We start from the raw sequence: 112,092 nt of genomic DNA on the forward strand, positions 1-112,092 counted from the left end.
AACGCTCCGCTTTTCCCATTTAACAAATTATCACCAGTGGGGGGCGCCGGTTAACGGGCGTGCGATGGGACTGCGTTGGAGTGACACGTCTCACTCTTTTTCTCTGTTTTGCCACAGGGGTCTTTTAACAGAGAGGACTGCCACGTTAAGCACCCTGCCCAGTCTGTGGAGGCCCAAGCTTTCCTGAGCTGCTGGGTGGCACACAGGGGGCCAGTGGAGGAGGACAACACCAGGTGGCTGGACGGACGAGGCCGAGGAGTTGCCCAACACCACAAGGACACATGCAGGGCACCCTGCCCACGTGAACGTCTGCATCACCCGCCCGGAACCCAGCAGGGGTCGGCAGCACTGAGGGGCTCTTGAGTAAATGAGCAGGGCGTTTCAAAGGACAAGCCCCCCAGGCCAAATCCAGGAGAGTGAATGCTGCCCTTTCTCCTGCATCTCCACCCATCTTTCGCAGAGACCCTCAGGGGACCCTTCAGAGCCGCTTGATTTTTCCAGAAAGAATTCTCCCTTTGACTGCACTTGGAAGCGATGCCAGGAGCGTGGCCACCTGCTGGAAGGCGGGGGAAGCGTAGCAGCTAGTTCTGGCCCGTCCCGGCCCCCCTGTATGCCCGCCACCGCCGCCGCCGCCATGAGCAGAGCGACCTCGGCCAGCATCTGGTCACATGGCTGAAGTGGCACTGGCACCGCCGACAGCTTCTGTTCCGCACAGAGGTGCCCCCTTGCTCCGATTCTTGGACTGACTAAGACGAGCGCATGTCCTGCCTGAGGCGCCAGGCCGTGTCTATCCCGATGGACACCGTCAAGATCATCCAGTCAGAGAAGTTCCCCCACGAGTGTCCCGCCCCGCAGCCGCGCTACAGCGCCCCGCCCTGCCGGGAGCCCCCCCGGCTGGCCTGGTCTGCCGAGTCCGAGGTGATCGCCAACCAAGCCTGCGGAGAGCTGCCCATGGAGGGGGCGGCGGGCGGGGTGCCTCCCCCACCATCCCGCCGGGAGAGGGGCGGCTACCTGAGCCAGCGCAAGAGCAGCGCGGCCGAGCTCTGCTACCACAACCAGTTCCAGTGCAAGGTGGCGGCGGAGGACGTCATCGTCAACCAGTACGTGCTGCGCCCGGCCGCGGCCACCCCCTCCGAGCCCCTGGAGTGCCCGACCTGTGGCCACACGTACAACTTCACGGGCAAGCGGCCGCGCATCCTCTCGTGTCTGCACTCGGTGTGTGAGGAGTGCCTGCAGATCCTGTACGAGTCCTGCCCCAAGTACAAGTTCATCTCCTGCCCGACGTGCCGCCGCGAGACCGTCCTCTTCACCGACTACGGCCTGGCCGCGCTGGCCGTCAACACCAGCATCCTCAACCGCCTGCCGGCCGAGGGCGGCCTGGTGCCCTCCAACCCGGTGCAGTGGGGGGGGGAGACTGACCACAGCTGCTACCAGACGGTGCGCCAATACTGCCAGTCGGCCTGCACCTGTCAGCTCAGAAACCCGCTGTCTTCCTGCGCCATCATGTAGCCGCCCGCCCGCCAACGGACCCTCAAACAGAGCTCTATATTTCAGATATTCTATGGCAAGAGAGAGGAAAAAAAAGGGAAATTCCAATAAATGTATTTTATCTACTGCTGCGCCCCCCTTGGCTTTCCTTCCGACTCCCGGTGGGCTGTCCTGGTTTGTAGTGGCGCCGGGTGCCTGCCAGACGGGGTGCGAGGTGTGCCCCTTTAAAGCGGTGGGCAGGGCCGTAGGATGGAGCTTGGCAGGGGTCTTGAAGGGTCTTCAGTAGCCGCTCCACGTCCATCACATCATCTCACTGACCGCTGGGACGAGAGGTCAGGGTGACCTGAGGAGTCATTGTACCTGTAGGCCTGGGGTGAGCTGGGGTGGGCTAGGGTGGCAAGTGTCTCCCTCCGTAAGTCATCATGTCTTACTGGGCCCCATTCTTTAGATGTCCAGAGGTGGACCTCAAATAACTGTGTCGTGGTGAGGTGACGGTGACTTCGGACCACCATATCACTTCTCTGCCTTCAGAGCCAAAAGATGAGGGGCTTCAAGGGACTGTTTTACCTAAAGGGCTGGGGAGAAACCCCCTGAAGCTGACCATACTGGGGGGCCAGTGCCAAGAGTCTCCCCCACAGGTCAAACTGGGAGATGCCTGTCCAAAGGTGGGCCTCAAACATTTGTTGGATGGTTTTGGCCAAAGCTTCCCCGATAAGTGCATTGGTATGAAGAGGGGGTCCCGTCCCCTGTAGGTGCTTTGATTATAATGTGACCCTCACAGGTCAACTGACTACTGTTAATTGGAGGGCACAGCATCTGTAGGTTCTTCAGGCCACTCCAGTCTATCATATCGTCTCCCTGCATGCACTGACAGTTATCGGGGGGTGTAGCCCCCCAAGTATCACACAACAGTCTGGACCAAACTCCCAGTTTGATCTATGGGGCTCACCCTTGGTGCTGGGCCTTAGGGTTTACAGTTTCAGGCCATGTGCCCCTCAGATCTTGGTCCCACTACCAATGGGTAACATGACTCCTCACATCACCTTGATCTTCTGCTTTGGTATGAAGTGAGGGTCCCATCCCTTGCAGATGTTCAGATTAATGAGACCCTCACAGGTCAATTGATTGATGTTTGTTGGAGGTCACAGCATCTGTAGGTTCATCAGACCATTACAGCCCACCATATCATCTCACTGCACCCATGGACAGAAGACAAGTGTAATGTGAGAAGTCATGTTACCCATAGGTGGTGGGACCAAAGTCCTTGAGGGGCACATTGGGGCTGAAACTGTCAACCCTCAGGCCCAGTGACAGGGGTTTCCCAGATAGGTCTCTGTTATACCTTGGATGTCCAGAGATGGACCTCAAGTTGATGTACAGGGACCTGACTCTCTAGATAACTGCGCTGGGTGGTCTCACCCTCCACTTTATAGGTGCTTAGATTAGTCTGGCCCATCTATAGACCACCACAGGTACATTTCCACCGTGTGATCTCAGTGCCCACAGGGACAGAAGGTCAGGGGGATGTTGGGAGTCATTTTACCTGTAGGTCTGGGGTGGCATCAAGTATAAGACAACACAACACATTTAAGACAGCGATAAAGCAGACGCTGTGATCTGGGATATTCGGAGGTCTTCACAGGTGAGGAAGCGGATAACGTCCGGCGGTAACAGGGACTACTAAGGAGGCTTTGGAGATCCTAGAGAGAGAAGAGCAGCGGGGATTAAACAAATCACCAGGAGCACAGAGAGCTACAGGAGGCTAGCGAGGGCAGATAGAAACCCTTGGCGCATCATTTTAGGAAGTCACTGGGCACTGAGGAAAGTCTGAAGGACTGGAAAAGGGCAAATATCATCCCGTTAAATGTAAAGGGTGAAAGGGCAGATCTTATTGGCCAGTAAGCTTAACGAGCGTCACAGGAAACTTAATGGAAAGAATTATTAATGAGAAGATGGAGCAGCACATGGCGGGCACAGGAGTTTGACTGGGCAGTCAGCGTGGTGTCAGATGAGGAGGTCGTGTTTGACCAACAGGCTGGAATTCTATGACACGACCAGAGGGGAGCAGATGATGTGATTTATCTCAGAAAGCATTTGATAAGGTGCCACCTGAGAGGGTGGGCATCAAACTAAAAGAAGTGGCAGTTCAGGGTAGTGTTTTTAGATGGGGGCAGAATTGGCTCAGACACAGGAAGTAGAGGGTGATGGGGGTGCGGAAGCTCATCAGAACTGGCCAATGTTAAGAGTGGCGGCCAGCAGGGGGCAGTGCTGGGTCTGCTGCTCTTTTTAATGTACTGAAATGATTTGGATAGGGAGATAAAGAACAAGCAGGTGGACTGGCAGATAATCGAGAATCCACTGAATCATCACAGAAGGACTTGGACAGCAGACAGGCTTGGGCAGACTTGTGGACGATGAGATTTAATGTCAGTAAATGTAAAGAATTACACATAGGAAGTGAAAACGTGAGGTTTGAATACACAATGGGGGTCTGAAAATTGAGAGTCCACCTTAGGAGAAGATTTAAGAGTCGTAGTGGACTCAACCTGCCATCAGTGTCCAGAAGCCATTAAGAAGGCTCACAGAATGTCAGGTTATATAGCGCCTTGACGTGTGGAGTACAAGTCACAGGAGGGTCTGCTCAGGCTTTATAACACACTGGTGAGGCCTCATCTGGAGTCCTGTGTGCAGTTTTGGTCTCCATAAAGACACAGCAGCACATGAGAAGGTCCAGAGAAGAGCAACAGGGCTGATTATGGGGGGCTACAGGGGGTGAGTGATGAAGATTAAAAGAGCTGAGCCTTAAGGAGATGAAGAGGAGACCTGACTGACTGAAGTGTTTAAAATGAGGAAGAAGAGCATCACTCCAGTGGAGCGAGATGGTGACTTTAAAAACGAGTTCATCAAGGACACGGGGGGACACAGCTGGACACTTGTTAAGAGTGAATGTCACCCAAACATTAGGAAGTTTTTCTTCACACAGAGAGCCGTAGACACATGGAATATGTGACCTGGTAGTGTGGTGGGCAGCAGGACTTTAGAGACCCCCCCCAAATTTGACTTGATGTTGTTTGGGGGGTGGGGTATGAAGTGGACAAGATTGGCGAGCTTTGGTGGACTGAATGACCCGACCTCGTCCAGATTGTTCTAATGTTCCTATATAGCGCCTTTCACCAAATGCGGGCACAGAGTGTGGTGATTCTACTGGCCACCCTGAGGCCCAGCACCAAGTCTTTGCCCCAGAGATCAAACTCCGAGTTGCTTCAAAATTACTTTGGATGTCCAGATGTGGACCTCAAACTGCTGTGTCACAGTGAAGGCTTAACCCCCAGATAACTGCTTTGTTATGAAGTGAGGGTCCCGTCACCTGCAGGTCTTTAGACTCCTGCAACTACCACAGGCCAACCAACTGGTGTTAACTGGGGGTCATGTTGTCTGCAGGGTCTTCCAGCCGCTCCACTTCCACCAATCTTCTCACTGGCCACGGGGCTGGAAGTTCAGGGTGATGTGAGGAGCCATTTTATCCGTAAGTGATGGGGGGTGTCTGGGGGTCACACACTTCAGGCCCAGTAGAGTAGGTGTCCCCCCACAGGTTATACCAGGAGTTGTCTCGGTGGGACTTTGGATGCCCAGAGATGGACCTCAAATTGATGTCTAATGGCCTCCTCCGATAGATAACTGCATTGGTGGGGGTCCCAATCTCTATAGGGGCTCATATTAATGTGACACTAAAAGGTTAACTTACTATTGGGGGTCATATCATCTTCAGACCACTTCACGTCTCCTCACTATCACTGGACAGAAGATCAGGGTCATGTGAGGGGTCATGTTACTCTTAGGCCTTTGGGTCATCATCCCCTGAAGCCGTCCACTCAGGCCCAACCACAAAGGGTTCACCTTACAGGTCACACTGGGAGTCATTTCTGTAGGGTCCTGGATGTTGAGAGGTGGACCTCAAACTAATGTGCAATGGCCTTCCCTTCTGGTGTGAAGTGGGGGTCCCATCATCTTTGGGTGCTTAGACTGCGGTGACCCTCACCGATCAGCTGACTGATGCTAATTAGAGGTCACATTATCTGTGGGGTCTTCAGGCCACTCCACTTTCATCACATCCATAGTGACAGGAGATCAGGGTGATGGGGTGGCACCAGGGGTCTCTCCATATAAAAGGCTATTCAAGTGATGGGCACCTCAGACTGATGTATGATGGTGATGGCCTTCCTCTCCAAGTAACTGCACTGGTGTGAAGTGGGGGTCCTGGACCCTGTGGGACCTTCACAGGTCAAGTGCTCTGATGTTAAATGAAGAAATCTTCTCTGACATGCACATCCACGCCACGCCACTGAAGCTCTTCATGCCAACTTTTGCGCAGAGCCGCCATCTCAGCCTTTGATTTGCCCCCAGATGTTTCCCTCTTTGGGACTTTATGTAATGGCCACACCTGCACTTTACTATTTGGGGAACCACCACAAGGTGGCATTTTTGGGACTTGGCACAGGTATGTAGTGGGTTTGCTCAGTTAAATTTTGATTTGGGGCCACTTGGGTATTTTAGTATTGGCACCTGCACTCTAAACCACCCAGGGCAATGCCAGGTGGCCCTGCCATTTCTCATGTAGGTCATCTGATTAACGTGAGATATACGTATAACATCGCCACACATTGGCATTGTGATAACCAAGAAGGACATGTCTGCCTGGCACATAAAAGAATCAAATTACACAGAAACGTCAGAGTAGTTATGATGTAAAAATATGAAATGGCTGGTGCCATGGCACAAGTCGCTCCCAGTGCCACTGGTTTCTTGTTCAGATTCCCCTTCCAATGCCTGATATGCCAGTTTTTATTGCACTGAAAGTATAACAATATGACACACAAGTGACATTGGCACCTCAGGGTGGCTAAGTGGGACTACATCCTCTGGTGTGGCACTCTGTTTCTTAAGGAACTATATATATAAAAAAACAAATAAAGTGGCCTGCCCACCCCCTGCACGTAAACACTTTGCCATGCCTGAAATGCCACACATCATTTTTTTTTTTTTATTAGAGAAGTCAGTTTTATTCTTCAGAGCATCAGTTGCCCTGAAAGAACTGCCCACCCCTGAGGGACCTGCCCAGGTTATTTTATTTTATTGCCCACCAGACACAGAGAGGGGCAGCATGGTGCATGTTGGGTAGCACACGACATTAAGAATTTCACCGGACCCTGTAGACCACTATATAAGCCTATCTATTATATAGCGCCTTTCACAGCTGTCAAAGATGTTGGAGGCTGGCAACTCATTGTGTGCTGATTGGCTGAAGTCTGCACAGAGGATAAGGATGACATTTCTTTCTGTTTTTCCAATTCAAGTGCAGGCCCCCTTATGTGCGGTGCCACCTTGGTACCTGGAGCTGTACTTTCAATCACCCCCAACCCATTGATATTTGCTATTGGAAAAGTGACGCGATCAGAAGTTCACAGGGACCCTCCCTATTGGATGGGTGTGATCTGGACTTTATGGGGGTCCCTCCCTCCTGTTTGCGTTGATGAGATGACGGGGGGATTTGCGACCGTTTTGGTGCCAGTGCTGAAATCTGACAGTTGGAGTCCAAGACTGACAGAAGTGCTAGTCGCATGGTGTCAGCAGTAGGATTTGTTTGTCCCCAATTGGTGGTCTCTCTCAAGTCTTCACCCCCTATGAGTGAATGTGGGGTGCAAAATGGCCACCCTCGCTTCACCCAGGTGGACGGTGCCCATTGGCGCTGGGAAAAATGGCCCCCTCAGCCTATGTAAAGCACTACATAAATCTGACTACTGGACTAACTGGCAGCATCAGGAATGACCTGTAGACGGTGGGGGGGGCGGCAGATGTGGTGGTCTCCCCCACAGTGGCCTAGTTTAATGAACCTGCTCACATCTGGGCTACGGGAAGAAAGAAGACCACCAAACGGAGAGATCAGTGACCAGGCCAAGACTCAGACCCGGACCACCTGGAGCGGCAAGACAGCAGCACTAACCACCGTGCCCCTCCTAATCCCATGGTGACAGCCTGGCACCCTGCTGCTGAGGAATGTTCTGATCATCTCAGTCGGCTCTTTTGTCCTCAGCACTGACAACAAACAATGGGGAATGAAAGCCGCCTGCCATTGGCTCATTCATGTCATGTGACGACCGGCCGTTTATCAGTCAAGTTGAGTTTCCCTGCCAAGACAATCGAGGTCTTTGAATCAAACGCCTTTGAACCGTTCAAACGGGTGCCAGGAGACTTTTCTCCTATTTTCATGCCTTAAATATTATTATTGTTTACCACCCCCCCAATAATAAAGCACATGGGGGTTATCCAGAGCAGAGCTGCTTCACGGCCCCCTTTTTGTATAATAAACAATTTCTGACATGAAGGATCGAAAATGCCAGGGGGATGGGAACGGGCACCAGCGCTGGCACGGCTTTACCTCACAGACAAGTGAACGGTGAGTGAATATCAAGGGTGTGTGTGTGGATAAGACTGTGGACTTCAAACCCTGAGGCTGTGAGTCACTTCAGCTGTCTGAGCGCCAACTGCAGAAACCAAAAGAAAATAAAGAAATACATAAATACGCACACACATTCAGACCCTTCGCTTTCTACACGCCATGTCGTCGATTTCATTGTAAATGGGCACATCTGCCACTTTTGCACTCCGTAACCCACAAAGACAACATGAAAACGACTTCAGAAAGGTCTGCCCATTTACTCAAAATCCCAAACTGGCAGCCCTCCTTCACAGAAGCATTCAGACCCCCACTTCTGCACTTTGTAGAAGCCCCTTTGACTGCAATGCAGGCTTGGCGTCTCCTTGGCGAGTCTCCACAAGCTCTGCACCCCTGGATTTGTCCCAGCAGGTCCCCTCAAGCTCCGTTAGTTTGGATGGGAAGCGTCTCTCATCGGCCATCTTCAGGTCTCCCCACTCGTCTCCCACGGGGTTCAAGGCCGATCTTCAGCTGGGCCACTCGGAGGCTCGTCCTGAAGCCACTCCAGCCTTGTCCTGGCTGTAAGGTGACAGGTGAATCGTCACTCCTGGCTGAGGTGGCCTGCACTCTGCACCAGGTTTGCTTTGTGGACCCCTCTGGATCTGGCTGCATTCCTCCCTCCCTGAATTCAGAGTGGTCTCTGTGCCCCCATAGTACCACCACGCTTCATCATATTGATGGCGTTAGGCGAGTGACAAGCCGTGCCAAGTGTTGGAGTTCCGTTTCTGTTCATCTCATCTGAGTCTCAGAGTCCTGTAAATGCCACCTGCTCCTCAGTGATGTCTGTCTGTCACAAGTGCCCGATTAACAGAGTGCTGCCACACTCCTGACAGGTTCTCCCATCTCAGCAGAAGACTTCTGAAGCTCAGTTTGGGTGACCATCAGGGTCTCCACTGCCTCCCTGACCAAAGCACATTTTAGTTGGATTGTACAACTCTAGGAAGAGTCCTGGTGGTTCCATGTGACAATTCTTGAGGCCATCGTTGTTCTGGGAACACTTAAAGGCTTCAAAAATGATGTGACCCCCTTGCCCTGCTCTGTGCCCTACCACAGTTTGGTTGTGGGGTTCTGCAGAGAGTTCCCTTGGGCATTCCGGCTCGGTTTGGGTCCCGACATGCAGTGAGAATTGCGGGACCCTCCATCCGCAGGTCCACGTGTGCCTGTCTCAATGGTGTCCAGTCAATTCAGTGGGCCATCAGGGGTCTCCCATGGGGGTTCTGAAACATCTCAGGAGGCACCAGAGCACAACGTGGAGGACCACAGTAGAGGAAGGAGAGATTTCAGTGTTGGACCTTTCTGAGGACATGTTGTCACTTTGTCACGACGGGCTACGGAGTCGAGATTGTTGGGCAAAAAAATGGCAAACGTCTTCCATTTCAAATTAAACCAATGCAGTAAAGTGTGTGGAAAGCAAGGGGTCTCAAGACTTTCTCAGCCCACCGCGAACTGGAAATCATTAGCGACACAGACGGATGGGCTCCATTACAAACGGACAGGCTGATGTTAAGAGGGGGTTGCTTGCCCCCCGTAGTTGGCACCTGGGTGGTCCAGCAGTCAGTGATGTGGCCTGGCAGCTCCTTTATCTCGGGGTCACTACCTTGGCTTCCATGTGTCCATGTGCGATTTCCTCCCAATCTCTCCAAAGCCACCAGTGATGCCACGCTGGCACAGGGCAGGTGTGTGCAGAGGAGTGCCCAGCGCTGGCTTGGTTCTCAGCACAGGCACCGAGGTGGACAAGCAGGATAAGCAAATCACAGAAATGGAGGTACGGACAGATGGAGTGCGAGTGTAGGGTCCCCCATGTCGGCCAACTGATCGACGTGGCAATGACGGGCATTACCACTCTACTGGGTGCTGTTTTTGATGGGAAATCAGACTTGGCATCGCCACTCAGCAGACGTCTGCCACCTTCACACCGACCCAGACATCTACAAGGAAGCCATCGTCTGGAGAGGAGGAACGGGTGGGGTTAAGGTGGGGCATGAAGCGCGAATGGACTCAGGTTTGGGTGAAGTGGATGGACGTGAAGCTGGCAGACAGAAGATCTGAGTAAAACTGAGTGATGATGCCATTGACTACAGAGGATGGGGGGTGGGCTGCGTCGATGGTACGAAATCAGTGGGGGGACGTGGGGGGTCTGCTCCCTCATCTCTCTCTATATATAAAGTCAGACATCCATCCATCCATCTGGCATCCCTGCCCCTGGCCCAGGCATAATGCCCACTGGTGTCCACAAGAGGGCGGGAATGTCTGGCGTAGGACAGCAAACCGTATGGCATACGTCTGTGGGTCACGTCGTCCAGAGTCAACAACAAAGAGGGACGTGGGGGCTAAAATGTCAACCAGTCATGCAAATTAAGAGGGACGGGAGGCACAACCGGCGAACAGAGGTTCAAAAGTGAGCGTCACGAGTGAAACAGACGTCCTCGCGCCATTAAATAACGGCTGTCTGGTCACGTGACTGACGTGAAATCCCACATTAAGGCATTGAGGGGTGTGGATGGTTTGCTTTTGTTGCTGGCATGAGGGGTGGTCTTCTGGTGATCACAGCCACTAGGACTCTGAGCCGTTGTCTGTCATATTCTCGTGTCACATCTGCCTAACCTCCTCCCGGCCCCCTAAACCTTCACTCTGTCCATTGAAAGTCCTGTGCTTCAGTGAGGGAAGTAGTGGAGCGAGAATCTGAGCAAAGCCCCCCGTGCCACCCCAACAACAGACCAAGAGGGGCAAGGTGATAGTTACACCTGAACACACACGTCCCCAAATGTCCCTGTGGTGACAAAGCTTGTTCTATCTAGCCATCCATTTGCTGTACTCGGGGTTATAGGGGGTCCCTAAGTCTATCCCTATCGACCGCAGTCGACACAATGACCCCATAATGAGTCACACTGCACACTTAGACAAACAGGCCCAAGTTGGAGGGGACAGCGAGGTTAGCACTCAGTTGTGTGTGTGTGTGTGTGGCATATGGAAGACAAACTGAAATCAATAAAACGAACTAAAAACGCACAACACCACAGGGGGGCTGCTAACTGCACTTTCATTTGGGTGGGAATGGCCCGGCTTCTCACTTTGTCCTGATTCACTGCAGTCGGCCATTTCTTTTTATTGACAGGACGCTTTTAAAAAGATTTCAGCAGATGCCTGCTGTGTTGTCGATGTGGCGCTCTCTCTCTCGCTTATCTGGGCATTCAAGGGGTGTGAAGTGGATGGCAGCGCCACTGGGTGGAGGCAGAAAGTCCCCCTTTGTTTAAGAGTCGGTGACTCAGGTGCGCCCCTTCAGCAAACACATTTTGCATGCAAAGCTGGAGGGAGTAATGACCTCTCTGATAATAAACCATGTCAGAGGGCAGGCACCACCTTGGCACACAGAAGCTGGCACAAGTCAGTCAGCATGGACGCCCTGGCCGTGCAGTGGAGGGCCTGGCCGGGGAGAACAGACAAGCGTGTGTCTCCAACAGTGCCCCCCAGAGGTCAGGGCTAGTGGGCACCACCTCTCCTTCCTCCTGTGGTCGCGTGTGCCTACAAAAAGTCTGCACCCCCTTTGGATTCTTTTTAAATTTTCCTGTCCTGGTGGATTTCATTTGTCTCTTTTGTCACCGCATTTTACAAAACAGAATGAAAACCGAAGTCTGCAAAGTGGTGGACGGGACTTACAAATACAGATAAGCATTCAGCCCCCTTTACTACGAGACCCCTAAATCACCACTGGGGCAGCCCGTCCTGTCATTACTTCAATGGAGGTCCAGCTTGCGGGCAAGTCGGTGTGGTGGGCTAACCCAGTTTCTCCCCCACTGCCTTGTCACAGTGCTGTGAAAAAGTATTTGCCCCCTTCCTGATTTCTTATTTTTTGGCAGGTTTGCCACACTTACTTGTCTCAGATCATCAAGGAAATTTAAAAATTAGGCAAAGATAACCCAAGCAAGCACAAAAGTGATGATTTTATTTATTAAGGAAAAGAAAAAAAACGATTTAAACCTACATGGCTCTATGTGAAAAAGTAATTGCCCCCCCTTGTTAAGTCATGAAGTAACTGCGGTGAAGCACATTGTTCTGGAGTTCAGTCTCACCAGCCACACATTTAGGCCTGATTACTGCCAGACCTTAAAAAGATCCGTTCAGCCAAAGTGAAGGAGGCCAAACGATCCCAAAAAGGAAGACATCACGCTGTGATCTGTAGGAATTCAGGGAAAGATGAGAAACAAAGTAAATGAGATCTGCTAGTCTGGAAAAGGTCACAGAGCCATTTCTAAAGGAGAGAGGAGCCGTTATCCACAAATGGAGAAAACACGGAAGAGTGGTGAACCTGCCCAGGAGAGGCCGGCCTACAACAAGAGTGCAGCAACGACTCATCCAAGAGGGCAGGAAAGAACTGAGAACAACCAACATCTAAAGAACCGCAGGCCTCCCTCGCCTCAGTGAAGGTCAGTCAGTGTTCACGACTCAACCATAAGAAAGAGTCTGGGCAAACATGGCATGCATGGCAGAAACCACTGCTGACCAAAAAGAACAGACTTTTGCCACAAAAACATCTTGATGACCACCAAGACTTTTGAGAAAATATCCTGTGGACTGACGAAGCAACTTTTTGGAAGGTGTATGTCCCGTTACATCTGGCGTAAAAGTAACAGAGCATTTCAGAAAAAGAACATCACGCCAACAGTCAAAGATGGAGGTGGTGGTGGTAGCGCGATGGTCTGGGGCTGCTTTGCTGCTTCAGGCCCGGGATGACTTGCTGTGACTGATGGAACCGTAAACTCTGCTCTCTACCAATAAAAATCCTGAAGGAGAATGAGTGGCCGTCAGTTGGTGAACTCAAGCTGAAGCCATGCAGGGACTGCTGGGACCAATCAGAGCCACTTCTGGGACAAATCGGAGCCACTGCTGGGTTTACTGGGACAAATCGGAGCCACTTCTAGGACAAATCGGAGCCACTGCAGGGACTGCTGGGACAAATCAGAGTTACTGCAGGGACTGCTGGGACCAATCAGAGCCACCGCAGGGACTGTTGGGACCAATCTGAGCCACCGCTGGGACTGCTGGCAGTTAAAGTTTTCACTCCCCAGTAGCCCCACTATGACGAGCCCAAGCATAAAGCTAAAGCTCTGCATGAACTACTTCAGCATGATGACAAAGTGAATGTCCAGGAGTAGCCAAGTCGGAGCGCAGGTCTCAGTCCAGTGGCGGATTTGTGGCCGGACTTGACAAAGGCCATTGACTCACGATGACCGTGACACCTGGCAGAGCCAGATATGGAGAAAGCTCTGTGAGCACAGACTCGAGGCTGGCATAGCTGCCATCTGCTGAATGCCGGCTTGAAGTTGTGAATCCTTGTGTGGCATTTCATATTTGTAATTCATTGAGACTGCACAGCAGAGACCGGTTTAAGTTTTCACATCAAAGAGTCAGTTTCTGTATATCAGAGTCAAAAAAAGCCAAATTAAACTGAATGTGACTCAACGTTTTATGAGAAGAAGAAGAAGAAGAAGACCTTGGGGGTGACTTTCTTGACAGGTGCAGTATGTTGATGGGTTTGTGGGGGTCTTTGCTGTCAAGTGTGCGCAGTACAGGGAAATGCTGACCTTGTATGTGCTAATCGACATGTAACCTGCACACTGCCACTCTCCATGCCATGAAAGATGCCTGCTTGTGACCTGGCTGCCACTTCAAGTCCCAGTGCTAGACTGCAGGTGGGGGTCAAAGTGATGCTCTGATCAGTAACAGGGGCCGCTCTGATGGCAAAAAGAAAGGAGAGTCGTTTTAGATGTGCGGTGGCACTAAAAACATGAAAAAGTCAATCGTGCAGGCCACACACACACACACACACACACACACACACACACACACACATGTACGCATACAGCACCATTCAAAGGTACTTAAGAATCCCACTTTGTCCCCTGCCCGCTGAGCAGCTCTGGGGTGTCGATGTCACAAAGAGATGTAACAGCACACCATTTCTCAAAGCTGCCGAGTTGGCACAGAAAAGTCACATTGAAGCAGAGGAGCATGAAAGACGACACGGACAGGCTGCCACATCCGATTTTCAATGCACACCAAGTAGCTGCAGCCACTGCAGTGGCCTTGAGACCACCGAATGCCCTTCTCTGCCACTCCTTTGGGTACAATGGACTTCACTGCTCTTGTTCCTACCAATACACACGGACCATCACATTGAACGAGCCGAGGTAGAAGTACCAGCCACCTCTGCTCATGGAGACGTTCCCTCTCAACCTGAAATGGCAGTAGGGGGACTCGGACTTGGGGGCCTCAGTATTATAAATTATTCCGAGAGCGGACCTAAAGGAAACCCTTAACTCCAGAGGGCATCTCACAATGCCAAGAGGCCTGCTGCTGCCATCTTATTGTTTCTGATATTAACATCTGTATAGCTCATACAGTGTGCTCACCACTCATTGCTCCATTTTTATCTACAGTGGTCCCAGTTTTTCAGGCCTGGTATTTCACTTTTAAAGACCCCCGTTTCCCCGACCCACATTCATATAAAAGTAAGGACCGTTAGAGGTTGATAGCTTTTTAAATTTATTACAAAAATCAGAGGAAACGAGAACCCACCCTCATACTGACAGGCCCCTCAGACCTCAGTAAACCCCTCCGTCCCACAACATTGTACATAAACCTTCTATTTTCTCACCAGTTAAGACCCCCAAAGCCAACCTGCCTTCACATAATGCCTCTCCTTCTCTCTCTCCAGACGAGGTCAGTTGGGCGATTTGGGAAGGCGGTATGTGCCACCGGAGCACAGCAACTCGTGGTTTCTCACTTTTTTTTGCAAGAAGCTTTGCAGCTCCTGGATGTCCATCTCTGTGACGGTGGGGCCCATGGTGACAAACATCTTGAGCATGGTGTGAATCCGCTCCAGGGTCATGGTCTCCAGGTTGGTCAGCATGGCCTGGATGTAGGCCCAAAACAACTGCAAAGGAGAGAGATACGTGTGGATCAGCGGTTACTGTATAAATTAATGGCGTGTGTATGTGTGTGTGGGGGGCTTGAGGGGTATCCAGGCCATTGGCACCAGTTACTGGCACACATGCTCACCTGCTGCCTCCAGAAAGGTGGTCTCACTGCATGTACCTGGAAAGAAGATGCAGATCCCATGCCAAGGGCACCAAACTGCTCCTACCTGAAGTTTTTCTTCCCTCTGCTCCGACTGGGTGGCCATGTTGGATTCACCTTCCTCGTCACTGTCCAGAAGCACCACATTCTTTTCTGTCTTCTCGCACTGCATCTCCTCGATGACCATGTAGACGCCTGGGGACTCTTCTCGCAGCACACCTTGCTGTTGCCAAAATGCCATCTTTCTGCGGAGCATCGTACTTGGCACCTTGAGGGCATCACTGAGCTCCTCTAGTGTCCATGTATCTGGGCAAAATAAGAAGACCGGCATATAAAAGTTAACGAAAAGTTGACATGGTGGGGTGCTGTGGTCTGAATACACACATTCTGGGTGGTGCGGTGCCTGAATATACCGTGTGTACTCACCCACGGGTGTGTTGGCACAATAGTGAAAAGATGCACAACATTCATTGTTGAACTGACGACTCAGCCTTCAATAAACAAATGAGAATAAGAGGAGAACAACAGGTGGCCTCGCCGCCCTTGGGTAGCTCGTGTGGTCACCTCTTCCAGCCACCCCCCTGTTTGATACCCTGGAGCGTAAAGTCATTTTGATGAGAAACCTGATGATTATTGTTATCTATACTAATAAAAGGCAAAGCCCTCACTCACTCACTCACTCACTCCCTCACTCACTCACTCACTCACTCATCACTAATTCTCCAACTTCCCGTGTGGGTGGAAGGCTGAAATTTGGCAGGCTCATTCCTTATAGCTTCCTTACAAAAGTTGGGCAGGTTTTATATCGAAATTCTACGCGTAATGGTCATAACTGGAAGCTGTTTTTCTCCATTTACTGTAATGGAGATAAGCTTGAACACCGTGGGGGCGGAGTTTCGTGTGACATCATCACGCCTCCCACGTAATCACGCAGTACATAGAAAACCAGGAAGACCTCAAAAAAGCGCTGAAGAAAACATGCATTATATAATTGAGAAGGCAGCGAAACAATAAGAAGCGAGCGAAAGTGACATATACAACCATATTCATGAGTTCTACTACTTAGGAAACAAAGCACGATGTAAACCTACACTTTAAATTAAGTTCATAGACAGGCTGCCGCTGGCGTTTGTAATTTAGTGCCTGCCCATATAAGGCCGTCCGTCAGCGGCAATCCAATAGCAAACTGCCACTAAATATTCACGGGTTAAGGACTGTGCTTATGGAGAGGAAGATGAGATGGTCAGGGTGGTGTTTGACACAAACTCAGCAAAACTGCGAGAGAAAGTTTTAAGTGCCAGGACTAAGGTAACATTAAATACAGCCATGGACATTGCAGGAGATGGCACCAGCACAGCTGGGAACCTTCGATGCATGTACACCGAGTGGCTCACGTGAACTGACGCAGTGCACAGATAAAAAGCAACAGTTCCAAAGAGCGCTGAACAAAAACCGAATTACACAATTGAAAAGGCAGCAAAAAATATGAAGCGTCTGATACATACAAGCATATTCATAAATCCAGCTACTGCGGAAACAAAGCACACATTGGAAAAAGTCAATGTCCGCTAAAGGAAGACAGTGTAAAAAACCCGTGCATGCAGTGTGTCAGGTCTCAGATAAAGAAGAAGACAAGCTGTTTATTGATGCAGTAAGAAGCGAATCGATGAATGAAACCTGTCATCTTTACAGCGATTGACAAACACGGAATGTAACTTGAACACAACACATCCTACAAATACGAACCTGATTGAAAGAAATAATGATAATCAAATCCTTGATGACAGCAACACTCATAACACTCACAAAACAAATACTGTATATTGACAGTCATGTTACGTTATTTTTAAAATGTTCCCTTTTCTTTTTCTAGCTTTTTTAACACACTACTTTTCTCGCTGCGATACGCGGGTATATATATATGTATATATATATCCCGATCTACATACTCGAATAATGGATACTTTATTTGCCATCAATGATTGTTTTGGTAAAGCCATACTCAGTGTATTCATTAGATGAACGGTAAAAAAGTAAGAGCGAGGGGAGGATGACTCATTGAGGCATGCAGGCTGTAGTCTTGCGTCAACTCTATCTGAATTGCGTGATCACATTTGAAAAATATATCTTTTCAAGTTCTATTTAGTCCATATGTGTCAAACTCAAGGGCCGGCGGCCACATCCGGCCCGGCGTGTAATTATATCCAGCCCGCGAGATCATTTTATATACTGTATTATTGTTATTAATGGCCCGGGTATATGAAGCGCTGGTAACACAATAAACTACAGATCCCATAATGCAGCGCTTCAGCTGCCTTGCGAACACTTACGCGTTAATCAAGTCTAGCTTATGATGCTGCAAGTTATTGTGAAGCTAGCTCACACGATGCTGAAGAGAAAAGTTGATTCTGAAAATAGAGCCTTTAAAAACCGATGGGAGGCTGAGTATATGTTTACTGAACCCGTGTGTCTCATTTGTGGAGCTAATGTGGCTGTAATTACAGAATTTAATCTAAGACAGCACTATATATTATGTGTATATATATATATATATGACAGCAACACTCATCACTCACAACAGTGACAAAACAATTACATTGACAATCATGTTACGTTATTTTCAAAATGTTTCCTTTTCTTTTTCATTGCTTCTTCAACACACTACTTCTCCGCTGCGAAGCGCGGGTATTTTGCTAGTTACTAATAAAACTTCAATAAACATTTAGTCACATCAAAAATAAAGCCAACTAGCCTCGGATGTTTTTCCATTTCTGCAGAATGGCACAATGAGGTTGGAGGCCATTGGCAGGTAGACAATCACATCTAAGGATGTTGCAATCGGGGGCATCTCAAAAGTGCTGTGTGGGGTCACAGTCAGGAGAGAGGGCAGATAAGGTGGCACCTCTATCCCAGCATGCATCCCTTTGGAGAGCTGGACACACAACAAGTGTGTGTGCCCTAGCACTGTGGGTGGTCAGGTCATGTAGGAGGTGTGAGCAGGGGGTCCGGCATCCAGAAGGGGGCACTGGCTCCCTGGAAATATGTTTGTTAGACATGGCAGCCTTTACTAAAGCAAATGTTTTTTTACAGGGAACTCCTCAGTTTCTCTTCAAATGTAATCAGCTGAAATGCAATGAATGATCTAAAATGGTGAAAATGTAAGCAGAAAACTGCCAGAGGATTAAATTTAAAAAGTTTAGGTTAGCAAAAATGGAAAATTATGAATGGGCCTCCTTCAGGGAACAACTAATAGGTAACAACCTACAGGTATTCTGCAGCAACTCAAGTAAATGAAGCCTTGCAAACAATTTGCTCAGGTGTCCCAACTTCAGTTGATTACTTAAAACCCCTCTGTGTGTCTTAAAAGCAGAGTTGCAGCAGACTGAAGATGGCAGTTTACAGGAGCTTCCCATCCAACTGAACGCACCTTGAGGAGGATGGGATCAGCGCCGCTCTTAGCAGTTTGGGGGCTCTATGCGGTTCAGAAATGTGCAGGATGCCCCCTGAAGCTCAGGAGGTTGTTCTAATAAAATAAAATAGGCCTACATGTACGCTTGTGTGTATGCAGAGTGGTAAAATAATTGATTTTGTTCTGGATCTGGTAAAGGCCGGTAATGTAGAAATATTTCATGATTTTATGGGGAATTCTCGGAATGAATCCGAAATGAATCTCTAAAATTAACGTCTGCTATAGTGCATTTGGCAAAGTTACGACGGCGTGACAATATTATTAGGGATTTAGGTGAAGACTGCAATTTGGATAATAAATTACCATTGTTAATAAGACTAAGAGATGCACTGAACTGAATTTCCTGAAGACTTTAATTAACGTAAGGAATCAACTTTCCGCACTTTCATCCTGGCGAAATCCTTGGGTTTGGCCAACATCTTGCTCAATTGATATTAATACCAAACCATTCATTCGCTCTTTGGTCATGCTGGTCCTCAAATCTTCCTTAATTAACTTGAGCTTGGAAAAGCTGCGCTCAGCATACGCGACTGTTACAGGGATGGTCGAAGCAACACGTAGCGCTGCGACGTTCGGGAAAGAATCTTGCAAGCTATTCATAGGAACCGACGACCAAAGACCAAACCAAGTTTGGTAGGGATTAGCTAATACTGGGCACTGGAGGAACGAGGATTAGGATGTAGGGCCCATGTGATATATTAGCTTTACGTTTAACTAATAATCCAAATAATAATATATGATAGCCTCAAAACGCACCATCCGCCACTGATCCACGTTGTGCAATGGTTTATCCAGACTGAGCGTTCGCGGTTTATACATTCCCAGTCCCACGGCCACGCCCCCGATTCCCTGCCTGCTGCCCCCCCCCCTGCTCTTACCCTTCCCCTCCGAATTTGACTCAGAACAATCAAATTTAGGAAGAGAAGGGTATCGTGACACACGACGTGAGGGACTGGCACAGATGGCTGCCATGCCAGGGGCCCCAGGCCCACAGCCCGACAAAAAAAATAAATAAACTGTAAGTCAGGACCGTACGGGGATGCCTAAGAAAATGCCTGATGGGATAACCTGCTTGAACCCAGGTGTGGAAAGCTTGTACAGACTTCGGCAAGAAGAATTTGGGGGGGGATCTGAACACTTGCGGGATTCACAGATTTCAGTTTTTGATTTTTGTATGAATTTGTAAGCCTTTCTGAAAACATGTTACAAGCTGCTGCGTGTGAATCGATAGGCGAAAAGGTCACATTTATCCTGTTACAAGTAAAATAAAGTGTGCAGAAAGTGAAGGGTCTGAGAGTTTTCTGAATCCTCTGCAGTTCTTCCACCAAATCAATAAGAGATCAGTCACATCACCAGCTTGGTCTTTTCTGCTGATTTATAAACGGTGGCATCATGTCATGCCAATTTACTGATAAAAGTGAAATTCTCATAACTAAGATATAGAAAAAAGGGGACTGCTCCCTTCTTAACAAGCACTTTGACAAATAAGATCGTTAACACATTTGCTATTTGTTAAAAAAAAAAAATTGTTTCACTCAGAAAACACACATAACACAAACACATTATATCCGTATCTACTGAAATAGCACGGTGAAAGCACCCAGTCCCATCGTCACATACAACTAAAGGGCAAGAAGCAGCAGTGAACCACGGCTGTGGGGGTGAAGCCCAGGTGGGGTGGCACTTACTCTTGTCCTGGAAGTGAAGAATGATTGCCGCATGCATGGGAGAGACGGACAGGTTGGACAGCGTGCGGTCAGCTAACTCAAGGTCCAAGGTGACCGAGCCCAGGTGAGGCTTCCAGCTGAGTGTGCGCATGGCCTGCAGATGAACAGAACGACATTTGCTCAGTCTCTTTACTCCCCTAACCCTCTGCTAACCCCAGCTCTCACACATTTATACCTTCAGCTTCTCGTATCGCTTTGTGTAGGCATCCATCACCTCTCTGATGGCCGGCGGAAGCTCCAGCTTCTCCTCCTTTAGGGTTGGCCAGAACTCGCTGGAAAGAATCATACCGTTCAAGGGAAATTTTGGCTGTAGGTCCTCAGGCAGTTTTGCTTCCTCGTCGTGGATGTTTGTGTTGATACGCCGAGAGTCCACGACATCCTGCGCGCAACCAGAACAGGGGTGAGAGGAGAGATGCAGCCCCTGTGAACACCTGGACCCAGGACCGCCCCATAGTACACGTGCCCACCTACCTTCAGCATAACTTCACAGAAGTGCATGTAAGATTCTCCAAAGCGCAATTTGAGAAGCTCCACATTCCGAATCTCCCTGAAGAGAGAGATAGAGAGTCAGACAAAGTGGTCGGCCAAAAGATCTGCACTCCTGTCATGGAGACAACCCCTTGAGTCGTCTTCTGTTTATGCTGCACTGCAGCACCCCGGGTGGCTTCATTTAGAAGGAAAGGTGTTCCCCACCCCCTGAGCTCACCCTACACCATTCATAACTGGTTTTTATAAACTGCTCAAAAAATGAAAAACACTTTGAAAACACATCAGATCTCAATGGGGAAAAAAAAAACTCATCCATTGCTGCAAAAAACCTGCAGCCTGTCTGGTCGAGGGCTTTGACTGGGAGTGCCGGTCACGAACAGCACAACCTCCCAAAAAAAAAAAGACCACTCACATCCAGCGAGGAGTCATTCCTATAAGACCACCATAAATCACCTCCTACCTGGCCGTGCAGTAATTGAACTGGTGGATAAGCCGGTCTGCCAGCATAGTCTGGTACTCATCGATGAAGAGGTCCTTGCTGCCGTAGATGCTGACCAGTAAGCTGATGATATCAGACGAACGTCGTTTGGAGCCCGACTTATCTAAAAAAAAAAGCAAGATGAACAAGTCAGCACGATCCAATTCTACTTGGTAAACTGGGTGAAGCAGTCACAGAACACTGTAGGACGGCTGGGCAACACCATCTTGAGCCGTGTGTGTGCTCGGCTCTAGGAAGGGTTCCTGCTTTGCACCCACTGGAGTGTTATGTGCTTGCCAGGCTACCAGGGAGAAACAGCAGCACTCAAAGCTGTGCAGAGCAGGGCAACCAGGTGCATCATGGGACATAAGTACATGTGGTGTGCAAACCGGTTTAGTTTCGAGCAGAGGAAGACTGCGTTGGGACCTCATCCAGGTCTTCAAAATCCTCAAATTGTGGTAATAAATTTGCCTTGTTAGGATATTTTAGTAGTTGTGAAGTGTGAATTGTATATCTTCAAGTAATTAAACACATTAAGCAAGGTTTACTATGTAACGTAAAAGTGTTTCCAGGTAACCTAGGGCAGCTGAGACAGGATACAAGCAGAGGCTGTCAGGTAGAAACTCCCGTGTTTATTTACTGTATGAGAAAGGCCGCTGCTCCTGTGCTAATAAAGAAGGGCAAAGCAAACACGTGACGCCCGACATTAATGACCGATGTGTTTTTGCGGACCATGCCTAAGGCGGAGTGACGGCTCTGAGGCTATGGATCTGCACTGGAAATCGGAAGGTTGCCAGTTCGAATCCCGTAAATGCCAAAAGGGACTCTGCTCTGTTGGGCCCTTGACCTGCAATTGCTGTGCGCTTTGAGTAGTGAGAAAAGAGCAATATAAAGGCAAAGAATTATTATCATTATAATTTACTATGGTTCATTTTGTCTGGTGTCCGGCTAGCAACAGGAAGCAGCCAATGATGGTAAGAAGTAATCTAATTGTGTAACTTTTACTTGTGTATAAAAAGACCTCAACTAGCAGAACGGGGGGTGCATCTTGTTACAGCATGCTGTGCGCGTCTAGTCATGGCGTCCTCCCTCTTCAAAGAGAATAAGACTTAAACTTCCTCCTGCCTGTTTTCTCTCATAGGTTTTGGGTCACCCAGCGTGTGTCAGTGTGACAGTCACTGCTACCACAAAATTCATTGATAAAGAAGATCCAGCTGAATTCTTTCAACTTAAGGGTGAATCGGGTACACAAGGACACCGGTGGACATTAAGGAGAAGTGCATTTAGGACTGAAGTCAGGAAGCACTTCCTTATGCAAAAGGATTGTGAGAATCTAGGAAAAAAAATTAAAAACCAAATAATTAAGCAATGAGGCTGAAGAAGAAACCTGGAGAACCTTCAAGAAGCACCTAGAGGAGATACGGGGACAGATTCGCGGTTAGCAGAACACACGAGTGACAAACGGACAGAATGGTCGCCCCTTGTTTGTCAAATTTTCAAATGTTCTTCACTGCTGTCATGTTTTACTGCAGGTCATAGTAACTCTAATAAGGACAGCAAACCAATATGTGGATTGCCGTCTGGTCATCAAGTAAAGCAAATATGAAAAATGATAAAGTATAAGGCAGCAGAGTGGCACACTGGTTGGTGCTTCTGGGATGAGCCTCATGCCTCTTGCCTACATGGAGCTTGCATGGTCTCTCCTAATCTATGCAAGTTTTCACCAGATTTTCCATCCTGCGATCAACGGCTATGACACAGCAGAAAAGGGTGCACCAGTGTGGGCTAGGTCAACCCAAGCTAACAAGGTTGACCGGGAGCTAAATAGTGCATGCCGAATCATCACTGGCACATTGCAAACAACGTGTCTTCCTGCTTTATAGAGGCTGGCACTTCCTCATATACAACGAGAAACCACTTCAAGAGTCGAAAAGGTTCAAGCAACTGATGGACTCCAGACACCCACTCCACCACCACCGGGCTTCTCATCAGAGCTTCGAACGGTGGAACCCCTCAATCCAAAGCAATCCACAACACATAGGCTCGAGAGGTGGCGAGAGACTGACCGTAGCCCTCCCAATGAAGCTCTTCCTACACCTCAAGAGGACCTACCCAATGGAACATCCGTCTCTAGGAAAGACTAGATCAAAGGTGGGCAAAACAAGGGACAACTTATTTAGATGGGGTCTCACAAGAAGCATTGAATGTCCCTATGGTGAGCCCACCCAAACAATGGACCACTTTCTCCATGAATGTTCCCGAGGCCCTACTTGCATTGATGAAGATCTTAAGGATGCTAATCACGATGACCAGATTTTCCAGTTTTCTTTCCTCAATGCAAGTACATGTCTGTTGGTGTATCGAGATTTTTGTTATGTTTGTTATGAGGTTAGGAGCTGGTACTGATAAGAGTGCACTGCCGCACCCACCACACGACAAACCAACTCAGGATCCAGATTTGGACCCGAGTACAGCCATGCAACGGGTGACACCTCAGCACCACACCACTTCAGATCGAATGGAACAGTGCAAGGTTTGTATGGTGGCTGGAGTGCCAATTCTGCCACCAACTCCCAAGTTTTTCCCTGCAGGTTGGAGGGCCGACATGCAGGGCTTATAAGGTCATAAATAATAATAAAAGTCAAGAGTGGAGTACATGGCTAGTTTTTAAAATAATCAGACAACCAAACCCTAAGCCATGGATTAAAATAACAGCAGCCTTGAAGGCACAAAAGGAACAAAATGCACTGGTGGGTGGCTGGCTCAAACTTAAGCTCCCCTCAACAAGACTGATGGATGAAACTTGTAGAAGCTGTAAACTCTGTTAAATACGTGACACAGAAAATTCTAAAACCCGTTGTCACGCATGTGCGTCCGAGGTTCTCCTTGAGGGTTCATTCGAGGTAAACGGTAACCCACCAGGGCGAGAAGGGGTGCGGACACTAAGCTTGTTTCGCCCAAACAGTTCCCAGAAATGTCCCAATGAAGGAAATTAGCTCCGCCCCTTCCGGTCTTCCTATTATAAAAAGGCCGGGTGGGTGCCCCCACTTAGGGGTCTTTTCTTGATGAGACCAGTTCCGAAGAGGGAAAGCCTTCCGTTGCTTTGTTTGCTGAAACTAAACACTGAAGCAATTTTCTGGTTTGTTCCCGCTTGCCTTATGTCAGGGGTGTCCAAACTATGGCCCACGGGCCAACTGCAGCCTGTGGTCCATTTTTAATTGGCCTTCAGCAAATTCTAAAATTACAATCAAATATGACCCACACACAATACTTGTTCTAATCTGTATTGTACTTCTTAGTTTTAACACAAGGCAGAACTACTGTCTTCATCAAGGCAGCGTCTTCACAAACAAGCGCAACCAAAGAACAATTTTGCTGCGGGTGACCAAAAATGGCAGAACCAAAGAGACGCACAATAGCAAGTGACTGCAGAAAATTTCAGAACGGGTGGAATAATGAATATTTCATCCTAGAAGTGAAGGGCAAGTGTGTCTATTTGATTTGCAAAGAACCTGTTGCAGTGATGAAAGAATATTATTTGTGTCGACTCTACGAAACCAAACGTCTGAGCGAGAACACAAAGTTCAGCAAATGGCGGCCAGTCTGCTAGCTCAACAAAAGTATTTTTTCCGTGCTAATAAAACACAAGAAAATGCCACATTCGCCAGTTATGAGGTAGCGCAACTAACTGGCCGTCACGGGACACCTTTCTCAGACGGTGACGTCATAAAACAGCGCCTCACTAAAGTCGCAGGAATAACGTGTGCGGAGGAAATGCGGGAATTCAACAAGGTGCGCTTGTCCAGAAACGCAGTTGTGTGGTGAACTGAAGATTTGTCCGCTAACTTAAAACATCAAGTGTCAGATAAAGGTTGTGCTTTAGATTTTTACTCGACTGCATGTGATGAGGGCACTTTATAAAACAATAAATGAAAACCCATTCATGGAGAGCTGGGATGCTGTTTTATCTTTAAGCATATTCAGTTATGAAGCATAATTTAGCGATATTTGATTGATTTTGCTGGCTTAATACACAGGAGGTGAGGTAATATACTGTAGCTCACCTGTAGTGGGTGGTCCAGCCCTCTGTATGTGGCCCCCAGTGAAAAACGTTTGAACACCCCTGCCTTATGTTGAGTGCTACCAGACGGCACCAGAGATTTGAAAGAATTTAAAGGGATTACCTGGCTGGTGTCCCAAACATTTTTGATTTGTTCCGGCTTTGTTTTAACCCATGTCTGGCCACCTCACACTGTGGCTATTGGTATTAGTTACGCTGTTATGGGCCAATGGTGCTACATCCTGGCTGGGCATGTCTGCACTTCCACTTAGACATTCATGTTAACACCCTTGTGATGAACAGCAGTGGTTTAGAGCATGGAGGCTCAACACTGCTGGGGCCTGTGGCCACCGCTAGGGGGTGCAGGGGGAATGGCTGAGCCCTCCTCAGCAGGTCTGCTGCCACACCTGGAAGGAGAGTCGGTAGGAAGAGGGAGGAAACTTGCCAGGAGGAGTGAAGACGGAAGGAGACAGAGAGCGAAGAAAGACAAAGTACTGTGTGCTTGGGACTGTGTTTTACTGGGCTGTGTACTGAAGGTGGGAACCAACTGAAAAGCATTTGCCACTGAAAAAATAAAGCCATGTGTTGTGCTGCACTTGTGTCTGTGCCTGCTGTGTCAGGTGTTTGAGGAACTGTGCACCCCCTGGTGGTCACACCCTTTAGTTATTTATTTAGACTTTCAGTCAGAAGGTGGGCGCTGCGCAGCCCCATTTGTGCTTCTATCGACGTCTTTAGGCGCATTTGCCGATTTGGGTGTTTTGAGTACTGAAATCTGCATGAATCCTGGCTCTTCATTATCAGCTCTCTTATCACCTCCCTTTGACGGGGTGTGGCGCACTGTTTATTCTGAATGCATATTTTACAATCCAAGCAATGACAAGCAAGCTGTCAATTCTCTTAAACTCCTACACTATTACTGTAACTCAACAGCAGCAGTTTCAGTTTTGGATTTTGGAATTTCAGATTTGGGATGCTCAACCTGTAGGTGTAAATGCACCTAAAAAGAAGTTCTTCAGGAATACAAAGATGGTAAGTTAGTGCCAATTTGGCAGCAATAGCCAAAGAGTATAGTCTTTGTTGGTGGGTTTCCTCCAGGTGCTCCGGTTTCCTCCCACTGTCCAAAGACATGCAGGTTAGGTGGATTGGCGATTCTAAATTGGCCCTAGTGTGTGCTTGGTGTGTGGGTGTGTGTCCTGCGGTGGGTTGGCACCCTGCCCGGGATTGGTTCCTGCCTTGTGCCCTGTGTTGGCTGGGATTGGCTCCAGCAGACCCCCGTGACCCTGTGTTCGGATTCAGCGGGTTGGAAAATGGATAGATGGATTTAAAGAAACGGAGAGAAAGAAAAACAATTCAAAGGGAGTTAAGGAATAATTCAAGAAAGAATATAGAAATATACGACATTTTGAAACTGGATACCAATAGCTTAGGCTGTAAGACATTTACAGATCGTGTACAGTGGTGCGAAAAACTATTTGCCCCCTTCCTGATTTCTTATTCTTTTGCATGTTTGTAACACAAAATGTTTCTGATCATCAAACACATTTAACCATTAGTCAAATATAACACAAGTAAACACAAAATGCAGTTTTTAAATGATGGTTTTTATTATTTAGGGAGAAAGAAAATCCAAACCTACATGGCCCTGTGTGAAAAAGTAATTGCCCCCTTGTTCAAAACGAACCTAACTGTGGTGTATCACACCCGAGTTCAATTTCCTGATTACTGCCACACCTGTTTCAATCACGAAATCACTTCAATAGGAGCTGCCTGACACAGAGAAGTAGACCAAAAGCACCTCAAAAGCTAGACATCATGCCAAGATCCAAAGAAATTCAGGAACAAATGAGAACAGAAGTAATTGAGATCTATCAGTCTGGTAAAGGTTATAAAGCCATTTCTAAAGCTTTGGGACTCCAGCGAACCACAGTGAGAGCCATTATCCACAAATGGCAAAAACATGGAACAGTGGTGAACCTTCCCAGGAGTGGCCGGCTGACCAAAATTACCCCAAGAGCACAGAGACGACTCATCCGAGAGGTCACAAAAGACCCCAGGACAACGTCTAAAGAACTGCAGGCCTCACTTGCCTCAATTAAGGTCAGTGTTCACGACTCCACCATAAGAAAGAGACTGGGCAAAAACGGCCTGCATGGCAGATTTCCATGACGCAAACCACTGTTAAGCAAAAGAACATTAGGGCTCGTCTCAATTTTGCTAAGAAACATCTCAATGATTGCCAAGACTTTTGGGGAAATACCTTGTGGACTGATGAGACAAAAGTTGAACTTTTGGAAGGCAAATGTCCGTTACAGCTGGTGTAAAAGGAACACAGCATTTCAGAAAAGAACATCATACCAACAGTAAAATATGGTGGTAGTAGTGTGATGGTCTGGGGTTGTTTTGCTGCTTCAGGACCTGGAAGGCTTGCTGTGATAGATGGAACCATGAATTCTACTGTCTACCAAAAAATCCTGAAGGAGAATGTCTGGCCATCTGTTGGTCAACTCAAGCTGAAGCGATCTTGGGTGCTGCAACAGGTCAATGACCCAAAACACACCAGCAAATCCACCTCTGAATGGCTGAAGAAAAACAAAATGAAGACTTTGGAGTGGCCTAGTCAAAGTCCTGACCTGAATCCAATTGAGATGCTATGGCATGACCTTAAAAAGGTGCTTCATGCTAGAAAACCCTCAAATAAAGCAGAATGACAACAATTCTGCAAAGATGAGTGGGCCAAAATTCCTCCAGAGCGCCGTAAAAGACTCATTGCAAGTTATCGCAAACGCTTGATTGCAGTTATTGCTGCTAAGGGTGGCCCAACCAGTTATTAGGTTCAGGGGGCAATTACTTTTTCACACAGGGCCATGTAGGTTTGGATTTTTTCTCCTAAATAATAAAACCATCATTTAAAAACTGCATTTTGTGTTTACTTGTGTTATATTTGACTAATGTTTAAATGTGTTTGATGATCAGAAACATTTTGTGTGACAAACATGCAAAAGAATAAGAAATCAGGAAGGCGGCAAATAGTTTTTCACACCACTGTAGTTGAGATGACAAGTTCATTTTGACTTTTGATGACTGGGGTTATGTGATGGCAGGGTGATATTCTAAAAATCACATTCCAGTCAAGAGCCTTGAAGAAGGGAAAGTCACGCTCCTTAACCGTCTGCCCCGTCACTGGCCTAATGAATATTTGTTTACAATCATAGAGACAGAATAGAATAAAGGGCAGCAAACAATACGAAAAGAGAAAAGACAGCGCAGAGCTACAAGGAAAAAACAAAAAAAGGCGTGTTGAAGTCCCATCACAAACTTTATTTACGTAATCTTAGCCAGTTGAAGGAAGTCTCAGTGCATTCAGCAGCCATGCAGTTGGACTTCCCCGTCAACTCAGTCAGACTGATCTGTGACGCTAAATCAAACAAGTTTGGCTGTGTCTTAAATTATAGGGGGCAGCGTGACAGCTTGACAACCAATGAATGTTAAGGGCTCTGCAAACAGAAGAGAGGCTGGGGTCATGTGATTGTTGTACCACAATAGAATGGAACAAGGAAAAATAAGAGGCCCAAGATTGAAGGTGAACTTATCAAACCTGTAAAGCCTTCACACCGGCACTGGCTCCGTCAGAACATTTGGTAAATGCCTGAGCTCGCAACACTTTGGAAATCTGAAAGTGTTCTGGAAAGTCATCACACTTTTAAGACTCTCTGCAACCTCGTCCCCTCCATATCTGTCTGACCTCCTCCATGTTGCCATTCACTCCCGTACCCTAAGATTCTCTTCCTCCATCCACTTGACTGTCCCCTTCGTCCGTCTTACCACCATGGGGAGCAAAATATTCAGTTGCTCTGCTCCCCAGCTTTGGAACTCACTACAATCTGAGCTTAAAAATATTGAATCATTTTCACTTTTCAAATCTAAACTTAAAACTTACTTGTTTAAGGCTGCTTTGTCTCTCTGATTACAATTGCTCTGTCTGATTTGAACTTTTGTCTTTTACTTTTGTTTATAATCTGTGTTTTCTCTATTGTTCGGTGTCCTTGAGTGTTTAGAAAGGCGCCTACAAATAAATAAAATGTATTATTATTTTATTACTAGCGTCTGGTTGCCCGATTGAATCGGGCTACAAATTCTACGTTTGTGAAATCTATACTTTCTCTGCAAAGAATGATTTATTTTTTTTCCTTGAAATGATCTTGCTATCATGGCACTGATTTGTGCTTCAAATAAACCTTTTCAGCCAATGAAATGAAGAGCTTCCTGTTTAAACGGGGCTGCGAGACGTGAACTCGGCTCTTCGGCGCACCTCATTTGATTTTTTCCGGCAAACAAATTTTCAAAACAAACCGTATTTTACGACTCTAACCGGAGTCGGAGTAATGATTATGTTGCCGTGGTCATTTTAGATCTGAGATCGGCTAAAATTTGAACAATGACTGTGCCGTCATTACTCAGTTTGCCAACAGATGTCAGAAGGGCGGATGCCAAAACCGAACTGCCCAAAGATAGATTTCGACGTACCAAGCAAATGGCGATACGTTCTAAATTACTTACAGTTCCGGAGATGTCGAATGATTTAAGTCAGTCGATGATGTTAGTCCTGGAAAGTACGCCCCACCAAACCAACGTTCCAAAAACCAACTGAACTTACTGTTATCTGCTCGAACCAACACCGACTTACTATACTCGGCCGTCCGGCAGCGTCACTGAAGTATTCGAACATTCTTAGCCAATCATGCAATACTGCGTCCATGTTTGCCACGTTATGTTCTAACTACAGAGGCAGAGTCCCATTGCATGGTTCTAACTTGTATTGAGTTGAGGTATTGACACGAACACCATACATACGGGGTATTGATGCAAACACCGTACATACGGATAGTATCAAATTATATATAAGGATTATTTATGTAATTTGTCACCAACTGCAATTCCTCTGGCACCTTCAAGGTGTTCACCACCTGCAGTCATCAAGTCTGACATCCCCTTCAAGTAGGAGGTCATGTAATTTGGTGCTGGGCGGCTTTAGCTGAACTGGTGATTGTTCAAATGGGTTCTGTGATGGTGCGTTGTCCCATCAAAGACGGGTTTGCTGCCTAGCATCTGAGGCTGCCTGGAGGGATGACACTCAAGCAAATTTCTCAAATGTTACACACATGATACATACCCGTCTGGGCATCTATGGGGTCTGGCTGCCATTTCTCAGGCGAGTCAACCTCTTCATCACTGTCCTGACTGTGCTCCAGGGTGACGGGGTCTGCTTTGGACAGCTCATTGGCCAGATCACTGGAGCTCTCTGCATCCCCAGTAAGGCCTGCTACAATCTGCCGCACAGTGTCCTCCCTGGTCCTGCAACAGACACACACAGTGGAAGGCAAATAAATGTCAGGCCAATCTGCAGAGCTAGTTATCTGCACCAGGCACCTCCTGCAGCTTACATCTACGTTATTTTTTTATATGTGACAAATCAGAAGATAAAAAAGATCCTGAGACAAATAACATCGAGTGGGTCACCTAACTGATCAGAAAGAAGCGCATGCATTTCAAGAAGGGGACAGTCTGCAATACAGTAGTGGCTAGTGGGTGGTCACTGAATTTATAAAGGCACTGTGGGCAGAAGGCACAAGAATAAGCCACGTGGAGCAGCACCCATGAAAACAAACCTAAAGGGGCCCTGCAAGAGTCAGAAATCATGTGAAAACCTGTGAAATATTATTAATAATAATGAAAGATTTTATTACTGTGGTGGGTTTTGGCAATTTCCAAAACATTATTACCTGATTGTTTTTCCGTGTCCAACGGCTGGAAGTACAAATTGCCTCATCTCAGTCAGCTTTAAATTGGAGCACAACTGTACTTTAAATAGCTTATTCTGCTAACAGTGGCCATAAGCTGAAATCTTCATAATTGATTTTTATCCTAACACCATTTTTTTGTAAAGTCTATTAAAAGTAAACTCAATGTTACAACACTGAGAGTGGCAGTTACAAAGACGGCCATCTGCACCATGAGGGCTTTTTACTTTCCATCCATCCATTTCCATTAAATGCACGTTTTATTTTCTTGCCTATGAATGGACGCGAGTTTTATTTTGAATAATGCGCTGGTTGTAACTCAGTAGGGCCTAGACACGTTCCTCTAAAAAGTAAACAAATTCCATAACAGAGGGAGAGTCAAACTACATGTCATCTGCATACTCCCATCATGCCAAGGAACTTGGTATCATGGCACAAGGACAGTCATCATCACATCCTGCCATCAGTACAGCCATATTAAGTAATTTCAACTGTAAATGTGTAGTGAAAATAACAATATCGTTACAAGTCACACAAACATATCAGTGAATCTATTTTCTGCTCTGAGGAGATTGCATTCCCAGCACTCTCTTGTCAGGTGTGACATCAAGCCTGCATCAGTACTACAGGGCTGCACACTCCCTAATGGAATGCACATGTCAGACTGGAACACCACTTAAGATGGATGTTAAACTGGGACCCAGTCTGCTAGCCTGTGGCACATGCAGATGAATAACCACAAGACTTAGCAGTAACCTGTGACTCCATACTTTCTCCAAGAACGGATGCTATGAAAAGCTGGATATGCGCTAGCTAAGGAGCTCTTAACGCTGCGTTTACACTGCCAATCTCAGGTGACTTGATTTCACTTTTCCTCACACAGACTGGATTTTGATGTATAAAACACCAAAATTCCAAAGGATGTCCGGTCTTTTGAGATTGGACACAGGCCACTTTTGCATCCGATACTGAATTCCAATTCAGTTCCGATCGCTCATATTAATTTGAACTTAGCTTAATGATGTGGCTTGAATGTGCCAAAGGGTTAGCCTTACTTGCACAACTACATCATGGCACATGCACAGCACACACATCCCACATAAACCGAATGTGTAAGTACACACACAGGCCACATTCACACTGTATGATGTAAATACTACTGGCATCAAACTGGATTTCTTCACCAGCAGTGATTTGAACCATCAAGACCTGGTAGAGTAGTTCTGTCTTCAGGTTCAGATTCATCCACCACCCTTAATTTAAAAGTTGTCACTGGCCAACCATATGTGAAACACTTTATCTTCATGGGCATACATTGTACAGAATGCTGCAAGTCACAATAAAAGACTCAACATAAAATAAAGCTGGGTAATTGAAACTCATAATTCATGGCAGTGCATTTAATGGAATGTCGCCTGTTTTAATCACATCTGTACTCCTTGACTTTGGCACATCAATAGCCATGTACTAAACTGATGCATATGACGTGTTATCCATGTCAAAATCCTTTCTCCTGATCTAAGACCCACTAAGGTTCCGGACGGCCCGAGTACCTCAGGTATTTGCGAATTGGCTCACAAGCCACTTGCAGGATGACCATAGATGGGTCAAGTTCTCTCAGGGCCATGATTGCCGATATGTAGAGGGTGATGATATCCGAAGTCAAGACTCCTAAAAAGACACAAGGACGGCATTCACACTTTAGTTCATTTAAGACCTGACAGGGTCACCATATGCAACTCTTCAATTCCACCCGGGGGAGTAAATGCTAACATTACTCAAAGTTATTGTCTGCTTTTTGATTTTTTTTTCATTTTTATTACTATTTAATTTAATATTATTTATTTATTTTTTTTTGTAGCAGTATACTGCTGCTGGATTATGTGAATTTCCCCTTGAGATTAATAAAGTATCTATCTATCTATCTATCTATGATAGAAACAAAAATAAGTAAACAACCAATGAGAACAATGATAAAAAAAAAAATATCACAATTAGCCAAGCTTTGCCTTCGTGAGTCACCTGGGTGAAGCAGCCGCGTCTCCAGCTCAGCTTTAAGAGAGGTTAGCAACTGTGGCCTCTGATTGGTTTGTTCAAGGCAGAACTTCAGCTCCTCAACGGCAGGCTTGGATTCTGGAAAATCTACCATGATACACAATGAGTTAATTCCATGGGCTAACAAAAAAGAAAAGAGCATTATAGGTTCACACCAAGGTTATTATAGTTAACAAAAAAAGAAATCAAAATTGAAACTATTATTAAAAAATAATTTTCATAAACTGAAATAAAATAATTAACAGAAATGAAAAACTAAAACTAAACTGTCAAAGAAGCTGGAAAGACTAACTGAAATAATAATTTACTAATAATATTTTTAATTTTCAATTTTGAATGAATATTCTTGCAGTTAGTCTTTCATCCTTGTAACTTTGAACTCTACAACAGAAAGTCATCCACCCGTTTGTATTCATCCAGCAGATGCCGGCGATGACGGAGGGCGGCTGTTCACACAGCATTTACGGTGACAGAGCAATCTGAATATGGGCTCGTAAAGCCTGTGGAATAGAAAACGATTTACGTGCCGCCTTTCCTTGAGCTTCTTGTATATCAAGATGTAATTCAAATGCTTGAAATTGGAATGTGCAGGTCAACAAAACCTTTACCATATGGACAGAAAAATCACAACTGAGTAATGTTTCAGTTTATTTCTCAGGTGCCTACATTTTGTTGACAATAATTCACCTGCCACTTTGCACGGGGGAAAACCTTTTTGAAAATAAAACAGCAGTGATTGAGAGACTGACATCATATAAGATCAGCATATTTTTGCTGACCAATCACTTTTGCTTTAAAAAAGTCATTTAACAATGAAGTAATACAAACATTGTACAATTCCTGAGTTGGCAATGTTTCTACTGAACTACATGTAGGTGGGTGAAGACAGTCTGCCAACTGGTGAACAACTAAATGTACTAATGTGTTTTTGTATTTATTCTATATTTATTAATTTATCTTATTTAGTTTATATTCACAGCTCAAAATGCCTGGCATTATGAAAATAATCCAGCATTAGAATTATGTTTTAAAATATTTGTCCCCCTTTATTCAATTTTTTTCTTTTTCTTCTCTCTCAAAATAGATAGTTGAAATATCATATTCTTTTGTTCTTAACATATCATACATATTGCATACCAGGGATTTTTTCTGCCTTGCCTTACAGTAGAATCTGTTTTCTTATTTTTGATATCTTTTCAGCCCTGCAGATGGCAAAATTCTGTCCTTAAATTGTATGTGCCTGAGATGGAATCAGAGATCAATATGGCTGGTAGAAAAATAATAAAGAACATAATGGGAGATTTTTTTAATGCAATATTGAAGGCATTCATTATAAACACATTGTCTTGGAGCAGGATATGCTGTGTGCTATAGACATTTAGAGTAAAAACCACTGAAACCATAAAATTCACCTAAATTGCATTACAAATAGGCCTATTCTGGGCAATAAAAGGGAAAGATAAAAACTGCCAACAGTCAGCATAGATTTGTTCAGCACAAATAATATAGAAAATATTTTAAAAATTATAAAAGTGTGTAAAATTGTTCATGTTAGGTACCTGGATTTGATTGTGCTTATTTTTATCAGACAAAAAACAAACAGTAAACCATATAGTGTAGAAAGCTTCCACTAACATTTATGTCTACAGTTCTGTCTGACTGTGACAAACAACACTCCATAGTAGCTCCATGCTATATTTACTAAAACCAATAGATATAACAATAAAACCGAAATGTCTTTGTGAAATAAAAACTAAATTAAAACTAAAAATATATGATGAAGAAAAACTAAAACTAAACTGAGTTTCCAAGTAAGGTCAGAAGAACTCGTACACAATCAATGCAGGTTTATAACAATTGTGAACAAGTCAAGATGAAAAAAAAATAATTGCTAGCATTCTTTAGTTGTAAAATGGTTCGCAAACATGAGGTCCCTACCATAAACTCTTGAAAGCAAGAAACAAACAATTATGGGAAGCCAGCAACAGCACTGTAAGAGGCATCTGACATCACTTTGGATGGCTGCGATGTGTCAAGGATTCCCTTCGAAAAAGGACAACCACTCACCTCGGATGATGCTGAAGAGCTCTCCAATACGCATGCTGACAAAAATGCGATAAAAGAAATAGTGCACGTGGTACCCCCAGTGTTTCAGAGTTGCATTTTCACTGAGCAAGGGGCTTCCTGCCTCTGCTGGACTCAAGAACACTTTGCTCAGCCAGTTTATCACTTTGGTCAGCCACTGAAATTACAATAAGAACACATTGGGCTTGGTGAGAATTTGAAGGGGGTGGGGGAGAAATATGTAATGCAGAGAATTCACTCGAGCTCCATATGTGCAAAACATACAATTATTCAACTCAAAATTATATATTGAGCACATCTGTCTTGTTTAAAATTGTCCAAAATATTTCCTGGGCAAGATTCAGCCTGCCTCACTGGGTCACATGTTTTGGGCCTGCACCAAATTAACATCATTCTGGACCCAAATTTTTGAATTCCTTTCAAACAAGCCTTGGGGGTCCCAATCCCTCCTAATCCACTAACAGCTATGTTTGGTGGGCTCCCAGATGGGCTTAAAGTGGAGAAGGTCAAACTAACTGTAATGGCCTTTACTACACTATTGGCACGTAGACTTATCTCGCTCAACTGGATTCATCTCTTTAAGTCAGTGGGTAACTAATGTTTTATATTATTTGAAATTGGAAAAAATCAAATTCTTACTTAGAGGATCTGCTCAAAGCTTTTTTAAAACCTGGCAGAATCTAATCAATAACATTTTACAATAAGCTTTTACAGCACTGAGGAAGTATAGGGTGGTCCAGATCTAATTACGCTATAACTTATTAAGTTTATTACATAGAAGATCACCTGAAAAATCCTGGACCATTGAGAAATGTGCAAACTGACGACATGAAGAATCGTCTTCGCGCCAAACCAGAATTGTCCCCACATAAATCAAAGTCATCCGGACGATCTGGATCTGCATAATTAGATCTGGACCACCTTGTAGATTCTCTCCCCTTTATTTTTCTCCTTCTCCATTTATCTTTATTCACTTATTAATTCATCTATTTCCTTATTTTTATTTGCTTTTAAGTTTTACTCTTTCTCAGGGGTGGAGATTAATTTGTTTTCGATCCTATTTTTGCAAAAATCAACCTATTTGTATGGGATGTTGTGTGATTTCAATAAAATAAAATAAAAAATGTAATGGACAATAATGAGCGGGTAGGGGGGTGGGGATGAGCACAGACAGAGCTGAGAACTTTACAAGGCTTGAGGAGTCGATGTTTAGAGGAAGGAAAGCGAATGGCTTCAGCAAGTGTCGAAACCCGTAGACAGCTCTATGCTTCTTACATTACAACACCTAAAGGGGAAGTCCACTCTCTAGGACCTATGAACCCTCCATTGCTATCATAAGCCACTTTTTTATTGGATGCTTGTCTAGAAGATATACAGTCAAAGTTAAAAGCATGTGAACCCCTAGGAATTATCAATTCTTTCCCCAGCACGCTAGATGGAAAGCAGCCCTGGTTGTCAGCGCCCAGTGGGAAGTCAGCAGAGAAATGGTCCAAATAAATAAAATTATGTGACATCATCTACTGTTAAATTCTCCTCTGTCCTTGTAATAATTATATTCTATTGAGGATTACTTGTGTTCTGTTCTGTGTATTGTATTTTGCAAGCCCAGCCTACCTGGAAAGGGGTCTCTCTATGAACTTCCTTTCCTGAGGTGTCTTCCATTGGTTTTCCTACAAGAGTCTTTTCTTTGTCTTCTTAGAGAGTCCAGGCTGGGGGGCTGTCAAGAGGCAGGGCCTGTTAAAGACCATTGCGGCACTTCTTGTGTGATTTTGGGCTATATAAAAATAAATTGTATTGTATTCTATTGTAAATGCCAAGAAATGTAGTTCGGCAGGACAGCCCTGCTGGGGTCATGGGGTGTGACGGACATTATGTGTGACCTGGAAATACTTCGTTCAGGCAATTGCTCAGGCACCGGAAGTACTCCCGGGTCTGTAATAAAAGGGGCCACACTCCCATATCCAGGCGAGTCGGAGCTGGGAGGACGGACAGCAACACTTAACTGGAGGAGGGCAGTGTGGTGGGTGAAAAATGATTGTGAGGAGAAAAGAAAAACCCTGTGTTTTTGTGCTTGTGGCGACATATTTGAGAGGATTTGGTAAATAAACCAACCTTTATTTGAACCCGGGACTGTGCTTGAGCCAGGGTTTGGGCTTCCTGACGCCTGGGTTTCTATCACAACGCAAATCAGCTGACAGAAGTAGCCTGAGAGGGAGATGGACAGAAACAAGTGGACGATGACTCAGGCAGGCTATTTAAACATGTGTTTGGTGATGATCGATATATGGCTGCTATTTAGAGAGTTTTCCCTATGAATGAATTCTGCAGGATTTTGGTTGATTAAAGCAGCCCTGACCCATCACCTCAGGTCTGAGCCATCACTTTTAGGTAGAGGCCGCGAGTGATCAGAGCAGGTGCTCTGTGCACAGATAGAAGAGAATGTGCTATTTGGGTCTTAGAAGAGCACAGCCCATAAATCACATAGCTCCAATGGTGGTTACCCATACCTGGCAAGTTTCATAAAAAGCTCACTGAGTATGCAAAATATGAGAGTATTTATAATGGTGAGGAACCATCTAGATGCCAGAAGCCGTCAGAATGTGCCTTGTACTCTGCTGATCTGAGCGTACATTCATTAGCCTTCCCCAGTGAAGAACTGGACAATGACTGTACTGTTGTAATGGCTTCTTTTCAGCCTGCATAAGCATATATAAATGATTATACAGTACTACATTGTATACTGGGAGTGACAGATGCACTTTAAATCAAGTTAAACACATATATCTCTTTGTTTCACCATATTTCTCTCGTCTGATTGTTTCTGCCATAGTTACAGAAGGGCTGCATGGTTCATATGTGTCCTGCATTTCAATAAAGAATACAATCCTAAGGAGCTAGCACCCCCTGCTGGAGACACAGGGTTAGCAGTCTGAGCAGAGACGTTCCCAGTAGAGCAGGGGTGTCAAACTCAAGGTCTGAAGGGCCGCAGTGGCTGCAGGTTTTCATTCTAACCCTTTTCTTAATCAGTGCCCAGTTTTCACTGCTAATTAACTCCTTTTCCCTCCATTTTAATATGCCTTGTTCTTACGGATTCAGGCCTCTGAATTGATTCATTTTTTATTAAAATGACAGCCAAACACAAATGAGACATGAAACAAGCCAACAGCTGACCAGCTAAACTGGGTCTTCAAACTCCAACCAATTTCAATCCAACCAGTTTCTTAATGAGGAGTTGATTCATACTGTTAATGAAACCCATTATTTAATTCCACAGCTTGTTGCTGCTCTCATTTTGCCACAGCGGATGTTTCCAAAACTGTTGATTTTCTGTTTTTCCTAACAACACCGCCAAAATGTTTTGGTGACCTGAGAGATCAACCTTACTGAGACTATCACCTTTCTTTACTTTCAGATATTGTGTGATGGGCACAGGTGAGCTGGTCATGTGGTGGCTTGTTTTGTGTCTCATTATTGTTTGGCAGCTCATTAAGGAAAAAGAAACAACTGAAGGGCCCCGAGTCAAGTTAATTAAAACGTTAATTAGCAGCAAAAACTGGTCACTGATGAAGAAGATGGTTAGAATGAAAACCTGTAGCCACTGCGGCCCACCAGGACCAAAGTGTGAAACCTGTGCAGTAGAGGATCTCACGGTTCTGGCGGACATTGCTCAAGGTAAATCAGTAGGGTGGTCCACAGACCAGTGCAAAGAGTGGATGTTTGTAGAATCCTTAATCCGTAAGATTTATTTTTTGGTTTTTGTGCATTAGGGTTAGCTTACTTACCTGTGAGATTTCATCCCGATTGTGAAACACTTGGAGGCCACTCCACTCTGAACATTTCATTTGTATTGTTACTCTAGCTTAGTTTTTTTAAGTGGCTAAGTCAGGGGTCTCCAGCTCCGGTCCAGGAGTGCTACTGTGGCTGCAGGTTTTCATTCTAACTGTTGTCCTTATTAGTGACTTGCTTTTTTTTGCAGCGAATTAGTTTTTTTCCCTTCCTTTTAATTGACTTCTATAGGACGGTTCTATTATGCAACATCGGCATTATGTTCATGTGCTTGTCTGAGAGAGCGAGGAGAAAAAGAACAATTCCATTGTGTTTGAGATGTATGTCAATAAAGCAACGCCATGTAGCCAAAGAAGCAATAGAATCATGGGAAACTAATATGATAATGGATGACAACAACGCCCCAGTTCATATCTGGAGCTGTCCAGGGTGCGTGTGCAGCCTTCTGGGTCGTTCTCTGGTATTTATTTGCTTTATCAAAGAGACAGATACCACATTTTTGACTTATAAATATTTCTGCTGGCTTAGAGTCCATGGTTGGATTTGATACCAGAAGGACCCATAGGCTGAGGTTTGTGATTTCACAATCCTGAAATTGCGGCTCACAGGAAATGTGAATGACACATTTTGAAGGATCAGATGAGTCGTTGCTACATTAGTGACGGTTTGCTTTACACCGTTTTGAAAAATTGTTACGTGCTTTCCATCAAATTAAAAACTGTCAAAGTGCTCAGGATGTCAAAGACAGAGAGCAGTGGGTTTTAAACAGACGGTTTCATAGTCTGAATTCTCACTCTCTCCGGCTGCTGAAGCTCACCACCTACTTACTACGACGCCTCAGCTGCCTTGTGGGCAATGAGTTTCTGGAAATGGCAGAGATGCGCAGACAAGCAGAGGCAGTTTAGGAAAAATCCAACCACAGTAACAAACCAATAAATCAATACAGTACGCCCCCCTCAAATGCCACTCTAGCGAAAACCACAGCCCACCTAGTGAGTCAGAAATCCTGCTCTCTTATGATTGTTAACAAACCTGCAGAACCCACGCTTAGCACACTTACGGACTAATCATCATGAGTGGTGCTGCACAGCCAATCACACCTCAGTATTTCAGACAGGACTGTACGGTTTGGCCTGGGCAGACCAGGTGGGCATCCATGAAAGTCCCCTGGACCAGCCTTTGTTGAATTATGGGTAGCGGACACATCTGTGATTGGTTGCCACACGACCAGAGCCGGACTGACATTTACAATCAGCGGGAGGGAGCTTTCCTGGTGGCCTGCTGCCTGGCCTGGCATTCAGAGCAACCAGTGAAATAAATTAATGGTGAAATGCTAGAATGTCATCTCTCTATTATTAAAAAAAAATCTTGGGACAAGACAAGACTTTTTTTTCATGCGACGAGACAGAGACACATTCACGTCCTGTGAGACGGTCGAGTCACGTCATACTTACAACCTTTGGAAGCAAGTCCCGTGAGAAGGTCACTTTTGCAAGTCATGTCATACTTACAACCATTTAAGACCAAGGAAGTGGTAGTGGATTTTAGGAGGCCCAGGCCCCTCATGTACCCCGTGATCATCAAAGAAGGCTGTGTACAGACATAAATACCTGGGAGTGCAGCTGGATGATAAATTGGGCTGGACTGCCAATACTGATGCTCTGTGTAAGAAAGGACAGAGCCGACTATACTTCCTTAGAAGGCTGGCATCCTTCAACATCTGCAATAAGATGCTGCAAATGTTCTACCAGACGGTTGTGGCGAGCGCCTTCTTCTACGCGGTGGTGTGCTGGGGAGGCAGCATAAAGATGATGAAGGACGCCTCACGCCTGGACAAACTGGTGAGGAAGGCTCTATTGTAGGAATGAAGCTGAACAGTTTGACATCTGTGGCAGAGCGACGGGCGCTGAGCAGACTCCTGTCAATCATGGAGAATCCACTGAACAGGATCATCTCCAGACAGAGGAGCAGCTTCAGCGACAGACTGCTGTCACCATCCTGCTCCACTGACAGACTGAGGAGACCCCACACTATGCGACTCTTCAATTCCAACTGGGGGGGTAAATGTTAACATTATTCAAAGTTATTGTCTGTTTTACATGCATTTTTATTAGTCTTTAATTTAATATTGTTTTTTGTATCAGTACACTGCTGCTGGATTATGTGACTGTCCCCTTGGGATTAATAAAGTATCTATCAATCTATCAATCATTTTCAAGACCCCGGTCATCTAACCTCTCAGTTGTTGGAATACTTTTGGCAGACACGCTTCCTGTGCTCTCAGCTCTTAAAAATTGAATACGTTCTAGATGACACGTCAACGACTAAGTGAAGAAGAAAGAGCAGCGCGTCGAAGAGACCCCAAAGCTTTGGAGAGAACAGAAGGCAAAAAAGAACAAAAATAATCTATGTGCAAATTACTGAAAATAAGGAAAGTAATCATCAGCCCGTCCCGCAAGACTTTATGCCAAGACATTTAACCAGGCCGGGGCTGGAAAAAGACAAAGTAGAACGTCGTAAAAAATTCAAAAATGCTGGCATGATACACAGGCAGAGCAGGTTACAGATAATGAAAGTAGGAAAATATGAAAGTCTTAAAGACATGAGAGTAAATTATCTATAGAGCACAAGCAACCTGAAATTATTACTCTGTTAATTAACGGAACAGCAAAAAAAGATTGAAAAGTGTTTGAGGATGTCAGGGGGAAATGAGAAACAAGGCAGTGAGACAAAAGGACAGCTGCTGTAGGGGCTTTTAAACGTTGGAAGTGCTGCATGAGATGAAGATCACACGGCACAGCAGCAGCAAGACAGCAGCTAATCGAGCAAAGAGGAGATAAAAAACAAAACTGTGTTTCCCATTGTATGAACGTTTAAGAGGGGTTTCGGAGGAGCGACCACGTCTTCCTTGGGTGCGTTCAGCCCCCCTCTGCACAACGGCGCATAGCACTGGCTAATGGGAGGGGAAAGTGGATGAAGCCCCCTAATTATACTGGAAAACGAGCAGGCGTTACTGCTCTGCAGTGGGCAGAAATCCTTTCAGTTTGGAGGGTTTCTTGTTTTTGTTCAAATTGAGTTTTTTGACTGTGCATGTGTCTCGAAGAGAGGTGCGTACGGCTGGCACTTTGTGATTAAAGTTATAGATGAAGACTGTTGAAAAGTTTATAATATACTTGGAATTCTATTTGGATGTTGTACAAGTTTTGGTATTTGTTACCATGTATTTATTACATTTTATTTTTGTTTCAAATTGTAATGAAATTTAGCGTAGGCTCACATTTTAACGTTTTTTTTGTCCGTTTTCCTCAGAGTGAATGAATAGGCAACAGGGAATATTTTATTTTATATTAATGAAACACACAAGTGGAATGATTTTTGTTTTTAAATGTACCTGGTGTTCTTTATTTCATGCTAAGTTTGTGAATGACTGTTGTTCTGCCCCACATCTTGTTAGTTGAGACTGTTATTTGTTGAACTGTGCTCCCCCTTCATCTTGTCATTTATTAACACACCAGTCAGTCACGTCCCACACTCACAGTGCTGCTATAAAAGTCTATGAAACTCACGTAAAGCACGTAATTAACATTTTAATACAATACACCCCATGTGTCTCACATAGGCACCCCTTTATCTCTTGTTTCGGTCACGTCCAAAAACTATCTTTAGGGTATATAAACCCCTGGGTCTGGTTAGTTGTGGTATGCAGCAATTTGAACCTCTGTCTACGCACTTCTCTTTGTCTTGATCCAACCGTGGAAATCACTCGCCTTGTAAGTGTCTTTTAAAGGTTTATTGTTTAATGTACATTGTCTGCTTTGTAAATCCTTCTTTATTGTCCTTGATTGTACACCTGTATGTTTATTTTGTATATATTTCAGTTTACAACGAGGTACGTCCAGTAAAAGCCTTCAAGAAAGCTCGCTCACCCCTTGTCGTTTTTTATGTGGATGTGCCAAGTTGTTTAATTTAATTTACTCTTTAATATTTTTTTTTGTATCAGTATACTGCTGCTGGATTACAGTGGTGTGAAAAACTATTTGCCCCCTTCCTGATTTCTTACTCTTTTGCATGTTTGTCACACAAAATGTTTCTGATCATCAAACACATTTAACCATTAGTCAAATATAACACAAGTAAACACAAAATGCAGTTTTTAAATGATGGTTTTTATTATTTAGGGAGAAAAACAAATCCAAACCTACATGGCCCCGTGTGAAAAAGTAAGTTAAAAGTTAAAAAATCACCTACCTGTGGTGTATCACACCTGAGTTCAATTTCCTGATTACTGCCACAGCTGTTTCAATCACGAAATCACTTCAATAGGAGCTGCCTGACACAGAGAAGTAGACCAAAAGCACCTCAAAAGCTAGACATCATGCCAAGATCCAAAGAAATTCAGGAACAAATGAGAACAGAAATAATTGAGATCTATCAGTCTGGTAAAGGTTATAAAGCCATTTCTAAAGCTTTGGGACTCCAGCGAACCACAGTGAGAGCCATTATCCACAAATGGCAAAAACATGGAACAGTGGTGAACCTTCCCAGGAGTGGCGGCCGGCCGACCAAAATGACCCCAAGAGCGCAGAGACGACTCATCCGAGAGGTCACAAAAGACCACAGGACAACGTCTAAAGAACTGCAGGCCTCACTTGCCTCAATTAAGGTCAGTGTTCACGACTCCACCATAAGAAAGAGACTGGGCAAAAACGGCCTGCATGGCAGATTTCCAAGACGCAAACCACTGTTAAGCAAAAAGAACATTAGGGCTCGTCTCAATTTTGCTAAGAAACATCTCAATGATTGCCAAGACTTTTGGGAAAATACCTTGTGGACTGATGAGACAAAAGTTGAACTTTTGGAAGGCAAATGTCCCGTTACATCTGGCGTAAAAGGAACACAGCATTTCAGAAAAAGAGCATCATACCAACAGTAAAATATGGTGGTGGTAGTGTGATGGTCTGGGGTTGTTTTGCTGCTTCAGGACCTGGAAGGCTTGCTGTGATAGATGGAACCATGAATTCTACTGTCTACCAAAAAATCCTGAAGGAGAATGTCCGGCCATCTGTTCGTCAACTCAAGCTGAAGCGATCTTGGGTGCTGCAACAGGACAATGACCCAAAACACACCAGCAAATCTACCTCTGAATGGCTGAAGAAAAACAAAATGAAGACTTTGGAGTGGCCTAGTCAAAGTCCTGACCTGAATCCAATTGAGATGCTATGGCATGACCTTAAAAAGGCGGTTCATGCTAGAAAACCCTCAAATAAAGCTGAATTACAACAATTCTGCAAAGATGAGTGGGCCAAAATTCCTCCAGAGCGCTGTAAAAGACTCACTGCAAGTTATCACAAACACTTGATTGCAGTTATTGCTGCTAAGGGTGGCCCAACCAGTTATTAGGTTCAGGGGGCCATTACTTTTTCACACAGGTCCATGTAGGTTTGGATTTTCTTTCTCCTAAATAATAAAACCATCATTTAAAAACTGCATTTTGTGTTTACTTGTGTTATATTTGACTAATGGTTAAATGTGTTTGATGATCAGAAACATTTTGTGTGACAAACATGCAAAAGAATAAGAAATCAGGAAGGGGACAAATAGTTTTTCACACCACTGTATGTGAATTTCCCCTTGGGATTAATAAAGTATCTATCTATCTATTTAAGCTCTCTGTGGCCGCATTGCACAGACAGCACGGAGTGAGGCAGAAAACCGTGTCTTGTTTTGATTTTATTTTAATATTTTTAAAGTACAGTTAAACCTTAGCACCATAATGACAGAGGGATTGCACGGGCTACACGACATGTTTTATTTTATTTTTAATAGCAAAATACCCGCGCTTCGCAGCGGAGAAGTAGTGTGTTGAAGAAGCAATGAAAAGAAAAGGAAACATTTTGAAAATAACGTAACATGATTGTCAATGTAATTGTGTTGTCACTGTTGTGAGTGATGAGTGTTGCTGTCATATATTATTTTTATATATATATATATATATATATATATATATATACATACACACACATACATATAAACATATATATATATATATATACATATCCATACATATACACACACATACATATATATATATATATATATATATATATATACATATATACATATATACATATATACATATATATATATATACATATATACATATATATATATACACACATACATACATACATATCTACATATACACATATACATACACACACACACACACACACACATATATATAAACATATTTATACACACACATACATACAGTCTTTGGGGTGTGAGCAACTGTTGCTGGGGGTGCCAGAATCCATCAAGGAAGAAAAATGAAAAACATTATTTGTACAAAATCTGAATTTATTTATCCATTCCTAAATAATTAAATGGGCAGGCTATTTCGTATCAGTGCAATACGCTGCTTGTTAAAACGGATAACTCCCGCTCTTACGTGCAAGTCTGCGTGGATATTATGAACTATCGTATTTGTTCAAGTTCTATTTAAATTTTAATTAGAAGTAATTTTTATTTAGTCGACAGAAATATCTTTGGTAGGAATGTAAGTTAAATGTAGGTATCATTGCATACATTTTTCTTCACCATAGAAATGTAAAGAGTAAATTCGCCTTACATTCCAACCAAAGATATTTGTGTCGACTAAATCAGGGGTGTCAAACTCAATTGCACAGGGGGCCAAAATCCAAAACACACTTTAGGTCGCTGGCCGAACAGGATAAACATTTATTGAACACACTAAAACTAAACTTTTAAAACTTTAAAACTTTTAAAACTTAACTTTTTTGAACATAAATATGAATAAAAACAGACAGGAATATTATTCCGGAATAAATCAACTCAAACCTTAAATAACTTATAATATTTTGCTCTCCATAAAAATATATCCTGTCAAAATTATACAAATTCAAATATGAACATGCTGCATAACAAAACCTGTAAATATAAATAAAATGTGTTCTTTTCAGCAATAACAAATCAGATCATTTAGTTGTCTTTGCTCAGATGTCATTTTAGAGCTGGACGCCTGGCATCTTTTTTTGGCCACAAGTTCGTTTCTGTTTGCTGTGAAGTTCTGTGTTGTGGAGATTCTCAGGATGGACTGCAGGTGCTCATCAGTGAGGCGACTCCTGTGTGCTGTTTTGTTAGTCTTTATCACTGAGAAGAGCTTCTCACACATATATGTGCTACCAAACATGCACAAGGTTCGAGCCGCATGTAGACGGAGCTGGAGCATTTTTGCGGGAATGGAGTGAATAAACTGTGTGGGCCGTGCAGTATCATACTTTGCCTTCAGTGTGCCATTACACTGCAGCTCAATCACCTCCATCTGAATCTGCACAGGTGCAGTTTCCACATCGACGCAAATGGGTTGCGAAACAACTCAAAATTCTTTTTTTGTTCTTCAAAGTCACCAAAGCGCCGTGTGAACTCAGTGCGCAGTGCGCTCAGTTTATCAGCAAAGTGCGTATTTGGGAACACCGTTGTGCCGACTTGGTTCAACATTACTTGGCAACAGGGAAAGTGGGGCAAGTTGCACTGGTGCATTTGTGTCTCCCATAAAAGCAGCTTCACTTGAAATCACTTTGTGATTTTGCACAGGTAAAAACGTCTTCTGAATTGTCAGATTCTTCTTTAACTCTTCTGCTTTCTGTATCTTGTGCATTGCATTCAGGTCTTTCAGGTTATCTTGATGTTTTGTCTCATAGTGCCGTCTTAGATTAAATTCTGTAATTACAGCCACATTAGCTCCACAAATGAGACACACGGGTTCAGTAAACATATACTCAGCCTCCCATCGGTTTTTAAAGGCTCTATTTTCAGAATCACCTTTTCTCTTCGGCATCGTGTGAGCTAGCTTCGCAATAACTTGCAGCATCATAAGCTAGACTTGATTAACGCGGTAAGTGTTCGGCAAGGCAGCTGAAGTGCTGCATTATGGGATCTGTAGTTTATTGTGTTACCAGCGCGTCATATCCCCGGGCCATTAATAAAAATAAATATATAAAATGATCTCGCAGGCCGGATATTATTACGCCGGGCCGGATGTGGCCCGTGGGCCTTGAGTTTGACACATATGGACTAAATAGAACTTGAAAAGATATATTTTTTCGAATGTGATCACGCAATTCAGATCGAGTTGATGCGCACTACAGTACATCGAGCCCGCGTGCTATTGTGGTTTTGCCTGCGTGCCTCAATAAGTTACTCTCTCCTCGCTCTTACTTTTTTACCGTTCATCTAATGAATACACTGAGTATGGCTTTACCAAAACAATCATTGATGGCGAATCGATTATTCATAAAGCTTCAATTGGTGATCTGTTTTTCTGTGTTAACCTCATATTTTTTCATACTTCTTCCCAAACCAAGGGGATGCGAGGGTAAAATGAATCGGGAAGCGCTGATCAATGTAATCGGTGTACCAGGAAATCATGCATTGACAGAAGTTCCCCTTTCTTTGTATTGCAAAGTGTGATTAAATGCGTTATTTTTAACGCGTTATGGAGCACATGCATCGAAGCTTCTCAGCTGTGCTTGTGCTAAGAAAAGGAAACATTTTAAAAATAACGTAACACGATTGTCAATGTAACCTTTTGTAAGTAGTGCCTGGAGGATTCAGTGTGGAGAAACTGTAGAGACAGCGTGTGTATTAACTTGTGGATTTTTCTGTGAGTATTTGGTGGCAGCGTCACAAAGTCACTTCCGTAACACTGCATGCGTTAGCTGTGGAGCTCAGCTCAGAGCGAAATGAGGTGAATGGGAGGGGAGATGATGACGTGACTCCCCCACCCGCCTTAACTGTCAATCCCCCACAAACACAGTCTCTCGGAATTTGCATAAGCACAGCCCTTCATGTGCAATTTTAACTTAGTTACAAAGTGATCAAAACTCTTGTTTATATCCTGTGTCCTCTCATTAAACTTGTATCCCGCATTACCCATGGGCATGACAAACGCCAGCGGCAGCGTGTCTATGAACTTAATTTAAACTTTAGGTTTACACCGTGCTTTGTTTCCAAAGTAGCAGCACTCATGAATATGGTTGTATATGTCACTCGCTCGCTTCTTATTGTTTCGCTGCCTTCTCAATTATATAATGCATGTTTTCTTCAGCGCTTTTTGGAGCTCTTCCTGGTTTTCTATGCACTGCGTTGACAGCCAGTTCACTTGATTACGTGGGAGGCATGATGATGTCACACGAAACTCCGCCCCCATGGCTTTCGAGCTCAACTCCATTACAGTAAATGGAGAACAATAGCTTCCAGTTATGACCGTTACGCGTAGAATTTTGAAATGAAAACTGCCCAACTTTTGTAAGTGAGCTGTAAGGAATGAGCCTGCCAAGTTTCAGCCTTCTACCTACACGGAAGTTGGAGAATTAGTGATCAGTCAGTCAGTCAGTCAGTCTGTGTGGGCTTTGCCTTTTATTAGTATAGATTAATGAAACGCGTAAGTGAATGGAATCATTTGTGTTTTTAAATGTACGTGTTGTTCTTTATTTCAAGGCTAAGGGGCTTTGCTCGCCAACCCCCGTGCAGGCGATATGCGTTAGACACTTTGCGGTTCTGCCGCTCGCGTATGGGGAAGCAGATGTACAATTTAAACAGATGGCTATTTTAATGGGAATTGTGACATATGCATAATAGAACTAACTATTTTACATTACAGCAAGTAATTAACCATAAAAAAATAATAATAAATTAAAAGAAAATTATGTTTCTTGTTGCGTTACAGGTATTCATTGCGTTATACGTTCTCGTTCTGTTTCTCTTTGAAATTAACACGCAAATCCTTTTTAAATGTACACTTTTACTGTAACACGTCAGTAAAAACAATTTATTGAATTAACTATTCGTCAATATCGCATTGAATTTTGATTCCGTGTTTGGACTTTCATCGTGACAACGCCACGTATATCTGCCCGTGAGAGAATTTCGTTTCTTTCTCTATAATAAATAAACCGACTTTTTCGAATGTTTGTCCCTGTGATTTGTTAATTGTCATAGCAAAAGCTATTCTAACGGGAAACTGTAAACATTTTAATATGAATGGCATATCAAGGTCTCCTTTGGTGTCTCATGTTATCCCCTGAAGATGTACTACATTACCATTCTTGGATACAGCCTTCTTTCTACAGCAATTCGTGCAGTGTAAGACTGGACGGTGTTAACGGTTGTAGATATTCTTTGTGATATTGTAGGTTGATGTCTTCATCTACCACACCATCACCACTAACTGTTTCAGCAGAGTCTACTGATACGCATTTAACCAATTGACAATTTTCATGTTAATTCGTTTGACTTCATCGTTTCTCGGTGCTAGGATTGCCCGTGTATTCATTTCTTCTGTTGATAACTCTTTTGTGATGAAATCCTTCAATGAGATTTGGACATAATACATCTTCCTTAATTAAAGTGAGGAATACATGAAAAATTTAAAATGTAAAAGAGCTGAGAGCGCAGGAAGTGTTTCTGACAAAAGCATTCACATGAAGACTGCGGTCTTGTTTGAAAATGTTTGAGAGGAGGGCAGGACTTGAAAAAATCTCAAGGCAAAAATCTCCTCTCACGGGACTTGAGAAAATCTCTCTTCCAAAAAGTCTCATCTCTCTATTATATAAAAAAATCCTTCGACGAGACAAGTTTGTGAATGAATATCTTATTTTGACTTTATTTTAATATTTTTGAAGTGTGTCTCTCGCATTCTGACAGTTAAACCTTAGCGCCTCTGATGACAGGGGGACTGAGTAGGCTACATGAAACGGTTCATCGTTTTTGGTTTACTAAGTGCATTCTTTTAAAAACATTTGACAGGCGGAGGCCTGGCATGGAGATGTTTTTTGAGTCTTTTGTCTATTAACGAATTTCAAAGTGGTCTTTTTTGACCAACACTTCAAACTGTAGATGATATTCAGCCTCACCATCCGGACACAGACAGCGGCTCAGCTGTGGAGATTCAGGATTCCCAGTTGAAATTGCAGACCTAATCTACGCACTGAGGATTCCACGGTCAGTGACTACTTTTTGTAGTTCAGTGCTTTTTGCACGTGTTTTGATATAAACATTATAGAACTGCATGGTTTCTTTATCTATTAAGTGTTGTTCCACACTTTATCAGAGGTTGTCCTGAGACTAATATTTGAGAGTAAAAGCTGAATCTACTGTCCATGAAAAAATGGTGTGTGTTGGTCTTTTGAGTCTGTGCCTGTAACAAGAGAACTGGCCAAGGTTCGACTTGGGAATTCCGGCCTGAATGAGCTTCCCAGTCCAGCCCTGCACACGACTGCATAGTAAAACTAGCAGAGCTCATCCAAATGTGAATTCTGTATTGAATGAGATGGCACCAGCTATTTAGTGTTCTATTCATTTGGATTTTTCTTTCGCTGTACTTTACTAATCCCTGAGGGGAAAACAGTCGTTCCGCATGAATTGTGGAGGTCAGAGTGCAGGGTCTTTTGCAGCAGTATGCAAAGGACCCCTTTTGTTTTTGTACTATAAGTATTGCCCATCTCATAACCTATTAAACATTCTGACAAGGACTGACAGCAAAGACTCGGAGAAGAATGGGAAAGAAAATGACAGACAGGTCTGTGAGGTGAAGAGACCACGGTGGGAGATTCAAATGTCGAAATTAAAACAACAGGACAAGAATGTGATGATTTTCGGGGAGCAATGAGGGGCAAGTGTGTGGGTGGGAACAGTTCTGTGGCCATGAACAGCTGCTCTGTGGCTCACTGCTTGTCGTCCATTATGACATACACTCACTGGCCACTTTATTAGGCACACCTAACCCTAACCCCTGTGTCATTAAGATCGAGAATATGTGACGCTCGACTATAAAAGCACCACGAATGCATTTGTATGTCGGCATTTTGCTTCACCATTCATCAAACATCGAAGCGCACACATCGATCATGTAGGATTCGCAAAGCGGCTTTCTGTCACGTGTAGTTAGTGAACAGAGAATCTGATGTCACATTTCAACTTTTATCACACTGCGACCGACTTTTTGTTGGTACTGGAACTCGCGCTCGTGTGCCGTTAATTTCTGAGGATATGCTCAGAGGACGCGTCTGGGACTGGGAACGTGTGGCAGCCGTGATTTGTGCGCTCTGAGCCCAAAGATATAACATTTACCATTCATTGTTCTTAAGAACTTGGGACTCAGATCTTATGCCTACCTCATGGAATTCACTGAGGAATGGACGGTCGAACTCCCCGCGGCAAGTCTTCTCCATCCGCTGCTCCATCATCTTGTACAGGACGGTAGTGACAGCATCTGAACACACCCGCTCTACCAGCTGCAGATTGTGGCTGAAATCAGACAAAAAGGGAGACACACTGATGAGGCTCCATCCCCTCGTCCCCAAATGCCAGCCTCCCAGATGCTCCTTTACTCACAGGATCTGGCTGAGCTCGGCTTGCTGCTCCATGGCCTCATGACACCAGCACTGTTCCTTGTGTACACTGCAACCGGGACAGTCGTCCGGCCCAGGAGCTCCTGTGTTCTTCCCTCGTGCCACTTCTTCTGCCTCTTCCTCCACTCGTGCCACCGCTTCCTCCTCTTCTTCACTTGCCTCTTCACCGGCCAAAGTGCTGTCTTGTGCCCCTTTCATGAGACTGTCCTCCTTCTTTCCCCATGGTTTCTCCTGGCAGTACAGCCACATGTATACTCGGAAAGTGCAGCTGTAGAACTCCTGGACACTGTCCTTGAAGGCCTGGCTTGGTAAGAAGAAGAGGATTGCTCGCAGCAAGGTGAATACTCTTTCCTTGAAGAAGCTGCCCTCCGCTCCTTTCCAGACAACTAGAAGTGCCAGGCCTTGCAAATAGGGCTCTAGTCGTGCTTTTAGGGTCTGGAAGGCTCCCAGAAGCAGCCCTGCCCTCTGTTTTTCACTAAGCCCATTCTCTGGCTGCTCCAGGCTGCTCCAGAACTCGGGAGAAATGTTGCGCTGAAGGTCCACTTGCAGCACCTCAATAAACCAGTCTTCCAGAATGCCCGCCGCTCCACCATCTTTCAACACCTCCAGCGCATGCAGCATGGCGTCACGTGTGACCGGAGCATCCAGCACCTTCTGGTCCATCTACGAGAAAAGGGAAGAGATGGTGATCATAAGTGAACAAAAATTCAAAGGATGGCCAGTGAGAGACAGCACTACAACAACCGGTTTAGGGAGTCATTCCGCAAGAACCCCACTTGATGTTAGTTCCTTTTTATGGCTGGTTTTGCTGGATTGGAGCGATTATTTTTCATAAGTGTACGTGTTTTATGTTAATTTTCTTATTGTTTGTGTTCCAGGACTTCAAATGTGCTGTCATTTTTTGTGTCTGGAGCCCCAGGAGGCGGGGCAATGCTGACGTCCCTGGCTTTATATTCAGTCAGGAAAGAGAGACTCAGAGAGACTAACCCTAATTTCTCTTTTCCACCTCCCTGCTTCCGTGAGGTCAGATTATCTTGGGCATAATGTGGGCTACCACTGCTGATGACACACAGCTGTATTTATCAATAGCGCCTGATGACCCCGACTCTCTTATTTCACTGACCTCCCAATGTCTTACTTGTGTTCCTGAGTGGATGAGGAGTCCTTTTCTCGAACTAAACAAGGAGAAAACAGAAATCTTAGTGATTGGCAAAAATGGATATAATGAGGTTATTAGAAATAAACTTGATGTATTAGGATTAAAAGTCAAGGCGGAGGTAAAGAATTTAGGGGGCATTTTTGACTCTGACCCGAATTTGAAATCACCTATTAATCAGAAGGTGGCATGGTGGTGCAGTAAGGAGACCTGGGTTCGCCTCCTGGGTCCTCCCTGCGTGGAGTTTGCATGTTCTCCTCGTGTCTGCGTGGGTTTCCTCCCACAGTCCAAAGACGTGCAGGTTAGGTGCACTGGCGATTCTAAATGTGTGGGTGTATGTGTGTGTGTGTGCGTGCCCTGTGGTGGGCTGGCGTCCTGCCCAGGGTTTGTTTCCTGCCCTGCGCCCTGTGTTGGCCGAGATTGGCTCCAGCAGACCCCTGTGACCCTAAGAAATAGCAGCTTGGATAATGGAAGGATGGATATTAATCAGATCACTAGGACAGTGTGGAAGAAAACCCCCCGAGGAAGACAGAACAAGTTCAATCAATTAGATTTTTATTCAGTCACAGATGAGTACCTGGATTCTACGTTGTGAGGCAGAAGAGCAAAATTACATCTCTTTCTACTGGCTTTTTATACTTTCTTCTTCTTCCCCTTCTTTATAACAAAAAACATATCATTTACTTAAGCATTTTGTTTTATTACACTAATGGGCCATCTGTTCTTATTTATTTTTTTTTTCCACTTGTCAAATAGACCCTAAACAAGGACATCTTTCCTGTGTCAAACAGACGAGGCGTTCCTAAAGAAACTGGAAATTTTCCTCATTCAGCTTACTGCATCGCCTGTATGAATAACCTGCCATTAGAGCAAAAACAGCTTTGTCAGCTGTTCTTAAGTAGCTTGCAGGCAGTTCATTGTTCTTTCACAACAGCATTTTCTCACTTAAGAAATATAGCAAAAGTTAGACCTCTTATAGCTTAGCAAGATGCTGAGAAATGAACTCACACTATTGTTTTCTGTCTGCTAGATTACTGTGACGCAGTCCTCTCAGCACCACCCAAAAAAGACGACGAGTGCAGAATGCAGCGGCCAGAATCTTAACTAGGAAAAGAAAATCTGAGCACATCACGCCAGTCTTAGCGTCACCACACTGGTTACCTGTGCCAATTTGAATTGACTTTAAAATCCTGCCGATGGTTTATAAAGCCTTCAATAATCTGCTCCATCTTGTATCTCAGAATGCCTGTCACCTAACACTCCAAATTGTACCCTTAGATCTTCAAATGAGGGTCTGCTTAGAATTTCAGAAGTGGTGAGGCGGGCGGCCTTCTGCTGTTATGCACCTGAAATCTGGAATACGAGCTTACCAATAGAAATTCACCGGGCTGATACGGTGGAGCACTTTAAACAAACTGCTGAAAACTCATTATGTTAACATGGCTTTCTCACAGCTTCATTCTAATGTAATCCTGATATGCTGTACATGTATTGAATTATTATTTGTTTTCATGGCTCCAAAATCTTCACTCACCCCTACTTTCTCTACTGTTCTTTTTCCAGTTCGCCTCCACCACCTGATCAAAACAACAGGCTGTCCCTACATTGTTGGATTGAAGGCCAGAGGTCCACATAACCATCATCATCGCCTAAGTCCTCCACATGAAGCCTGAAAGTCATGAGGACTGATTGACATCATTGATGTTAAGTAGAATGGGTAGTGGGGGCTGGCTGGGTGGTCTCGTGGCCTCTGAACTCCCGCAGAGTTTCTTTGGTTTTTCTCCAGCCCTCTGGAGTTTTTTTTTTTTGTTTTTTTTCTGTCATTCCTGGCCATCTGACCTTACTTTATACTTTATCTCTTTTGCAATGAGGCTGCAAAAATGAAAAGTAAAAAGCATCTCCACTCTGCATTTTCATTTTCAAGTTCTCAACATGCAAATAGTGCATGCCAGTGGCTGGGGCTTTGCACCTCGATTTCCCACAATTTTTTGTCCTTTGCAGCTGCGCACACACTTTGAAAATGAAATTACAAAGGAGAGATTGCATTTTCATTTTATAATTTTCGTTTTCATCTTCTTTTTTGCAGAAAATACCTCCCAAATATTCCAACACATCCTCACTGTGACCACATTGGGGAACAGGGAAGAACCTGCCACGGAGGGGACATCCGCAGGTCACACGCAGGCACAAAGTGGGCGAACTTAAGTTGGCAACTAAACGAGCACAACAGGCTGATTATCACAGAAACAAATAAACAAAATATGTCTATTTATTTACCTAAGATTAGTACAACACTTGGGACATTTCCGAGCAAGGTGTGCGGGTCCAAGGAAGGTTCACAATGTCATGAGCATCCACATGGGGCTGTGCACAGAGCAGACCGATATGTAACAGATACACAAATAGATATGTGAAAGGCACTATATGATAGATAGATAGATAGATAGATAGATAGATAGATAGATAGATAGATAGATAGATAGATAGATAGATAAGATTCATATTCCGGCCCTCACCCCCAGGCCGCCAGGAGGAGCTTTCCCGAGAGCATGGACGGGTCCCGAGTTCCAGCAGGGCCTCATGGACTATGTAGTTTTTATGCGCAGCCCAGCTGGATACCTTGGAGACCACTGGGAATCGCTGTCGGGAGGCCAGTAGACTCATTTGTGCACTACGACCCGGAAGTTCGTCACATGAAGAGCGATGGGCTTCCGGGGTGAAGCAAAAGTACTATTTACCCTGACCCGGAAGGAATAAGGACTTGTGGACTGTTGGCCAGGAACACGTCCGGGTCAGGGACTATAAAAGGACGGTGGGAGCTCCCAGACGGAGAGCTGAGCTGAGTGGTAGGAGGGCAACGCGTCTGGGAGTGGAGGATTGTTGATTTATCATTGTAGTTATTGTGTTTATTTGTGAGTATAGTGTGGAGTGGAGGGTGCTTAGTGCACATAATTATTATAATAAAAGAATTATTGCACTTTTACCTAGTGTTTTGGCGTGGTACCTGAGGGTTCAAGGGAGCACTAGCGCCCCCTACTGCGACAATAGATAAATGTGAAAGGTGCTATATGATAGATAGATAGATTGAAAGGTGCTATATACTAAATAGATAGATAGATGTGAAAGGTGCTATATACTAGATAGATAGATAGATAGATAGATAGATAGATAGATAGATAGAGATAGATGTGAAAGGCGCTATATGATAGATAAACATTTAAGACCATTCATAATTTCATAATCTCGCCCCTCAATATCTGTCTGACCTTCTTCATGTTGCCATTCCCTCACGTAACCTTAGATTCTCCTCCTCCTCCTCCTCCATCCACCTGACCATAGGGAGCGCAGCATTCAGCCGTTCTGGAACTCACTACCTACTGAGCTTAGAAATATTGAATCATTCTCAACTTTCACATGTAAACTTAAAACCCATCTGTTCAAAATGGTGTTTTCTTTATAAAAACCAGTGGCTTTGTTTGATTATTAATTTTTATATTTTCTATGTTTTAGGTTTTGTTTATAATGTGCTTTTTTATTGACTGTTTGTTCCGTGTCCTCGAGTGCTCAGAAAGGCCCCTTTGTATAAATAAAAGGTATTATTATTATTAACATGGACCTGTGAAATCGAATAACATGCACTGGGTTTGTCCAAAATGCATTAAGGAAGGGTTATGCACAATTAAATGAAATGGGTTCGCCCACAAATTTAGTGTAGTAAATGCACAGAGATGCTTAGAGGCGCAGCACCGATGTTTATGAAATATAAAATATTTAATTTCAAAAACTGTGTAATGATTTGATGTAGAAGCATTTATGTCTATTTGTTAAAATGTTTTTATCCTGTCCTGATCCATCTGCATCCAGCCCTGCAAGCAGGCCCCCGATCTTACAGGGAAGACTTGTGAGTTGGTGGCAGGACTGGCACTCCAGCCATTGTTAAAAAACCTCCCACTGTCCCAGTGTGGTGCTGATGTTTTACCCGCTGCAATTAGGTCCCAATGCAGGTGGCTTGTCATGTGGTGGGTGCGGTGCAACGAGTTATCGGCACATACTTCATACCTCTCGCTCTCTGACCCCTCTCTGGTGATGAAGAGCCAAAACAAACAAATGAGTACGGCCATTATGTGTGGGCAAGAGTTAACACAGATAAACTCCCGGTCAAAAGTTTTAGTTTTTCTTCAAATGTAATCATCTGAAATGCAATGGATGACCTAAAATGGTGAAAAGGGTAAGCAGTAAACTGCCAGAGGTTAAAATTTAAAGTTTAGGTTAGACAAAAACTGATAAGTAATAATGGCATGAAAATGGCAATTAACACATGAAATCAGACAAGAGCTTTATTACCTTTACAAGTGTAGGCCTTTCATTTAGAGAAATTGCAAACAAATAAAAGTGTCCGTGAGTCTAGTGGCGTCCTACGCAATCCAAAGGTAACTGGCAACTCTGATAGGAAGAGATCTGGCAGAACCAAAGTCACCACCCAATCAGAAGACAAGTTTCTGAGGGTCCCCAGCTTGCGTAACAGACAGGCGCCTCACAGCCTAACAGCTTCAACAACAGCTTAACACTGCAGGTCGACAAAAGCAGGTGTCAGTTTGGACTGTGAAGAGGAGACTTTGTGCTGCAGGTTTGACAAGGCGAGTGGCAGGAAGAAAGCGGTTCCTTAAAGGTGATGGTCCTCAGTGTGTGACGCCAACTGTCAAACAAGGAGGAGGGCGTGTGATGGTCTGGGGTTCTTTTGCCTGAGGCAGAGTTGGTGTCTTGTTGGAGTGACTGGCACCCTGAATCAAAACGGTTACCACAGTTTGGCTTTCTTGATTTCATGAAATATTAAGACATTAAACTGCGTGCATTTCCATAAAAAACTGAAACAGGCAGGGTGTTCCAAAGCTTTTTAACGGAAGTGTACATGCTACACCAGACTTTGCAAATCGGATCATCCTAGACTTAGCTATGGATAAAAACATCAGTCCCAGTCCCTGACAGACATTAAAAGGCGTACTGTTTTGAAATCCAAAGAAGCTTATTACTTAAAAAGCGCGACATATTCCGATTTAAAGTGCTTATCAAACCAAGTGTAAATGACAAGCGTAGAAATGGCACAAACCGTACCTTCGCCGCTGCATGCAATTAGCTGCATTTTGCTGTTCCACTTACCTTCCAGTGTGCCGAAACTGGCACCAGTCCCGAACTCAGCGTGCTCCAGGCAGCCATCACCTCGGGGGTCCAACTCGCCATGTCTGAGCACGGCTGGACTCGCTCGCGTAATTAAAACGTCTCTCTACGTGCAACAGTCCAGCACTCTTCTCTGGGAGTCCATCGCACAACCCACTACGCGCTCTGTCGGCGCGATCTGATGACGATTTTGAGCGGCCGGAAGTCCCTTGGCGGACTGAGCATGTGAGCGAGTAGACTGAGCTGGCGGAAGTCTGGCGGTTGGTTTCCTAGGAGACGGGAGCCGAAGAGCGCAAAGCGGAAGTGGAGCGAGAGGGCGGGTATTTAGGACCGAAGTCCTCCTCTGATAACTTTGTTTTCTGGTGTTGCTTGGGCGAAGGTTACTGGACTACAGCGCTTCAGGTGTCGGTGTTACGATGGCTCAGCAGGGCGCGGCGCTGCAGAACTACAACAACGAATTGGTCAAATGTAAGTAACGAACGGGACGCTGTGTCGGCTGAAGGGCTCGGCCATTAAGGGACAGTTAGAGCCGCTATCCCGAGCGATTTAGACGCGTGTGCAGAAAGACTTGTCAGTGCCCCGGGGGGCTGGCCGCGAGGGTCTTTGAGCTGTATGGATGGCATCACTTTGTCAGCTGAAGCTAACCGACTAATTAAAGTGTAAAACTTAAAGGAATTCGGGGGGAAGTTTCAGTAGCGATATTACCGTAGCGTGTGGTGAGGATGGCTGTTAATTCACTCAACTTCTGAAATTCAGCAGACTACAGTGTAATGTAATGCTGTTCCCCTGGTGAAATTATTTGTGTTAATGAGCAGAGTGAAAGGCGCCATATAAAGTAGGCATTTTGCCGATGATAAGTGGCATCACCCTCCGCTGCCCTGGTAGTCGCCTTACAGTGAGCCCTCACTTGCAGACAGGTTGGCAAATTCGATATTTGATCTATGAAATAGCTTTTAAAAAGTGACCAGTAAGTGTAAACCTTGTTTTATTTGATCAGATGGTAAACCAGAAAAGGTGACAAAGAAATAAGTACATCACGCACCCAGGCTAGAAATAGAGTATTAGGCGATGCGGATTATATTGTTCCATTTATCAGGTTCACACTTGCTTAACTCAATTCGAAATGTGTGCAGAAGCCCCCATACTTTCATTCAAAGCCTTTTATTTTATCTGTTCATATTCATAATATTGTTTACTTGTCTAGCACCATCCCACGTCTCAAAGTGCTTCATAAATATTCAAAGTGCACAGTAGTGAAGGAGACCAGAAGTACATTATTACAATGGATAGAAACTGATGTCAAAGCATTAAACGCCAAATGAAATGCAAGAGTCTCAATTGGCATAAGTCACAGCCATTTGTGGAATTCATAAAAAATGTAACAATTTTCTTTATGAAGTAGATGTGCATAATAAACAAGAATGGTTGTGTCAAAGCATTTCAATTCCATTTTTCAATTTCAGGTGTAAATATTCTCAATTGTTTTAGAAATTTGTCATTTTTCACCCTCTGATAGAGGTTCACTGAGGGCTAAATCACTAGTAAAGAATCAAAGAAACATCACATAGTCTTAAACGATACCTCCACGTGCTTGTGTTTCAAATCTGTTGTTTTTAACCTTCAGGGAGTGACCCTAAGAGGGCCGGGACCACCGGTGAAGAGTCAGGTATCACAAATATGATCAAATTTGTAACCAGCAACATCAAGCTAGCATAAAATGACACTTTATGTGCTGACATTACCTATCCCTTTGTGAAAAGGAGTAACTTTTAACCCAAATATCCCACTGGGGGTGAACTCCTGGGGTCAGTTGATGTGTTGTGCACAGCTTCATGTCCTTTAGCTGAAGGCCTTGGTTTACTCTTTATTATTAAGGCGTAATTTCACGCATTAAATGTGGTTCTAAGAAAAGGCCAAATCCAGGCGGAAAGAACTCTGCACATAGACATCAAGAACAATCAAATGGCATATAATATGGAAGGGGAGTCTCCTGCCTTTTATGAGTCGGGAGGCACCGGACAAAGAAAAAAAAAAAAACTGAAGTAATTTCAAAGCATTCATAAGTCTTTATTATGGACACAATAAATGCATCCATGAGAAACAACATTCTAATATAACTCAAGAAGACCGTAAAGTGGAATCAAATACAAAGCGCTACAGTTAATTTATTGTAGAAGTATACACAGCTGATTTTCTGTACCTGCCATATCTACTGCGGTCTTCTGTCTTTGCCAGCTGAGGTTTTTACTCCGCGTTGTCTCCACTCCAAGAATTGCTGCCTTACTAGCCTTTGAACTCTATTTTAGCTGGCTAGTTATCCAGAACTCCCATCTTTGCAGCCACCGACAGAAACATTTTCCTCTTTCACTTGCTCTGCTGTTGGACAGCCCACCATTATGGGGTTGTTGGTCTTCAGGGGCTGCAGCTCATCATGGCTTTGAATTGGATGTTTCCTTTTCCTGTATGGACTATCAGCCAGGGCTTTTGAGCTCCATCAAAATGCAGCACGGAGGAACAGACCCCTGAGTACAGGGTGGTGCAGATCTAATTATGCAGATCCTGATCATCTGGATGACTTTGATTTATGCAGGGACGATTCCTGGTCGGTGCAAAGGTGATTCTTCATGTCGTCCGTGCGCACACTTCTGATGGTCTGGGATTTTTCGGGTGATTTTCTATGTAATTGGACTCAGGACTCCACGTGGTTATGGTTCTTCTCGACTTATCTGCTGCTTTCGACACAATCGACCACGACATCATGATCTCCCGACTCGAATCCTGGGCTGGTGTATCTGGCGTAGCCCTCGACTGGTTCAGGTCATATTTCTGCAACAGGACTCTCAGAGTCATGCTAGACGATTTTTCATCTGAATCAGTCCCACTCCCATGTGGGGTCCCCCAGGGTTCCATTTTAGGGCCACTACTTTTTTCAATCTACATCCTGCCTTTAGGTGCAATTTTTAGAAAACATGCAATTTCATATCACCTATATGCTGACGACTGCCAAATTTATTTCTCCCTCAAGCCAACTGACTCCACCAAACCTCTCCTCGACTGCCTATCTGACATTAAGGACTGGCTGGCTGTAAACTTCCTTCACCTGAACGATTCAAAAACCGAGGTCATTGTTTTTAGTCCCGACTGCAAACAGGCTCCACCCCTTGGCCTCGTTTCTCTTCCCATTCCAGTAACTTCGTCTGTCTCCAATCTTGGAATCAAAATGGATACGTGCCTGAAAATGGATGCTCAAGTCAACAGCACAGTAAAATCCTGCTTTTTCCATCTAAGGCGAATCGCCAAACTCCAGCCTTTTCTTTCTAACCACCTCCTGGAATCAGTAATTCATGCATTCATTACGTCCCGGCTTGACTACTCTAATTCCTGCCTTTTTGGTATCAGTAAAGCCACGCTTTCTAGACTCCAACTGGCTCAAAATGCGGCTGCAAGGCTTCTAACTGGAAGTAGCAGAATCCAACACATTTCACTGATTTTGAAAACCCTACACTGGCTGCCGGTTAGATTCAGAATCGATTTTAAGATTCTCCTCCTAACCTATAAGGCATTAAACGGTCTAGCCCCCGACTATTTGAGTGTCTTGCTCCATTGTGACAATCCCCCTCGTGTTCTTAGATCCGCAGATCAGCTGCTCCTAACCGTTCCCAAGGCACGTTTTAAAGCTCGTGGTGAAAGGGCTTTCTCCGTCTGTGCACCCAGGCTCTGGAATTCCCTGCCCTTAGTGGTTAGGCGAGCCGCTTCAGTCGCCACATTCAAATCTCGCCTAAAAACGCACTTCTTCACATTGGCTTTTAATTCTTAACCTGTTTCATTTTCCACTTGCCTTTTGCTATTTTCTCTATTTTATTTGGTCCCTTGACCTGTTTTTAGTATCTCTGTTTTAATTCTCTCTTAATGTTTATTTTTAATATTTTGCTTTTAGTCCTGCTTGTTGTAACTGTACAGCGCTTCGGTCAGTTGTAATGCTGTGTTTTTAAGCGCTCAACAAATAAATATGGTATGGTAATAAAGTTAAGTTATAGTGTAATGAAAATTGCATAATTAGATCTGGACCCGCCCCTATACATACTCCAAATCTGACCTCATCTGCAGGCAGTGAGAAACTCATTTTTGGCCAGAGGGTGCCAGCTTCTATGCCAGGACTCGGATGCCCTCTGATGAAAATACAATGAGTGGTGAACTTAGAAGCCCTGGCCTCGGGATATAGCCACAGCTATGGAACTCAAATGCAGAAGAAGGAGAAAGAACATATTAGAATACAAACAAGTAGCATGGTTTGTGACTTGTGCCGACTTGAATCCTAAGAACCTCGGCACAAAGAGACTGAATGGAGAGAGAGAGCGAGAGAGAAAGTAAAATGTTTGTGGAAGTGTAAAGGTTTTCTTGAAAAATCTGTTTTAATTTGCCTTTTAAAAATGAATGGAGTCGGTAGCTGATCTAGTCAACTGAAGGAGGCCATTTTGAAGACTGGGTGCAGCACTGATTAATTTGGGGCACAGCAGGATTGCTGCTGCTTGGAGTCTGATGTAATCCAGTGCTTCCCAACCTCGGTCCTGGGGACCCCCTCTCCTGTGGCTGCAGGTTTTTGTTCGCACCAGATTCATAATCCTTGACAACACCTCATAGCACTGATCTCATTTAATTAGCTGGGGTTTTTTTGTTTTTCTCTTATTCTACATTCAGAAAAGCACAGCAACATGATTTTTTTTTTTTCTTTGTTGATTTCATTTTATTTTGCCTTTTCTCTGTGCAGTTTTCCCTCTTCGTTGTATCTTGTTAATGACAATTAAAAACGAGCAGAGCAGACGCCCATGCAAACACACTGAATATCAATGGCTGCAATTGCTTGAACGTCAGACCCACTAATTTAGTAAATAATGGATTAATTAAACAATTAGAACAATATTGTTAAAAAGAAGCAAAAATACATTATTCCCATATAACTGCTTGGTTTTATTTATTTTATTTTTATTTATACATACATACGTACTAGTGAGCTTTACCTCCTGTGAGCTTTGCTCACCAATCCCCGGGCCTGCGCCACACGCTAGCCACTTTTCAGCTCTGCCGCTCGCCTATGGGGAAGCAGATGTACAATTTTTAAAGAGAGTTTTATTATGCATATCTAACATGTCCCATGAAATAACAATTTTACATTACAGCAGGTAATTATAGTAAAAAATTAGTAAAACGGAGTAAGTTGAAAGAAAATTATGTTTCATGTTACGTTCGAGGTGTTCGTTGTGTTATACGATTTCATTCTGTTTGGCTTTGAAATTAACACGCAAATACTTTTTAAACTTACACTTTTACTGTAAAACTTCAGTAGAAATTATTTGGAATTTAACTTTTCGTCAATATTGCTTTGAATTTTGATTCTGTGTTTGGACTTTCATCGTAACAATGCAACGTACAACTGCCTGTGTTTGAATTTCGTTTCTTTCTCTCTATTAAATAAAACCACTTTTTTGAATGTTTGTCCCTGCGATTTGTTAATTGTCTTTGTAAAAGCTATTCTAGCAGGATTTAATACGAATGGCATATCAAGATCTCCTTTGTTGTCGAATGTTATCACCTGAAGATGTACTACATTACCATTCTTTCTACAGTAATTCGACCGGTGTTAATGGTTGTAGATATTCTTTGTGATATTGTAAGTTGATGTTTTCATCTTCTCCAACTGTTTCAGCAGAGTCTACTGATGTGTATTTAACCAGTTTGCCGTGTAACCGATCGCCATTTTTGCATTCATTTGTTTGACTACACTGTTTTTCTGTGCTAGGATTGCCCGTGTACTTATTTCTTCTTTTGGTAACCTTTCGGGATGAAATTCTTCAATAAGATTTGGACATGATACATTTTCTTTAATTGGGAACTTTAAAGTGAGGAAAACATTAAAATGTATAAGTGCTGAGAGAGCAGAAAATGTGTCTGTCAAAAGCATTCACATGAATGAGAAGTGAGAGGGCCATGGGCATGGTTGAATATGATTGAGAGGAGGGCAGGACTTGGAAAAAATCTTTCAAAAACTCTCATCTCGTTGCAGGATTTTTATTTTTTATTATCCATCCTTTATCCAACCCGCTATATACTAACACAGGGTCATGGGGGTCTGCTGGAGCCAATTCCAGCCAACACAGGACACTGGGCAGGTTACCATCCCACTGCAGGGCACACACACACACCCAGGTCTCCTAACTGCGAGGCAGCAGCGCTACCCACTGTGCCACTGTAACTGCCTGCATGTTTTATTTATTATAAGAGATATTAAATAAAATATATATAATTTTTTTTTTTAAAGCCATACTTAGTGTTCTAATTTCTATGTTGTTCCCGAAAGACAGAACTTGGGGAAATAACAGTTCACTTAATGAGCAGTCCAGTTAAAAACAGAAGCTGATTGGAACAAAAACCTGCAGCCACAGGGGGTCCCCAGGACCGAGTTTGGGAAGCACTGCTGTAGTCCATCCTAAGGCCATTTATGGAGGTTTGTGTTTTTGTTTTGTTTTTTTTGTATTCAATTGCAGTTCACCTGCTGCCCCGTCTTTGCAGAGATATTAATGAATGAATTAGCAAAAGCCTTACTTCATAACATAGTAAGGATGTGAAGCAGAAATAATGCAGCTAATGATTTAACTGAACAAATAGTAAAGTCTGTTGTGCCCCCCATCCCACACCTGATTTATTGCAGCCCACCTTGAGTTGCACTTCTCCATATGTAAATGAGTGCTTTACAACAAGGCTGCTCCCTTTTGATGCTGGCACCGTAATGGCTTCCTTTTGCAGTGCCTTAATTCATCATTGGCGTGTGTGTAGTTTTCTATTTGACATGAAGATTTGTTTTTATGACTTCTCTCAGTGAGGTACACTTTTTATAAAGTTTGCTGTTTATTTAAGCGTAAGAATGATTTACAGGCTCAACATTTGTACATTTCCAACTGTGCTGGTTCTCAAACATGGTCTGCTCTGTCTTTATGATGGTGGCCTTGCTTTATGTGATGATCAAATTCATTTCCGGGTAGCTTGTTTTCTGCCCACGTCCCAGAAATGTGCCGTTAGGTGTTTTGACAACTTTAAGTTAGCCCCGGGGTGAATAAGTCTGCGTGTTCACTGGAGTACCCTGTGATGGAGTGGCACTACTTATTGAGTTGGCTCCTGCTGTGCCATCACATCCTGCCTGGATTTGTTCTGACTGCATTCAACTGGATTAAGCTGGTTGGAAAGTATGTGGATTGACGGTTGATTTAAGAGCTAAATACATTAATTAATTATAACAAACAAATACACCCCACAATTTAAAGGAAAGAGAACTTCTGACTGGGCTAAAGATGAAGAGTAGGCACAGTGACGCATTATAAAGGCGTATTGCCGTCGTTATGAAGGAGCTCCAGTACTTTCTTGACACACTTGTGATGAATGATTTGTTGGCTGAAAGTCCTCAGTGTTACGGTGTCATGGAGAGGATGTGCAGCGTTATTCATAATGGCACTCCATTGTGTCCTCCTTCTCTGCTCCACTACTACCATCTGCAGACCCGCCTGCCTTTTTAATTGGCACATTAGTTTGCAGGTCCTCTCATTTGCCATGTGCTTCACAATGCTCTTTGTTATTTATTATCTGCTAGGTCCCTTTTCCTGAGTTGACTTATTAGATTAGAATGCTTTCCAAATGGTTCCTTTTTTTTTTTTTTTTTTTTTTTTTTTTTTTACTTTGACATGCCTGGGACTCATGCCAGTAAAGGGACTTGAATATAAATATACACAGTCAAGTAAATGGACTCCAACAATAGCTGACCATCTTTCAAGTACAAGACTTGAGCTATTCAACTGCCTGCCATATTGCAGTACAAGGCTGAGACTGATTGTGCAGGGTCTCCCATTCACCCTTCGCACATTCACACATCTCGGAGTCCATCCGTTCCTTTGCTGCACGTTTACCAAAAAGCAACTGAAATATTTTTCTTTATACATTTTCTTGGAAAAGGAACGTGGGTGTGTAGTTCACCTGCTTCCTGCAACACGCTGGCTTTCCGTCTGACGTTCCTCCTGCCTCGCACCTGTTATTGCTGTGGCTCTGTACGGAGAAGAAATGATCTTAGGAAAGTGAGTGGGTTTGGGAAAACGTGCAGGAAACGCATGTACTGGAATGCAGAGGTGCTTATTTCGGACTAGCAATGCAGGGTGTGATTGAATGGGGTCTACTAAAGACATTTACCCGATTTGGCTCATGAGAATAATAAACTGCTGTCGCATCGCATCACGTCCTGGGAGCTGGAGTGTTTTCTTTCCTGTAGAGCCCATCTTAACCTGAACCAACCTTAAATGGCACACCAGTTCATTACAGGGTACCATAGTGTTGACAGACGCCAAGGGCACCAGTTTAACTAACTAACTAACATGGGGGGTACGGGAGGACACTTGAGCACCTGTACAAACTCCACACAGATACTAGGAAATGTGCCACCACTTGGGGTCCTAGTGCTCTAAGGAAGCAGCGTTGCAGTTCTGTGCCATTTATACAGGGTGACACATTAAAATGGGAACTTTTGGGGGAAAAAAAAACAATAAAAACAGAAGAAATACAACAAAAAAATTTTTATTGGCAGCAATTGAACCGCTACAACTTGCCTTTTAAGAGACGGTAATCCAAATTTATCAATGTCTGAAAATGACGTCCTGTAGATGGTGTCCTCCTGTACGTATGCATTCTTCCAATCTGCTGTTGAGGTTCTCCATTGATCGCTGCAACATCTCAGCTGGGATACCACGAATTTAGAGCAGATCCGGTCTCTTCAATGTTTTTATCGCGTGTTTCGTGCCCTAAGTTGAAAAAACGTCGGAACTCCCTCTGCGCACCTTCCAAACTATCATTGTTTTTGTAAAACATTTTTATGGCGAAAGCACGCTGTTGACCGTTCCACTGACCCACGATTACTAAACGGCGAGACTGTTTACAGCTCAAGGTCCCTGTTCCGCAGTGCTGCCAACTGTACATGGCTGCCACTACGCATTTCAAAAGTTCCCATTTTTCTGTGTCACTCTGTACTTTGGATCAAAACATAGAAGTGTAATGAAAATGCAACGTCTGTGAGAAAGGATTCATTCGTTCTGTTGAAGATCTCTGCCATTTATTTAAATTGATTTGAAACACTTCAGGTATTAACCTTTGTGTTCAGTTGTTCAGTTTACAGAACAAATTCTAGGTAAGTTGCACATTTCAGATGAAAGCGAGCTTCGCTGTGCTGCCTGTTTATGGAGAGACTCCCCATCTTGTGAAGTGTTTATTTAGACAAGACTCCGTCATTCAGCCTCATGCACTGATCAGTCCTGGTCATTCATAGCGATTTTATGAACTTGTAGTAGGCAGCGGCTGCCCTGCCTTTGAATTGCTCCGTATGACCACTGGAGTACTGCTGTAATGTGCCTTCAGGTTATTCAGATTTAGAATTCGTAGGGAAAAACTGCCATTTTAGAATGCGTGTCTTGTGACCCCCACATATACAATCAAATACATTGCAGCAGTTCCAGGCATTAATCGATAAACCTGTCATATTGTCAAAGTTTCCCATTGAATATATTAAAAGTATAAAGTCGTTTGTTTTTTTTTTTTGGACCCGAGGCATTTTCTTGGAACCTTTTTCTTTTTCCTGCAGGGTCGGTACAGTAAGTAAGAACGGAGTATAAACTGGCACAGGGAAGGAAAGTCACCAGCCTGTTGCCCACCACACCAACTTCTACTGAGCCAGTGAAGTTGAGACTAGGACTGTGGGTGAAGTTGGGCAGCTATGGCATAAACGCACATCTGGACCGTGAGATGTGAAAGAAATGTTTTTATTTTTTATTTTTCTAGAGTTATTTTTTATATAACTTAGATATCCATTTTTATATATGCTGTATATATAAAGAGAGAACTTTATCTCTCCTGAAGGGGCCTGAGTTACCTCGAAAGCTTGCATATTGTAATTTTTTTTTTCTTCTTCTTCCGGCTGCTCCCGTTAGGGTTGTCACAGCGGATCATCTCCTTCCATATCCTCCTGTCCTCATCATCTTGTTCTGTCATACCCGTCACCTGCATGTCCTCTCTCACCACATCCATACACCTTCTCTTAGGCCTTCCTCTTCCCTGGCAGCGCTATCGTTAGTACCCTTCTCCCAATATACCCAGCATCTTCTCTGCATGTCCAAACCAACGCAATCTCGCCTCTCTGACTTTGTCACCAAACCATTCAACTTGAGCTGACCCTCTAATGTCCTCATTTCTAATCCTCTCCATCCTCGTCACACCCAATGCAAATCTTCACATCTTTAACTCTGCCACCTCCAGCTTTGTCTCCTGTGCCACCGTCTCCAACCCATATAACACAGCTGGTCTCGCTACTATCCTGAAGACCTTCCCTGTCACTCATGCTGATACCCGCCTGTCACAAGTCACTCCTGTCACTCTTTTCCACCCTGCCTGCACTCTCGTCTTCTTTCCCCATTACTCTGCACTGTTGATCCCAAGTATTTAAACTCCTCCACCTTCGCCAACTCTACTCCCCTCATCCTCACCATTCTACTGACCTCCCTCTCATTCACACACATGGATTCTGTCCTGGTGGTCCTACTGACCTTCATTCCTCTTATCTCCACTGCTCCAGGGTCTCCTCAACCTGCAGATCACAGTGTCATCAGCAAACATCACAGTCCACAGGGACTCCTGTCTAATCTCGTCTGTCAGCCTGTCCATCACCATTGTGATTAAGAAAGGACTCGGAGCCGATCCCTGATGTAATCCCACCTCCGTCACTCCTACCACAGACCTCACCACGGTCACACTACCCTCGTTCATATCCTGTGCCACTCTTACGTACTTCTCTGCCACTCCTGACTTCCTCATACAATACCACAGCTCCTCTCAGTCACCCTGTCATTTGCTTTCTCAGGTCCACAAAGACGCAATGCAACTCCTTCTGTTCTTCTCTTAACTTCTCCATCAACATCCTCGGAGCAAACATCACATCCGTGGTGCTCTTTCTTGGCATGAAACCATCCTGCTGCTCACTGATCATCACCTCACTTCTTATCTGAACTTCCACTTCTCTTTCCCATAACTTCATGCTGTGGCCCATCAGTTTTATCCCCCTGTAGTTACTGCAGTCCTGCACATCCCCCTTATTCTTAAATATCGGCCCACCAGTCCACTTCTTCTCCACTCCTCCTCCGGCATCCTGTCACTTAAAAGGGGTCATTTTGCTTGACTTCTAACTTTACCCTGAGGGGGAAATTTGACTTTTCACAGAAGCTAAGCAAGTAACTAAGTAAATCAATAAACACAGTTTGATCTGAACACACCAGATAAAGCAAGAAAATTTAAAAAGAAGTAAAATGTCTGACTTGTCAGTCCCAGACCCAGTGAGGTGCTATAAAGACGTGTTGCTATTGGTGTAGAGGAGCCTCAGCCCCAACTGTTTGCTGAATAATTCATTGGCTGAAAGTCCTCCATGTTGGTGTGTCATGGACAGGATGTGCGGCGTTGTTTTCCAGCTGTTACTGTGCTGCATGTCATGGCTGTCTATTCCAGTGCAACAAAAATGACTTGAAGGTCTCCGCACCGAGCCTAAGCAGATTTGACCACAATGCCTGAAATTGCATGCACATGTTGTCGGACACGGGTGCAAGTGCAACTGATACGCTAGCAGCACAGGGCCTCAAATGAACAAGAGAACATATGGATAGTCCACAGAAAGGGTCGGCGTGACTGCCATTGAAGTGACGGTTGGGACACTGCAGGGGATTCAGAAGGTGGTCAGACCTCTTTTAAGTGTTGTAGGTTTCATTTTAAATTGATACATTTGTCATTCTTGCCCATCCGTCTACACTCGGTAACCCCTTGAATGACAAAGTGAAAAGAGGCTTTCAGAAAGGTTTGAAAATGACAAAACATTACACACATAATATTATCACTATGCATTCAAAATTGAAATCTCGGCTTTAATAGGAGCCCTGGGTTTGACGCTAATCTGCATCCAGCCCTGCAAGTAGGCCCTCCAACCTGTAGGGGGATAAACCTGGGGGTTGGTGGCAGGATTGGCACTCCAACCACCATAAAAAAAAAAAAACCCTCCCAGTGTTCTATTTCACCTGAACTCGTGTGGTGCCAAGGTGTCACCCGTCGCATGGCTGCACTCAAGTCCTAATCTGGGATCCTGAGTTGGTTTGTCATGCGGTGGGTGCAGCAATGCCCTTAATCCGCAGCGCCCGCTCCTAACCTCTCCCTCTCTCTTTAATAGGGGACGTCGTGTGCAGGAAACCTCGGAGATGTGTTTTTTGTTGTTGTTTAGGCGTATTCTTGAGCTACATTAGCTTTTATGCAGTTTTGTTTTAATTTATAACTTCAACGAGTGGGAGGTGAGGGCAGATGAAGCAACATCCACTTGCTAATTGCTGTAGCAAAACTGCTGAGCAGATGGAAATCAAGTGAAGTGCGAGGGCAGCTTGCCGAAAGAGATTGGCATCAAGAAGTGCGTTCTCGTTCAAACTGCACTGCTTTCCCTTAAATGAGTGGAGCCCACGTAGTGTCATCACATTTAAGGGCCAACATGGCCAGGTAGCATTTATGTTAATCGGGGTCGGAGCACGCAGCTTCTAAAAGTTCTGATTGTGCCAACTCAAAGGAGATGTAATTACCAACATGTCAGTGTACTTATAAATTATATAGTACATTTTAAACAACATGGGGACGCTGTGGCCAAAGTGATTTACAAGAAAAGAAGAAAAAACACACAACATAAATACAAATAAAATACTGTAAATAATAAATGGAAGTAAGATTACATAATCACGAAGAGGAAACCGTCAGTATTACTGAAGGTCACGGAAGGCAAGTGAATAGAAATGAGTCTTTAATCTCGTTTTGAATTGTCGACGACTCCTTTATGTGACGAGGTAACGAGATCCACAGGCGAGGAGCAGCAGCTGCACAAGTCCTGTCTGTCCCCCTTAGTTTGACACTCGGTACGAGGGACAACAAGAGACAAGTGACCAGAAGATCTAAGCACTCTAGATGGCTGGTGTAAAGCACACAATTCAGATAAATAGGCAGCAGTGAGCCCATGTGAAGATTTAAAAACTAGCAACCAGATTTTAAAATCCATTTGAAAACTGGCAGGCAGCCAGTGGTAAAAGAAACTAAAATAGGAGAAACAGAGTCCGACTTTCTTGCCCCAACCAGGAAGCGAGCGGCAGCGTTCTGGACCAACTGTAACCTGCGGATCAGAGATTTTTCTTAATCCCAGAATACAGCGAGTTGCAGTAATCGAGGTGAGAGAAGATTAAAAGCAGGAGTAGCTTTCCCAACATCCCTACTTCTTCCCAGTACCCAAGTGCAGAGCACAACCTCGGCCTGTGAACTAAAAGTGGCGCCCTTCTTAAAGGAAAGTGCTAGAAGTCCACAGAACAGTTTCTGCAGGGCCGGCATTTAGTCATCGTGTGGGTCTGGAAACTGTCATTTAGTGAGTTATAGCGCCCTCGTGTGTATGGCTTGTGTTACAGCTGATCAGTCAAGTTATGGTCATGTACATAGTGCAGGGGTGTTTCTGCTTGAACAGGTTGGCAAACATGCAATAAATTAAAATATCCTTGGCATGCTTTATAGAGTATGTATTGTATACTTGTATGTACTGGTTTATATGTCACCGTATTTTTTCATTATCATCTTCACCAACCTCACAACTAGGAACTGTGCAGAAAGGGAAGGCTGATAAAGACTGGGCACGACGGCTGACGTTTCTAATAATCTTGTTTGCCTTTCTAAGGCGGTGAGTGTTGTGTTTGTCCTGAATAGAAAGTGGCGGGGTGCCAGTCACATTCTGTGCCACCTTCATCGACCTCTTCAGAGCTTTACATTCAGGATGTGATCAGGCCAGTAAGAATGGACTCCACTGGGCACCTGTAGAAGCTCATGGGCAGAGACGGGGAAATGCAAGCTGCCTTTGGACGTCTGTGGATGTAAAGGTGCTGGTGAGTCTTTCTGACCAGAGGGTGAATGTGTTGTGCCCACTTCAGTTCATCAGTGACAGTCACTCAATGAAATTTTAAACCTACTCCCCCTTTCAACAGCATCCTCTGGGGTGTACAGTAGATGTCACTGTTGTCTGCTTTCTGAAGTCTGTGCCCATTGCCTTTTGGTTTAAGGGTTAGATTGGGGAGGGCTGCAGGTTTTCATTCTAACCATCTTCTTAATTAGTGACCAATTTTAGCTGCTAATTAACTTTTTACCTTCGTTTTAATTAACTTGACTCCACCCACTTAGTTTCTTGTTCCTTAATTAGCAGCCAAACAATAGTGAGACCCAAAACGAGGTGCCACATGAGCAGCTCGCCTGTGCCCATCTCACAATATCTGAGAATAGAAAAAAGGTGACGTCTCAGTAAGGCTGATCTCTCAGGTCACCAAAATGGTGGTCTTAGAAAACAACAGAAAATCAGCAGTTCTGGAAATGTCTGCTGTGGCAGAATGAGAGCAGCAACAAGCCGTGGAATTAAATAATGAGTTTAATTAACAGCAAAAATCGGCTTCTCATTAAGAGATTGGTTGGAGTGAAATCCCTGTTGGCTCGTTTCGCATCTTATTTCTGTTTGGCTGCCATTTAATGAGGAAAAAGAATCAATTGAGAGGACTAAATCCTTAATAACGGAAGGGAAAAGGAGTTCATTAGCAGTGAAAACTGATTAGGAAAAGGGTGAGAATGACAACCTGCAGCCACTGCGGCCCACCAGGCCCAGAGTTTGACACCCCTGGGTTTGATTCTTGTCCTGGCACCACTGTGTTGGCAGTAATTATGGTGACTCGACAGCCCTACTCTGATGTTCATTTTCAGCTATTAAGCAAGTGCCAATTTGGCAACTGCAGATTTGTGGGCTCAGATTTTCTGTTGGCAGAAGTACATAAGCCATGTACAGGGTGGTCCAGATCTAATTATGCCAATCCAGATCGTCTGGATAACTTTGATTTATGAGGGGACGATTCCAGTTCGGCGTGAAGATGATTCTTCATGTCGTCGGTTCGCACACTTCTCGATGGTCCGGGATTTTTCGGGTAATAAATTTAATAACTTATAGCGTGATGAAAATTGCATAATTAGATCTGAACCACCCCATAGATGTTGGTTGTGCCACACGACCAGCTGCACCGATCCTACATTTCAGATGGAAGTTCATAGCTGGATTGCTTGTGTGCCCGGCTGGTCAGTCCCACTCCTGTTTCAATAGGCGATGAAGAGCGGCCCAGCATTTTGTGTGCTGCTCTCTGATTGAACGTGGAGTTGAAGCTGTGTGGTGTTTCTCCACTTATGTCAATGCTGGGCTGGTTTAGAGAGAAGTCCAAGAACTGGATGTGTGTCCTCCTGTGTCCACCGAGCAGCTGATCATCTCTGGCTCTGACTGTCTGAAACGGCAGTGAAGACTTCTCACAATGGTGGGTCACAGAGAGCGCCAAGTAAAAGGTAGAAAAGAAGACACCCGAGTGTTTAATCCGAAGAGGCAGAGCGTCCTTCAGGTTTCAGATTTCTGGGACGGTGGATGTTATTCTGAGATGCTTTCCAAGTGCGGCTCACAGATGTCCGAGTGTTTTATGTACACTTGAGCCCAAACGCAGCTGTACTCCGTGTGACATGTGGCCATTAGCACTGCACCCTCCGTGACCAGCAGAACTTCTGCCTTTACAGTCGCCATGCCACTGTTGGTGGAGGTTGGTCACATGATTTGTAGCGTAGCGCTCCACTGATGCAGACCTTTCCTCTCGTGTCCCTTGACCTTTTCATGTTCGTTTCGGCTGCAGCCCTTCATTTATAATGTGAGGCCGTTGAAAAGAAGTGTTCTGAGATTTTGTTGGTTGGTAAGGTTTTGAAACTCCCTCACGACTGGATTTGTGATTGGCACGTACAAGTATGACCCTCGCTGGGCCCTGAACACATGGCAGTAATGACCTTCTGGATGGGCACTGAAGTGAGTGGCATCATCTTGTATGCTGTCGCTGCTCTCCCCGTGCAGGAGTGTGTTGTTACTCAATAGATGGTGTGGCGGACGGCTGGGCACCCCTGTGATGGAAGGACCAGGGGAGAGGGCACATTCGGGGTACTACCTCCCCCGGCTCACAGTTTCACGGGTTTGAAGCTTAGAAGCTCAACCCTGCTGGGTACAGGGGGTGCCTGGGCAATGGCTGATTCCTGGGTTGCAGCACTTCTGCCACACCCGGACGTGTTCCTGGAAGAAGAATTGGGAGCTCCTGGCGCACTTCTGGGTGCCCCATAAAAGGGGCCAGAGTCGGGAGGAGTGGAAGTGGCAAAGAAGGAAAAGGGACTGTGCTGGGCTTTGCCCTGTGAGCATGGTGTGCTGGGAACTAAAAAATAAAGCGTGTGGCGTTTCTGCCTGTCTGTGTCGGGTTAGGGCGGCTGTACGCACCCTGGTGGTCCACAAAACGATTCTGAAAAATTCGACATGTAGGAAAAAAGGGGCGCAGGAGGTTGGAATATTATGGGGTCGTCCTGATTTCTCAACCTAAAGAGGTTCTCGGCGGGTCCTGAAGACGTCCTGAGGAATCCTTAAGGTAATAATCAGTAAATGTTTTAAACCTGCTGATGCCATGGACTGGAGGGTGAAGTCCATTTGCTCTCGGGTCACACAGAGAAGCAGTGAAAGGTTGTTGATCTCGTCCATCATTTGTCCAACATGAATGCCATCCTCAACAGCCCACCGGTTTGGTGCTTTTTTAAATTGTGTACTGAGTGATGAGGTGGTCTGTCAGGGTCAGCTGAAGAGCTAATGGTGTTCAGTGGACAGGCAGCCACACACATTGCCCTCCAGCTCGTCCTCTACAAAGGGTCCCATCACACAGCAACGTCAAATTCCAAAGAGCAGTAGGCAGCTGCTGTAAAAACAACATGGACGCTTGAGCCACCGCAGGAATCTGCAAGGAAAGGGACCTGCCATTATAATGACAACTCTGTGCCCGGCCACCCCTGTCTGTCTGTCTGTCTGTCTCTTATTGAGCACTCTGATTAGAGCCTCTCCTTGTCTTGCAGGTATTGAAGAGTTGTGTTCAAAGCGGGACGACATTAACAAGCAGATTTTAAGGGAAGAGGAGGAAAAAGTGAAGCTGCAGAACGACATTCGCATTCTGACCGAGAAACTCAGCCGAGTCAATGAGAGCCTGGCACGGAAGCTTGCAGCACGTAACGATTTTGACCGCACGATCGCAGAGACGGAGGCTGCTTACATGAAGGTCAGGAGAGTGCCCTTGTGCCAGTTTTAGCGTTAACTGACCTTTTTCCTTCCTTGTGTTCAGGTCTTGTGTTGTTTTCTATTCATGCTGTAGCCTTCCTGTCTTCACCAAGCCATTTAGATGAAGGGTGAGTGGACAGTATTGGCGACAGGGTGCCATTCGTAACCACACATTCAAATGTTTAGATGTGTTGTCACTTGCTCAGGAGTGGCATTAATCGGAGGAATATAAATTACAAAGTCTCAGTTTACTAAAATGAATATCCAGATAGCCGAGCGCTCACAAGAACCGTATTCTGTTTCTGTACCCAACGTCCCCTCGCTGATGTGCTTGGTCCAGCATTGCATTATGTTTGTACCATCAGCAGTGCTTTTGGCTCCATGGCATATTGACACTTGAAACACACAGTTGCTGCCTTTTCATGCCATCTTTGAGATGTTTGAAACAACTAATGGAATACGATGCCAAGGACCGATGTCGCAAGCTGTGAAAGCCCATGGACGCATGTCCAGCAGATGTGATTTGAGATATTGGAACACTCGCCACACAATCTTAAAGCACTGGCACACCACCATCTATTAAGTTACCCCTCATTGTTTGTAAAGAATGGCAAGAAAATTTAGAATCTCCTGAGATCTCATGTTTGATGTTCAGTGTGGGTCCCCAATGAGGCCACCCATTGGATCACAAACAAACAAAACGTAATCTCTAAATTATGACTCGTGTCGCATAATGCAAAGCTCGGGTTTCTAGTTGTATACTCCAGTATCCAACCCGCTATATCCTAACTACAGGGTCAATGCTAGCCAACACAGGGCGCAAGGCAGGAAACAAACCCCGGGCAGGGCGCCAGCCCACCACAGGGCACACACTAGGGACAATTTAGGATCGCCAATGCACCTAACCTGCATGTCTTTGGACTGTGGGAGGAAACCGGAGCAGACACGAGGAGAACAAGCAAACTCCACACAGGGAGGACCGGGGAAGCGAACCCGGGTCTCCTAACTGCAGTGCTACCCACTGCGCCACCGTGCCGCCCTAGTTGTATACTTCCAATGTTAAATGAACCACTTCCAGAAAATTCTTTCATGCACAACAGTGGAGTTGGTGCAAACGAGATGAAGGTTTGAGTGAAGACCCACGACCCCCAGTTAACGTAGGCCTTGCTTTCAGACTCGCTCGCCCTCGAATGTAACTCATTGATGTGTAAGTTAATATCTATAGAGGGTTTAGGCGGACTGGCATCACTAAATCGAGCAGAAGATCATTTTGGGTGGATCTGCGTCGCCAGTTCTATGTAAGGCAGCGGGGCACACACCGTGTATTGTGTGATGTTATTGTGGTGACTTTAAGAGTCCTTGCATGGCGTTGTGAACGCCTTGGCAGCTAAATACGAGTTAACTTGTGTTGGGTGATCTGTTAACCGGATGCCTCGTGAACCATCTGCAGGGCTGTAGAGCGAACTACGAGCTTATTAATGAGTAGTGAATGTAAACGGAGGGCAGTGGGCTTCTGAAATAAGGAGCATGAAAAATTGGCATCTTCTTGTATAAAATACGCCAGCCTGGCTGTTTGTCTGTCCAGGATTTTAAATCGCCTGTTGCTCGCAACCCGTTTGAACCATTGACCTGAAATTAGGTCCACATATACTACATGACGTCTACTGTCCGCTTTCAGGGTGATGATTTTTATTATAGAATCAACTCTCGGTAGGGATGAGAACGGCGTCCATAGGCCTGCACCGCACGACTGCCGTTCTCATTCCTACCACCTTCACCGTCACTTCCCCTACCTCTTCATATCGTTAATCATTCTTGAGGCAGATTGAAGACTTAAGTGCCAGCTTAAGTGAAAAATGAAAGAAAACATGCTTAGTAATTTCAACACAAAACCGGACTTAATCAATTTTAACACGGAAAGAACGAAGAGAAGAAGTGGGCCGCTAGGGTGGAGAAAAGATGAGCTGCTCGGGGAAACAACCTCTGAGCAAATGAGTGGTAAACGTACAGAGAAAGAAAGACCAGTGGATTGACCGCATGATGTGTTACTGGTAGGTAAAGACGCGAGAGACGTTCGATTTCCGCACTTTTACATTTTAGTTGGAAACAGGAGTAGGAATTGGCCGTGTCTGAGCGTGTCCTACACGGCCCCCTTCGTTTGAGATGCGGTTTTCCCAGCGTCGTACCCACTTTTTAATGCCCAGTTCCTACTCCAAACACCGTTTCCAACAAAAATATATAAAGTATAAAGTGCGGAATCTTTTTGAATGTCCCTCATAGATTTGAAAATGAAAAAATATGAAATTCATGCACATTATCATTAAAATAAAATACAGATGTTTAATAAATTAGTGTGAATACAATTTAAAAAAAAAAAAAACTGACGGCTGACGGCAAAAAATCCTGTTTTGTAAAGAAAAGTTACGCGATGGAGAAAAATGGTTTTCACTCTTCAATTCAGTGCCCAAAAATGTATAAAACTCGCAGAAAATAATCCAAACCACGTTGTTTTTGTGTTCTCGACGTTCTGTTTCTTTACTTGCTTTGTCATATCGGCTCATACAACATATGAGGGGCATTCAGAATGTGTCCGCACCTTATTTGTTAAGAAGCAGTAACGGCACACGCACTGCTCTAACGGGAACGTGCAGGGAATCCGCTTGACTTGACCATTCCTAGTCTTCATCCTCTCTCTTCCTCGGTACGTTGACCACTCGTTTGCTCCGAGGTTGATGCGCTCGCCGCTTCCTGAGCAGCTCTTCTTTTCTCCACCCTAGCGGCCCGCTGCCCCTCTTCTTCTGTTGCCATCTTCGTGTTAAATTGATGAAGTCCGTGTTTGTGTTGCGATTACTTAGTACGTTTTCTTTAATTTTTCACTTAAGTCTTCAATCTGCCTCAAGAATGATTTAAGATATGAAGAGGTAGGGGAAGGGACGGTGAAGGTGGCAGGGATGGGAATGGCACCCGTACACATGTGCCACACAACCACCCTGCTGGCTGCTGCGGAGAGTTGATTCTACAGTAAAATAAAAAGAGGAATAACCTTGGAGGTCAATCATCACCCCGAAAGCGGACAGTGGACGTCACGTAGTACATGTGGACCAAATGTCAGGTCGATGGTTCAAACAGTTTGCAAGCCACAGGCGATTTTAAAATCCTGGACCGCCACAGTAGCGTATTTTTATGTAAAGATTTCAAAAACGGATGATCGCACTTTTCCACACAGCCCCCTTTGTTTGCGATGCAATGTTCCCAGCAGCATACTGACTTTTTAATGCCCAGTTACTACTCTTCCCTCCCGTCTTCACCATTCCCAGCGAGAATATAAAGGTGCAGAAACATTTTGAACGTCCCTCGTAAATCCTGTATAACATGATGATCATTCCTACGACACGGTCGTCATGTTTCTGTACAGAAATGGAAACACATTATTTAAGATGCCTTATTTCTTTATTTTTAAAGATGCCTAATTTAAAATCAGGAGCTACATTACAGAATCCCCAGGTAAGTGAGAGTCATGTGACTCGTTCATAGGTGTCGCCCTAACCCACGGAACGAGAATTGCGCAGCTGGCTCTCGGTTTAATGATTCCGCTTAAGCTCTAAAGCCAATCCAATCCCGATACATGCACAGTCCAGTCAACGAGCCGTCTTTTAAAAAGATCGAAGTGTGTGCTAAAGTGAAGTTGAACCCAAAGAATTGTTAGAAATGAGAATAATAATATTTTTACAAGGTTCAGTTTTGTGGGACTAATTTGTTGAAGGTACTAATTAACACAAACGTATTAGTTTTAATATTGTGTAAAACCTTTCCATATAACAAATTGTTCCAAACATTAAATACGTTTTAGCGTATTGTGTGAAGAATGAATCGTCGGTGACGGAGTTTTCATTTGCTAATACTGATGTAGTTTGAACTCCAGAGCATCCTTAGTGACGCGAGTCGAGGCTCCCGATTCCGGCCGTTGGTGCTCACGAGTTTTAAACCTCCACCAGCGTCCACGTAACGAACGACGGCTCCTCGGCATCGACTTGTTGATGCTTGTAATCGATTTCACAGAGCAGTTGTTGCAAGTCGCCCATCACTACCCGTGTGCACAAAGCTGTTCTCGCACGGCGGCCATGGACAGCAAATTTTCTATTCCATGTGCCAACTGTGAAGTAACTCAGATGATCTTCTTCTTCTTCTTTTGAGGAATTGTGAGGTTTGTTCACTAAAACTGCCCTCACTGTATCGGGTATATTAAAATAACAACACTAGATTTGAGGTTGGCATCAAGAATACAGGGCAGTCAACATGTTAATAGGACTCTGCTTTCTGGGCAGACTGTCCGTAGCGGTGGTGCTGTTTGCACTTGAATGCCAGATGCCCTGCCCTCTTAACTTAAGGCCGTGTTGACATTTCACGTGCCTTGTGGGCGCAGTTTCTTTGCAGGCTGAGCTAATATTTACAGCAGAGTTAAGAAATGGAAGTAAAAGGCTGATGGCTGAAGCTGATAAAGCTCACGGCTTTCCCTTTTCATAACATCGGCGCCGCTCCATTGTGCTGGTGACCTGTGTAACCCAGTGACGTTCTACAAGCCACCCCTGATTTTTCTAACTCGTACGAGAACATTTCTGTTTGGTGCCACCCTAGTGGTCGTCAGATTAAAGATGAGTGATGGACGAAGTGACACCGGTGTGGCTTTGGCACTCCTGCTCTGCCCAGAACACTCTCACTGTTTCCTGGTAATGTCACCCATTAGCATTAACATTAATGGACGCCTCATTAGAGAAGTGCTGACTGGGCAGGGTGAAGGTGCGGTTTGTCTTCCAATGATTTATTTAAGCGAGGCGGCCTCCTCTCCCTGGGTCATTTGCTGATTCAGTGCGGCAGGCGACTGTTATTCCTTTTTGCCTCGAGGTGTAAATATCCGGGCCTGCTGTCGACTGTAACTGTGGTCTTTGCACAGGGCAGGAGGTCATCTACAGTTTTAATTAAAATGGGAGACTCTGACCTGCGACCTTCTCCTCCTGAATTTTAATGAGCTTTGTTTTCACACATCTTCATAAATGTTTACAGACGGGCACCATTTTTAAGTGGTAAGCATAAACGGCAAAAGAGGGGGTAGGGGACCAAAAAAAAAAAATACCCAAATTACCCAGGAACACCACCACCTGCCGGAGATTAGTGACCAGCGCGACGCTACTTCAGCATCTTAAATGTCGGAGTAAATCTAGTCTTTAAATAAAGGCCATGACCCCCTGGACATCTGTGTGACCTTACTGGCTTGAATGCCTCCTCTCAACATGGACTTACTGGATCCAACAGACCACCAGTAGGGTGGGATAAAACTGAAACGGAACTGAAAAGTAAAACATGGGGCACGAATAGGGGGGCTCTTCTGAGCAAAGGCACACCAGGCCGCACAGGGCACTCCTTACACCAGCATGTTCGAGAAACTTGAACTGGCAGCTCACCAGTTGCTCTTTATAGCTCCTTTCCCAACAAACACCATTCCAAGATCATTTACACAAGAATGCAAGGTAACAAGTTGGCACTCAAGTACTGGGCATGCATGTGGAAATGAGAACGGTGGCACTTGAAATGCCAGGTGAGGGAGGAGAGGAGCTTTTACTGCATTGGACGAAGGTCCCCCCTGAGCTGTGAGGGTTTGTTTCTGTTAACTTCATTTTTGTTTTTTTTTTTTTGGTTCAGAATAATACAAATTACAGTTGTGTGAAAAAGTAAGTACACCCCATGAGATGTTGTTTCCATATGTGGGCATTTCAAGATTTGATCTTCATTGAAATCCTAATTCTAGATCACCGTGACATCATAAACCTCCTGAGCCGTTTTACATTTTATAGTTAGTTAATTGTATCATTTTAATGAACCAACTGCATGCGGAAAAAGGAAGTCCACCCATCCAGCTCTCGCTACCTCAAACTTGAATCGGGTGCAGATGATTACAGCAGGGGTCCTGGAGGGCCGCAGTGAAGGCAGGTTTTCATTCTCACCCTTTTCTTAATCAGTGACCTGTTTTGGCTGCTAATTCACTTCTTTGGAATTCATTTTCATTGACTTGCTGCTGAAGACTCGGACCCCTTAATTGTTTAATTAGCAGCCAAACAAGAACGAGATACAAAATGAGCCAAAACTACTGGTGACCATCATCCAGTATCTGAAAATAAAGAATGGTGAAGGTCTCGGGAATGTCATTTGCTCCGGTCCTCCGTGCTCTTAGAAAAGAGAAAATCTAACAATTTAAAAAATGTCTGCTGTTGCACAAAGAATTAAAGAACGAGGTTTAATTAAACGTCAAGACTCGGCGCCTAATGAAGCAACTGGTTGGAGTTTGAGGCCCTGAGTTGGGTGGTCTTCTGTTGGCTCCCTCACTTCACATTCCATTTCTGTTTAAGGAAAGAAACGAAGCAACTCGGAGGAACAAACTTAAAAAAAAAAAAAAAGTCCATGAAAATGAATTCCAAAGAAGTGAATTAGCAGCCAAAACAGGTCACTGATTAAGAAAAGGGTGAGAATGAAAACCTGCAGCCACTGCGGCCCTCCAGGACCGGAGTTGGCGACCCCTGGATTAGAACCTCGTGAGAGACGATCTTGTCTGTCTGTCCGTCTCTAAACGTCTCATTTAAACCTCGGATGGCGAGTTTGGTTTGCTGTTTCGTGTTGAAGTGTGTGATCTCGCCTGGACTGAAAGAGCTCCCCGAGGCCTTCTGAAAGAACGTTCTAGATGCCTAGCATTCTTTAAAAAACAAGAAGGCATCTCCAAATCGGAAATCGATCATCTTCAAGTGGAGAGGATTTCAAACACGTGCCAGTTTGTCTTGCCCAGCGTGCAGCAGTAAGTTCAGCCTAAGAACCGAAAGCAAGATGCCATAAAGGAGCGCAGTTCATCCCGGGCCCCAGAGGTCGCTCCTGGCCACGGCTCATGTCAAAGTGCTGGAGTCTACCATTACAGGGCGGCTGCACAGAGTAGATCTACATGGGAGCTTTAGCTGGACGTGAGGGCAATGCTAAAGTCTGACCAGGGTGGTGAAGTCCAGTCCTGGAGGGCCACATTGGCTGCAGGTTTTCATTCTCACCATCTTCTTAATTAGTGACCAGTTTTTGCTGCTGATTACTTCTTTTAATTCACTTGACTCAGGCCCCATAGTTCGTTCTTTTTCTTTAATTAGCAGCCCAACAATAATGAGACACAAAACAAGCCACCACCTGACCAGCTCCCCTGTGCCCATCACACGATATCTGACATTAAAGAGAGGTGGTGGTCTCGGTAAGGCTGATCTCTCAGGTCACCAAAACATCTTGACGGTGCTCTTAGAAAGAACAGACAGATTTCAAAATGTGTGCTGTGGCAGAATGAGAGCAGCAACAAGCCATGGGATTAAAGAACGGCTTTAATTAACCGCGAGAATCGGCTTCTCGTTAAGAAACTGGTTGGAGTTTGAAGCCCCAGTTTAGCTGCTCATCTGCCGACTTGTTGGCTGTCATTTAATGCAGAAAGGAATCAATTCAGAGGACTGAACTCTTCTAACCGTGCCATTAAAGTGATGGGGGAGAGTTCATGGGCAGTGAAAACTGGGCACTGATCAGGAAAAGGGTGAGAATGAAAACCTGCAGCCACTGCGACCCACCGTACTAGAAGACGCAGTTGTTAAAAACTGAAGACTACACTTGAGCAGAAGAGCCTAATGGGAACTCTTCAGCATGGTGGTGATGATGATGGTTTGGAGCTGGGCCGCTCATCACAGAATCTCCTAGAAATTCTTCCTTGTGCCAGAGAAGGCCCGAGGGTAACACGAGACCTCTGAAAAGACTGAAGCTTCATTGAAAAGTGAGCCTGACACCATCACGATCCTAAGTAGAGCAGTAAATCCACTAAGGAATGGCGGTATGGAGAGAAATAGAAGGTTCTGGAATGGCCAGGTCAAGGCCCGGGTCCGACTCCCCTCCAGACCGTTCATCTTCTGTTGCTGTGATGTTTTGTTTCCCCAAACGTTCAACCAGTTAACGTCTTCTGAACAAAAAGCCGCTCCACCCGTACACGCAGACAAAGTGCTGGGCATGAAAGACAACCCTCTGAGGTCTACACGGCAGAGAGAGGAAAAAACTCTTCAGGTCTTCTAAACGCTGACTTGAGGGGCAGTGCCAGCTAGCGGAGAGAGCCAAGGGTGGGCGACTTTTTCCACAGACAGAAATGGCGTATCTGTTCATTTTGGTGGTAATTGTTACAGACGACCCCACCATTTATTCCTAAAGCACATTTTCGTACAAAGTCCGCCTCTTACTGCCCCCCCCGTACCTACAGGGTCTGTGTACGTGAAGATCAGATCTTTATGCCCACACGGTGTGCTGTGCCGTACTGGCACGACTCCCACCGTGGCCTTCCTCCTTTGTCCCAGCTAAGTGTCTCTTGTCTTCTCATCGTAGATCCTGGAGAGCTCACAGACGTTGCTGAATGTTCTGAAGAGAGAAGCGGGCACTTTAGGAAAGAGCACGGATTTACGGTGTGCCAACGTGGGCCATTCTCCCCACAAGGACTGATCTCCCTACGCATGGATTGTACCAAGGGTGCTCAAGAGACTGCTGCTGCCCGCCCGCCCGCCCACCTCCTGGCGATTAGGGGGCAATGCCTGTACATAGGTGTGTGGCAAGTTCTTATCAAGCAAAAGCAATAAAGGTTTGTACATAGTTGAGGCCGCGTCCTTTTGAGACCACCTGCTTTGTTCAAGCGGACAGGGAATCGGAAAAAGAAGGGCACGTCAGTAGGGTACACTTTTCTGCTTACAGTACGTTTTATCATCAGTTAAATCTTGTGGAAAAACAATCAGTAAGTGATACAAATCGACATTACATTTAATAAAGGAGGAGGACAGGAAAGATCTACAAAAGAGTGTCAGACAGACAGACAGAATGGAAGATCGGAGTTTAGCTCTGTACAACACAAACATGGAGGGCACCGTAGGAGCGGAAAGAGAAAGAAAGAAAAATAAAGGAAAGACTGCAGAGGAGGTTCGCCCGCTGGAAAGTCTCTGCTGCTGTCTGCAGGTGGAAGAGGGTGCCAACCGCTCTAATGACATACCCACCGTTGGTTTCTTCAGAATTCTATGCCCGTAGACACTTAGCACCAATTCAAAAGCTGAAGGCCGTAGTGCATTTGAGGGGTTGGCACAGATGGGTCACAAATCGGAGCTAGACAGACCGACAGAGAGAGAGTTGGACAAAGTGACACAGATGGCATCCCCTGCTGATGCCTAACGGAAAGACTCCCATCAATTGGAGTGGAGAGAAATGTCATGGCACAGAGAGCCGGGCACACGATCCAGTGGCACTCTGCTTGGCACAGATGGGGCCCGGAAGGGTCTTTGGGCTGCGGCCATGGCACTTCAGTCTTGCGGTGGTCACAGGCCATGGCACTGTGGAAACAAATTTTGGAAGGTGAGGCACACCGCGTCAAGGGTGCTGCCTTCTTGGCCTCATCGGTTTTTATGTTTTTCTTTTTCAAACGCGCTTCCCCAACCCAAACGAAATCCGTTTTGATTTGTGCAAAGAAGTGGAGTGTCGGCCCGTAGCTGCCACGGAGTTTAGTCCGTCCTGGACTCGGAGTGCTGGGGGTCCTCAGCGGAGGCGGGTAGCTCGGGCATCACTCCTCAGAAATAGAGAGCCGGCTCGCTGTGGAAGTCTGATAAGGAGTCTACGTCTGCAGGGGTCAGCTAGAAGGGGAGAGAGAGAGAGAGCAGCACAGGGTCAGGGGGGCAAAACGATGCCCGGGAGGGTCCCGGCCCTCACAAACGTGAACGCGAGCCACTTACCATCTCCTCCGTGTTTAGACCGCCGTGTGCCGATTGGCCGACTCCCGCAGACCCGTTCTTGTCCAGCCGCTGCTCCTGCCAAGTGCTGAAGTTCATGGAGTGCTTGGGCATGTAAGTGGACAGATCTGTGGGGGGATTGAAACGTCAGGTCAAGGGTGGGGGGCTCAAACATACCTTTACTTCACCGGGACACAACCTTAGCTTTGTTATGGACATCACCATTTTACGCAAGGGACGCTCATCCAGGTTGCTATGGCAATGGGAGCCAGAGGTCACATTTAGCGGCGTCCCTTAAAGTGGCTCCTCGGTACGTTGGCTTTCTGACTGGCACTGCTGCTTCTTGTGCAAAGGTTTCTCGACTCCGATTTTTGGTTTTGCGTTTAAACGTTTACGAGGCTCTCTTTCCTTTATTCCTTTTGGCAGAGTGGCGATTCCGAGGCTGGGGATCTGCACTGGCAATCGGAAGGTTGCCAGTTTGAATCCCGAAAACGCCACCCCGTTGGGCCCCTGATCAAGGCCTTTAACCTGCTGTTGCTCCATCCCAGGTATGACGTTAATCGGCATCCAGCCTGCTGGGAAAAACCTGGGGGCAGAGTTGGCACTCCAGCCACCATAAAAAAATAAAAAAACTCCTGAGCTGGTGTGGTGCTGAGGTGTCACCCGCTGCATGGCTGCACGCGGGTCCTAATCTGGGATCCTGTCTTGGTTCGTCATGCGGTGGGTATCGGCGCTGGCCTGCTCCTAACCTCCTTTCCTTTACTCCACGAAGTGCACTCGTTAAAATCAAGATGCCAGGCTGAGCTGGCAGACGAGCAGGGCAACCGAGACACCCGAGCGCCACGCCAGAGCCGCACCAGGCTAAAGACGGAGTGTTTTGGATCGAGCGCTCGTGAAATTCTCAGTCGATTAGAATTAAAACCTCTGAGGAAGGTTCAGAGCATTGCTGAGGGCACATCTGATGTTGTTTAATTCATCTTTGTGCAGCGGCTGGCGCTGGCAGTCGGCGTCCTCGTAAGTGCCGCTCCTCCCAGGCACACGCAGCACGCCGTCCAAGGAGTGTTTGGTTCTACGCGATCGCTTTGGTCTCTGGCCGGATGTCGGTGCCATTTTAGAAGTTCTTTGCTCTTCTCTACTCGTAGACGCGCAGGACGTCGAGGTCAAATCAACGGCGCTGACTTTCCTTCTAGCAAAGAGAGTCGAACGAAAACGTCACGGTGAGTTTTGTCACCATTTACAGCCGAGTAGCGTTAGAGGACGGCCAGATGTGACACGTCATTCGTTCTTGTCGTTTAGAGGACCCCTGAATTTTGACAAAAATCGACATCCGCCCTGAAAGAGTTAACATAACAAGGCGATTTAGCGCAGCTGCCACATTCACAGTAGTGGGCAGACGTGAGCTGCAGTGCCCACCACACCGAGATCAGCGCCGATGGTCCGGTCGGAGTGTCCTTAGAAGAAGAGAGAACACAAAACGGTCAATTCCAACCTGTCGAGCTGTAGATGGCAGGAAACGTTCAAGGGGAGTTCTGGGATCAGACGGCCAAAATCCAGGAGATGCCCCCTAAGTTTAGCTGTCGGCCCACAGTGCATTCGGCCAAATAACGTTGTGCGGCCCCCACTCCCACCGACCCTACCAGAACTTGGACTCCTGCCTTAACCTCCTCAGCGCTGCGTTTGCCCCCAGAAAAGCGGGGGAATGACGTAATTCTGTGTGACAGAAACAAGTAAACAGCAATACGTCACCATGGATACAGCAGGACAGGCCTGTCTGGTGCCCACTGCTCTGCTGATGCAGGTTTGGCACACGTCCTTGGTGTGACATGTTTTGAGACTGTCCCCAACGCACAGCCAGATGTCACAATCGGGACAGCAGTCAGCCGTTTCTTTACGCGACTGAAGCGCCCCCTAGTGTTTATTACAGCCTACCACAGCACCAGGCTAGTGACGCCATATTTCTCCTGACATGAACATCGACAGTTGCTGCGTTGTGAACAGTTCGCGAGGGGCCAATCAGCGTCTCTCCTTGAACTCGATCGCACTTTTTTCCCTCCTTTGACACCCAGCTACTGTTACACCGCGCTGAGGCTTCACTGGGCTCATCATGCCAGTTCGGTGTCATATCGTGAGCCGGTTTCACTTTCCGTGTCAACGTCTGATCACAAACTCGCATCGTCGTCACAGTTCCTCGATTCGAATCACAGTCCAGTTTCAGTTCATTGTAAGACTGCGTGTGCGGCTTCCGTGCGCCATTGTGTTTGGTTAGAAGCTCCGCCCCACTCGTGAATATTAATACGCTGCTTCACATAGAGCATGCTGCAACAAATCAGGAATATTTCTTTCATCCGCTAGATGGCAGCAGCCGAGCGTTACTCAGGCTTAGGAATGTAAAGCAGATGGTTAACCGGCACGCCAGTCGGACTCGGGGGGTTTGCGGTAGAATTTTGTGGGGGGAGACCCCCGGCCGAGTCCTGCACTGGGGGTTTCATGCGGAGGACCATCGTTAAGCAAATTGGGGGCTTTGTGGCAGTTTGTTGGTTTATTTTTTTTCTGGTCATTGAGAAATGACAAGCGAGCTATGCTGTATTTTTAAACGTTAGAGGGGTAAGAATTCTGTTTTTCTTCAATTTTTTATTTTTTTTTATTTTTATTTATTCTTATTATTATTATGCACTAGAAGCCACACTCAGTACCTGTCAAAGATGGGCGATAGCCGATATTTTTGATGTTTCCATCTCTTGCCCTACAGCCATCGTGAGGGCCTTTCCTCGGTACTGGTGGGCTCCTCCGACTCCGCCTCCTTGAAAGCGACTCTCTAATAGGCCCAAGAATCACACAAGGCTTGTCCCCAAGTGGCCTTTAACAGGTCCAGTTTCTTGATGGCCCCCCAAACCCCCAACCCAGCCTTGACTCCCCGCAAAAACAATACAAGGGGGGAGGGGGAAACACTCTTGTAGACAAGAGAGAGACCCCCTTGAAGGGTGCAAAAAAAAGGGGATAAACACCCAAAACCGGACCCCCAGTCCTCGTCGTCGCAGAGCTTGATGGCCAATTGGCGACGGCCACCTCAGAAACACAACAGCAGAAGCGTCTTTGTTCCTGCACCGCACTCCTCGCCACGGGCCGACGCAGACCACCATGACAACTGCCAAGACAAAATGGCAGAACAGATGACCCCCCACTCCCTAACTCTACAACGGTCACTCACGTTCAAAAACAAAGTAGAAAAGACTTGACATCAATGAAACGTCTGTCACCAGCTCACAGGCAGAGGCCTGGAGACCCCCCGTGTCACAGCCAAATCAGAGCTGGGCCGGCCCACCTACACTCGTACTCTCAGTCTCGTTAGAGCATCAGGGCCAAACTGACCAATCAGAGTGCTCCGACGGGCAGGACATGCAGACCACCCGTGTTTTTATTAAACAGGTGGTTGGCACACACGTGGGTCACGCTAAAGCCGTGTTTGGTCTGCCCGGCTTGTCGCCCCTAATGGGTGGGGGGGGCTCTTTGGCGACCAGTTATGGACAACAGCAAAAGGCTCCTCAAGTAAAAGTCAGACACTACTTGTGTCACACAATCCACACAACGTCTCAAAATACCGTAAGGTCAACCACCTCGGGGAGACGCGGTCAGAGGACAATAGTGGGCCGCACATCAGCTCCAAAAAAAAAATGGAAGACCACTCCCGGTCAACCCCTGAACTGGCTCTCTGGGAAAAGCCCACGATGAGGATGATGGGCATTTGGGCAATGGTGACATGCCTGGTGACAACCTTCATGCCACATTCCAAGTCACTCATTTTGTCCAAACCAACTTGGTTGAACGTGAACTGGCACTGTGAACGCTGCTCTGTCTGACTTGACGACACACACGGGTATCACGGGACGTATGGCGTGCTTGAGCAGAGAATGCGGGTGAAGGTGGGGCACATCTAATAAACTGGACATGTGACATCCCGTGGCGGTGGGCACACCTCAAACAGCCAGCTCAGCATGTGTGCCATAAACACGGTATCTCAGTGAATCAGCTTTGGGTCATTGAGGGTCTTGTCCCTCGTTTATGATGTCATAGGCTAACGTTAACGTGATTGGCCCACCAGTCCTACCCCTTCAGCCAATCAGCGGGCTGTGATGAAGGAGACCTGCCAATTCCGCACACCCAGTCTGCCACCAGACGTCTCCGCTCAAAGCGCTGATATGGCATTTGCTCAAATTAAGCAGCGGCACTTTTAATAAAACGGAACAGGACCACCACAGCCTGGGGTGGGTGGTAACGGACAGGTGGGCAGTAGCGTGTGTGGCACTAACAGCAAGTCCCTAACGCTCTTGAAAATCCGCCTGGGGCAATTTCTAGTGTCATTCAGCTGGCAGAGACCCCCGACCTCCAGGAGTGACCCCCAAAGTCGGCAGTAACCTTTGATTGAGGCTCACCTGCTGAATTCCGCACGGGTGAAGGCGAGTTGGCGAAAGTGGGCCGTGGGATGAGGACGCGACTGGGCCTCTCCTCCTCTTCGCCCCCGGTGTCGTCCTCCTCCTCCTCCTCCTCGTCCATCAGGGAGCTCTCCGAGGGGTACTCAAAGGTGGTCTGCAGGCTCGAGTCGTTGAAGGAGATCTTGAGCTGCGGACACAGAGCAGAACACAAAGTCACAAAGTGGGCACGAGAAACGGGCAGGCCATCTGCTTTGATATAGCGCCTTTCACTCCAGGCCCCTGGACAAGGCAGGCCGCGTCCTGACATCACACGTCGATGTCCGCAGGGCGCAGCGCCCGAGAATACAAGACATGCAGTTGGCGTCAGCGGGGCGGGGAGGGCAGGGTGGGACCACACGCCCAGTGGAGGAATGTTCTATGATGACAATTAGAGTGACACGAGAGGGCAGGGACACACGGCGAGACGTTAGCAAGAGCGGCACGGAGCAGCAGTACGGGCAGCAGTACGGGCACTGCGCCATCTTCACATTCAGAATATCTGAATACGAGGACCTCCAGAGTCATAAATAAAGGGACGATGTCTGGTCAGCTGGCATGTGGAGAGCGAAATGTGACCTGGCCAGCGTCGAAGACCCCCCTTTCCTAATCCTTTGGTGCTCGGCCCCTTGGCCATATTCTGATGCCACCTTGGAGCTTCTCGCTCCTCTGTGCTCGTCGTTTCTGGAGTGGCTGCAGGATTTCCCAGTGGCACATTTCTGCTCCTTCCAGAAGTTTCCAGTCAGACGGAGATCAGGACTCCTTGCTGCTCACTCCATTGTCTCTTAGGGGCTCCGCAGCCCCCCAACCCAATCTTCAGCCCACAACAAGTAGCACATTCAGCTGATCCTCCAATTCACTTCATGTTCAAAGCCTCCATTACCCGAGGTCACATTACGGACCCTCCAGAATGGCCATTGAGAGCAAAATGGGGCTCTTTGGCAATGAAGACCACCCGCCAGATGAAGCTTGGAATCTAAAAGAGCAGCCAGCCTGCAGTTACAAATGCTGGAGGGCTGCCGATAACAGCGGGGGCTTGAGGAGCAGAATGTGCCACCCACTGTCAAACAAAGATCAAGGGGTCTTCCAGCAGGACAAGACCCCAAAACACACATTGAGGAGCACCAAGAAAAAAAAAATTGGGGGCCTGATCTCAGTTTGACTAAAAGAAAAAAAAAAAGAGCAGAAAAGAAAAACTGCAAACAGTCAACAGCGGGGGGACGGCGAGTGAAGGGGGCTTTTCTCGCTGGCCTGGTCACATCTTCCTTTTGTTGAGTGACTTTGGACATCCCGATGATCCAAACCTGGCGACTTCTGAAGATGCTGGACATGGCAAAGAGACAACAGAAGTAGGCCTGTGAATGTCCCCAAGCTGTGTATGCGTCACAAGACCACCACCACGTCTACCGCTGTACTCACGTGGGCAGGCGCCAATAACCGAATGCCCACGAGGATCACACAGAATTCATCACAGAGTGCAGCAGGGTGGCACAGTGCTGCTGCTTCAGTAGTCACCATCTGGGGTTCAAACTGTCACCTGGTCTTTGTCAGGGTGGCATCTTCACCAAGTGCTTGTGTAGCACCCATGTGGCCATCCCCAGTATTGGGCTGGCACTCCCTGCGCCACCTGTGGTGACTTTTAATAACTGGATAAAAAAAGAGGGTTCACATAATGGATGGGTGGACTTTTATCCAAAGTGAGAGAACCCCACAAGCATGGCATGGACAACGGCGCTGTGAAAAGGTATTTGCCCCCCACCTAACAGGCACCACTTTTTATTTTTGTTGTAATAAATGGCTTCAGAACTTCAGGTCATTACAATCCACCTTAATAAAGGATAAGCGTCTCTGTGTCTGTCTGGGTGCCGGCCGGTTGCTATGTCTGGCATTCCAACAGATGGCGCATCACAAACATTGGGAGTAATAAAATGGATTACTTTAAATGTTTGAGATGGCTGTCTCTGCTCTTACAAATGCCATACCAAATGGCACATAACACACATCTGCATTGCACTGATCATTCCAGCAAATGGTGCATCAAACGTTTATAGTGAGGCATTTTATTACTACAGATATTTGTGATGCGCCATTAGTTGGAATGATCAGTGCAATGCATTTTAAGACCACATGCATTACAAAATACTTTCCAACAGATGGCGCACTACTCGAACCACCAGTCCATGTGTTGTTCCCGCCTTGTGCCACACGATTGCTGGGGTGGGCTCCAGCTGCCCCGTGCCCCTACCCTGGATAAGCAGGTTAAGAAAACGGACGGACAGACGGATGGGAGCCGAAGGAAGCACAGAATGCTGGGTAGAAACCGCACCTTCGCATATTAATGCTGTAAAGTTGCCGGTGTGAAAAGGTAATTGCCCCCTTAGTGAAATCTTCAAACAGCGGACTCCACTGACTGGACGCAGGCAGCCGTCATGTGCAGACCCCTCATGACAAGAGTGACGTTGTCCGGGCGGGGGGTGGGGGTTGGGGGCATTGAAACCTCTCAGTCCAGAAAGGACAAAGGAGACCAAGACCCTCCTGAGGCTCATAAGTATCTCATCAGTAACAGCTTGGAGTCTCCAAGGGGAAGGCCATCATGCCAAAGGGACCCCCAAGGTACAGCGACGACTCATTCGAGATCCCAGGAGAACATCCAAAGAACTGCAGACCTCCGTAGGCTCACCTCACCTCAGCTCTGCGTTCAGGACCCCGTGGTAAGAAATGGGAGTCACGGGAGGGGCGCAGGGTGCAAAAGTCGGCTCATCCATGAGGGCCAGCAATGCAAAGAAACCCCCGGATGATCCCTCAGGAAATAATGAAGGGGGTGGGAATCAAAAAGAGGAGGACTTCATGGATGACACGGAGCCCACCACCCTACAGTAAGACATGGAGGGGGTTGCTGGGGTGGCGGTGCTCAAGAAGGAGCCATGAACGGCATGTGACCGGGGGGACTGGGTGGGGTGGCCATGTTGGAGTGAAAGATGGAGGGCAGAAGATGGAAAGTGGTGGTCTGGGGGGCTGCGTCACATCTACCACACGAGTTATGGAGAACTTTCATCAAGTCCACCAAACCCACTCGCTGGTATGAAATATGCGAAATCCAGGGGACTCGGGGGTCCAACACTCTCACAGCATGGTGGCTTTAGGGGGCCCTTACTGTCACACTGTCCCCTGAAACTCGCCCTCAGATGTGCCGATTGCTGCTCAGTGAGGAGAACTTCGTGACCTTCAAGCTTCTGTCTGCCTTCCAGAACCCGGCCATGTGCCGCTGCTGTATAGCGCCTTGCAAATCTGTCACCGCTCTCGTGCAGGCGAGGACCTCCCCTCGACATCTCCGTCTCCCCTGAGGCCATGTCACGTGACTCAATGTGTTTAGTTGTGGCCGTTGGCGGTGGGCAGCCGTGCCGCCCCTCGCCACTCCTCAGTCACACCAGTCTGTGACTCGCCCCTCACACAGGTCTGTCCGCTTCTGATGTTGGTCATCGGCTCTGTGCGTGTGACAGCTGATAACCAATGAGAGCAGTGACGAGGAATAAGGAACACGGGTGGGCTTTGGGACCCCCAAACCAAGGAGAAGCTCACCTGGTTGCCGTCTTGTGTTTTACGCACCACAGTGGGAGATAAAAGGCTCTAAGATTGAAGCTGACTGGTTAATCACAGCACCCCAGTAGGCTACTGGCAAGTGTGACTGTGCTGGAAAATTGTCACCCAGTCGTGTCACTTGACGTGCCCAGCCATTTTGAGTCGTGTGTCTCGACACAGTCCAGTGACAAGATCAGTCGAGTCTGACATACATTTGGGGACACGGAGTCACAGGGTGACAAACCACAGAACACGTGTGACATCCTAATGCCAGCTAAACCCGCCTGCAGAGATGGCGCAAGTCTTGAACCCGCGTCTGTACAGAGAAGCCTCACCTTATACAAAGTCAGCATCCCGGAATCTCTCTGGATGTCACTTGGAGAAGACACGGTGGTGACAGAAGTGACAGTGGGGGTCTGCTGCAGGGGATTAATGATAATAAACTGGAGGTCCTCCTGAATGTCATCACTTCTTTCCTAAACGGACGGCGAGCAGCCAAGGACTTGACCCAATGGCCCACCGACGGCTGGGCACAGGGACGTGCGTGAGGGGGGGCGCAACACGATGATGCCCACACAGTCTCAGTTGGGATGCAAGGAGAGCCCACCCGGGCAGCACAGAGTGCAAGACAGGACACTCAGTGTCACCATTTGGGGGCGTTTGTCACAGTGAGTGGCCCACTAGATGACAATTTAAACCCGGGATGTTGGGCCAGAGAGGTGGCAGACAAGCACAGCAGCTTTACAGGAACAACCACCACCTGCCTGAAGGGCAAGCGTGTGGGCAGTGAGGGGCGAGTGCCAGCGCCAGCGCCAACCATGTGTGTACACAGACACACAGACTCACACGCACACTCACACTGTAATCCATCTCCCCCTCAGCAGACGCAGCGCCAGGGCCAGCAGTGCCGCCCCGGGTGTCTCAGTTACCTGTCCGGCTCAGGTGTGCGGATATTAATAACCACGACAAGCACGGGCAGCTTCCTGCTGGGAAGGCCCACCTGTGCCAAGGGGAGGGGGGGCGCCCTCTGGCAGGCAAGCGACAGGACGCACCCCAGGGTGCAGTTTCACACTTCCGTGTTTACCCGCGCAGGCAGGGTGCCATTTGATTTTCGCTGAAGTGGCAAAGTCCACACAACACGCCCAGCGATCCTCGTCTCGGGGGACATCACAGCAGTGGCACGCAGGGCAGTCACTCTGGTCAGTCACCTCCTCGGCGGTGTCACAGAGGGTGGCGGCCACGTTCAGCCCTTCGGTTCCCACGCCCATGCTGTGCGTATACAGCGTCACAGGGAGGGTGGTGGTGGCATCTGCCCTGCCCTGTCATGAATGGGCACATGGGCACCTGAGAGAAGGGACCAGGGATTAGTGGCAGCTTAGCACACTCTGTGGCACGCAGAGCCTCGCGACCTCCCTCGCCAATCGAGCTTCACACAAACAGGTCCCAATGTGGGCACATGCCAGCGACCCTTGACCCGCACGGCTGGCAGACTTTGCCTGAGCGGCACACTCAGGAGATTAAACATTACACACGGCCATTAAGTGGCAGCTGACCGTGGGGGCGGGGCATATGTCACATTTAAAAAAGCCCCCCTGACGTGCGGGAGGCATCACTGGCAGCCTGGTGCCGCTCAGACAGCATGACGAAGTGCTAACACGCCGCGCCATTGTTCACTAAGTAGTCGGCTTTGTGAGGGGCCTGCCGCCTGTCAACACGTCCAAACAGCCAGGGGGCAGCGGTGGGACACACGAGAAGTAATTAAGAGGCAGGCCAGCACAGCGCCACCCGGCTCTCAGCTCGGAATGCCAGCACCTCAGCCCAAAACAAAAGGAACAGAAGTCCCCAGGGCCCCCCTGCCAGCTCTTACCATCCCTGCCATACCCCCCCAGAGAGGTCAGCTCACTTACCTTCTTGCGCAAGGTGCCCGATTTGGAGAGGCACGACCGGCCCAAGCTCTGGTACCCTCCAATCACCTGGATCTCCTCTGCCGCCGGGTACCGTTTTTTCAGCATGGCCCCCAGGGTGGCATAGGGGGCTTCACCCGTCCCGAGAGGCGTCTCCGAGGCTGCTGGCTCCTGCACGGCCTCGGAGGCAGCAGGCTTGCGCTTGGGCACCACAGTGAACGTGTTGCCAGTCTTTTGGAGGTACCCCTTGTCGGGCACCGATGTCGATTCCTGTGAGGTGGGCTCAGCATCCTCGGTGGCTTCCACGATGTCATCGATGTTGGTGACGGGCAGATCCTCCGTACCCAACGAGCTGCCATGCTTTTCCCCATTGTCCACAACAGGGCTCACTACAGCAGAGCCCTCATCCTTCTCCCATGTGGGCACCCGACGGGGCACAGAAGTGTCACTCTCCCATTCTGGTTTCCCCGGTTCTTGCGGGACAGGCGGAGGGGCATCGTGGGGCACATCGGGCACCGGCGGCTCCTCTTCTCGTCTCGGGTCCCACGCACCCCCATCCCACATCTGCGCTTTTCTCAGCAGGGACCTCACAGGGGAGGGCGGCCCGTCCACCTCGGGGTCATCACGGGGGGCTACTTGACGGGCCCGGTTAGGAATGACGGTGAAGGAATTCCTGGAGTGGATGCGGATGTTGGCAATGGCTTTGGCCTGGAGGTCCCCCTCTGGAATGGAAGAAAGGTCTGGCTTTGGCGCTCGGCGGATTTCAAAGGAACTGCTGCCGCTGCCATTGGCCGACGGAAGTGTGCTGGCACTCGGTGGCATCATCTCGGGACTCTGAGGAGGCGAGATGGCACTGGGCTCCAGGGGGCTAACCTCTGGTATCCTCAGCTGGGGTCTCGAAGCCACTGACTGGGTCCCCCTTGCGGAAGCACTTGGGGATGATGGCACCGGACTAAGACATTCCGGTGGCTCTTCGGAGTCTTCCAAACCCGGCGGGTGAGGGCACGTTCCATTGGCCAAGGGGACCATCTTTCGCTCTCCTCTCTCCTTGGGGTGAACCGTCACAGTCCTGGACGTGCCAGCCGGCTCAAAGCGTTTTCGGAAGGAAGACACAGACAGGCAGGCCTCACCCATCAAGTGCTCCGGGCTGGATGGCAGGGAGGTCTGTGGGGACGTAGGGGCAGACAGACTGGCAGGCAGCTCCACGTCCGTCCTTGTGGACAAGTCCAAGCTTCTGGAAGACGGCTTGTGGTTGTCTTGGACCTGCTGGAAGACGGGGACGGACTTGCTCCTGTCGGACCAGTGGCGGGTAGGAGAGCTAGGCAGTTGGCTCGGTGCACCTGTGGCCGGGAGAGGGTGGGGTCGTTTTGGCAATGGACAGATCAGCCGGGTCTTCGGCCGGGGGGCACTGCTGTCCGCGAGAAGGTCCTCCGTGCTGTGGGACTTTTGATGGAGCTTCCCGTAATTGCTGTCAAACTTCTGCAGAAGGCGACTCACCTGGCCGGGAAGGAGGCCCAGCTCGCTGTCGGGCTCCACCAGGCTCAGGTTCTCCTCGCTCCTGCTCAGCGCCGTGTCGTAAATGACCACCTCCCGGGCCCGGATCTCCGTCACAGGGCTGCCCCGGCGCTCCAGCAGGTCGTTGATGGAGTTGTACCTGCCCACCGTGCCGTTCGGCCGGGCCAGACCCTTCGGGCGGTCCTGGAAGAAGCTCGGGTCCGACTCGATGATGATAATGTTCTCCGCCCGGATGGTCTTGATGCCCGGCACGTTACCGTACGCCTCCAGGATGTGCTGGATGCGCCTGGGGGGCGCGTCGCGCTCCTGCCGCTTCTTCCTCTCCTTCTCCAGCCTGATGAACGGGTTGTCCTCGATGGACCCGAGGCTCTCCTGCAGGACCAGCTTCTCGCCCTCGGCCGGCTCCGCGTCTGGAGGCGGGTGGTCCGTCCCGGGCTGCGGCGGTGTCGGCGAGTCGCAGGTGTCGCCGGTAGACAAGGCCCCGCTCGGCCCCGCACCGCCGCTCTTCGCCCGCCTCCGCTCTAAGATCTCTCGCTTCCAGGCCGGCATCCTCGCCCCGGAGCCCGTGCTGGCCTGCGACTGCTCCCGAGACAGGAGCCGGGCCTCGCTGGCTGACATGGCTGGCGGCTGTCCGTCTCTCTCAGGTACGGCTCCGAGCTCTGCTCGATCCGCTCCGCCTTCAGCTACGTCTAATTGTAACCGAGAGCGAAGCGGCAGCTGCGACAGAGGCGCTGCGATGGAGCATCAGCGGGTCAGGCCACGCCCCCTGCACCTGACACACTCACCGAAGGCCGGCAGCGCCACCGCTGGCCACGCCCCCATCCTTGGCCGCATCACGGCATTGACCCCGCCCCCTTTGCCGGCTTTGCGTGCGTCTGACGCTAGAAGCCTGGCGAGGCCGACTTCATTTGCATTTCTGGACACGCCCTGTCGCTTGCTGCACGCTCAGCGATAAGGCCGGCGGACTGCAGAGCGGACATCAAAGAGCAGGAGCGGGGCTGTCGCGTCCCGGCCGCCTTCTTTGTTTGGCTGCGGAGAAGAAGCAGGCGCCTGGAGCAGAAACCAAAAGAAAAAGGGAAGCGTTCTGTAACTGCGTGGCATGGCCGCGTTCAGGGCTAAGAGGGAGAACGAGGGACATTGGAGAGGTCAAAGTCCATCTGGATTAGTGCTTGACATTCGACACTGCTTAGAGGTGGGCTTCCTGGCATTTCTGTGGGTCTCTCGAGGCTCTAAATAAGCGGATTCTGACAACAACGGAATAAACGAGCGCTCGAATCCGTGACGCTAACATCTGAGGTACAATTGGTGACATTGCTTTTGTTTTTTTAATTGCAGCACAGGCAGGTGAAGTGACCTGCTCAGGGTCACACAGGGGCAGTAGTGGGTGGGCTTTGTGTGCCCTCCCCTCATCTCGAAGGTTTACTTACCAATACTCCTGGTCGCTCTCATCTCCCAAAGATGGCGGTTTCATTTAAATTAGAAACTCAAGACTGACATAGGTGGAAGTGAGTGTTGGCATGTAGTGAGTGTAACCTGAGGCCTGGTACCGTATTAAATGGTATGGATGGAGCAGATGGATATATCCACCTGAATAAAAGTGTCTCTGTGTTTCTGTCCAGGTGCTATGTCTCCATCATTCCAAAAGATGACACATCACAAACATTTGTCGTAATAAAATGCATTGCATTTGACATTCCAACAGATGGCGCATAACCAACATTAAGGTTGCTTTTACAAATCCCATTCCAAATGGCATAAAACAGAGACATCTGCACTGCAGTTGTCATTCCAACAGGTGGTGCATCACAAACATTAGTCATAATAAAATGCATTGCCTTTGTCATTTGAATACATTTTAGTTTGACAAATGTTTGTGATGCGCCATCTGTTGGAATGAGAAACGCAATGCATTACAGAATACTTTCGTTTTTGACACGTCTTGACGGGTGGCACAGCTAGTGATCTTCATAAAACATGCACCCTCACATTGCATTTCAGTGACCCCAGGTGACGAATGTCCTCACCTCCAATGGCATCATGTGGGGGGCATTAAAGGCTTAAGTCCCTGATTCTTTTTCAAGAATTTACATATTAGTGTTATATTAATATTGTTAGCCCCTGATCTTTTTTGTCAATCCTATTTTTACTCAACTCCTGATCATTGAGCACAATAATAATAATACATTTTATTTATATAGCGCCTTTCCCCTGCTCAAAAGGCCTATAGGGGGGGGGGCACTCTTTAAAAAACAGATATAAGCCCAACCCTCTTTGATTTTTTTCTTTTTTCTCAGTACGATAGCACACACAATTGACATTCACACTCGGGGGTCTTCCCGGAACAGCTGCCAAAATAAAATAAACCGCACACAACACATGCACAGCGCCCTCAGAAGGACTTCGGACCCCTCACTTTCTACCCCCTTTCTTGTGTTGCACGTTTCATTTCAAATGCAGACATCACTGGCCGTTTTTGACCATCAGTCTCCACTCAATGACCCATCAGGATAAAGTGAGGGCAGGTCTGCAGTTTAATGAACGTTGTCAAACTGAGGTCTCACCTTCCGAGGCGTATTCAGACCCCTCGCGTTGTTCTCAGGTGACCCCTGTGGGCTTTAATTCTCCTTGACTGGCGGTGCTACTCAATTGACTGGATGTCATTTAGAAAGGCCCACCTCTGCCTGTGGCTAGAAGGTCCTACGATTCACACTGTAAGTCAGGACACAAACCACACCATGAAGTTCAAGGAGCTCTCTGAAGACCACCATGCTGAGGAAGAGACGAGGACAACGGGACTGTTAGGCAGGAGTGGGGACAGGAGGGCTGGTCAGAATGGAGGGGAGGATGAGTGCAACCAAAGACATGGAGGTCCTTCAAGCATGCACACCACCTCAGCCTGTGGTGACGGTTCAAAGACCTGAAGCACACCGTCAGGACATCGCCGGAGGGTCCTTGAGTGGTCCGGACTGAAACACCATAGAAGAGACCTGAAGATGGTGGCGCACACAGGCATCCCAGCTTGACAGAACGTGCCAGCAAGAATGGTAGAAACCTGAAGTGTCAAACTTGATGACAGCCATTCCCTGAGGATGTCACCTTCTACCACCATTCAGAAGTCAATGTCACAGTACACAAGCGCTTGACGACTGAAGATGTCACGTTACACGATTAGGACCTCAGAGGATATGACAAACTAAGTCGATGTCACATGACTTGTACTCAAAGGGGATGTCAAACATGACGACGGCCATTGACAATCCCATCAACTGCGGATGTCACATTACATGTCTTGTGATTCAGAGGGCATGACAATGATGGTCCATGATGGTCTCGCCAGCTTGTTGGCTGTTCCGATGGCCTTTTTGTGGATGAGCTGGGGCTGCACGAAGGCTTTCCGGCTACGGCGAGTAGCTGCTGTGGTATGTGAAACATGAGACGCCAGACCACCGAGTGTCTCTTCTGTCTGTGTGGTGCAAAGCCCCCCATGTTCCTTATTTCTCGTCAGTGCACTCCGGCTGAGTGCCTGCTGCTTCTCAGCCCTCTTACACACACACACACACACACGTCGGCCACTAACACGTCTTTGGATTTGGTAGAACTGAGTCACAGACTGGCCATAGTGAGTCACTGGGTTTGTCACATTGCACAAGTGGCTTCAGTGGTGTGTGTCACCGACTGCCTCTATCTATCAATCTATCATATAGCGCCTTTCACTTATCTATCATACAGCGTCTTTCATCTATCTATCTTTCTATCATATAGCGCCTTTCATCTATCTATCTTATCTATCATATAGCACCTTTCACTTATCAATCTATCATATAGCGCCTTTCACTTATCTATCTATCATATAGCACCTTTCACTTATCTATCTATTATATAGTGCCTTTCACATCTGTCTCTCCCTATTATTTGGTGCCTTTCTAACTATCAATTGATCTGCTATATAGCGCCTTTTCCATCAGTTACTATTCTTTGGCTGGTTTGAGGCACAACTGGTTCCACGTTTTCTTTGTTTTTTCCAATTGGAGCCCAGGCAGGTGGGCTGACTTGCTCAGGGTCTCACAATGGTGTCAGTAGTGGGATTTGAATCCCCGTCCTCAGGATTTGAAGTCTAAAAAGCCGTAACCACCACACCTAATTGTCTGCAATTCAGTCTCAAAGTTCACACTCAAAATGCCCCACAAGGGAAAGGATAACCATCAACCCCTGGCTTGTATAGTGCAAGGCCACAAGAGCTCTTAATAATGGAGGAAACACAAGAGAAGAGCAAACGATAATCAAAGCAGGAGTCTGTCACGGCTCAGCCGGGTTGTCTCTTCTGTTCATCGCTGATTCTTTGACTTATGTCGATTATGTTAATGTTACTTTTGTTGATTGTGTGTGTTATTCGTTGTTTTCTGTTGTATGTGTTTTCTGGGTGGTCTCACCTGTCACTCACCGCCCTGTAATTCCAGAGGGTCTCCCACCGCTCCAGGTGGTTCATTTTTAAATGTGCCTGAGACTGGTGAATTTCTTTGGGTGTGTTGGATTTCCAGATTTGTGTCCCCTCTGCTCTGCATTTCGACGATTCTTTGGCTGTCATGGTTGGGACTCATTTGCTTTGTTTTGCCTTTGGCTTTCCTTGCAACTCCTTTTTTAAATCTTTGAATTAACGAAGGTTCTGCGTTTGCCCTTTGAATAGCCGAGGGTTTGATAATGATATCCCCCTCTAGTGGTCATTTTTGAAAGTGTGTTTTGGAAATACAGTACTTGGGATTTCTTGTTCACAACAGCAAAGCAAACGAGTCCAAAATCGACAAAATGAAAAAGTGAAAATCAGAGGAAAAATCCAAGAGAACACGCCAGTCTCAAATGTCACCAAAATCCACCCGGGTGACATTCAAAACGAGCCTCCCTGGACTTCAAGTCCCAGCCTGCCTTTAGGGAAATGAAAAACACAAACAGATAATCAATAATAACCAAATAGAATAAAAATATCAGAATAGGCACAATGAGACAAATAACAAACGAAGAGAACAATAAACAATAGAAAGCCATGAACAACAGCAAAAAGAGCACAAAGAGGAGCAGTTTAAACAGGCTTGAGCAGAACAGGGCCGCCCACTGCGAGACTCTCCTTCAAATGAAAGGCGCTTTATGAAAAGAAAGGAAAAAATAAGTGACCCCTCACCCCCAAAAAATTAAAGGCACGTGTGGAAGCTAAACCCCCATTTTTCTGTGTTTTCATCACGGGGCTCCCAACTCACATCGCATTTAAACTTACAGCAAAACGGCCGACAGAAACCTGACAATCCCACTGGGCATCCCGTCCAGCGCCGGGTCTCATAACAGAGGCCTCCAGGGACAGCGTCATCGGTTTAATGGGGGGCGACTGGGGGGCGACTGAGGAGACCCACCCCAACCCCAAACCCCGGCGGATCGAGTGTTTCTATTATAAAACGCACTTTCAGGGAGACGCGGAGCGCGAGGCCACCGGTTAAGGGACATGAAGCCAGGTGGCCAAGCGGTGCCAGTGACAGTGCCAGCTCATGCCAAGGCAGACTCCACGCGCAGCTCAGCTGCAGGAAATCAGATCTTCTTTTCAATATAATCCTTTATTTAAATAATAAACGTTCACATTCAATAGTAGATGTGTTTTAAAGAATGAAAGCTCAGTAACATCCACACATAAGATATGAAAAACACAAAAATGAGAAAGAAAAGAAGTCAAAAGTAATGACGGGACACCGAAGGTGACACTTTTAAGTCGCCAATGTTTTAAGTGCCCTTTATTGGCAGCTGAAGATGAAGAAACGCCAATGCGTCGCGTCCCTCCTAAAAACGATCAGATGAGGCTTTCCATCTGCACAGGTGCTGACATTGTCGTTACTGTCTTCAGACAAAACGAGAGCAGAAAACCAAATACAATTGTGAATGTCACTGAAGGGGTGGACTGCTTTCTAAACTTTATAACTGCAGGTCTCAAATAAAGACCGAATCACTTCTGGGTGTAATTCACCGAATGAGCATTTCCTAGAACAGGTTTCCAGCAGGGTAACATGCATGCATTACCTTAAACGATACTGATTTTATCTGACAAGTTTTAAGAAATCGCGGAAATGACCCAACTTCAAATTGTATTATGACTGAAGTTATTCCAACTGAAATTTCATATCAGACAAAGGAACAATCAGAGGGTGAAAAACAACTGGAGAGCTCGACGGCAGGTTTGATAAATTTCCAGTTCTAAGGAATCGTAAATGGACGCCCAAGGAGCAGCCTACGACAAGCCACGGCGACAAGTCCACAGCGCGCGTCCCTCCCTCTAGGCGGGTAGGACCGAAAGCGACGGCGACAATAAAGGCTGCGAGCAGCGAAACCGGCGCTCCCTGCCACGTGCGGCCCCGCCAGGGTGAGACTCCGCGTCTCCGTGGCAACGGCGCAAAGCAAACACCTGAGCGCGCCCGCGCGTGCAGCTCTCATGCTCGTCGGCGCCCCCTCGTGGACTGCGATTTAGAGACACCTAGTCGAGTCCGGGGACGGGCTATAATGTATAGAACGTGCTTGGAAAACACAGGGGATGTTGGTATGGGCGACATGGGCAGCAGCCTAAGGTGGCATCGCGCACCCGCACACAAAACATTTGGAAATGAGACGGTCAGTCCATTAGGGTCGCCTTTTATAGTGGGTGGGAGACGCAGAGGGGGACCCCCGTCATCGAAGTCTAATTCTAACTACTCATTAATGACAAACAGGGGCGCCATCTCACACTCTGCCCAGCGCTCAAATTGGACTTTGACAAGCACTGCTCGGAAAAAAAGCGATTCTGCTTCAAGGGCTAATAATAATAATAATAATACATTTTATTTATAGTGTGCCCTTCACAGCTCAAGGTTATGGTACAAACCTTAGCGAAAATAGATTAAAAAACGCAATCAAAGGGTGGCAGTAAACAGATTAGACAGGCCAGGCACTCCGAGGTCCGTTTTTAAAAGCGGGCAGCGTCTCGCTCGACCTCTCGGACTTATTATTCATATCTGCTGTCATCTTGGTTTCTTAATATAAATGGGGTTTTACATATTTGGTGAGTTTAGATGACAACTTGACAATGAATTCAAAAATTAATCACAAAAATGTCCCTACCCGCTCTCATTCCTCGAATGCCACGCATGCTGAACATTTTGCGGTGCCGCAGCAGTTAATCTGCGAGCGAGGCGTTTGACTTATCGGTACATTGCTACCTTATCGAAGTTCGAGTTTCAGATAAAAAAAAATGAAAACATGAGCTGCACGTATTGCATTCAAATCATGGCGGGGTAGCTTTGGGCCAGAACCCCCCTCCAGAAATGTACTTTATCACTCCTCCGACAGATCAGCTTCCTGAAATCCGTCTCCAGACGGGCAGTGTGCGGCATTGGCTCGGGCTGTGCCAGTGCGGGAACATCACCCACCCGTTTAGTCTTCTTAACCTGCTCAGGGGCAGAGGGGAGCTGCAGGGAGCCTCTCTAGAAAGCACAGTCCACGTGCCAGACTGGTTCTTCAGAGCGATGCCATTGGGGCGCCACTTTTGTTTCCCAAATGAAGGTTCCATAAAGAAACTGTAATTATATGGATCCGAATCAGGCTTCATACTACAGAAGCGTATTAGAGCCACGGAGAAGGAAAAAAAAAAATACGGATAAAAAAAAAAAAAATTGTATGCTGAGATTAAAGTTGACATGTTGATTTTATTCTTGTATAATTTGTCATAGAACGTCGTAAACTTCACTTTAAAACCAATGTTTAATTTACTAGATTTTCTCAAACCCCGTCCTAAGTTAATGCAGCACACGATATGTTTTATATTAAGTGTTTCCCGACCCAGTTAATCGCTACGCTTCTTAAACGGCCTTCCTCCGCACTGAGGTGGCGCAGGCAGCGATCGCCGCACAGAATCCACTCACTCACTTCATGAGATTCCTGCTCTCTGAACCTTTGGAATGCTAAGACGAATACTTGATATCATTTTCATGATGAGATGCATTAAAACACGTATTAAACATGTGGTGGCATGGTGGCGTGGAGGTTGAGCTGCTGCCTCGCAGGAAGGGGGTCCCGAGGTGTACCTTCAGTGTTGTGACGAGGCTCCAAAAAACGGGGTGTATGAATACAATACAATACAATACAATACATCAATACATCCATCCCGCTATATCCTAACTACAGGGTCACGGGGGTCTGCTGGAGCCAACACAGGGCGCAACTCTCTTCGGTTCTTATGTGTTTCTGTTTCATTTACCCTTTGGTTTTGTGTGTCGTGTTTTATGTTGGGTTTTTTTTTTTTTTTATTGTACAGCACTTTGGTCAGCCTTGATGTTGTTTTTAAAGTGCTTTATATAAATAAATAAGGCAGGAAACAAACCCCGGGCGGGGCGCCAGCCCACCGCAGTACACACACACACACACCCCAACCACACACTAGAGACAATTTAGAATCGCCAATGCACCTAACCGGCATGTCTTTGGACTGTAGGACGACACGGGGAGAACATGCAAACTCCACGCAGGTAGGACCCATTCTATCACCCATCTTCACAAAATTATTCTTTATGAATATATAGAATTGAGATATCGACTTCAATGACATGGCACATAACGTGGACTACGGCTTGAAACAGACCTGTCACTTTCACTCGTCAAAGCTGAGGGGGCGGGCTCTTGTAAGTACTGCATTTTGATTGGCAAATCGATGACTGAGGGGTTGATTAACTGCTATGGTGGGCTGCATCAGGTGTGGCCAGGAGGAGGAGGAGTATAGGAACCTAATCAAGGACTTTGTTAAATGGTGCGACTCAAACCACCTACACCTGAACACCAGCAAAACCAAGGAGCTGGTGGTGGGTTTTAGGAGGACCAGGCCCCTCATGGACCCTGTGATCATCAGAGGTGACTGTGCGGAGGGTGCAGACCTATAAATACCTGGGAGTGCAGCTGGATGATAAATTGGACTGGACTGCCAATACTGATGATCTGTGAAGGGGGGACAGAGCTGACTATACTTCATTAGAAGGCTGGCGTCCTTCAACATCTGCAATAAGATGCTACAGATGTCCTATCAGACAGTTGTGGCGAGCGCCCTCTTCTACGCGGTGGTGTGCTGGGGAGGCAGCATAAAGAAGAAGGACAAGCTGGTGAGGAAGGCAGGCTCTATTGTAGGCACGGAGCTGGACAGTTTGACATCCGTGGAAGAGCGACGGGCGCTGAGCAGACTTCTGTCAATCATGGAGAGTCCACTGAACAGGATCATCTCCAGACAGAGGAGCAGCTTCAGAGACAGACTGCTGTCACCATCCTGCTCCACTGACAGACTAAGGAGACCCCACACTATGCGACTCGGGGGGGTAAACGTGAACATTATACAAAGTTATTGTCTTTTTAAATCTGCATTGTTATCACTCTTTAATGTAATATTGTTATTATCGGTATGCTGCTGCTGGAGTGAGTGAATTTCCCCTTGTTTATTAACTCTTTCAGGGCAGATGTCTACTTTTGTCGAAATTACAGGGGTAGAGAACGGTAATCAGCTGTAAACTGTGACAAGTCGCCGTTATGTCTTAGTTCAACTCTCTTTGCCATGTTGATTTGACCTCGATGCCCTGTGTGTGAATGAGTGGCAAAGAGCAAACAATCTCTAAACTGGCATCAGCGTCAGGCGAGAGACCACAGAGAATGCACAAAACACAATGTTCCTGGCTGGCATTTTGCGTATTATCACTGAATCGGACCCTGCCTTGTCAGACATGATTTTGAAGCGACGTAAGTGAGGTACCAGTATCATCTGATCGTGGAGCTCAACACATTCGTGTAGCTGATGTACCTACGGCAACGCTCGCCCGGGATGACCGCCACTTACAATGACAAGAGGCACACACCAGATTGCGTTGCACTGCGGCTGCCAACACTGCCCACCAACTATGCGAAGAGAGCCAGCCAGGCAGGCAGCCCGCCGCGTATTCGTGATGGCCATCGAGCCGACCCCACGCAGCTGCTGCTGCCAGAGACGCCGAACAGGAGTCGACAGCAGCCACAGCAACAGACGTTTTATGTTGATTTGTGTGTGAGGCCATTGCTTTGTGTGCTGTTCGGAAAACTGAGGTTTTTTGGAAAAAAATATTCAACTTCAAAGAGTTAATAAAGTATCTGTCTATCTATTATAATTCATTTAGAACACTTCGCACAGATCTGTTCTTTACTTTGACGTTAAAAAGTCTCTTTCTTTTGATCAATGTCAAAAAACAAATTTCCTCCGTGACTCAACGTTCTACAAAACTAAAATGTGAAAACTTCCTTTTGGGGTCTTTTTTACAGACGCCATAAATGAGCGCAGGGTCCGACTGTCAGCTCCTGAATTGCTATGATGCTGAAACAAAACCAAGAGGGGGTACCCAAAAATAACCGGAATCTGCACCTGGCGCACATAATCTCGACTTAGTTGCAAACTTCGCCGCACACTTAACAGTATTCTGTGCCAGCCTGCCAAGCGGCATTGCTCCATATTGTTCATACGCCACTCATTCCGTGTCGGTGTTTCTTGGCGCTTATTAAACGTGTTCTGCGATCATAAAGAGCAGCGAGTCAGCGTTCAGATTTGTTTTCTCTAATGCTGAGACTGTAGGGACGCTTGAAATGGCTTTGAATGAGGGAGCTTTACGTAAAACGCCGGTCTACGCGTGGGTTTCGCGTTTCAAACGACAGGAGATGTCACCCGAAGACCAACCGAGATCTGGCCGACCTTCCACAATTAGGAATGACCAGAATCTTGAAAAAGTTTGCAATGCAATTCACAAAGATCGTCGTCGGACTATGGAAGAGATTTCTGAATTGACTCGCGTGTCTCGGAGTTCTCGCCACCTTCCCTACTCGCCTGGGGCCTCACGTATAACGCCGTGCGTAGAACTCGCACTATAACATGGCGTAAGCACAAAAGCCGAAATCCAGGTGCAGGAATCTGTGCGTACTCCAACTTCCACGTTCTTCTGCTCCATAAATCCTGATCAGCGTGAAAACAAACGCTCGTGCACGCGCATTATGTAACGCCCCATCTCCTCCCAGAATTACGCTTATTTGAATATGCAAATCAATATAAATCGCCCTTAAGCTCAGCCTTCTGTGAAAAGACAATGGGAAAAGCACGGGGGGGAAATATAAGAATTTCAGCGAATACCAAGTGGTGGCAAAGGAAAAATATACTATTTGTTTAATTAAACCGTGGTATAATCAACAAAAAGAAGTTGATCGAGTGACATAGCGTGTTGGAGAAACTTGAAAGCGCAGATATCAGTCGCAGTGAAAAGGCGAGTCGTAGCCTACCATCTGAGTGTCATATGAAAGCTTTTTAGGGTACAGAGAAAAGAAAGGCACACAGTGGGGAAAAAAAGCACGAAATGTCAACTTCAATCTCGAAATTTCCACTTTAATCACGTAGTTTATTTTGTCATTAAAGTAGAACATCATAAACGTCATCTTAAAATCATTTAAGTTTCTCAAATCATATCGTAATTAAAGTAGCACGTTAAATGCTTTGTTTTGTATTTGATCTTCTATGTGCTCTGTGTGTGTGAATCACTACTTGCTTTTTAAACCGGCTCTCTTCCTCCGACTGTACAGAATCCATTACATTCGTGATATTACAGCTCTCTGAATAACTAAAATACTGAGATGTATGCGTGATATCAATTTCGTGATGATAAGAGTTAAAGCACGTTATTAAACATGGGTTTTACAGCGCAGCGATTGTGCACGACCATCGATGAAATTATTTATTGCAGCAGTATCAGGGGCGGCTCTAGGCTTGTGGTGGCCCTGGGCAGAAAAAGAATCGGTGGCTCCTTCACCCGCCAATGTCAATAAGGTATCTTATGCACGGCGGATGGCCAAGTCCGTTGCGGACACTGCATAGCCGCCTTGTGCTCATGACACAAGCATTTAACTTTTGTCGAAATTTGCCGCTGCGTTTTTAGCTGTGTTGTTATTTTCTCTTTCTGTTTTATATTCAATATATTGAATAAGCAGTTCTTGCTTTTCTTTCTCCAAGTAACCGATTGCCACACAATCAGCCCTGTAATAGAAGTTAAGCCATCTGTAAACTTAGAGCGCTGATTCTTCAAAACGTTTAAGGAACATTGAACTATCTTCGTAGTACATGTTTAATTATTCTATCCTTCACGACACTCCCAGTGAAGAATATAGATTATTTAAATGAAGTTCAAGTTTTACCTGTATAATATAATAAACATATTTTACTGCATTTCATCTTAAAAATGATATTGTCATCATATGTAAATACGCGCTTTATAAAGTGGCTCAGGTTGTGAGATATTATAACTGTAGTGCAAGTTTACAGTGAGGTGATGACTGTGTATAGGAGAGCGGCAGATTCCGCTACAATAAATAACCGCGCTGTTCCTGTTTCAAGCTAAATAAACGCTGGTGTCGCTAAAGTACTGAGCCTCAGCTTCGTGTTTTGGGGTGCAAGACGGGGACTCACACGTCACGACACACACACGCGGGGTCACAATGCTCTAGTAAACAGTATATATGCTTATGGATGTTGACTATATGAGGGAGGCATGCCTCTAACGATTACCCACAATCCCACAGCAACAGAGAGAGAGGGGGCGGGAGAACCATCAGCTCAGTTGTGATCACATGACGCTCAGCAGACAGAGTGTATACGTACTACAGTGATCCCTCCTCGATCGTGGGAGTTGCGTTCCAGAACCCCCCTCCCCGCGAAAGGTGAAAATCCGCAAAGTTAAAACCATATGTTTAAATGGTTATTCTTATATATTTTAAGCCTTTATAAACTCTCCCACACTCTTAGAAACATTTCCAGCACAGTTATACGGTGTGGAATATGGCCGGCCATTCATTCCGGCCAATACCCCCAGGCCGCCAGATGGAGACCTCCCTGCAGTATGGAGGTGCCCCGAAGACCAGCAGGGAATTCTGGACAATGGAGTTTTGATGCACAGCCCTGCTGGATACCGTGGGGGCCACTAGTTGACGCTGCAGGGAGGAACGATGTTAATTTGCCATAGGCCCCGGAAGTATGTCCGAGTCACATGGACAAGGGGAATGACGTGCTTCCGGGGTGAAGAAAAGGTCTTTTGATCTGACCCGGAAGTGATAGAAGATCACATGGACTGGGGATTGGAACACTTCTGAGTCAGGGAATATAAAAGGACTGTGGGAGCTCTCAGACGGCGAGCTGAGATGGGTGGAAGGGTGGCAACGCGTCTGGGAGTGGAGGATTGGTTTATTGTGATTTATTTAATGAGTATGGTGGAGAGGAGGGTGCTTTGTGCACTGTGCAGAATAAATAGTCAACTTTTGGACTTTTATCTGGTGTCTGGCGTCTTGGACGAGGGTTCAAGGGAGCGATAACGCCCCCAATCTGTCACAACAGCATAAACCGTTTATATTCTCTTAGATATTAGGTAAGATACGTTGAAATGATGTGTGTAAACAGACTGATTATATACAGTAAAACCTAAATGTTATTTTAAAGATATCGAGCATCTCCGACATCACGTATGTTACAGCCATTACGATAGACAGGCCACCAGCAATAAATACGTACAATGCAAGAAAAATTGTATACAGTAAAATGTGTGTACAGCGACGCTAAACGTACGTAGAAAATGAGTTGTGGGTACTCACCAACAATGACACGACGACTTGTCCGATAACGTGGAGCCTCTTCAGACGACCGTGTAGCACCGCCGTTGTCATCTGGAGTTTCTTCTTCCACTGAAGGCGTACTTGGCGATGTTTTGTGGGTAAGGAACATCATGATAGGCAGTTGCTGGCGCTGCTTTTTCATTTGTGTAAGGAGGTTTTTATTCACTTCCGTGGCGTCATCAAGAGCATTTCTAAACTGGAAAGAATGAATCATTTGCGGGTCCCATTCTTCAGCCGATGTCTGGAGATCTTTTGCCATTCGCAGAATGGTCGCAAGACGCTCGCGACTTAGGCCGGCGTCGTCTTCCTGTGCTGGGTCCTCTTGTTCCTTATCTTCCTCGCTCGCCGACTCGGTCATCTCGGCCAAATCTTCGTCGCTCAGCGTCTCGGAGTGGGCATCAAGCAGCTCATTGACAAAACCTAACTCTTTACACAGTGAAACACGTTGATGCTGAATGAGCGAGACGAGATCTCCTGGTTCACTGAATTCTGCGCTCCGTCGCTGAGCCAATCAGCACCCAGGAACTTAGCCGCGTGCTCCGATTGGGTAGCTTCTCAGCCATTCGCCAATAGAGTCCCTTGTATGAAATCAACTGGGCAAACCAACTGAGGAAGCAGGTACCAAAAATAAAAAAGACCCATTGTCCGCAGAAACCCGTGAAAAATCTGCGATACTATATATATTTAAATATGCTTACATATAAAATCCGCAATAGTGTGACGCCGCGAAAGTCAAAGCGCGATATAGCGAGGGATTACTGTATTTGTATTGCAAGACCTCACTCATTTATCAAGTCAAAATTTATTACAAATTTCAGCTCATCTTGCAAAACACTAGCAGACCAAGTCCCTCGCAGTCCAAGGTTTCACTGTATATATAAAAGAACGGAAAATCTCATACTGGCCTTTAAGGATTTTCCACACTGCACTTTGACATTCTTTGAAACATTCTGACCAGTCGCTGTTTACACGTCTTAAACAACTATCATCATACACTGATCATTATCTATATCGATTATATTACATATTTATTAATTATATTTACAGGTGTGCTTGAAAGTTTGTGAGCCCTTTAGAATTTTCTAGATTTCTGCATAAATTTGACCTAAAACATCATCAGATTTTCACTCAAGTCCTAAAAGTAGATAAAGAGACACCAGTTAAAAAAATGAGACAAAAAATATTCTACTTGGTCATTTATTTATTAAGGAAAATGATCGAATATTACATATTAGTGAGTGGCAAAAGTATGTGAACCTCTAGGATTAGCAGTGAGTTTGAAGGTGAGGTGTCAGGTGTTTTCAGTCAATGGGATGCCAATCAGGTGTGAGTGGGCACCCTGTGTTATTTAATGAACAGGATCTATCAAAGTCTGCTCTTCACAACACGTTTGTGGAAGTGTATCACGGCACAAACAAAGGAGATGTCTGAGGACCTCACAAAAAGAGTTGTTGATGCTCACCAGGCTGGAAAAGGTTACAAAACCATCTCTGAAGAGTTTGGACTCCACCAATCCACAGTCAGACAGATTGTGTACAAATGGAGGAAATTCAAGTCCATTGTTACCCTCCCCAGGAGTGGTCGACCAACAAAGATCACTCCAAGAGCAAGGCACACGTGTAATAGTCGGCGAGGTCACAAAGGACCCCAGGGGAACTTCTAAGCAACTGAAGGCCTCTCTCACATTGGCTAATGTTCATGTTTATGAGTCCACCATCAGGAGAACACTGAACAACAATGGTGTGCGTGGCAGGGTTGCCAGGAGAAAGCCACATTGCTGCTCGTCTGCAGTTTGCTAAAGATCACGTGGACAAACCAGAAGGCTAATATTTTGTGGACGGATGAGACCGAAATAGAACTTTTTGGTTTAAATGAAAAGCGTTATGTTTGGAGAAAGGAAAACACTGCATTCCGGCATAAGAACCTTATCCCATCTGTGAAATATGGTGGTGGTAGTATCATGGTTTGTGCCTGGTTTGCTGCACCTGGGGAAGGAGGGCTTGCCTTCATTGATGGAACAATGAATTCTGAATGATATCAGAGGATTCTAAAGGAAAATGTCAGGCCATC

The 112,092-nt window shown here is 46.1% G+C and overlaps 4 protein-coding genes across 5 annotated transcripts in view; 2 read left to right on the forward strand and 2 right to left on the reverse strand.

The window, feature by feature from the left end:
• The window catches only part of rnf208 (ring finger protein 208), a 4,698-nt gene extending 3,083 nt beyond the window's left edge, over positions 1–1,615 (forward strand). For both annotated transcript variants that reach the window (XM_039775236.1, XM_039775237.1), the window contains exon 2: positions 118–1,615. In XM_039775236.1, coding sequence (XP_039631170.1) covers positions 760–1,509 — 750 coding nt within the window. In that variant the 5' untranslated portion in view covers positions 118–759 and the 3' untranslated portion in view covers positions 1,510–1,615. The remainder of the gene's footprint in view (positions 1–117) is intronic.
• Positions 1,616–14,503: 12,888 nt separating this feature from the next.
• anapc2 (anaphase promoting complex subunit 2) lies at positions 14,504–57,957 on the reverse strand. The gene is made up of 13 exons (XM_039775289.1): positions 57,753–57,957; positions 51,423–52,102; positions 51,203–51,335; positions 35,202–35,376; positions 33,102–33,221; positions 32,633–32,750; positions 30,452–30,633; positions 21,204–21,345; positions 20,726–20,801; positions 20,430–20,633; positions 20,216–20,348; positions 15,126–15,364; positions 14,504–14,915 (listed from the first exon to the last, which is right to left on the reverse strand). The coding sequence occupies exons 1-13, from the start codon at positions 57,831–57,833 to the stop codon at positions 14,703–14,705; spliced, it is 2,496 nt and encodes an 831-aa protein (XP_039631223.1). The 5' UTR covers positions 57,834–57,957; the 3' UTR covers positions 14,504–14,702.
• A 98-nt stretch (positions 57,958–58,055) lies between these two features.
• On the forward strand, positions 58,056–83,739 carry ssna1 (Sjogren syndrome nuclear autoantigen 1). The gene is made up of 3 exons (XM_039775291.1): positions 58,056–58,238; positions 74,847–75,046; positions 83,476–83,739. Exons 1-3 carry the CDS (start codon positions 58,187–58,189, stop codon positions 83,587–83,589), a joined length of 366 nt encoding a protein of 121 aa, XP_039631225.1. The 5' UTR covers positions 58,056–58,186; the 3' UTR covers positions 83,590–83,739.
• Positions 83,740–83,880: 141 nt separating this feature from the next.
• tprn (taperin) lies at positions 83,881–97,084 on the reverse strand. The gene is made up of 4 exons (XM_039775290.1): positions 94,807–97,084; positions 89,285–89,471; positions 84,858–84,982; positions 83,881–84,758 (listed from the first exon to the last, which is right to left on the reverse strand). The coding sequence occupies exons 1-4, from the start codon at positions 96,934–96,936 to the stop codon at positions 84,696–84,698; spliced, it is 2,505 nt and encodes an 834-aa protein (XP_039631224.1). The 5' UTR covers positions 96,937–97,084; the 3' UTR covers positions 83,881–84,695.
• Positions 97,085–112,092: the final 15,008 nt, after the last annotated feature.

The sequence above is a fragment of the Polypterus senegalus genome, chromosome 13, assembly GCF_016835505.1.
Source record: "Polypterus senegalus isolate Bchr_013 chromosome 13, ASM1683550v1, whole genome shotgun sequence".
NCBI lineage: Eukaryota > Metazoa > Chordata > Cladistia > Polypteriformes > Polypteridae > Polypterus > Polypterus senegalus.

Excerpts from the sequence above, each read along its gene's own strand:
- anapc2 (XM_039775289.1), bottom strand. The coding sequence starts at position 57,833 with ATGGCGAGTTGGACCCCCGAGGTGATGGCTGCCTGGAGCACGCTGAGT. Across the intron at positions 33,222-35,201 it reads GCTCTTCAGCATCATCCGAG|ATTTTCCAGAATCCAAGCCT; the intron begins GTGAGTGGTTGT and ends GTATCATGGTAG. Across the intron at positions 21,346-30,451 it reads CCCCATAGATGCCCAGACGG|ATAAGTCGGGCTCCAAACGA; the intron begins GTATGTATCATG and ends TTTTTTTTTTAG.
- ssna1 (XM_039775291.1), top strand. The coding sequence starts at position 58,187 with ATGGCTCAGCAGGGCGCGGCGCTGCAGAACTACAACAACGAATTGGTC. Across the intron at positions 58,239-74,846 it reads CAACAACGAATTGGTCAAAT|GTATTGAAGAGTTGTGTTCA; the intron begins GTAAGTAACGAA and ends CTTGTCTTGCAG. Across the intron at positions 75,047-83,475 it reads CGGAGGCTGCTTACATGAAG|ATCCTGGAGAGCTCACAGAC; the intron begins GTCAGGAGAGTG and ends TTCTCATCGTAG.
- tprn (XM_039775290.1), bottom strand. The coding sequence starts at position 96,936 with ATGTCAGCCAGCGAGGCCCGGCTCCTGTCTCGGGAGCAGTCGCAGGCC. Across the intron at positions 89,472-94,806 it reads CGGGCACCTTGCGCAAGAAG|CTCAAGATCTCCTTCAACGA; the intron begins GTAAGTGAGCTG and ends CTGTGTCCGCAG. Across the intron at positions 84,983-89,284 it reads ACCCGTGCGGAATTCAGCAG|ATCTGTCCACTTACATGCCC; the intron begins GTGAGCCTCAAT and ends ATCCCCCCACAG.